The following is a 123,312-nucleotide window of genomic DNA, read 5'->3' on the forward strand; positions in this document are numbered from 1 at the left end:
CTACAGTGTAGTTTTCTTCACGTCTTCAGATAATTGTTAAGGCATTTGATGGAAGTCACCGGTGGGTGGCATCAGAGCTCCGTTCATTGGACGTTGAACGTTTCGAAAATCTCGCAGAGTACGTTCAAGTGCCTCAAGTCCTTTCTTATGGGCTACGGTACATTCATCCCAAATAATGAGTTGGCATGTTTTCAAAATACAGTTGCCAGTTGAAATGATTTTACAATGTTGCAAAGACGATCTGCAGCTAGATGTAAATTCAATGGCAGCTTGAGAGCCGAATGCGCCGTGAGTCCTCCATCAAGTAGCGTTGCTCTGCAATTCCGATGATGCCACAGCTAGAGCAATCTCATGCTTCATTCGAATTTCGGCATTAGATTGAGTAGAAATGTTTTTCTTGTGCCTCCTAGTGCATCAAGAAAAATAAGTTCACCATTTCCGCCTATACATTCTCCGTAACTGTGTCGCATACGACTCGTTGATCGTTTGTTAAGAGTGTTTTCTGAGCCTCAACATAAACTTGCAGCGCATCGATTGTTCTTGTTTCTCTCGCAAACATGAATAATTAACCAATATTCTTTAATAGTTATTCAGTAATTATAGTAAATATGTGGGTAATTATATTTCTCAGTTTGAAAACTTTAAATAACTCACATAAAAAACGAAAGATGGCAACTATATTCACCTAATGTCTACCTTCTCCATGTTACCTTTATGATGGTTTTTTGACAACCCCAACCCCTAGTAGTGAGGTTTTTGCTTGGTACTATGGCGCCCCTAACGGGAAGTAACCGAAATACGTTTGTCAGCATTCCGCGGGAGAAACAAACAAAATTAAAACAAAATATCGAACAAACTTTGGACCGGAACATTCCACCCACTAAAAGAAAAATAAACAGTTTTTTTACGTAGGTTTCAACACAATTAAAAACTAAAGTTATGATCGAAAACTAACTAATTGGCTATGTGGGGTATGTGTAAACTATTGACAGGGTAACGGGCAGAGCTTCACCAAACGACGCGTAACTGCCCCGTTCGTGATGCGCACTTGTGCCACTCACACTATCCCGTCTTTACCGGGATGCATTGACACAATTCTGCCAAGTTGCCATAGCAACGGGGTGCCAAATCCCCCTTTATTACCACAAGCGCATCCACTGCGGGTGGGTTATGGGATGTGTTCCACTTATTGCGTTGTTGCAAAGTGTGGAGATATCCTTGATGCCATCGACACCAAAAATCCTGATGGATGCGTTGAATGAGATGTCACCTTCGTTCGTCAGGGATCGCCACCATTGGTCCTGTGGTCAAGAAATGTCCGGGCGTCAGTACCAATAAATCGTCCAGATTATCCGCGGAAATAGGACACAAGGGTCGCGAATTTAATACCGCTTCCCATAATCCCCCCTTATGGGGAGCCGATGGGGGGGGGGTTACAGTGCCATTTTATGGCGCAACTACCGCCTGCTGATTGCATATATTCTGGAGGAGATTATTGGCACCGACGAAATTCGTGTCGCAATCACTACATAAGTCGGTGCACTGTCTTCGGCCCGCCACCAGACGACGCAAAGCCCCTAAAAATCCTGCCGACGTTAAGTCTGATACTAGTTCTAGATAAATGGTTTTTACCGCGAAGTAAACAAAAACGCAAACGTAAGCCTTCAAACGAGATAAACCTCGAGGCCTCCCCATTATAATAGAGAACGGACCGGCAAAATCTACTCCACAGTGAGAGAAGACCTTCGCTTGTGTTACTCGTGGTTTAGGTAGTTCGCCCATGAAAGGAGTTAATGTTTTCGGATTTACGCGAAAACATCTATTGCATCGCCCTAGGGTATGTTCAATAGCTCGTCGACTAAACAAAATCCAAAATCGCGTAGCAACAAATATTGTAATGTGCGCAGTCCGACATGTAGGGGAGACCCTGGTAAAATGATGCCTCTAAGTGTATCTCGGAAATTATTAAGAAAAAAAAAGTCATTGTAATAGATTATTAAACTGTGAGTTAGCTACATTTTTGTAAAAAAAATTACCCTAATTTCTCAACCATTTTTAATATATAATTATTTTTATATAAGACTGCAAAAGGATCGTTTTACCCAGTGGCTCCAGGTAAAATGATAACCCACCATAATAAATTAATATTTTAAATAGAATCACGACGTGAAGGTATTATGAAGCTAATATACAGAAAAACGTTTAATATATTAAAAAAAAAAAAAAACTCAAACATGATCATTTGGTCCATAAAATAAAGAATAAACAACTAGTTAAGGAACTCTGCACATACTTACTTATAGTAGGTATATAAAACTAGCAATAGAACATATCATATAAATTACAATTCAACATTTCTCTTTACGTTCCCAATCTTTATTTGTTTTGCTTGAGAGGGTTTCAACATTCATGGACGTGAGCGAAAGGATCCTTGACGATGTGTGGTCCAGCATTGCCTGAAGAGGAACGTTCACTCCCCACTCAGTTACTTCACGTTTTTCCGAATAACATTCTTTTTTGGTTTTACAAAGTTAGTAATAAGAGGGAAATATTTTGAACCCTGCATCCATAGTGGCAGTTCTCAGAATTAAGTATTTTGATTTAGACAGATTAAGGGACGTAGTTAGAGCAAGGGCAGTCTCGCTTGAAAATGTTCTCTCGTCCGATTTTTCACCTGCTACGCTTAATAATTTCTTCAGCTCCTCAGAATCAGCAGGAAGGGTGGGTATTTTACCAATAATTTTGGCTTTGTCATAGTGTCCTTCTCTCGAATTCATTTTTGCAGCAAAAAGCAATTCTTCTCCCGAGTACCTTGCTCTCAATTCCTCGACTCTACGCATCTTCTGCCTATTCGAAAGATATCCAAAGGGCTTGGGCAAATGTATGCCTTTCATAGAAGAGGGTTGGGGCTGAAGAAATTTGTCGGGGTACTCAAAAGCCTTATTAAGCCAAGCTTCATTTTTTGCAATAAAATACTCCGTCCTGTAGCCACAATCTTTCCAACTTTTTTTCAAATGCACACAAAATGTGCTAAGTGAGTCCGTTAAGAGCTCAATGCCTCTATGAGAGACATTTGCAAGTGCATTAGACAAAATTACATCCCTCAAAATTAGCGGGTTCTTTGGTTCAGTGGAACTTTTTGAGTACGAACAACTCACGGTTCGTTTTAATCATTGCAAGTAGGTACTCGTAGGAACGATAATAGACCTGTTCATGGCAAAGAACGACAGTGAACTCGATGTTTAAACCTTCGTTGGTATCCTCGTTTCTAATACCCAACTAGTCTCTGACGCTCGAAACCACTGTTTCAAACATGAAGAACAGACGAAATGGGACTAAGTGGGCTCTGATTTTTTCGTGTTTCGTTCAATACAGACCTATGGTGAGAACTGTGAATCCCGTTTTTTGGAGGACTCTGGAGCTTTTTCCTAGTAATTGTTTTTGGAATAAAGCAAGATGCCAGCTATTACGTGATCCAATAATTTTTTTTACATTTTTTTCTCACACAATTTACTCGAACACCGAAAGACATAATCCACATAACAAAGAAAGCTGTACATTTTGTACCAACATGATACTTAAAACAGCCCATTTTGACGTAGTTTTGGCTACCGAGTTTGTTCAATGGAAAAACTATGTATTTAACACTTAAACATTGTTTCTATACTCATCTCCAACCAAGTTAAATGCATTGCAAGGCCATAGGGCATGCTTCCAATTTTGACCCATGTCGCGGCTTTTACGTTATTCGTCCCACTGTGGGACGGTGGGAACGAAAGTCTCGTCAACATTAAATATTTTGTGTGGTGAAAAACTGTGTTTCTGCAAAAGCGTCTTCAGTATTGCAAAAAACATAGAAACCACTTGTTTATTAAATCCTTGGGCTCGGGCAGCTGAAGTTGCTGAAGTTATATGAATATGTACAGGAACAGATATCGCAAAGAACTACTTATAGCGAAGCAAAAAGCTAACTGTGATTATATTAAAGGGGCGAGCAATAAGATGAAGGCGATGTGGGATGTTATAAATTCAAAAAGCTTCCGCCTTTTTTCCCCCATCCTGTATATATTTACCTTTATTGTTGCTAATTGCTGGGAAAGGAAAATAAAATTTGTCCGCATTTCTGGTGCTTCGATTCGCGCAACCCACAACAGTATAAAATTTAGGCATTTTCTCCTAAAATACAAAATATTATAATATTAAGATGCTAGTGTATTTAAAAAACATTGATGTACATTAACAAAGATTTAATTTGCAAAACAAATAATATAAGATGCAGCGAAGTTAACCTGTACATCACATTGGAAAACATTATTTTTTTAAGCATATTCAAACATGGTGCGTTTTACAGATATCTACACAGTCTAGAAACTGTAACAAACTTACCAAACCATAAAAACACAGTTGACACACTCTCAAATTTAAATGAATTCCGAAAATATTAGCATTGACTCTTATGAGAAAACCGGCTAGTTGTCAAACGCTGCCATCTTGATGACCTCGGATGACGTCAGTGTATTTGGCTAATTCCTATTTATGTCGTACCTACCAAAATTATTTATTGACCGCAGCTGAGAATTTGGACACTGTAATGACCAACGCGCGGAATTGTATCTCATACGCTAGAACCAGTGCTGTCCAGGCGATAGTTTGATTACAAATATATTTTTCTTTTGGACTATTTCAACATAATATAACATTTCAAGATCACAAATCTGTGGTCCTGTGGTTGAAAAATTAAAAAGGGCATCAAGTATTATTATTTGAAGTAATATAGTAATATAGAAGTAGTTTCTTACTTCCCGATCTTAAGCAAAGGAAGTATTGTAATCGAGTCCGTCGGCCGACTCTCTACTTTTACGTTTTCTCGATCTTTCATGACCCCTAGAAGACGAAGAAATAGGTCTCCCATTTCCGTCTGTCTGTCCGTCTATCCGTCTGTCCGTCTGTCTGCCGTCCCGGATTTTTATTAGACAGATAATCTCCGAAAGTACTGGACCGATTGTTGTGAACTTTTGTACTTATATTAGGAATATCATGTAGATGGTAAAACGCTAACCAAAATTTGTCTAATCATCCCCACCACTAATGCGATGACGTCACTTCAAAATTGTACATAGTAAATGTGTTTTAAATTGTATAAAATAACATAGTCCTATACATGTAGTTTACAATTCCGAATTGAGTTTTCACACGAAACGTCCAGATTTTTGGAAAAAAAATCAAAATTATAACATTTTGAAATTTAATTTTGAATCTGCTAACCCGAATGCTTTGAAATGTTGCAGATGTTTTAAGGCTATAAAGAGCATCACAAATCTTTAGTCAAAATATATTTGGTTATCCCCTCCAAAAACTTGATGACGTCACCTCAAAAATTTGCCGAATAAATCATATCTAAGATGTACAAAATATGATGAGTCTGTACTTGTGATCTATCACTCCATTCATATTTTTTGGATTTGCATATACAGGGTGACTCAAAAAAATTAACGAATACGTAAATTTATTTTACTGATTTACTCAGGAACTACAAAACCGAATGCTTTGAAATCTTGAAGATGTTTTAAAATTATCATAAGCATGGTAAATTTTTTATTAAAATGTATTTGCTCATCCCCCCTAAAAAACTTATGACGTCACCACAAAATTTTGCTAAATAAATCCTATCTAAAATGCACAAAATATGATGAGTCTGTACTTGTAATTTATCACTCCATTCATATTTTTTGGATTTGCATATACAAGGTGACTTAAAAAAAATAATGAATGCGTAAATTTATTTTATTGATTTACTCAGGAACTACAAAACCGAATTCTTTGAAATCCACTGCGAAAAAAAACATAATAGGCATGCAGTCGTCACGTTTCCGACAGCGAGGGAAGTACTGTCTAAACTCTTTAGACCAATTTTTTACTAGCTGTAAACACTCCTAGCGACGCACTGGCTACGACCTTGTGGACCAAATTAAAGCGTCCCCGCTACTCGCCGTAAAACACACCTTACTTCAACTGGGGGATTGCAGCGGTGAAACAAATTCCCGCGTACTGGTAATGACCCAAACATTTCGCCAAAACTGAGACATGCGCACACAACTCAAAGTTCACAGATTTTTATAACAATGCCTTATCCTATAATTATGACTTTATATATTTAACAGAAACCTGGCTTTCAGATAATGTATTGAATAGCGAATTGTTTAATGAAAATTACAATGTATATATATCGGAAAGATAGGCGCCTAAGAAATCTTGGGCTAACGAGGGCTGGAAGTATTCTTATCGCAATAAAAAATAAATTCACTTGCACTGACTTGAAAATCTCTTCCAGAACAACTACAATTCCCGAGATTGATGTACTTGGTTTAAAGATCTCAGACAACAAGACTTCATTTTATATACTTCTTGTTTACATACCACCTTTTACCGCTTTCATAAATTTTGAACAATTCTTTGAACTCTTGGAACCTTTTTAGAGAGAAAATGGCCGACGATTAATGACACTAGTAACTTTTTTTTGACATTTGTTTGATCGCCTTGTCGCGTCTTATAAGGCGACGGCTTATTAAGGGCCTCTTTTATGTGGCTTAGGGTCTGGGATACGCATTATCAAATTGTGGAATCGAAAGTGCGACATAAATCTGAACTGCCACAATGGCTGGTATGAGCAATTAAGAGTTTACCACCTCGTTAACAAGAAGTGGACATTAATGAAAATATTATTATTATTATTATTTTATATGTTAGTATGCTCTACAGATTGAAACCCAATTACAGAACATACACACAACATGCCATCATTAAGTAGGTCATAAATTTTGCACATCAATTAGTCTTAATTGTTTAGGATTTGTACTAAATAGATCTACAGCCCTTGGTGCAGAATTACCCAATCTCAACATGTTATACATAGGTGAGAATCGTAGAAAATCGGTTCGAGGTGTGGACATGTAGAACACATTGTGCACTCTGGTTGCAAGAAAACGTTTATTAATATGGAATTCAATTTGATATAACAGATGTGAACAGTTTATTTTAAAATTCAAGATTTTATATAAGAAGACATTGGTAATTTTATATCTATCAGATAAACTTAGAATAGAAAATCTTTCAAGTAACTTAGATTGTTCAACTCCTGAAGGAGGATATACACTATCTTCTGTGAAGCAAATATATTTTAAAAAACGTATTTGGACTTTTTCCAACATATTTACATATTGCTTTTGATAAGGAAACCAAACAATATTTGCATATTCGATTATGCTCCTAATGGACGTCCTATATATATGCAACAATGTTGTTATATTATTGAAATCTTTAGTATTCCTTAGAATGCAACCATACACTGCATATGCTTTTTTGCAGATTTTAAGCATGTGATTCGTAAAGCTTAATTTGCTATCAAATGTCACACCAAGATCTTCAACAGTCACTGGTCTATCTAATATTAAATTATCAACTCCATAGTCATAGAGAATATCGCACACTTTGTTGCTGAATGTCTTAGCTACACATTTCTTACCGTTCAGAAACAAGCTGTTCTTTTTTCCCAAAGCAACAACCCTATTGATGTTGTTTTGCAATTCTATGCAGTCATCAACACCTCTAATGACCGAAAATAGTTTCATGTCATCAGCATACAATAAGCATGGCACAGTCAAAACTTGAGTAATGTCATTAATAAATATATGAGAGAGCAGCGGACCTAACACAGACCCCTGCGGAACGCCCGAAAAAGCTGTGAATTCTTCCGAAAAGTAACCATGTACACAAACAGAAAGACTACGACCTGTTAAATAAGAACCAAGAAAATACAAGAAATCTTGAGAACAAACCAATTTACCAATTCAATAAGTACCTTGTGTTGGGGCCTGTCAAACGCTTTTGAGAAGTCAGTGTATATAGTGACAATCTGTAAACGTGAATCTAAATTTTTTGAAACAAACTGCGTAAATATACACAAATTAGTAACAGTAGACCTGCCCTCAAAAAAAATATGCTGAGATTCAGATAAATGGTTCTTTACATTATATAGAATACAGTCAAAAATTAGATATTCAAAAATTTTTGAAAAATTATTAAGTAAGGAAACCGGTCTGTAATTTTCAATTATTGTAGGATCATCTTTTTTGAAAATAGGTAAGATCATGGCTGATTTCCCTAAATTTGGAAATGTATTCAATTTTAACGTCAAATTGAATAAAATCATCAAAGGTTCACTAAAATTGGAAGCGCAATCTCTAATTAAGATAGCTGGAACCCCATCAAGGCCAACAATGTACTTAAGTTTTAATCTTAAAGTGGCTTTCATAACATTCTGTTCTGTCACCATATTTAAAGACCAGCAGGACAGAGAATCAAAATCATATCTGCAATTAGAGTTATTGCTATTCGAACAATAAGCTGACTTAAAATAAGCTGCAAAAGATTTCGCAATCGATTCTGGTCCAGCAACACACTCTCCTTTGTAAGTCATACTAACAGGAATACCCGTCCCTTTCTTTTTCAACTTAATAAATTGCCAGAACTTATTGCAATCCTTTGAGATATTACTTTCTAGGTTTAACACATATTGTTTATATAGCTTCAAGGTTTCTCTTTTAATATTTCTCCTTAAGACTTTAAATTGTTCATAAACTGAAAAATTATTTTGAGTTTTATACGCATGCCACAATTTAAATTTTTTCTTAATTTTGTTAATAAGCTGATTCGAAAACCCAGGAGGATATTCTCTTTTGCAATGACGGCGTCTTGGAATTATCAAATCAAATATCTCATACAGCTTATTATAAAATAAGGAACATGCTAAATTCTCATCATTGCATTCATTCAAGAAAGACCAGTCTACCTTAGTAAGCTCATCTTTTAGAGAATTCATCTCAACTTTGTAAAAGTTATAATCATAGATTCTAGATTTTGGTGTTATATATTTACATTTAGCTTTACATAAATCATTGACTGTAATTAGTAATGGGGGATGGTGATCATCAATTGAAACAATATAGTCTTCACAATTTGTTACAAGGTACATTTGACAACACTAAATCAAGTAGTCTATTTTTTATATTAAGAATAGAATTATATTGTTTCAGTTTTAAGCTTTCCATTAGAAACATTATGGGAACTATCGGACCTGAAATATGACCTGAATTATAGTTAAGATGAAAATCAGGAATGTTAGCGCAATAATCACGAAAACGATGGAATGTGCTTTTATATGTTTATTTACAACATCAACAACTATTTGATATATGCAAGTGTACTCGTCGTACTGTTCTCGTCGGTTGTTCGGAGACGACTCCCGGTCCACCCCCTGGTCACTTCCCAGAAGGAAGGGGTAGGTTAGCGGGCGATTACCTGGTTGGTCGTAAAAGCGGTACCAAGGAATATTAAAGTCTCCAATAAATAATACATTGGATCCATAAATAAACTGAAATGAATGTATCACATCAGCAAAAGTAGAAAAATGATCAGAACTAACATCAGGAGGAAAATAACTTGAAAAAATAAACACCGATTTTTCAGCGATAGAAAGTTCAACACCTACAATATCAATATTACCCATTGATCTAATAAAGGAGTGGATGGAGCCTTGTATACGTTTCCATACGCGCCCGAGTGTAATCAACACAAGAGAGAAATAGCTAGAGCGGTTATGCATCAGTGAGGCATTGATTAAATACATATAGATAGACCCATGCTATTGTTTGGGGCGAACAGGCCAAAGGCCGGCGAACGAGAGATGGCGCACCAACATTCGGCCGTCAAACGCCGACGAAAAGTTTGGACACCAATCACGCGCATAGGCAACACAAATCACAGCAACAATACGTTGAATAAATCTACCACTCGATAGAGGGCGACGAAAAAAATGTGTAAAAATTTCATAGTAAGCATTTAACGACTGTCATTTCCTTCAAAATAAATCAAGTTTATTTTGAAGGAAATGACAGTCGTTAATACTAGAAATTCTACCAAAAATTTTTAAATCATCTGCAAACAGTAAGCAATCATCAAGTAGACAAGCCAAATCGTTAACAAATAAGGAAAACAAAACAGGTCCAAGATGGCTGAACTGTGGAACACCTGATAATTGGATCAGAATAATGGTTCCCTAACTGAACTATTTGAGATCTCTGTTTTAAGTAAGATTCGATCCACTGGTAAAGATTACCGGCCAGGCCGTATTGTTTTAATTTATAAAGTAGAATATCGTGGTCAACTCGTTCGAAAGCCTTGCTAAAATTAGTGTATGTTGTATCGGCTTGGTAACTCTCCTCTAATGCTGTGTAAGTAAAGTTAGTAAAAGAACTTAGACTAATTACAGTACTACGTCCAGGATAGAAACCGTGTTGCTGAGATGAAATAATTGTTTTAAATCAAACGAAAATGTTCTCAGTTATTATAGTTTCAAGTAGCTTACATAGGGCTGGTGTAACACAAATTGGGCGGTAATTAGTTACGTCCGATCTAGAACCCTTTTTATGTAAAGGGATGACGTACGATAGCTTCCAGATTTCAGGACAAAGACCAGATTTTAAGCACTTGGAGTAAACTATACTTAGTGGCCATGATAGACTATAGCTGCATTGCTTTAAGATATGAGCAGGAATCCCATCTGGTCCTGGGTTGAAGCTGTCCTTTAAGCGTGTTAGTTTATTAGCAACAATTTCAGAAGTAATTTCAATATTACATATTGTGCCAGAATTATTAATAAACTGTTGTGAATCAAAGTTGACGGAAGAAAACGGTGCATTACTTGTGTTATAGATGGAGCTAAAAAACTGCGCAAACATATTACATACATAAGTCATATCATTGGAAGAGTTTTCATTATAATACATAGATGTCGGAATGCCAGAATTACGATTTCTCGAGTTAATAAATTTAAAAAAGGATTTAGAGTTGAAATTGGTATTGGACTGAATGTGAGACAGATGATTCTTATAGTCTTGTTGGATAGAATATTTCGTTTGTGCGCGGAGATTTTGATATTTAACACAACATTGCAAATTATCCGATCTCTTGAGTTTATTGTATTTGCACCGACAGCACTATTAGATTAAAAAAAATAATAATTAATTTTTGCGTTTTTATTAACGTAATTCTTTTAGACAAAAACAGTGATTTAATTAATTTTTCGCGCACAGGCGTTATTTTAGTTGCTTAAAGTCATAACGCCATTTTGCATAATTTTTAACGACACAGGAAGCTGTGTTAAAATTCGTTTTTTGTTTTCAGCCCAATCTTTAGCTATTATATTACACCTGTCTTAAATTTCATAAAAAATCCTTCAAAAATGCCTGAGTTATTGTACCCGAAAGTGTTACGTGGGACACCCGGTATAAGCAATATTAGTGTCCAATTTAATTTCACACCGAATATTTCTATACTCCTCAAGACAAGAATGCATTTTAAACTTTTTGTATTTTTAAAGAGTTTGTCTTTTGATTTGATTTTCCGAATTAAATCAGCTGTGAACCAAACAGGAAAAGAACCCTTTTTAAGTTTTGTTTTAGGAACAAACCTGTCGAATAGTTCATATAATTTTACATAAAACAACTTACAAACTTCATCGGCAGAGTTAATATTATCGAAAAAATCCCAGTTCACCTCAATCATAGCATTATATAAACCAGTAAAATCAGCCTTCTTGAAGTTATAGCGAAAAATGTCACGCAGTGTAGAAGAGTTTGAATTAGTATAATGTGTAACGCAAAAAAAGGTCAAGTTTACACATTGCATTTAAGATTAGAACAAACGAGATCAAGAAACCTGCCATCACAGTTAATCATTAAATTGTTGAAAGTCCATTACATTGAGAAATCGACTTAGATATGCACTTTTTTTGTCATTCACGTTCGAGTTAATAAAGTTCTTAAATCATGGGACATTAAAATCACCGACACAAACAAAGTTAGACTCGTACAGAACATTTAGTTGCTCAATACAATCCAAAACAAGAGAAAAATCAGAAGCAGAAATCTGCGGAGGAATATAAAAAACAAATACATAAACTGAGATTACAACATTTATTTTCACTTTGCAGCTGACCACATCAATCATAGGTATAAGTTCACGTATGAATTGAAGATTCAAACGTTCACACTGAACTGAATTGCGTATCGAAAGCATGGCACCACCACCTCTAGTAAGATTTAACTGTTGAAAATTCCTGTCACAACGAAATACGTTATACTGATTACTATCGACAATTTCAGTAGACAATATTGAAGACGAAAGCTAAGTTTCCGAAATCGCAATACGTGACAATCAGATGAGGAGGCACTCTTATAAAAATCATTGAGCTTTGTGTTCATACCACCGACATTTTGGTATGCTAACGAAAGAGAAATATCTAGTTTTTTGATTGAACAATTTTGGGTATATCTTTAACATATTTTATGGTAAGGTTAATTTCGTAATATCACGCCTGTTTTTCAGTTGAGAATTGAGAGATTTCAGGTACGCAGCTTGTTTTGGTGTCTTATCATCACTGATAGAAATATTGTCAATAATTTCAGCACTGGATATTTTTGTTTTGTTTTTAAGAACATTCTTGGCAATAGCATCACAAGGGAGAACAACTTTAATGGAAACTTGCTGACGCGCTAGGTTTACCAAGACGAATCACCTTTTCAGGAATCGCGTCTGTAGATATATTGTTTTTAGGATATTACTAACTTTGACTGCATCGTTTTGTATTTTAGCTTCCACATTTCCAACACTTTCAGGGAGACCGCGTATTATTACATTTTTTGAGGGAATAATTCGTTCAACTGCCTCATTCGCAACTTCTTCAAACAATTCCGGATTAGAAGGCGAAGACTGCAAATTATTTATTTTCTCTTTGATGGCGGCAAGTTTATCGTTAATTTTTTGCTCAAGTTTGCTAACAAGATCTTTGGCTGGGTTATCAAATAGCTGTGGTAATGCTGTACGTTGTTCAGCAATAGTTGTACATCTGTTACAATAAATTTTGACATTGCGTACTTTATTCCTTGTGATCCGTTCATCGTATAGCCCCTAGAAATACATAGTACCGTCATCCATTGTTGTACGAGTGGAGCAAATGCAGTTGGTAACGCAAAAAATTCCCCTGAATGAAATTGAAATACTTAAACAAATGTATGTAATGTTAAAGTAAAATGATCAAGTGCTAAAAGAAAAAATATTCAAACTTATCGAATTTACAATTTATTTACTTGATTACATTACCATCATCTGAAATTTCCATTTGTTTGTTTTCATTTAGGCTTTTCTCACTTTTCTCCTTTTTATTTTCATGGTATCTTAACTGTTTTTTAGCGCAATGTCTTTTTCCTTTGTGCAGCTTATGTCTGCCTTATAGGTATATTCCTGCTGATATTTTCGGTTGGTTGATTTTAGGTATTCTGAGTCTCTTTAATTTTGTCGGTGTTTTCTTACTCTTTCAGTGGATGTTAAAGACAACTTGATTAACACAGCAAAATAAAATTATTGGTAGATTGACTGTCAAGACTAATTATTAAATTTCAAAGCTAAGCAACCGAAAGAAAATTATCCCGTTTCGCGTAAGTAATGATGCGATTTTTAATAATAATTACAAGGCAATTTCCATAAAAGTACAATAAAAGTAGAAAGCGAGAACGAGAAAAAGTGATAATGTAACCTGATTTGCAATTATTTTTAATATTCCCCAATAACATGAATATTAGGGCCGAATTCTGTAACTTAACCTTTTAATAAGGGATCCGTTTGTTAAAGGCATTAGCGTAAAGGAAATGTGAAAGTGAATCCTTTAATATCTTATCCTCTATTGCATCCGTTATGGAGAAACCTGTGCGTCAGTTCGACTTTATGTAAAGGAACGAACGAATGTTTTTACTACGATAGTATACCCTTTTTTTATTTATTTATTTTTTTATTCAATTACGTCCCCCAACAGGCAACGAGGCCCAATTACAGGGGAACGGGACATACACGTTACACCCAGAGCCATGGCGGGAATCGAACCCACGACCCAAGGTGTAGCGGGCAAGCATGATGCTAACTAGCCCACCCCGGGTCCTCATTTTAGAAAAGGAACGCTTGCATTTATCATTGTGTCAAGAGAGACGGAATCTATTGTACAAAACCTCAAATTTTCACAATATCGGTATGGTTGGTGTGACGGGCTTGGAGGATTTTTAAACTTAACTTTTGTTAATTTATGATATATGAAATTCTTGTCGTGGTCTTTGTGCCTGACATATCGTCACCTTAGAACTGGTTTGCCGCATATCCAAATCGCGTCCGAGGGATTTTCGCCTCTACTGCTTGGTGCAGATTTGCCGCATGTCGCACTTGGGCGAAGCGAAACATAGTTTAGATTCAGTGCTGATTTGCCGCATGTCCAAGCAGAAATCGATACAGTACCGTTATCCGTTTTTACGTACTTCCTTGCTGTTTTGCTTTTCAGCGTTAGGTTTGGGGTTGGGAAAGAAATCGTATTCAACTTCACGCGCAGAACAATAAGAATAATGTGAAATCAATAAAAAAGAGACTTCACAATTTTGATGAATCTGAAATTTAAAAAAAAACAACTGTAATTTGTGCAACTCTTTTTCTGTTGTTATAGATGTTACAAATATTTTCGATTTTTTTTTTAAGAAAGATTGAGTTTCAAATTATTAGATTCGAAATTTTACAAATTTAAATTTCAAATAGATTTGTTGCTCGTTAAACAAATAATTTAATTTTTTACTTAACAGTAACATTTTTATTTAATGATTTCTCGGAAATGATTGAACTTATTTTCTCTAAAATTTTAGTCAACAAAATTCATAATGCTGCATACTTATATTCGTATTTGTGGAAATGATATTTCCACATCAATAATTACAGATAATAATAGATACATTTTTCAGAGATAATTAAGATTAAGATTTCTTAATCAACTTCACGCGCAGAACAAGAAATACGGCAAGGACTCATAATGTGAAATAAATGAAAAATTGAAACTATATTAGAAATCTCGTGGTGAAGTAGTTAACTAAGTATAACGAACAATGAATGTTAAGTTATTGATGTTTTGATTCGATTTTTTCTAAATATTTTTAAAATAAAGAGACTTATTTTTCTTTATTTTTATATAAAATCTACATTTGATAAAACTCATTGCAGTCATTCATTTTTCCTAAAAACTGTAGAATCCAAATATTGCATTGTTAATTTCCATTGTTAAATGGTGAATTGTGAACGAAATACGGAGTACCAAATTTAAATGTGTTTTACAGAAAGGAACTATTTTTACAAAGGATAATAAAATGATATTTTCTTTGCATTGGCGGAGTAAAGGCGGCTCGTTGACTCGCTGCAGTCCTACTAAAATTGCAGCTTAATATGTAATTTTTTTTATATAAAATATTCAAACTGATAAAGAACACTCGGGTAAAAATAGGTTGTTGTCTCAAACAATTGGATTCCAGTATTTTATTAGATTACGTGGATATTGACTACAAGTAGCTATTGTCGGGCAACCAGAGAAAATTAGCAGTGATACTGTTTAAAACTGTAAATGCAGTATATTTGGATTTGGAAATAAATCATTCGTTACCATGTCTTATGTATCAGTGACAATTATGTTGACTGCAACCCAAATCTATTTGATTACCCCTAACTCCATAATATCTAGTACTTAATATAGTTATACGCTTTTCAGTTGAAAATGAAAGAATTATTTGTACTGGTAGTTGTAAACAATTGTGTAAATATTTCCGTTGGATTCCTTTGCGAACTCTTTGTCAATTATTATTTATGATACTATGGTATGATCCCAAACTGTTTAGAGAAGAAAGGGAGGCTGTGGTGTGCGCACGTAAACTTGTCCTATTTCTTTCCAATACATTAGCTCTAAATATTAGCTCTCTGTCTATCATCTCCTACGTGCGCTTATCATAGACTCCTTTTATCTAAAAAGTATGCAGTATTTCCCGCGCAAACCAGCAGTCAGATCTCTAGATTGCTTGGCCTCGTGATTTGTCACGTATTTTTAAATAACATACAGTTTTCTAAATTTGCTGAAGTACTACTAAACTACAAAAATAAATAAACGGGTAAATTATATTCTCAAATTATAACTCCGAATTAAACATGCCGTGAACCCTACTAAGTATAAATTAAACGTCATTGTTTGCTAACTACATAATTGATTAAACTTATTATTTTAATAAGGTAAGGTATTAAACTAGACAGAGACGTGAATACTTTTTTTTACTAATTTTAATAATTCTTATAAATGAGTAGATACTTAATAATAAAGCAATACATATTATTATACGCAAAAAATGTATTTGCATGTTTTTGCATAAACTTCCTGCACTTATAATTTATGAACAGTATTTTGGACGATGCTCAATTAATTGATAAATAATAGTATGTTGATGTAAAAAGAGTATCATTACATTACTTCAAATTCTTTTAACTTTCTTTATGTCGTATATCCTGGTTCCAAAATCTCAAGAAATTAGGGTTATGGTAATTTAATTCAATCTGGGTGCTTAGGGTAAAAACTCAATAAACAACAAATGAAAAAGTATGTTATTTTTAAAAATGATATAACATTTATTGCTGTAAAAGTTGGAGATGACGTTATATGATGGGGAGGATGATTACAAATGTTGGTCAGCGTTTTATCAACTGGAAACGAGAGACCTATGTTTTCGTATTATAGGAGTCATGAAACGTTGAGAAGCCATAAAAGTAGCCAGTCGCCCGATGAACTTGATTACAATAGTTCCTTAGCTTACGCTCGAGACATAAAAAAAAATAAACAATAACATTTGGATTTAATAGCTTTTGATATCTGGTATACCTAAACAGTGAGTGAATTTTATGCGGCTATTATTACCATTACATATAACCACCCAGTTAAATTAATTGGTAAAAAAATTTACCCATAAATAAGTTATTGTAAAGTTATTTTTATTTACACGTGTATTATTGCACAACAATAATTGTTAGACAAATAGAATGATAAAGAAAGGCAATGTCATATTAAAAAACAAATTACTCGTTTCGATGTAAGGTACCTTATATAAGTTAACAACATACATCTATTTAGTTATTATAGGTAAAATTCTAATACGGAATTTGTTCTTGAAGTAAGTCGTAAATTGTAAATAGCTATAAATTCGGAAATAATTCTTTTTAAAAGATACAAGTCAAAAATGTATTAGGCATGATTGTCAAGAAACATTCCAATTCTGTTTCAAATTTGCAAGCATTTTATGTCAAAAGCTGATTTTTGTAAACGTTCCAGTAATAAATTTCGAAACAAAATCCACCTAAACAGATTTTGCTTCGAAATTTTAATTTTCATATTACTTTTACAACATTTTAATTAAAAAAATTAAAAATGTATCTATTATTATTTGTGATTATTGATGTAGAAATATCGTTAATAAAATGTTACTGTTTAGTAAAAAATTAAATTATTTGTTTATCGAACAACAAATCTATTTGAAATTTAAATTTGTAAAATTTCGAATCTAATAATTTGAAAATATTTGTAACATCTATAACAACAGAAAAAGAGTTGCACAAATTACAGTTGCTTTTTTTTAATTTCAGATTCATCAAAATTGTTAAGTCTCTTTTTTATTTATTTCACATTATTCTTATTGTTCTGCGCGTGAAGTTGAATACGATTTCTTTCCCAACCCCAAACCTAACGCTGAAAAGCAAAACAGCAAGGAAGTACGTAAAAACGGATAACGGTACTGTATCGATTTCTGCTTGGACATGCGGCAAATCAGCACTGAATCTAAACTATGTTTCGCTTCGCCCAAGTGCGACATGCGGCAAATCTGCACCAAGCAGTAGAGGCGAAAATCCCTCGGACGCGATCTGGATATGCGGCAAACCAGTTCTAAGGTGACGATATAGTGAAAATATTAGGAGTATTTATTTGCTCGTAGGATGGTTCGTGATGATGGTAACATTAAAAACTTAAACAAATTAAACATTTTATGAAATCATGCACATTTTTGGAGATATCAGCACTTGCCCCTTATGTCAGTGTGGTCAGCGGAGTCTGGCCTTTAATGGATCTTTTGGTCTTTTATAAGTGAAAACCCCCCCAAAGGAGTTGTTTTTGTAAAGTTGTTTATTGGTTACCAGTCTATTTAGGGTATCGTAAAAGCTGTGGTATAAGTCTTTGTATTTCCACCAAGTTGGGCTTAATTAACTTTCATATGACGATTTTTAGTGCTTTTTGCTAATATTAACAAATTTAAACCATGAAATTATAAAACTGGACAAAGACATCATTGTTCTGAGTCATATATACCTTTATTGTAATTCCTCTAAGAGAAATAATCACAGATTCTCCATTTCTTCCCTTTTATTTAGAAACGGTCACTATATAAAACTAATGAAACTGACAGATAATTTGCGTAAAGTGACACATGACCATACGTTGCACAAGGGAAACTATAAAGGACTTCACCTTTATGCAACGGATCTATAAGGGTCCTTTACGTTTTAGAGAATAGGAATATCTTTATATAAAGGACAATCCTTTTACCAAAGTGCCTTTATACTTTACAGAATTCGGCCCTTAGTCCCTTATCGTTACTTACACCAATTATCACATATATCAGACGAAAGAAGTGTAACATTTTTTTAAAGATGATGTTGTGATAAGTATTGATTGTCCATTATTGTCAATAAAGGTGCACTCTTTACGACCGTGCTTTATATTGTAAGTAAATTAAGATATTTACTTTGCTTCTAGCAATGTTAAAGAAGATATAATAATATAATTAATCATAATAATAATAGTTTATTTGCCCTACAGAAACAATTTCCAATTACAGAGCAAAATACAATACAGATAATATAAAAAAAAAGTAAAAGAAATACAAAATAAATACAAATACAAATAGTACATGCTAAACAAAAATACAAAAATAAATAAATTTACAATGCTAATTGCCATAATCAATATCAAAGTTCAAATTCTTCGCAGATGACCTTCTTAAGTTCCTTTATTGAACAGCTGAGAATATCACATCGTCCACTATCTTGCAATTTATTGGCATACAAGCTGATTAAATATATGGGTTATTTTTTGCCAATATTTTTACGTGGTGTACCAAAATAGAACGTTGCAAAATGCCTATTATTTAATCTTGGGACTAGAAAATTTAAGTTAGATAGCAATTCACCACAATCAATTTTATATCTCAAAATTTTGTGCAGTAACGTAAGCACACTGATCACCCTTCTGCACTGAAGTGTAGATACGTTGTATCTCTGTAGTAAAATTTAATGTGGGTAATTTCTGACTGGCCAGACACCTTCATCCTTAAAATGCAAATATTTCAGGAATTTACGTTGTACCTTTTCGAGCATGTTGATTTGATTGTTATACAAAGGGAACCAAGCGAGCGAACAATATTCAAGCCTAGATCTAACTAGCGAATTGAAAAGAGTAATAACTGCTAATAAGCGGTGAAATGCTGTTAAAGCTTTTGCAGTTTCTTACAATGAACCCGAACATCCTACCCGCTTTATCTAGATACAATATTAGCAACGTGTTCTTTAAAGGAATACTTCGAATCATAGAGAACACCAAGATCTTTAAAAGAAATACTACGCTTAATAACTTTATTGTCAATGTTGTAATCAAATACTTGAAAGCTGTACGACAGAGTGAAAGAGACAACTATGCATTTATCTAGGTTTAAGGGCAGATAGTTAAGTAAGCACCATTCCTTAAGCTTGTTTAAGTCACGTTGAAGCAGTAAACAATCCTCTCTGTTAGTAATTCTATGAAAGATTTTTATATAGCGTGCTCGTGCACCTGCACTTACATACTAACTAAATGTTTTTGGCAATTTTTAAACAACTGCTGTATACAGATATCAAGTAAGTCCGCTTATAACTCACACTTTTTGTTGTACTTGAGTTTCTTGCTTTTTCACTTGAACTTTTTCATTCTTAACCTTACTCTTTTTCTAATCTAATTAATTCCTTACACTGACCTATTGTTTTACATTTTTGTTTTTTCCGTGGTCCTCTTGTTTGTGCTCAAAGTCACCGCGGCCGACCCCGCGAGTGTGAAAAGTGACCTTGTTTTTCGTTTCTTTCCTTTTTCCCAAAACGATTTTTTTTCACTTACCTTTTTTCTTATTTTTCACATCATCATGCGTTGTGTAAAATGTAAAAGCGGAATTGATGAATCAAAAGTCAACTCCTTTATCAAGTGTGATGGATGTAACAATTTTTTTCACATTCCTTGTTCTGAGCTTACTGCACCTGAGATTAAATGTCTCTGGAGTCTAGGCCCGCTTCAAAACGTTGTATGAAATACATCTGCCTCGACTGCGAGCAGGGTGTACACCAAGTACCAAAGCTGATTGCTATGGTTCATGATCTGCAGGTTGAAATTGAAAAATTAAAATCTCTTAATACCACCGCGTTAGAGTCTGCCAGTTCGTCTACTTGTAATGATTCATCGTTGTTGACGGTTGAAAAAATTGTGCAGGAAATCTCGGAGAGAAGCAAGCGTGAACGCAATCTCATTATTTATAACGTCCAAGAACCAGAGGGATTATCTAAACAAGACCAGACCACATCGGACATGATATTGGTGAATGACATGCTGACCCAGTTAAATATTACTCAACCAGCGTCACACCCTCTTCGTCTTGGTAAATTCATAGCTTCAGCTACCTATCGGAGTCGTCCTCTTCGTGTACGGTTGAACTCAGTCAATGATGTCGTTACGGTGTTGAAAAAATTCAAAAATTTTCAAGGTTTAGATAAATGGAATAATATTCGTGTTTCCAGGGATCGCACTCCAATGCAAATAAACTTGTATAAATCTGTGAAAGAGGAATTGGGTCGTCGTTTATCTTTGGGTGAAAATAATCTAAAAATAATTTATCGCAACGGAATTCTCACTATTATTACTCAGGAAAACTAATACAGTCCAACAGGTCTAGACCTTCCTTCACCTTATATTATCAAAATGTTCATAGCTTAGTTTCCAAATCACATAATTGTTACGTCAGTTCCTGTGACTTTTCTTATGATATCATTGCGTTAAGTGAAACATGCTTGAATGATTCTGTTTGTAATGCTGAGTTGTTTCCATCCCACTATCATGTTGTACGATGTGACAGAAAGTTTTCCACTGTAGGTCGCACCAGGGGTGGTGGAGTTCTTGCTGCTTTCTCTGAACTTATCAATGCTGATGCTGTTGACACTACGGTTTTAACCGACATAGTTCCACTGATTGATATAATTATTTGCAGATGTTCTGTTGGTAACCTTAAATTCTTACTTATTGTTATCTACATACCTCCGGACATATCGTCTCATGACTTTGAATTGTTTTTTAATGCGCTAGAAACGTTCATACTAAACGATGAAATCATACTCGTAGGTGACTTTAATGTGCCCCATTTTATACAGGAGGGCTTTAACTGCCCTAAAACCTACACTCTAAAACGATTTTGTGATACTGGTCAACTTGTACAGAGTAATTTAATTCTTAATTTTAATGGAAACATGTTGGATTTAATTTTTTCAGACCTTAACATTGACATCTCAGTTAAACACTCTGATACGCCTCTCCTACATGAAGATCCTCATCATCCGGGACTACACATGACTTTACAATTTCCTCTTCGCCTACATACCGATCAGTTTCCTTCTGCAGCAAACTCTTGTTACAACTGGAGGAAAATTGACCTTTTTAAGCTCTATAATGATCTTCATAACATCAATTGGTCAGTTCTTAAACAAGCCGTTGATGTAAACGTAGCGGTGGACATCTTTTATTCTAAGCTCTATATGACCATGGATTTGACTGTTCGTAAGTATCGGCCTGCTTCTTCGAAATTTCCTCCTTGGATATCTCCAAAGATTAGACGTGATATTAGAACTAAAGACTTTCTAAGACGCAAATGAAAGGAAACAAATAACCCAGAATACTATAACGAATTTAGAAGGCTCAGAGCAAGAATTAAAATTCAAATTTCCAATGGTTATCAATCTTACGTAAGTCGTGTAGAACAAAACGTCAAATCAGACCCATCACAGTTATGGAGTTTTCTGCATCTCAAACATCCAGAATTCCTACCCAACTAATAGACAATGCCAACAATAATTTCACGGAACCTCAAGCAGTAGTCAATGCATTTGCTACGACATTTTCAAAAGTTTACACTAGTGATAATGCCCCATCTATGGATTCTACTGATTGTACTCGCTCATTTACCATTAATTCTGTTAGTGAACAAGATCTCATTATCATTGTGTCTAAATTTTCTACCAAACTTACTGCAGGTGATGATCTGATTCCCAGTTTTTTAGTACACGACTGCAAATATGCATTTTCTGAACCTCTCACTATAATAATTAATTTAGCATTACGAAGTAATACCTTCCCCGATCGATGGAAACGCGCAAGAATTAGTCCGATTCATAAAAAAGGCAAATCATCAGCTCTTGATAATTACCGTCCTATCGCAATATTATCCAATTTTGCTAAAGTTTTTGAACAGGTGCTATATGGCCGCATTTATGAAAACGTCCGTTCTTACATCTCACCTAATCAACATGGCTTCATGTCTGGAAGATCAATTATTACTAACTTGGCAGTTTTAACTCAAGAATTATGTGTTATCATTGATAGTTGTTCTCAAATGGACGTAATCTACACCGACTTCTCTCATGCTTTTGATACCCTACCACATAATACACTACTTTACAAACTTAGCAATTTTGGTTTGTCCTGTTCACTCCTTGAACTAATTCGTTCTTACCTGTACAATAGGCGCAATTATGTTTTTTATAACGGTTTCAAATCTTTCGAGTTTGTCTCAACATCTGGTGTGCCGCAGGGCTCTAACTTGGGACCTCTATTCTTCAATTTATTTATCAATGATTTACTGCAATCCTTGACTTGTCCTTCGCTGGCTTATGCTGATGATCTTAAAATATTTTCAGGAATATCTTCCAATGAAGACACAGAACTTCTACAGGATAACCTGTGCAGTATTGCGGAATGGTGTTCTTCTAATGGTCTTAGCCTAAACATAAAAAAGTGTTCCTTTGTTTCGTACACTCGAAAATCAAAACCTGTCTTATCAACATATTTCATCAATGGACACATGTTAGAAAAGCTGGATTCCATAAAAGATCTTGGGATAACCTTTGACAGTCATTTGACATTTGATCTGCACCTTGAAGAAATGTGTCACTCAGCTAATAAGTCGCTTGGTTTTATTATGAGAATATCCAAATTTTTCACTGATACTGGATTGCTAAAATCTTTATTTTCTGCATTTGTATTAAGCAAGTTAGAGTACGGCTGTCTAATTTGGTATTCTTTGTATTTATGTCATCATGCTTTAATTGAACGAATTCATAAGAAATTTCTGAAGTTTCTCTCCTTCAAGTTGGATGGCATTTATCCCCAAAGGGACACAGATATGGGTGGTCTTATACAACGTCATAAAATGTCGTCACTTTTAATGCGGCGGGATAAGTTATGTGCAAATTTTTTAGTTAAACTTGTTAATAATAAGATTGATTGCGCCGATTTACTTTTTTGTGTCAATTTTAACATACCGCGAATCTCATCTAGGCACGCAACTACTTTTCGAACCACAACGTGCTCCGCCGTGCTCCAGTTACAACAATGTGCCGTTGCGCCGACAACCTCTTTGAAGACGTGTTTATTTTGAAATAATGTAATTTTTACTCCTTTTTGGTATCCTTATCTAATTTTCTTTTCTTTTATTGCCATTATTAATGTTTATTTGATTGCATAATTATAAAATTAGTTAGTTAGTTTTTGTCCTCTAATTAGGTTCATTCTGTTAACCTGTTGGACAAATAAATATTATTAATATTAATATTAATATCATCTGCGTAAATAAGAATCCGGGAATTCTCTATAATCTCAACAACATCGTTCAAATAGATTATGAAAAACAGTAGTGCAAGTATGGACCCTTGTGGAACACCAGAATATGATGTGTAGGAAGCCGATTTATAACCATTATAGAAAACAAAATTTATCCTTGAAGTTAAATAAGAATTAAAAAATTTTATTAAGAAATTCGACAAACCAACAGCAGACAATTTACGAAGCAAAATCAGATGGTCTAACTTGTCGAACGCCTTGCATAAATCAGTGTAAATAACGTCAAGCTGATCACTAATATTTAGCGCATCTGCTATCGTTTGTGACATGCATGTTAAATTGGTTTGCGTAGACCTACCAGAAATGAAACCATGCTGATGTATAGAAATTCTCTCCTTAACATTGAAATAAATCTGCTGAAATAAAACGCTTTCGAGAACTTTGGAAAAGTTTGATAAAATTGATATTGGACGATAATTGCGAACGTCAGAGATATCACCCGATTTATGCACAGGTACAACTTTTGCAATTTTCCACTTATTAGGAAAGCAAGAGTGATTAAGACTTAATATAGATAAATGGCACAACGGTTTAATAAAGACAGCTGAGCAGTCTTTCACAAGAAATGATGGGACTTGGTCTGCGCCGGAAATACAATTATCTCTAAGTTTATTAATAGCGCTAAGTACAAGGTCATCCGAAATATGAACATGAAACAATAAGTTGCTATCAGCATCACCAAGAGAAGCAGTGGACTGAGATGAATTGATTTTAGGCGAGTTAAAAACTGAACGAAAATGATAAGCAAACGTGTTGACAACATCTAGTGGACCATCATAGTGCATGTTATCTAAATGAACAGAATTTGGAATAGATGATCGGCCCCGTTTTTCTTTTACAAATGTCCAGAAATATTTTGGATTATTCAGCAGTGAATTTTGCGCTTTAACAATGTAGTCATTGAAATCGCGACGAATAAGTTGTTTGACCACACGTCGAATGTGAGAAAAATTAGGATACGCATCATAGGCTGTTTGTGACATTTAAGAAGTTTACTTTTCAATTTAAGCATATCTCTGAGTTCTGCAGAGTACCATTTAGGGTAACGAAACTTCTTACATTTGAGCAGAGGCACATGTTTGTCGAAGATATTGTACAATATATTATAAAAAAGCTCACACGCTTGGTTTACATCAGTGATACTATACGCATCCTTCCAGTCCGCGTTGAGAATATCATGATACAATAGTGGAAAATTTGCTTTTTTAAAATTATACAATTTAATAATAATAACTATAATGTCGTACCTTGACTTAGCGAGGCATTCTATTTATGTTTTTGAAGATGCATTTTTCTCTGCCTTTCTAAGGCTGCATTTTAATGCAAGCACTACCTATTTCAGTTCAGCTATTGTCCACCAGGAGGGCATTGGTCCCTATATTACCAACCAGCTTTAGCAGCGCGTTTTGCCTTGCCTTTGTAAAGAGCCATTATAATGAATTCATACTGTGCATTATTTTACATTCCACTGAATGGGTTTTAGATTCGAACGATAAATTTGGACGTTGTTTAGCTGTGGTGGTATAATGTTTGTAACTTATTTCATTTTAGAACAGTACACCTTTCTTCTAATTACAACGGCAGTTTATTTTGTAGTTAATAATTTTACTATCCCACTTTAAATTCTGCCATTGTATATGAATTTGATAATTAATTTTTGGTAGATATGTACCCTTACAATAAACTAGGCAAGAATCAATATCAATAAGTCAAATAATGCTACAATGATATGGAGCCAACGTAATAGTTTTAATATTTGACAAATTGAATTTGTGGCTATAAAAAATTGCGCTCACATGCGAGCCACTCATTTCTTTTTTTGTTTGTATTTTACAGATTCAACCACTACGACATTTGTTGTTACGCGATTTGTCAATAACATTTAATTTTTATAGTTATATGGCAACAACCTACCGATTTTGACTTATCGATTCAAAGGAAAGTATTTTAATTTACCGACCCAGTCATATTTCCAACTTCATCAGTTCTCCATGTTTCAGGACTACTAGTTTACCAAAATGATGATCTCTAAATTCCATCTGTCTCTGTGCCGTCTGTCGTCTGGCGTCTGGTGTCTATCTCTTTCTTCCCCACCACCAATCCGATGATATCATCTCGCAATTGTGCGATAACAAATGTACTCCTGCATTTGCGGTTTATGAATTCGTGTTAAATTTATCTCCTCAATATCTAGATTTTTGGAAAAAAAATCAAAATTTTATAACAAGATTTTACAGTTTAACTTTGAAATTGCAAAATCGACTGCTGAAATCTTTCAAACGATTTAAGGTTATCGTAAGTATGGCAAATTGTTACTCAAGCCTTATTCGTTTATGCCTTCCCAAAAAATTTGTATCATCGAAAAATTTGCGCAAACAAATTCTATCTAAAATATGCAAAACATTTGTCCAGTTTTCCTAAAACTTGGAAGTACTGTCCTTGTTAGTATTACACTACACCTGTCCAGATAGATGTATATGGTCTTGTTAAAATGCTGATGACGTCATCTCAAAATTTTATGACGGAAAAACTCACATGAAACATACATAAAACATGCCTCTTTTCTTTTACTCTAACACTACATCCACTTCTTGATTTCTAACTTATAAGGGTTATCATAAGAAAATGTAATTCTCAAATTCAAATTTTATGATTATTCCAAATATCTGGATATGTTATACTATACCTCAGGTGGAAGAGATGTTCTGTCTAAATAACTTTAGACCAAATATAGCCCCTAGAAAACATATAGTATCGTCACCGTGGAGCAAACCTGGCGGAAACTTAACAAAAACAAAAATTATTAACACCATTTGACAGACCGCGAAATTTAAAATGGTTTTATGTTGGATTTAAAGTTTTGTAGTTTATATACAAAATATGGAATAAAATATAATATTTAATCAAGAAAGTCTTATTTAATAATTATTAGTTATATTAATTGACAATTAATTGACTAAACAGAAAGACCACGCCAAGACCACGTGACAACAACGATTTACGCGCTGTCTACTCTCTGCTGACACTGTTGCAGTCAAAATGTTCATTCCGTCAATGTATACACTGACTAGCCAATGTATGCATTGACTGATTTGCTCAGTAAATGTGTTCACAATATACGATCTGTGAGCTTTAACTAGTCAATGTATACATTAACGGTTCCCGCTTAGTCAAAGTATGCACCAAATAATACATGGTGACATAACCTCACATTGTACCTACTCAAAGTCATTTAATAGATAAGGTTGCCACATTGGGATGCCATATTGATACGTCACAAGGGGCTCTCAAATGGCGCGAAAATTGCCCGTTTTAAATACTCGAGTAACGCACTAAAAACGGAAACTTTTAATCAAGTGACCGCTTCTACTTCGCAAATTTCAATCCTGTGTAAAGAACAATTTAATAAACCTCAAGAAAAATGTTTTGCTGCCAGTAGAACTTGAAAATAACAAATGTGACACTATTAACTGATTTTTTTATGCAAAAAATCTGAAAATCTGCATTTACTGGTTTACTTTTTCCTTTCTAGTAATATATCAAAACATTTCATTTTAGCTTAGACAAAAATAAATTTAATTTAAGGCAAAATAGGGTTACACGAGTCGCAGTACTAACACCAAACGTCAGAATTAGCGGTACAGACTTAGATCATATAATAAATAGATACCAATACTCAAACTGAAAGCTGTGACTAGACATGAAGCTATCTGTTGTCGTATTCTACGTCAAGGGGAGTAGTATAATGCTATCCTTGTGTGATCACCACATCTTCATCTTTGTTATATGCATTTCATCTGTATATGTCTATTTCACTTCCATCCTTGTACCGCACCAGCGCAACAAATAGCTTTTGACAGATGTTTCTTCTAACCTCTCTTTCGAGTTGTTGTACAAAAAACAATTTTAGAATTTAGAACAAAGATCCTATTTTAAGTGATGTAGTCATAAAGGATCACAATTGCTGCCCAATAATTTACTATTCCTTTCGTTATTTACTGTGAATTATTTATAAAATCAAGCTGTCAACATCTTTCTTCCGAAGTTAGTTCAGACATACTTCCTAAAATTTAAGCGCGCAAAATTCAAATAGTGATCAGGCAAGGATAGCTTCATTGTAATCCCTCCCTGCACGAGAGAGATGTGTGACAGGAGGATGTCGTCACAGGCTGTCCTAGGGAAAGAACACGGCATGGTGGTATCTATTTATTATATGATCTAAGGGTACAGATCGTACAGATTAAAGGCATCAGCTGATCGGTCACACCAACTCAAAATTACAAGTTACTAAAAATTCCCAAGTAATACCAACCTCATTTTGACGTCACATGGGGCTGACACCTCTCCTCCCCCGTAAGCGATTTTGCCCACATACTCGTTTATGTGGTAACCTGTTCTCTATTAACTAACCTTGGTACCTACTGATGTTTTAGCGGTATTTGTGATTTATTGTTTTTGTGTAGTGTGTAGTACATATTAAGTGTTAGTTTAATATTATCTACAATGTATAAAACTGCAATAAAAACAAAGTTTGTTGTCTTCTTCGTTATCGATTTCGACATGCTAATCCTTTCTTTTATTAATTTATTATCATCTGCAAACTTAAAAAAAACTAGCTACATGTGGGAGTAATTCCTGGAAGTTTTTTCATTTATCCTATCTTATCTGTACAGGTTTAGACAACAACGTAGAATGTTTAACTTTTTATGTTATTTCTATTTCTCCATAAGCATTAGTGAATATACTGTTCAGCACTTAACTCATTTTTAATAAAAATGTCACTTGTACTACTTCTTCTCTGAGCTCCTCAATTGTGATGTTTAAGTATTTCTTTTTATTGAAGCTTTGACTAACAGACTGCAGTAAATGCATACACTGTCTAGTGAATGTATACATTTACTAGTAAAAGTATCCATTTCCATGCGCAGTGAATACTTTGGCTAAAACCGTACGTCAATGTATACATTGACTAGTCAGTGTATACATTCGCTGAAATGTACGCTTTGACTGTAACATATGTATATACATTAAATTAACTTCATTAACACAAAAAATGATCATTAATTATTTCAGTTTTTGCTTTATTATAAACTGTAAATAAACGAATGACCAGTATCTAACGGTTTTCTATACTAATATGTGTATATTGTCCAAAATCAAAAATTGCAAAGAAAACTGCTGCTATACTAGTTCTCCAATATTACGCGCTAATTACCAATTATAACTTGTTTTACCAGGGCGCCAGGTGAAAATGTCGCAATAAACATTCGTATGGAGTTCATAATACTGAGAGAGCAGATACTAGTTACGTATTATACAAGTGACAATAAATAAACGAATGACCAGTATCTAACGGTTTTATATAGTAATATCTCTATATTGTTCAAAATCAAAAATTGCAAAGAAAACTGCTGTTATTTTAGTTCTCTAATATTACGCGCTAATTACCAATTATAACTTGTTTTAGCAGGGCGCCAGGTGAGAATGTCGCAGTAAACATTCGTATGGAGTTCATAATACTGAGAGAGCAGATACTAGTTACGTATTATACAAGTGACAAAAATAGGCCCTTGACGAAATCCCAGATGATTCAATTTCAAAATTAAGATATTATGATTAACTCTATCAAATGTTTTAGCGAAATATGTACAGACTGAGTCAACATGAACGCATATAACGTGTCAGTAGATTCGATAGAGATGAATTGTCGTTCATCGGTATCACATAACTAGTTTTCCACCATTTCAGAAACTTAGAGTCATTAAGGACTGAATGAGAATAACAATGGGACTGATATAGTATACATACATTTTTTCAGAAGTACTTCTAGCTAGGGACTCCATCCAAACCAAAAAAGCAAAGGTCTCATTGTCTCATAACTCATCAGTTCCAAAGTTGAAGGGGCCCCCTGCCCGGATGACGACTTTACAGCGGCATTGTACAAATATGACTCGCTAATAACCAATTATAATTTGTTTTAGAGAAGCGCTAGGTGATTATATCACAGTAAATATTAGCAAAACTCATACCTACCTACCTATATTTACAGATTTGCCATAAATTTCACAATGTTTGAATAAAATCTTTCTTTTTCAAATTACTTAATTCAATTTATTCAAAGCATTATTTTATTAAAAAAAAAAAAATTGGCCTACCGTATTAAATAGAACTTCCCTCGCTATCCAACAAATCCAACTTCTTCGAACAATTATCGAATTTGATTTTGTTAATGTAATTTTATTTTTTATGATAACGTCTATAATTTAAAAAAATTAAGATAGAGTTATGTATATGGACTGTTGGGTACAGATAAAAAACCTGTTATGCGTAAGTTTCAAGTAAGTTTTTCCATAATAACATTTTTATAATACATAATATCGTCAATATTTTAACAAAGCACGTACATCAATTTGCGTAGGTGCAGTGTGTTTCTAATAATAGCAGCACTATTTTCTCAAACTTTTGAGAAAATGGGGTGAACGTTGTTGGTTCGCTCAATAAAATAAATTATTTTGTTTTTTTCATGATAGAAATAATATTATAGTGTTAATCGCTTATAAAATACGGTGTTCAAAATTTATAAAATACTGCGTCCGTAGTTTATAAACTACGCTCGTAGTGTAAAATACGTGAAATGCAATTCAATTATACAAGACGACCCTTATTTTGAGCCTGGGCGGTGAAAGTGAGTGGAAAGCAAAAAACACAGCTAACTTGACGTCAATTTTTTTGATGGTCCGTTAAATTCTTGATGATAATCAAGGAGAATTCCCCTAACCTCAAACGTCAAAAGACTGACAAATTGAGGTTAAGTGGGGAAAATGAATGTGTGGAGTTAATAATTGGTATCTAACCAATAATTAAAATAAAGCAACTTCAGTTATAAATATTATTTTGATATGCTATGCACTCTGAAGTGAACGTTGAATGTCACTTTCGTTTCAGAAATAATTGCCGAAGAGATATTTGGAATACTGTGCTCTTTACCCACCAGAAACAATCTCAATTATTTAGGTACATCCTCTCACCAAAAATAGGAAATAAACTAATGTAATACAACCAGAATTAATTATGTATATTGTAGTAAGCCGTTTCGAACCAAATTTCCGCGCGCTAAACCTTTGGTAAGAAAAGGGGTAGAAATGAAAAGAAACGAAAACCACTAATAAGGAGATGTGCAGAAGGGTCGTGTTTGAGAGGGGTGAGTCGCGCCATATTGACTTCGTCTTTCTTTCGAGTAAGACGTCAAGTTGGTGCTCCCTGCGTTTTCCATGTGTCTGTGCGTTGTTTGTTTCCTGTTTTTAGCGGCGATTCCTTCTAACGGAGTTCCACCCCCCGGACGAACCAGGGAACGTAAGAATTCTCTGCTCCGTTTCGAACAGAGAGAGGCTTTATTTCGTTGGTGAGCACGTGTTTGGTTTGAAGATCCGAGAGGTATGTTTTCCACGTGATTCCTTGTGTGCTGATGGAAGAAGCGGCGTTGCTTCTCGATGGTTACGGAGTATGTGACACGCGGGGATCCCACGTATGTGAGCTTCGCGTGTGTGACACATACGCGAACGGAAGCTACAAAATGGCGACGCCTCCGGATGACGCCGTGGCCCTTAATTTTCGTACTAACCTTTTCAACATAATTTCAATCCGTTTAGTAGGGCTTTTCAGGGAATTACGTTAGCTAGGACAGTTTTATTTAGCAAATGTTTTGCGGAAAGTTTAGATGGCAATTTTCGAGTTATTATTTTGCGTTGCATAATTTCAGCACGTGTGAGTAAAGTAAATTCAAACGTAATCTGAATAAGTTAATCTTTAACAAAATAACGCTGAGAACGGCATCAGAAAAAATAATAATATCATTATCTGGGGGACGGGGGGTTTCTTTTGTGTTAGCTGCGTTACCTGTGCGTTTATTGTAAACTCTAATTCTGGAAAATTCCATGTAGTTTTCAAATATTCAATAAAAAAAAAAAATAGAAAGGAGAAAGTGGTAGGGTACAGAGTACGGGGTGTTGACCGGGAAATTTCAAGGGCGTCCTTTGTAAATTTTTGTATTAGTTATTGAGGATTCGTTATTGACCGAAAACATTGTCGATGAATTTGAAACCATGTTTTTTGTGTACTCCGTCCTGTACCGTACTAAGGTGGTGAAGGAAACACCGGAGCTAGTGAACGTTTATGATTGGCTATGTCTTATTTATTTTGCATGTTTTATGTGTTGTTTTGTTTATTTCGTATGTGTTTTTATTTATGTGTATTGTGTTTGGGGGGGGGGGGGTTTGTTTGTTTAATTCGGTAAACAACGTAACGTGGTAAAAATCATTTTAATGCAGTTATAACTTCTTTATTTAATATCATTATTTTAATAAAATCCATAGCTTCTTTGTTATTATCAGATAAATACTTTGATAAAAATCAGCGAAGTAAATGTAGCTTAATTTAATAAAATCATTGCTAAAATGTGAATAATATAATCTCTTTCAAACTTCTTGTTGTTTAAAATCATTGATACAAACATGAATAATTTCTTATTTCATTTTCTTGTTGTATAAGATTGTTGATCACACGTGCATAATTTAATCCCATTTAATTTTCTTTATTTAAAAAAAGGTGTTGATGACAAAATCAAATTTTGTTTATTGCTTGTCTGAAATCCAAATACTCATTTTGATAGCGCTAGTTAACTTGGGGGTCGTGTGGTGTGGACGCGGTGGCGTCGACGCCTCCGTGCGGGTGGTTACGGGTTTTGCTGGACTTCCGACCTTGGCTGACTAGGAGTTTACTCAGCTGGCTTATTGGCGGGGGCAGGAAGGTCAACCTAGAACATGCGGGTGCGTAAGACCACACCCGTGAAGTGGTGAGGCAGGGCCATGTGGGCCTTCACGAGAAGTGTGGCTGTCGCCTACACCCGCTGTGCGCCCCCATCTTGTTTGTAGAGGCCACACCACCGTAATATCTGGAACGTTGCCATCCATTTACTTTTCCGAGAATTCCGCGACCTTTAATTTTGTTTATTGTTGTACTTGTGAGGTTGCTGATATTTTGTTATGTTCTCAGGTTTCAATGAAAATAAAGTTTTTTTTTCTCTAAGGAATAAATTCTTTAGGTCCTTCTGGGGCCCAATGTCAAGGCCCCTTGAGTCCTTATTGAGTTTATTTCTCATAGTTTTTTTTTCCATATATAAGTTTTTTAAATCCGTCACTCTTCCCGCTCCGCAGTGCGTCAATTTGTATGAACGAACGCCTCCCGCCATTTTTCAAAACACAATGTAGGGTCTCACTTTTGCAGACGATCACAGCCAAGGCCAAATTTCAAATTTTGTTCAATATCATTTTAAGGCGGGAGGTTTGGGTTATCAAAGTATAGTTAGTTTTGTTATACTCTTTATTGTTTTAGGCCAATTATTGTACATTATTATTTTAGAAATATACTATATCAGTGGGGGTGTCTGCAAAGTTAATTTTACATTTCTTATGTATGCATACAAAATATTCCCAGGTCGGTGTCCTATTTGGTTAGGATATGTTTGGGCAAATTGTTGACAGAATGCCATTTTTGGAAAAACACCATCATTATATTGAAGGTACGTTCTAAAATGTTGATAAACGAATTCCTTCTCTTGAACAGTCCAACGTGCTTTACTAGTTCGTTTCCTCCTCCTAGGACTATTATTTAGAGTTACTAAAATTTCTTGTGTGGTTGGAAATCTGCTTTGAGGGCTTTTATCTAAAACACAAGAAAGACAAAATAATTTCGCTTTAACAGTGGTACGAAAACAAGAAGTATAAGTCTTAACACAAACAAATTTGGTAGAGTTGAGAAACAATGTTACCAGGGTGAAAGTGCAAACTTAAAAAAATTATCTACCAAAATCATGTACATACATATTTGCTGAATCTAATGTAGGGTATAACAAATGTAATTTAAAATATTGAAATAATAAGTAAGTAGGTTGATCTTACCTGGAGTAGAGCAATTCTTCTTTCGGCGTATTTTTGTTTGCCGATTTCCACTTGTTGTTGCTTTCTCTGTATTTAAAGACGTTACTTGTGTTTCTATGGATGTTTTCAACATATCAACCATGTCGGATACAGCTTCTTCAGTTTCTCCGGTTTCCAATAAAATTTCAGGATCATGTGATACATTAGACTCATCATCATCTAAATGTCGGCGTATTTCAGCTTCAGGTTGCACATTTTCATGGTGATGCTTAGCTAGATCAGTATCAATATGTTGGCCATTCAGGTCATCAAACAATTCTTCATCAACCTCATCACCTACATCGTTTATTTCACTCACTGCTGGTAACATAACTTCTAATTCATCTAAAGTTTTTCCTTTAAATTTGTTTAAGTCTCTGCCACTTTGTAACATAAAAAACTTGGCTAATTTCGTAATTTGTGTTACTTCTTCATTTTGCCTATAATGTCTTCGATGCACTTCAATGTTGTGGCCCATAAAATCAGACAGTTGCTGAACCTCATTATCATTGAGAATTAAAATCTGTGCCACTGTTGCGATTTGTTTCCTCAATGCAGTTGAACGTAATCTAATTGGATGTTTGGCACCACAATTAATAGAAAATTCATTGAGAGCTACTGAACAACTCAGATGCTGAGATTTTAATGGCGCTCCAAATAAGTATGGGTTCTCTTCTTTTACTCCTGCTTGCTTTCTGAGTGACAAAAATAAATCGATATATCTAAAAAATACAGTACACAATAGATGAGAGTGATTTAATTTTTTGTTAAACTTACTGTATTTGTTCATCATCCAACAGAACAGGAAGAGGTCTGCTTCTTTTAGCCATGATTAGCATCCGGGTAAAATGATTTGCAAGCAGTTGCTCTAAGTTATTTAATCCTGCACACTGTTTTTTCTCTAACTTAGATTTTTTTTGGTAGTCTGCTAAACGTATGTTACTTATTTCTCCAACACGTCGCCTATTAAAAATTAAAACATGAAGCATAACAGACTTTCCTAATTTGCACCAGTGGGCGTAGTTAAATCCAGATTGTTTTAATTTATTGCAACTGTAAGACGCTTGAGCCTTAATGTAATCTGTTAACGCCGCTACATCACATGGCAACGGTAATTGTTTATTTTTTTCTATTATATTTCTAACCGTATTTATTCTGGCAGTTTTTGAAACTTTCATTTTAAAGTCGTTGTTATGGACGGCGAGAAAGGCATCAGTTCGTTGAACTTGTGGATCCTGCATTGTTAATCCTTTTTTCAAAAGTTCACTTTTTAAAAATGTACCACAATTTTCTAATAAAATTCTGAAATGTGGAATAACCGTAGGAGTGGTAAGCTCATAAGTTTTTATCTTTAAACCGCTCAGTAAGTAGACAGTCTCAATTATCGTATCGTATTTAGTGGGATCCAGGCAATCAGAAAATTCGCTGATTTCACTATCTAGAAGGCGTGCTTGTATCAAAAGTTTTGCACCTCTTCGAAGTTGTTGACGAGTGTTTGCATTTTGTCTTTCTTCACTCATGTGCTGCAAAGCCTTGTTTTTGGCATAAAGTAATAAAGTGGAATCAGTTCTAACAACGTCTCCAACTTCGTCATTTTCCATGGACGCAAGTAATCTCTTCACAAGATTGTTTACGTTAAGTGTTGTTTCATCAGAATCTTCTTGTTGATTCTCAGTATTAAATCTTGCCAGTGGCAATACTCTTTGGCGATTAGCTGGACGTTCAGTACAAATTCTGTTGTGCCGAGAATAGTTATTTGGTGCAAAAAGTCCACCACAATTACAGCAATTTACAAATTTAGCGACTGGCACCATCTTTGAAGCACGAATAGAAATTCTGTTATGAGGATCAGATCTTGCGTTATGTACACTGTCAGACTTTCTCCTCAAAGCAGTCAAAGCCTCGTGGCGTGCCTTACTTTGTTTTTCAAGCAAAATAATTGTCTTAACTTCTTCTTCTTCAGCATGACATTTTACAAAGTGTCTTGCTATAGATGTTCGCATTTGATCACAGTACATACAAAAATGGTATTTACTCTTTTTATCAGTTGGTATTCTACAAGATTTTGGTCCTACTTCTTGATTTATATGTTGTTGAACCAGAAGAGGAGTCAGATTAGTTTTCATGTGAGGAAAAAAAGATTCCATTCCAAACAAAGTATCAGGACTGAGGAAACATTTATTGACATGGAACTCCGCCTTCCGCTCATCTTTATCTCGGACTATTGTTCCAACGTTAGAGTATGCACCTTCTGATTTAAAATAACCTGTAAAGCATATAATGTATTGTAGCAATCATTACCTATATAGGACTTTATGTATACTCACTGCACACATGATCGTTGCTATTAGTTTTATTTTCGTAAAGAAAACCAGTAAGCGTTTCTTTGACGCAATTAAGGTGGCAGGAATATTGTCCTCGATGTAACGTATGGTTAATAATAACTTCAACATTTTGGCCCTTAAATGTTACTATTGCTAACTGTGAAGGCATATTACTACGGGTAGGTGTATTTTCTTCTAGGGGGCAGTTTGGTATCATCATCGAGCATGTAGGGGAAGGTGTGATTCTAGTCATTCTGGAAAGTATGCCAGCGTCGGTAGACTCGCTTTCTTCAGAAGACGGTGTTCTTAGAAGGGATAAACCTATTAACAAATATAGCAAGTTTTTTTGAAGCTTCTTTATCTACATTTCAGAGTATCTCAGATAAAATTGTAATGTAAGGATTTATTAAAATATGTTAAAAATATACAGGGTGAGTCACTAAGTCCGCGTTCCTCGATGTTTCATTAAATATTAGCAATTGAGAAGAAAGATCAGGACCAAATTTGTACGATTCTTTGAGGACTATACTCTCAAATTATTTTTAACTGTAATGTATTTTTTAGCAATGGAAGGGTTCCCAAAAAAATCAGAGTAAAGTTTTTTTCAAAATCTGTGTTGCAATACTTTGTGTAGCACCTAAAGAAAGGTACGCGCTTTGTTATGGTATAAATGGCATTCAATTTTCGTATTCATAGCGTTTATCAAAATGTTTTAATTGTTAGAACTCTCAAATATCGATATTTCAGTTTTCTCAAATAAAATACCTACCCCTTTTTTCATACCTGCGTCTTATTTTTTTTCTTTATAATTGAAGATGATAGTTACTGCGTTTTTTACTTTTTTGATATAGACATTAACATATTAAAAAAATGAGGACAAAAATTGAATAAGATACGATCATAAAATACAGGCTGTTCGTCTGATGAACTGAAATATTGACATGTTAAAATTATAAAGTTTAATTTTTTTAAACACTGTGTATATTTGTGAGTGTATAGCCTAAGAATCAAAATATGTAAAAATATATAGGATGTTTTATTAAAAAAAAAACTAACGTGTGAGTTACGCTTTAAAAACAGAACCCTTAGTATAGTTAAAAATAACATAACTGTACAACTTTGGTCGTTAACTTTGTTCTATTTGTAATAGTAAATGAGATATTGAAAACCCCGAGTTTAATGTTTCATCCTGTAATAAAAAAAACGTTGGCTAGCAACATATGCGTCATTTTTACATTGTGCTAAATTAAGTTTCCTCCTTCAAGCCAAAAACAATGGTGTATACAAAATTTCAATATCTTTATCTGTTTTGAAGATATAAGATCACAGAATTTTATCTGGGACACCTGGATAATACATATATATATATACTATTTTACCTGATGTAGGAAAAAGCTGACGTCTAACATTACTGCGAATATCATCAACTTGAAATGTTGGTGATGAAATGTGACTGGATCCCCTACTTGAAGAGGAAGTGGTTGGTTGATAACTATCACCAGAGTCTTCATACGGCTCCTCATCGGTGTCAGAAATCTCATACTTACTAGTCTTCGAAAGTTTTATTTTGTTCTAAAACGATAGCCAGATTATTTACATTTGTTCTTTGTAAACTGTATTTCATACCAGTTGAATACTATTAGCAATTTTTATAAACGACGATTGTAATTGATCTTTCATCCTAGACAATGTTTTGGGATCTAAAAAAAACACAAATTGTTATTGTACTTTCTATGTAACATCAACTCACCTCCTGAAAACAGTAGTGAAGATTTGGGACTTAATTTTCGTTTTCCTACGTAGATATTTCCTTTGGACGACTTATAGAGCTTACTGCATGAAACAGATTCCTAAAATATACAAACATACATATTATTACACTTCACATTAGTGGAGAACTAAAAACAGTTTTAGAATATTAATCCGACATTTATCGACGTTCAGTTTTAAAGAATTTCAAAAAATGATTATTAAAATACAGCGCGATCAATATAATACTGTTTAGATTGGCAATTCTGGGAAATTTTGATCCAAATGACCGGTGCTATGTCATTTTTAAGCCCTCAAGGGACTTTGGATATGAGACTTATATTAATATGTAATCAGTAGTAATTTTTAATTTAAAATAAATGTCACTGTCACCCTTGTCAATTTTGACAACAGTGACAACAGGAAATAACGTCGGCAGACAGATGTAATTGTTAATCACGTTGTTTAACCATTTGGTGAAACGAACATTAACAAAATTTTTCTATTCATCTCCATTTCCATAAAAAATATTGTTATCGAATCCATTGGAAAACTAGCTACATTTATATTTTCTCAATGAGTCATGACCCCTAAAGTACAAAATATAGGTTTTCTGTTTTCGTCTGTCTGTGTCAATTTTTGTTAGGCAGATAATCTCTGAAACTATATAAATATCATGTAGGTGATAAAATGCTACCCAAACTTTGTCTAATCATATCCATCAACAATGTGATCACATCACCTCAAAATTGTACATACTAAATGGGTTTTAAATTGTATAAAATAACGTAGTCCCACACGTGTGGTTTATGAGTCCGTGTTGAGTTTTTACCCTAGATATATGGATTTTTGGGGGGAAAAAAATTAACGTTTGTAACATTTTGCAATTTAATTTTGAATCTGCAAAACCGAATGTTTTAAAATGTTCCAGACGTTTTAAAGTTACTGGAAACATGGTAAAGTTTTAATCGAAATAAATAAATCCTATCGAAAATGTGCAAAATATGATACGCCTTTGATTGTGATTTACCACTGCATCAATTTTTTGGAATGACATATTCATAAAATAAATTTATGTAATGTTAAACTAAATATAGAGAAGCGTGCTACGCGTATGTTTCAAATAAGTTTTTCCCTCACATAATTTTGTGATGACGCCATCAACATTTTTGCGAAGGTTTATACATAGATGAATATAGATGCGACATAGAGGCTGCAAAACCACCCTTATTTACATTGAAGTCCCCAACCCCCAAAAGCAAGCGCCAAATTTAAATACTCGATACCAGTATAAACCTTGTTTCACTATAATTGTAATTCGTGTGATCTGAATGAAAGTGAAGGAAACAGTAAGCAGCTTGTAATATTCTGATAAATCTAGTGTCAATTTGTAAAATAAAACGTGTCGTTAAAAATAATATGACATTTATTCTAGTTAATTTTACTCCTAGTTACAAACACTGCTACCAACATAAATTGAGGAGTCCCCAGTGCCTCAACCGTCATTTCATTTAAACTATGCCACTTCTCTATGTTGTCCGGTTTATATATGAGTTTGGATAAGTGCAGTGTAACACTAATAATAACAGCATTGTATTCCCAAATTTTTGGAAAAATGGAATGAGCCTTCCCTGATTTAACCAATAAATAAACAATAATTTGTTTGAGTCATCTGTATAAGCAATTCCAAAAAATATGAATGTAATGTTAAGTCACAAGTACAGACCCACCATATTCTTCACATTTTAGATAGCATTTACTCGGCAAAAATTTGAGGTAACGTCATCAAATTTTGGAGGAGATAAATAAATATATTTTGTTTAATAATTTACCATGCTCGAGATAACTTTTAAAACGTCTACAAGATTTCGAAGCATTCGGTTTTGCAGATTCAAAATTAAATTGTAAAACATTGTTATAAAATTTTGCTCTTTTTCCAAAAATCTAGATATCTCGTGGATTCACAAACTACACTTGTAGGCGTATGTTATTTTATTCTATTTAAAATCTATTTAGTAGGTACAATTTTGAAGTGACGTCATCACATTACCGGTAAGGATGATTAGACTAATCATCAGAGAGCGGAAAATATGCAGCAAAATTTTGGGAAATATGATCATATGATATGCATCAAATGTATGCAAATATGCAGTAACTTTCTTAATATATGCAGAGATATGCAGTTGCATATGCTCCAAAAATTAAAAAAAACGTAATAACCGAACTAAATTTATTTACAAATTGCAAAAACACTCACATTTTTTAAGATAATATTCTTATACTAAAAAATAAATACAGGTAAACAGAACGAATTAAAAAATGGTAGTAATCGACTATTTAATTACTATTTTGGTAACAATTTATTTTTATATATTTTTAGAAATATTCTAAAACGTTTTTCCGGTGATTCTAAAGTATGTATTTGTAAATAGAAAAACTGCGTACTGCGTCCACAGATGTAAGAATGCTTACCGGATTAGAGCAGGCGCGACAAAACATAGTTCCTTCTTGAAGAACAAGTTCAGGAAAAGGTTTAATCCATAAATTAATTTGAGTTACTTATCTATATGTTGACACACCTCTATCGCTTTAAATGCTTAAATGCAAACGCCCGATGAAAAATAATAGGATAACGTCCCTTCGACCACCATAAAACATACCATTAATACACTTAAGTAACGAACAAAAATATTGGGAATAAACGGTATTTCCAAAAGTAATTAGGACCCGATTTGACCTGGAAGCATGGCTTAACACCCAGTGGTTCCTCCAAACTACCATAAAACCCAAACCTTTCTCAGTTATTTGAAGCTCAGGACAATATTTGCAATATGATTCATGAAATTTCGTCTTTCTAGATAAATGCCGATAGAATGACAATCATTTTGCAAAATATGCACCCGTTACGTGAAATATGCAGCAGAAGGCAAATATATGCAAATATGCAATTTTTGTTGATAGCTGTATTCATTTTTAATTAGCATGATTTGCTCACATATTAAATATCAAGACTTATATGCAAAAAATTACGGATATGGAAATTTCATAAAATCCGCTCTCTAATGATTACACAAAGTTCGGTTAGCGTTTTACGATCTTTGTGATACTCATAATACATATATAAATTTGTCAACAATCGGTCCGATAGTTTCGAAGATTATTATCTGTACCAAATTCGACACAGATGGCGGACAAGCAGAGTGACAGACAAAAACAGGAGACCTATGATTTTGTACTCTAGGGGTCTCTCTCACAGAAACGCCCGACGGCCCCGATTACAATACTTCCTAAGATTATGCTTGGGAAGCAAAAACTACATTTAGAAATATCAACATTAAACCTTTGTACTAGTAAAAATTTAAATTGGTTTATTGAAATTTCCTGTACAGACAGCTTGTATCTCAATCATTCTGAAAACCGGTTTGTCAATTTAAAAAATTGTCGTTGTTGATAATCTGACATTACTACCATTAATTTTTAAAATTAGTTCAACACTTCACGGTTGACAATTCGAGATCTTAACTGTACCGACCTTTTTTTTTTCGAACTCATACATATAATATTCATCATTACTTAAATGGTATGTTTATACAGGGTAAGTTACTGCGCGTACGATCCTCGATATCTCATAAATTATAAGATTAAAATTTACTGACCAAAGTTACATAAATTGTGGAAAAATAAAACAGAGGTTCGTACTTTGTTGTGGAATACATTAATTTGAGTTTTAATATACCGAGTGTTTATTAAAAAAAGTGGTTGAAAGTTGTTTTGACAGAACTTCCCTGGCACCTAGCGTAAAGTACAAGGAAACATATCCAGTATTTTCGAGTTGAGATTTTTCTTCTTAAACAATTTTGTGATGGCGTTATCAAGATTTTTGCAAGGACACGTATATCAACTTGGATTGGTGCAGTGCAATACTAAACTATTCCCAAAAATTACTGGGAATATGGAGTGAACCGTTCCTGATTTAATCAATAAAATAAACTGACACACTCATTAATTTTTTTGAGCCACTTGTTTTATGCACATCTAAAACTAAAAAATATGAATGCAATGATTAAATGTAGACTGATCATATTTGTACATTTTAGATAGGATCTATATGGCAAAATTTTGCGATAACGTCAACAATTTTTTGGGGTTGATAAACATATACATTTTGATTAAAAAGTTACCATGCTTACAATAACTTCAAAATGTCTCCAAGATTCCAAAACATTCGGTTTTGCCGTTCCCGATTAAATCAATAAAATAAATCCACGCATTTATACATTTTTTGGGCCATCCTGTATAAGAAATTAAAAAAATATGGATTGAATAATAAATCACAAGTGAAAACTCATCACATTCTGCACATTTTAGTTAGAATTTATTCGGCAAAATTTTGAACTAACGTCATCAATTTTTTTGAGGAGATAAGTAAATATATTTTAATTAGAAATTTATTAATTTATATGTAATAAACGTTTTTCCTCTTCCACGTTTTTATTTTTTGTTCAAGGATACCTTCGCGTTTTTATTTTTTGTTCAAGGTTACCTTCCAACAATTACAAAATAAAAAGTTTTCCAAGCATATTAACAAGATACATATTAACATTTTTTTTTACTTCGTTTTTATTTTTTTTCTTTTTTGTTGAATATTTTCTATAACTGGGGTAAATATTTTCTGCAATTTTTTATTCTTTTCAGAGACACACCAACATATAGAAAGAAAAAGAACATAAAGTAGAGTAAGATGCAGTAATAAATATATGAAATATCGATATTTTAAAATTGTAATATTTTAAATTTATTTTGATAGCACTCTGTGTAGTAAAATTTAATTTAATTGACATCACGACAAAGCACGTACCTCTCCATAAAATATTGTAACAGATTTTAGAAATAATCCGAATACGATTTCTTTTATGAACCACTTTGCATTGCTAAAAATTGTAATAAAACAGAAATAACATGGTAACACCACATCAAAATTGTAAAAATAAACCATGGCCATATAACCTACGACTAAAAGGTAAGTTGTATGTTACTTGTCGTATGTAGAACACTCTGTATAGTTGAAGATAATTTTATTTTATTATACTCAAAGAACCTTAGTTATAACTTTGGTCTTTAACTTTTTCTTCAGTCTCTAATTGTTAAGGAAATATCGACGACCGCGTATTTTGCGACTCAGCCTGTATATCAGTTAAAACATTTAAAGTATTAACATCCATTAGTACAGATTAACAGTTTTTTTTAGTTGTTCTGTTATCAATTAATTTTGGTCGTTTGCGGCTGATAACAAAAATTGAAACAATCAAATACCTGATTATTGTACCACATTTTTTAATAGAACAATGAATAAAATAGGTTTGGTAGGTCTTGTCTGTCTGACGAAAAAAATCATATTATATTAAAACTATGCGGTACAATCGCCTCATTTTCTACTTACCGTACTCATTGGCGTTTTCATAATTATATGCAATAACTTGACGACACTACACCTGAACACGTCTAATAATGAGTGCATCCTTGCAATTGCAGACTACAGTGACGCGAGCGCCTTCTCCCGCCACAATCTACCCTGACTTGCGAAACGAAGTCTAGTTTGAACCGGTGCAACTCCAGAGGAAGTTGGCATGTTTTGCAGACAAAAAAAGCAATAGTTACATCTTCGTAAATCAAACTCAATCTAAGCAGTGGCGTAGAAGAAAATCTACGAATGTGCTTAAAATATTATTATTCTAATTTAGTTTTAATATTCATAAACCTACCCTGCGTCTCAAAAATTATGTACCCTTTTGTTTAATTTTTAATAACTGAGAACAGGTAAATTAAATTTATCACGAGTCACGAGTAAAATGTCTACGAAACGCTTTTTTTTGAGTAGAAAAAATATGTACAGAGTATGCTATGATATGATAAGCGAGATGAAATTAAAAAATTTAAATGAAATGAGTAAATTGTATGTGGATGAGTAATAGCAATGCATTCTCAATTCTCAAAATACTACACTAATTAAGATTCTTTGCAGTTGGAGAACGCGTTTTAGCCGTACAGTGACAATACAACGTCAATAGTAATCGAGTCCATTGGCCGACTTGCCACTTTCATGTTTTCTCAACGTTTCATGACCACTAGAGTACGAAAAAGTGGACTCCTGTTACCGTTTGTCTGTTTGTTTGTTCCTGTCAGTTTATATTAAACAGATTATAGAGCAAATTCTGCATCGAACATGTTAAAATTTAAAGAATGTTAAAAAATAAATAGCCAATCAGATTTATGAATTTAACTCTTTACTATGAAAATTAGCAATTTAATACCCTTTAAATTTAACAGGTTTGATTCAGAATTGCCCCTAATTTTTGAAAATAGTGGCCCGATTGTTGTAAAATTTTCTGTATGTGTTATGAATATCAGGTAGATGCTAAAATACTAATTAAAATTTGGCTAATGATCCCTGCCATCAATGACGACAATAATATAAAATAAGATACTCTTGCACTTTTGATGTATTAACCCGCGTTGAGTTTTCACCCTAGATATCCAGAATTTTGCACGTCATCTCATTGTTGGTGTGGACAAGACAAAGTTGGCTTAGCGTTTTAACCATCTGCATGTTATTCATAATACAAGTATAGAACTTGATGTATAGAGAGCGGAAAATATGCAGCAAAATTTTGAGAAATATGATTATATGATATGCACCAAATTTATGCAAATATGCAGTAACTTTCTTAATATATGCAGAGATATGCAGTTGCATATGCTCCAAAAATTAAAAAAAGGTTAATAAGCGAACTAAATTTATTTATAAAATTCAAAAACAGGTGTCCCGAGCTTACGTTTTATTACAAAAAATACATAAATCAAATGTGACATGTAATTAAACACTTTGCAATGGCAAAGTGTTTAATTACATGTCACTAACACATAAATCACGTTTTTAACGATAATATTGTTATACTAAAAAATGAATAGAAACAGATCAAATTAAAAAATAATAGTAATCCACTATTTAATTACTATTTTGGTAACAATTTATTTTTAGATATTTTTCGAAATATTCTAACAAAAAGTTTTTCCGGTGATTCTAAAGTAATTGTATTTGCAAATAGAAAAACTGCGTGCTACGTCCACAGATTTAAAAATACTTACCGGTTTAGAGCAGGCACGACAAATCACAGTTCGTTCTTGAAGAATAAGTTCAGGAAAAGGTTTAATCCATAAATTAATTTGAGTTATCTTCGACATATTGATATGCCTGTATCCCTTTAAATGCTTTTAATACAAACTCACGATGAAAAATAATAGTACAACGTCCCTTCAATCACCACTAAACGTACCATCAATACACTTAACTAACGAACAAAAATATTGGGAATGAACCGTATTTCCAAAAGTAATTAGGGCGCGAATTTACCTGGAAGCATGGCTTAACACCCAGTGGTGTCTCCAAACTACCATAAAGCCCAAACCTTTTCTAGTTATTTGAAGTTCAGGACAATATTTGCATTATGATTCATAAAATTTCGTCTTTCTAGATAAATGCCGATAGAATGACAATAATTTTTTTTTTTAATTAACACAAAAATTGATAAAAATGCAAAATATGCACCCGTTCTGTGAAATATACAGCAGAAGGCAAATATATGCAAATATGCAATTTTTTTATAGCTGTATTCATTCTTAATTAGCATGATTCGTTCACATGTTAAATATCAAGACTTATATGCAAAAAATAACGGATATGCAAATTTCATACAATCCGCTCTCTGTATGATGACAATTGGTCCGGTAGTTTCGGAGATTATTTCTTTGACAAAAATCGACATGGACGGTGGACAGACAGACGGAAGACCTATATTTTCCTACTCTTGGGGTCATAAAAGACCGAGGAAATATGAAAGTAGCCAGGTGCTCGATGGGCTCGATTACAATACTTCCTTAGCTTACACAAGGGAAGTAAAAGTTTTATTTTTTGGTCAAATCATGAACGGTACACTGTTATCTCATTATAGATTTTTTGATTTTTTACATACATTTCTAGTATTCTCAGTAATTGTTAATAATCATGAAAATATTTACCTATTTAGGTTTTTACAGGTTTTTCTTAATTTATGTTATCCAGTAAATTTGCATTAGACCGCTATTATAATTCTTATTGATTCTTGAACCATAAAGCATAGATTAGCTGTATTAGTTTTAACCTAGGGCCTTTCGTTCCAAATTTGTGAGTGTTCAAATATATATTAACATCATATACACCATTTTGGAATACTGTCAACTGTTTCCTATAGCGTTCAATATTTTTTATTTTTTAGAGAAATAAGAATGTATTCATAACTTAGGTAAAACTTGTCTTCAATATGTTCTGAAGAAGTCAAATAATTCCACTTAAAGACGTACCACTTCAACCATATTTCTTTTCTTTAGCTTATTATGGGTTACCAGGTATCTATATGCAACATGGTGGGTGTTCAGTTGAAAAAATCAAAAAGTGGCGTTTTGTTTTTTGAAAGAGGTCGTGACAGAACTCAGGTTCTTTATTGTGCATACTCTTATTATCTATTGACTTAATTGTTGAACAGCGTTAATTTAAATATACGAAAAAGTGAGGTTAAGCTGTACGATTTCGCTTTGCCAGCTGTCATTGACTAATTTTAAGGTTTATTGTAGACATTCTTTAAAATGTACACCAAAAATTAACGGCATTTCGATGAAACCTTCAATTAAACGTCCGAAAGACGTGATTTGAAATTATGCTATTTGTGTAACCGCTATACTATCACGCGTTCAAATGCTCAAATTTTAATATCTGATGTTAACATTGAGGTTATATTACGCCCGAAATTATGAAATACCCGTTTGAATATAATTGGATTAAAAATTATCTTTATCAAAAAATAAATTTAATTTATCTAAATATGTATAAGGGTCATTTGCATTTGGCGATCCGGAAAAGTTAATTTCAAATTTGATGTTTTTTTTAGTGCGTATGAGTTTATTATGAGAAGGTGAGCCTAAAACACAGTTTGTATTAATGTTTAAATGTTTATCATTATCCAAGAGACGTGGCCCATTTACAGGATACTTAATATGTACCGGAGTGAATATAATTCTAAATACAAATATTATTTGACATTACAGTCGTATTTACAGATAATTTCACATATAAATAAATAAACAAATATACATAAATTAAAGAACAAGAAATCTAAATAAAAAAAATAATGGTTGAGCTCGAATGTCACAGAAAGGGCAAACAAAAATTATTACCAAAAAATTCATCCACGGTTTGACAGAATGCCCATGAGTGTGAGGCCGCTTCCCCATCTACGCGTTTTTGCGAATCTGCGTACGCGTATCGTTGGCATTCGCAAGCTTGCATTTAAACATAGCTTCCCCATTGCGTGCGTATAAACGTAAAACGCGTAAAGGCGTAGCATAAAATATAAGTTAATATAACCTCAAAATATAACCAAGTTGTCATCAGATCTGTCATTACTTTCATATGTAATTCGAAATGGGGAAATATAATAAGAAAGTAGCAGTAGAGCTGTGTCAAGAACTCATCACGAAATTATGTTTTATATACTGAAAAAGGAAAAATAAAGTAAGGAAGATAGCATTACGAAAAAAAATTATTAAAGTGTACGCCTTGTATCTGGAAGCAAAGAAAGCGAATGAAAGACAGTTTTGGGTGCGACCTATTTTTACTGTAACAAACCGATTATTGCAAGGGGCCAGTGCAAATTTGTCACACACAATGAGAGATTCTGATCCGGAAAAATATTTGAGGTCATGTTTGCAAACCATTCGAATTTGACCGCCGTAGCACCTCTTTTCTACGCGTAAAAGTTAAAGTAAAATCAACTCGAAGCGAAGTGACCTTGGATACGCGCGTACAAAATTTTCTTGGATTTCATTGGTCGAATGGAGATACGCGACACTCGCACTTCGCAAATACGCGTTCATGGGGAACTTACCTGATTATCATAACGTATTTGTAAACATGTTAACAAAAGTAATTTTAATAACTAGAATGAAAATAAACATTTTACTCTTTTTGCATTTTAGAGGGCTGTTGTCCTATATCATGAATTCAAGCGATGTTTCTGTATAGTGCTCGCATGATATATTGAAAGAGTAATGCAAACTTTTCACTTCTCGAAGAAAAATCCTATTAGAACTTGTCGATTTTAACTTGTGGGTATGAATGGTGCCGGAAATTATTATTAAATTCAAATCATAAACAGAGTTACATAGTGGCTTTGAAAATGCTACAATTCTGACACCCTCCATGGTCCTGACATTTATTTTTTAAATTGTGCGACTATAATGTAGCACACTGCTTTCAATATACATCATCTAACGGCTAAAACAATTCCATAGAAAAATATTCATTATTACGGTTGTTATGGTGGCCATGGTTCTGACACACTATGTGGGACGGACGTGTATTTATCAGACTTGTTGTTTTACAGATACTCGTATCTTCAATTTGAAGTCATAGACATACCCACCATATTATAATAAATTTCATATTTTCTACAATCATGGCACAGAGTTTCAAATGTTCATTTGCAAAATCTCACTAAGCAGCAATGAAATTCCACTATCATTGCAATTCTTGAGCAAAATATATCACAAAATTCACACGACTTAAAATAGTGATAATGAAGCTTAACAAAATTGTGTGTCAATCTTTCTTTTATATAACAAAGAATATTGTGAATCCCAAATCAAAAAAAAATCTGTGCAATCTGAGACAGAAAACATTAATTCAGTTAAACTAATTTCAATATCACATGCCATGTCAAATAACAAATTGAGTTTTTAGAATTAATATCTCAGTGATTATTAAATTTTGACATGAAATTAAGTATGGATTTTGAAGAATACATGTTATTTATAAATTCAAGCATGCAATGTAATCATTCATTTAAAAAATTCGGTAAGGAAGGACAAATCACATTTTTTTCTACGAACTGAGAATGGCCCATAAGTAGTATACTTATATTTGTAATCAAAGTGGAGTTATAACACTGGAAAATTTAAGATTGTATATACTTTTTTAAACTTTTTTATTTAAACTTTTTCTAGGTCTTGTTTTTTTCTGCACTTTAAGAGTAACGCCTCATAAAAAAATTACGTCAGGTTGCCTGTGTTTCGAATTCCAAGCGGGTTTGCTCAGGAGATATAAGCGAGCGGACGGTAAAACATGTCCAACTAGACGTTGAAATGGTCCGTAATATTTTTTTTAATTAAAATTTAGAAATGGTCGTTAAATTTTTTGTCGTTGTTTAATACATGATTTTACCGTATTTCCCCACTCATTCTAAGCAAAATTTTATATTGATAATGAATCAATTAACGAAAAGAAATTATGTGATACATTGTCTTAAATGTTTAAATGACTTGTAATTTTTCAGTAAAAATGTAACGGATTACGTACCTCAACTGGGCATTGTTTTAGTTAAATTCTGTAACTACTTTAATTTTACATTCAAAAAACATATCATGCCATAAAAAAATAACATGAGGCAACCTTAGATCATATAATAAATAGATACCAATACTCAAACTGAAAGCTGTGACTAGACATGAAGCTATCTGTTGTCGTTTTCTACGTCAAGCGGAGTAGTATGCTATCCTTGTGTCATCACCACATCTTCATCTTTGTTATATGTATTTCATCTGTATATGTCTATTTCACTTCCATCCTTTTACGGCACCAGCGCAACAAATCGCTTTTGACAGATTTCTTCTAACCTCTCTTTCGTGTTCTTGTACGAAAAACAATTTTAGAATTTAGACCAAAGATCCTATTTTAAGTGATGTAATCATAAAGGATCACAATTGCTGCCCAATAATTTACTATTCCTTTCGTTATCTACTGTGAATTATTTATAAAATCAAGCTGTCAACATCTTTCGTACGAAGTTAGTTCAGACATACTTCCTCAAATTTAGGCGCGCAAAATTCAAATAGTGATCAGGCAAGGATAGCTTCGTTGTAATCCCTCCATGCACAAGAGAGATATGTGACAGGAGGATGTCGTCACAGGCTCTTCTAGGGAAAGAACACGGCGTGGTGGTATCTATTTATTATATGATCTAAGGAGGCAACAACACAAATAACTTGTCAAATGTTTTTGAGCTCACGTTAATTTAAAGGAAAAATACATTTGTTTAAATTATAAAATTAATGTTCATTCCTTTATCCGATAAATTGCAAATTATATGGAAGAATTGGGACCTAATGAACAACCATTTAAATGTCTTCAAAATGTTATCCATACATATTTACGTTTATTGAATTTTATAAAACTAAAAATAAATGATAGAAAATGAAACAATTACTGCACGCCACATCCGCAAACATACAGCAGCTAAACCATAGATTAATATAGATGCGACATACAGGCTGATTTTGCAAAACCACCCTTATTGACATTGCAGTCCTCAACCGCCAAAGGCAAGCGCCAAATTTAAATAGTCGATGCCAATAAAAACCTTGTTTCACTATAATTGTAATTCATGAGTTGAATGAAAATGAAGGAAACTAAGCAGCTTGTAATATTCTGGTAAATCTAGTGTCAATTTGTCGAAAGTAAAACGCGTCGTTAAAAATATGGTGACATTTGTTCTAGTTAATTTCATTCCTAGTTAAAACCAAACACTGCTGCCAGCATAAATTGCGGAGTCCTCAACCGACATTTAATTTAAACTATGACGCTTCTCTATGTTCTCTGGCTAAACTATGAATTTCTTCAAAACCATGAAGCGGCGACCTGTCAAGGTCGAAAGATTACATTATGTCAAATGCAGGCACGTAACCAGCCTTTTATTTTGGAGGGGCCCAGCCCGGGCACAAATTTCAAATAAGGGGGCCTTTAAAAAAAGTCTTCATTAGTATAAATCAACATTTTACTTGGATCACAACCAGTATATAAATTTAATGGGGTGCAAATAGTTGAAATTGACAGGTATTTACTTTTAATATTGAGAGGTAGAATAATCAAGATTTTCACGTTAATGCGTTAGTGACTTTACTGTACGGATATGTTTGCTTTTTGTATATAGGTATGTATATGTACTAGAAATACATATAGTATTCATTATGATATGCCAACAATTCAAAAAGTAGTTAAAAAAAACTTCGCTAGTAGTCAAGATAAAATTAATAAAATCTTACCAGGAATGAGATGGGTTGTTAATGTAGAATTATGCGACGGTTTTTATGAGCTGCATCAAATTCATCGACAATTTTTGAGGTGTCCAACGATTTAGCTGTTTCTCGTTCAATGTTGATAATTGCCAGGTGAACAAGTCTTTCATCCGACATTTTATTTCGCAAATAAGTTTTAAGACGCCGCAAACACGAAAAAGTCCTTTCACATGCTGCACTAGAAACTGGAATTGTTACACCAATGACACCTAATTTTAATATCTCGGGAAACACAAGATCGTACTTTTGTAGCATGTCTATAAAATCCATAATATTTTTAATATTCACTTTTGTTTTTATTTGATATTGTTTAATTGTATTTGGAATTATTTTAAGTTTCGCTTGTAAAATTTCGAGTTCACTGTGGTAATGTTGTGCCATGGGTAATAATTTGTCGTAGTTTAAAAATGAGGGATTCTCGGGATGTAAGGCGTCGCATGCGTTGACAATTGGTGAATTCTTTTCGAAACGATTCTGTAATTCATTTGTAATTAAGTCCAGAACGGGATAAAATATTTTGTGTAAATAGTCTTCTCTATTAAATATTTCACTGCGTTCCAAATTATTTAGTTCTTCAGTGACCAAGTATGACATATATTTCTTTGGCATTTTTCTTCTTCTTGCTGTTGCTTCTATTGGTATGTTGTTGTCAGCACATATTTTCTCTGTTTCAGAAAATATTTCCATAAAGGTTTCATTTTTGTCATCAGTTCTCATCTTCATTATTGTGTCGTAAATAGAAGTTATTAAAATGTTTGCTTCTGAAAGATTTGATGTGACTTTTTGTAGATAATCGCTGGCATTTTTGAAAATAGACAACAATTGACTATACATGCATAAATTAAATATGAAAGTATAGTCCAGCTGATGTAGAAGTCCAAGAGCTTCTGCTGACCGAGCACTTTTACTGACACTTAATTTATTTAACAAAATCAACAGTTCAGAAAACACCTTTTTTAAAGATAAGCAAGCGAAAACTTGAGCCGTCCACCTTGTGTAACATATTTTTTTGAGTTCAATCGGTTTTTTGTTTGGACGGAGTTCTTTCTGTATATTAATAAATTGTGCATGTATTGCAGAACCAGACACAAATACATACAAATTTTCTATCAAACCAAAAAACAAATTTGCCGTAGTCAAATTGCGACAGATATCAACTACTACCAGATTTAATCTATGACTGTAGCAGTGCACGTAGATGGCTTGTTCGACCTCATCAGTAAATAATTTTTGCACACCACCCACACGACCACTCATTACGTTGGCACCATCATAGGTTTGGGCAACACACCTCTTGATGTCTACAGAACACCATTGCAACAAATTTTTAATATAAGAAAATAAGGAATTTGCATTCAAGTCTTGGGCCGCGTGGAATCCAATAAATCTTTCGTAAACGGTACCATCCAAATAATATCGAAGTACAACCGACACCCGCTCGGTTTTGCTAATATCCTTTGTTTCGTCACATATTACGGCAAAACATGACGCTTTGTTAATTTCCGTAGAAATTTTTTCCAACGTCATTCGTGAAATAATAAATAAAATTTCGTTCTGGATTTTCGGGCTAGTATATTTTGAATTTTTGTGACCCTCTTCATTCAACTTCTTTTTTACGACATCATTATACTTTGCAAACAATGATAACAGTTCCAGAAAATTTCCTCGGTTACTACTCGCTGAATTTTCTTTGGATCCTCTTTGGGCAATACATTGCATTGCTGTATAAAGTATAACATCCACAACGATACTTACATACAGTCTGTTCTCTTTCACTAAATTCAAATGAGCTTCACTTAACTGTCCCGCAACTGATCCTTCTCCAGATGCTTTAATTTGTTTAAAAGAACTCCACTTGATCATGCAGCTTTTGTGGTCAGAACTTGAATTATGCAGTTTCAACCCACTTGTTTGGTCCATTGCTTTTTTCCAGTTTTTAAAACCTACACAGATAAATGCCACATTTGAATTTTGATCTGATGCATGAGGTGAGAAATGTCTGCACGCAAAACAATATACACTATCGGCACTGACACTATATTCTACCCACGGAAAGGTATTGTACCAGGCTTTATTAAACTGACGAAACTTATTTAAAAATTTTGTTTTTGGATAGAACTGTAAAACAGGTTGTTTTGGTTCATCCACTTTCGTCTGCGACAAATCTAAAGGCCCTGGCACATGTGATCTACTCGAGAGTTTTAATTCCGGATTTTGTCGAAATTTTATCCAGCTCTCAAATTTTGCTTCGCAATCTTCCGTTTCAGAATCAGCTTCTGAAAGTGATTCACTATCCGTTGACTGCAGATTTTCAAAACTCTCATCACTTTCTTCTAAAGTTTCGTCTATTTTACTAGGTCCTGGATCACTACTTGCAGTTTCACAAATAGTTTCTGCACTATCACTAGCAGTCTGTTCACCAGGTTTCAGTTTTTTAAATGCGGTGAAATAATCTGAAAGCGTTCGTTTTTTTTCTGACATTTTTAACAGACACAGTTGAACGACACGGGACAAAAGACTCCGGAAAACTAACACCACAAAATATCAAAAGCCTGCGTGTCAAACTGCATAGTGTGTAAAAGGCATATCTGCTGTATCGGCTAATTGCTTAAAAAAGTTATCGACAAAACCAAAACTGTTCACAGCAGTATCGCTTTACTCAGAGAGTTATATTATAAGATAAGAACATAAGATTATTCACATCTAAAATTTACTGTTGATCTGAAATTTCGAATTTGCTTACTTTTAAAATTTAAAATTAATTTAAGGGTGCACCAGGGGTGGCACAGGGTTTTGTTGGGGTGGCCTGTGTCCCCCCAGGCCCCCCCTTGGTTACGTGCCTGGTCAAATGATGACATCAAATCCATAAATTCTTATAAAATAAAAAGTAGACACATTTCAGTATAGATTGCTTGTTAGTTACCTTGTAATAAATAAGGTCTATTTTATTTTTATTCCAATTTAATAAATGAAGTTATTCAATCTATATATTTATTGGCTATGACTTGAATTAAGAAAACATAATTAAAAGTGAATTAGGTGCACTTTGTGTTGTCTAAGCCCTAACTCGGAATGTGGAAATGCGTTGTTCTATTTAAGACGCCCTCTTATAGACAATAGGTACATTAAAATATAAATAAGCTCGGTGAGAACATCCAAGCGCCATCTATAGAATGAAAATTTTCGTGCCACGTTAGTGCCATTATGCCTCTGTATGGCTAGAAATAAATCGTTTTAGGGCGGCAATGCATTTTTGCCAATGCCTCCCTAAAATTGATGCTAAAGCAGCAAGTGTCGCTCTAAGTCAAGATCGAGGATAATATAATTAATAATAATAATAATATATCTTAATTGAATACCAGCGGAAAACAAATAATTTAATACAATACATATTATAACATAAAGTGTATTCAAAAGGACAAGAATCTGTCATAGACAGTTTTTCATCTTATCCTAAACTTAAACAAACTAGAGTAAACTTAAGTGAGAGATTATGAGTTTTGAATTTGCAACAATGAATGTTTTAAAGACTTCTTATAAGTATACAGTGAGAGATTTTGTTTAATTAAGTCTTTAAATTCATTGATGAATAAAGGTGCTTTGTAGCGAAAGCTAGCCGTAAATTTAGATGTACGATGAGCAGGTATATCGTATAAATTTACATATCTAAGATTAAGATTGATATTCTGATCGCTTAATAAGAAGTTTTTCTAAATAATCCGGACTATTCAGTTTTAGAATTTTGTATAGCATACATCCTAAAAGGTACTGACATCTGAATTCAAATTTTAAAATTTTTTCAGAGTTATATACAGGAGTAACATGATCAAACCTACTTATATTGAATGCAAATCGTAAGCAACAATTGCATAATACATTAATCTTGTTCTTAAATTTACCATTAAGAAAACTAAAATATACCACACTACAATAATCTAGTACACTTAAAATTAAACTCTCAATTAATGCCCATTTTTCTTTGGTCGGTAAAATGTGTCTATATTGATATAAGGTACGCAATATGAAATAACCATTCTTACACTTTTTAATAACATGTTCTTGAAAGTTCAAATGTGAATCTATTAACAGACCTAAGTTTCTTTCGCACATGCTGATATTAATTACTTTGCGCTGAATTGTAATTTCACTACTTAATAAAGATAGACCTTTTGCACGTAACACAGGAGAACCAATACACATGCATTTACATTGAGACTTAAACCATTATTTGAGGACCATTCTGACGTACGTTCCAAATTCTTGTTTAGTAAGGATGGATACTGCTGAGTTAATATCTTGAGGATTACAAAAGACATACATTTGTGTATCGTCCGCGTATAGATGAGCAGAGACGTCTGAGGATAGACAGGATGGTAAATCTGCAGTAAAAGTGGTGAAAAGTATCGGAGACAGAGAGCTACCTTGAGGGACTCCTAGAGCCATTTCAATTTCTGACGACACGTTATCTTCTAATTTGACGACTTGCGTTCTATTTGATAAATAGCTGTTGAACCAATCGCAGAATGCTTCGGCTAGACCATAGTATCTAAGTTTCGCTAAAAGTAGTTGAGGATTCACCATGTCGAATGCCTTACTGTAGTACAGGAGCGTTAGTATACATAACTGGGAGTCATCAAGAGCTGTCGAGATCTCAGAAGTTATTTTCAGTAAGGCGCTGCAAGTGCTGTAATTTCTTCTGAAACCAGACCTATATGAAGGTAGAATATTAAATTCGTTCATGTATTTCATAATTATGTAGGTTATAATCTTCTCAACTATTTTATATGTGACTGGCAATAGATTAATCGGACGCAATTCTTTCAGTTTAGTCGCTTTCGTAACTTTGGCCAGCGGAACAACAACTGCTTTTTTCCACACTTTAGGAACCATACCTGATAAAAAGGATGTATTAATTAAATGAGTAATTGTGTCTCCACAGAAAGGAAAAATAAGTTTAAGCATCTGCAGACTTATGTTGTCCAATCCGGTGGCGTTAGATTTTATAGATAATAGAGCATTCTTGACTTCTTCCATAGTTACTAATGTAAGTTCTAAAGTTTGATGTGGATTGTGGTGTCGATTGTAATTAAAGAATTCCACCAAATTGGGATCAATAGATGTTGAAGGAACGTTGCAAAAGAAATTGTTTATGCGATTTGGATCAGTTAGTTCAGGTGCTATTTCGTTAGATTTTCGTTGATGTACTCCAAGATCACTAAACTTATTCCATAGTTTCCTTGAATTCTTTTTACAAGCATTAAGTTCGTATTCCACATAAGCAGCTTTTTCTTGTTTAATTGCATATGATACATAGTTCTTGAGATCTTTATATGCCTCCTAATGAGTTTTTTCTCTAGATTGAATATACTTTTTCCTTGCTTTGTCTTTGAGTTTGATTATTTCCTTTATCGTGTCGGTTATATAAGGTTTAGCAGGTCTCTTAGTGCTGATGGTTTTGAGAGGAGCATGAACGTCGAAGAGGGCTATTATTGCTGAGTTAAAAAAAGATAACTTGTCAATAGATTCAAGATTAATAATATGATTCCAGTTTATAAGGGAGGCATCTCGAGAAAATTCATTTGAATCAAAATGCTTAAAACTTCTATGGGTAACCGTGTTAATTTTATCTTTTGGAGGCTGCAAGTTGACTTCACAAAAAGTTAACAAGTGATCCGTTACATGTAATAAGTCTACAGTACCATGATCTAGGATTTCTCTGGATGACTTTAGGCATATAATATCAAGAAGCGTTGGTGAATGTTTAGTAATTCATGTAGGCGTATTGATCACTTGTTTGAGGTTAAAAGTATCAAAAACATTATTTAAATTTTGCAATGGACTACTCGGAACTAGGAAATCTATATTTAGGTCACCCGTAAGTATTATTTCGTCCATCTCGGCTGTTAAGTTTGCCAGGGTGATTTCGAGGTTGTCAAAACAGTTTGTAGGTTTGGACGGGGGCCTATATACAACTTCTACTGCGTTCTTCATTTTCTGAATTTTTATGCAGATCCATAGCTGTTCAAGGTCATTATTAACTGATATAAGATCAGAACTGATATAGCTAAAATTTATCCCCCACGACCCAATCTTTCTACGCTTATAAGTTTCATAGGTATAGTAACTAGATGTGGGAGGAAATCAGTTGGAAGCCAGGTTTCTGTTATGCCTAAACAACTAAATTTGTATTCGCTAATTAGGTCTACTAATATATTAAAATGAGAAGTAAGAGAGCGGACATTAACATGTCCGAATAGAAAATTTAATGGAATATTGGAAGTATGGTTGTTTGTATTTTCGTTATTTTGGCTAAATTCTGGTACATCACTTGAGCTCACGAAACGAGACTATTTTTGGAACATCGTTAATGTGTCTAATTCTTAGATTAGATTCTCCGTTGTCCATCCTAGTTTTAAGTTGTTGTTTAACTTCCTTGTAATAAGCCAGTTGTTGAGGAGTTTTATCCGATACTATTGAACAGTAATGCACCCCTTTCAGCAGATACCAATTTGTGAACTTTCCTTTTGCCTTTCAGTGTTAGGATTTTTCTGACTTTATACTGAACGGTGCTAATCCCTGTCTCATCAACATTAAAAATTTTGTTAGGATTGTAGTTAATCTTTTGCATCTCAGGTTTTAATAAGTTAAAAAAAGTTTTAACGTGTTCTGGAGTAAATCCTTGAATACAAGCTCGTGATAATGACTCAAGTTGACGGAATGATAACTCAGGATGACGAGCCATAAATAATTTCATCCATTTTTTGCCTGCCTTCTTCTTGGTCTGTGAAAATTGATGTGGAATATTGTTTCTGATCGCCAACTGAAACGCCATTCGTCATAATAATTCTTCTCCATTTGCAAGCAATATTTTACCAGCTGCTCTTCTAATTCCACCGGCAGTACTGGTTTTCTTCCCATTTTTCCAGAGACCAAAGTTTCTACAGATTTATTACCATTTTTGACGTAATCTTTCAAAGTAGCTCTTGGGATATCGTGCAATTTTGCTGTCTTTTTATAGCCTATTTCATTCGCTCGTACAGCTTCAACAGCTTTTTTCATTGCTCCAGCATCCCACAGTTTTCTTTTTGGCATCTAAAAAATAAAAAATAAATAAAAATAAATCACTATAACAATTCCAAAATAATATGAAAAATAAAGTGACATGACCTTTGCAGTCACCGTACGTGAAGCTAATACCGTCCCGGGGACGATATTAGGTTCGCGTACGGGGACGATATTAGAAAATTCCTATTTATTTTGATTTGCATGCATTAAACAAAACGTGTTGTTGTGGGTTCTTTTATGAAAATAATATATCGGCAGCTTCACGAATGTTTATTAATGTGAACGAAGACAGTACAGAATTGGTATCCTCTAAAAGATGATATGCGCTTATATATACTTGGATGGTTTGGTGATAATGAAAGATGACCAATGAGGAGTGGATGATAACAGGATGATTCTTAAAACTAATGGGTTTACATTACACCTCTATCCCTAAAAAAGGATTCAACTTAAGAAGTTGAAAAGTTGAATCTTACAGTTATGATTACATATTATTTTTATTATGTAGGTGTTATTGCATTTTTTTTTTTTTTTAAAGGACCGCATTCGGCCTCCTCTGCGCAACGCGTGCGGATCGTCGAGGTGCGAAAATGTTGCCGTGTTCGGCCGGTGGTACGTTTTCGGCCGGTGGTGCGTCTTCCAGAACATCCTGAGATGTAGATGCCATGCAGTGTGCTTCTGCCTCCTCCTCTGGACTTGATGCCTCTAGCGGGGCCAATGCTAGAAATTGCCTCGGCCTTGTGGGGGGCGGCAAGCGTCTTCTTCTTCGCACGACACGATGTACTAGAATGAGTACACCAACGAAGATTACGGTAGAAGCAACGACATAGCCAATGATAGAAGTATGTCTTAGGGTCGTCGCGTGTCTCTGGGCTTCCTCTTCCTTGAGGACTTCCATTTCTAGGTGGTCGAGGTTATGGTTGGCAGCACCTATATCTTGGATAAAGTTGTCATATGCCTTCATCCTAATAGACGGATGTCGTAGCTTTGTCGAATTCAATTTTTTCAGCAGTATTTGGCTACAACAAATCGTTGAGATGTTTAATGTGGGTACAAATGAAGCTGGACTCGTCTGGTTCTGGATGCTGGCTTGTGTATTGAGAGTACCGGACTTTGCGTACCCCCTGCAGTTATTCGCAATTGTTATACTCCCTGTACCATTAATTTTCACGTCAAATGGCGTCATGTGTATACATGAGATGATAACTGTGTCCACCATCGTCGTCACAAAGGCCCAAGAGTTAAGTGAGTGAAGTTTAATAAAGAGTGTATTGTTTAGATGTATCAACTTTTTGTTGCAAGAATTTGGAATAGTTTGAATATTATTATTAACAATTAGAGCTATTTCACAGCTTTGTTCTACGTGAGCAATTTTTACAAATGAGTTTTGTTTGCAAATAAATTTAGGTAAAGTGGAAGTTTCAAACTTGTGACAATGTGAAATTTCGGCTTCATTTAGATAAAAATAAAGTTGTTTGGAGTCATCTACTGCTATGTATCTGTCATTTGGCAAAATTGTTATAAAATTGTTGTTTAAAACGTGAGCAGGCAAGGGTTGCAATTCATAGATATAGTATTGCGTTACATCTAAAAGTGGAATTTTGACTACGAAAACGAAATTATTATTATTAAAAAATGACACTATAGATGCGACATCAAAGATTAGATGAGAGTGTTCCTCATCAGGCGTTGTCGGGAGTTCTAAACCTGTTGGTAAGTTTTGTTGAGCGATTTTTAATTGGGCGACGACCTCTGTTGGTGATAGTATAGAAGGATGTAGGCTACCACGGCGAGCGTCAAGAATCGATTGAAAGAGTGTTAAAACATCAAAACTGTATTGGCTAAGATAGGTATTAAAAAGTGAGATGTGCTCATCTGCACTTACTTCTTGATAGATTCGTTCAATATGCTCTTTGTTATTATTTATGGCATTTGTAATATTCCCTAAGCTTTGAAATAAAATTTTTTGGTTGTCAGTAACGGCTTTTAACGTGTTGTTTACGGTCAAAATTGTTGTTCTTACTATGTTTATTTGGTCTTTTACTAAGGTTGTGACCACGCGCGAATTTTCTTCTGATTGTTTTATTAGGGTGTCGTAGTGTTCGGCATCATCAGAATCCATTGTTCCAAATAATACTTTAGCTCCCTTACCTATGATGTCGAACCAACCTCTACGAATACGTGTAGTATGACCTAATAGACCATCAATTTGTTGCAACTGATGTTGTAGTTTTAAAAGTGATAATTCTGATGTTTTATTAAATATACGACAGGTGGTATTTGATATAACATTCACGGATAGGCAAGAGTTGAGAGTAACTTCCCTATATTTTTGTAATGCAGATAATTGTTCTCTGAATTCGTTGTAATTGACATAAGTTAATATTTGCCATTCCTTATTATATAATTTTACTTGTCCTATAGTTTCGAAATGAATGCCTGGGTTATTAGAAAATTGGGTCACGTTTACCGGTGGAGGAGAACAATTGGTAATAGAGAGTCACAAAGGGGGAGCAAGCACAGGTACCTGAAACAAGGTGGAGAGTTAGTGGAAGAAAGTAATTTAGAGAAAGTTAATTTGACGTTAGATAAAGAAGGGTTTTATCCGATTAGCATGGATTTGTAATGTACGTCTACCCATTTTTATAGTATAATTGACTGGTGTGTCTTTTGATATTATGGTGTAAGGGCCTAACCAAATAGGGTCTAGTTTCTTCGAACGACCGCGTCTAGGTGTTTCATCAAAAAGTAATACTTTATCACCGATGTTAAAGTTATGAGTAACGGTATTTTGATCGTAGATTATTTTACTTGCGGCTTTTTTGTTAATAATATTTTCACGGGCGATGTGATGACTATATTGGAATTTATATTTTAAGTCCATTAGATAATCGTCATAGTTGTAATTAGGGGTTGATACCTGTGATATGGCTGATGGTATGTTAGCTTTATAGCCGTATAATAATTCAAATGGAGTGTAACCGGTTGTAGTATGTGGAGTGGTATTATATGTAAACATTGCTTTTGGAATAAGGGTATCCCAATTTGTTTGATCGTTATTAATAAAGTGACGTAAATATTCAGCAAGAGTACGGTGGCTGCGTTCCAGCGGTCCGTTGGTTTGAGGATGATGAGCTGTAGAATTGATTTTTTTTATTTTTAGTAATTTACATACATTTTTAAAAAGTTCACTCAAAAAGTTGGTTCCTTGATCTGTTAGAACTGTTTGTGGGGTGCCATGTTTGCAAACAATATGATCAACAAATGCTGAACTAATAGTACTAGATTCCTGATTCGGAAGAGGGATTGCTTCGGAAAATTTTGTTAGATCATCTTGTACGGTTAATATATATTTATTCCCGGCTTCTGTGACACTAAGTGGGCCAACAATGTCCAAAGCAATTCTTTCAAAAGGACTTTTAGCGGTAGTTGTTATTTCTAACGGGAATTTAGTTTTTCTGCCTAGGATTTTATTGCGTTGACAACTGTCACAAGTTTTAATATATTTCTTGATATCTTTCCGCATATTATGCCAGCTAAAACGTTCTCTGATGCGTTTGTACGTTCTATTGGCTCCTTGATGGCCGCCTAATGGGGTGTCATGATATTCTCTGATAATACTTAGCTTTTGCTCCTTACTGATTTCGTCATAGTTTGAACTATCATTGATATAAATATTTGTATTTAGATTTTTAAAAGTGTATCTAAGCATTGCGCGAATTTTATCTTGTTTTAAGTGTAATTTAGGGCAAATTTTAAGAAATGTTAGTTTGTTTATTTGGTTGGAAATCGCGACATTTCGGAGAAATTCAATTTGGTTCCAAATAGTTTCATAATTTACATTATCGTTAGCAGTTTCACTGACTATAAAACAATATAAATTCTGGTTATTATGGCTCAATAAGATATGATCTCCTATTGTTAAGTTAGGTTTAGATTTTAGGATTTCGCAAATTTTAAATTGGTTTTCCAGTGATCTCAATGTTGTTTTTTGAAGATCAGTCAATAGTTTTGGTACAAAACAGAATAAAGTATGGTCCCGGGGCACTGACGAAACTGGAATGTTTTTATCAATGACTTTGTCGTTGATAATTATGCTTGTTTGGCAATGTTCTAAAAATTGATCGTATGAGCTAGTTGGGTTATCATTAGTGAGAAAAAGTCGACTTAAACCATCTGCATTTGTATTAGTTTTACCTGATTTATAAATGACTTTGTATGAGAAATTTTCCAGTTTAAGTCGCAAATGAGTAAGTCTTGTGCCTGGATCTTTTATATTAAATACGTAAACTAAAGGTTTGTGATCTGTAACTATCGTAAATAGATTTCCTAAAAGATATGGACGAAAATATGTAACTCCCCACGTGATAGCTAAAAGTTCTCTTTCCGTTGTATATAATATATATAAGTTCTTTGATATTGTAGCTCTCTACGTGACAACTAGATGGAATTTTACTACGTTTTATTAGTGAAATTTCTGCACCTGTATCTACAATAAGGTTCGCAAAAACAATGATGTCACTAATTTTATTGTGAATGTTAGACGGAAAATTAAACTTAAATGTAACTATATTTAGGTTACTTTCTACAGTGCTTAAAAGTACAAAATTGTTTTTATTATTGTTATTAATTAAATTATTATTATTTATCAAGTTACTTTGATTTTTACTACCTATTATTTTATAATAATTTCTAATGTTAAAATTATTTATTCTAAATCTATTTTTCTTTTTAGGAATATAACTTTTAACTAAGTTTACTACATCTACTGATAAGATTAGAGACATAATACCTAAAAGAAATGTTAAAACTAATAAAATTAATATATTTGTGTTATTGTGAGATATTCTAGTTTCTTTTATCACGGACATTAAATTATCTTTAACGATTAGTTTGGTTTGCATATTTGTATTCGTAATTGGTTTAAAATTGTTTAGTGAGTTATCTAAATTATTTGTTTGGTGAATAGGGTTTAAGTTGAACTTATTTCTGTCTATAATTATTTGTGGGCTATAATTACTATTGAAATTATCCAAAGGGTTGTGTACAATATCTATTATAATATTGTCTTTGCTACTATCGACATGATCTGAAGTTAAAGACATGCCGCTCATAGTAAATGTTTGTGAATTTGTTGATTTTAAATTTGATGAAGACGAGATTAAAGTTTGTTGTCCCATGTTTGGCGGCGTCGCATGAGACATTATTAGTTTTCCTGATTCTGATTATTATTAATTTGGGTTTCGGATGATGTTGGCGGTTGTGGAATATTGTCAGAAAAATTATGCCATTAATATGGGTATGGATATGGGAAATATAAATTCCCGGGCTGAGTTGAAGCATAAAAAACGTTTGAGTGATTGGTCGTATTATCAGTAGTACGGTTCCATGATCTAGGATTCGATCGAAAAGAGGAATTTGATGGCATAGGCTGGTTTTGATGGAATCGAGAATTTGACGAGATATTAGGTTGGTTTTGATAAGATCGAGAATTTGACGACATATTAGATTGATTTTGATGAAATCGAGAATTTGACGACATGGGTTGGTTTTGGTAAGATCGAGAATTTGACATGGGCTGATTTTCAGGGAATCGAGAATTAGTTGATCTAGGCTGATTTTGGTGGAACCTATTTGAATTATTTGACCTATTTGGATTATTTGAAAAATTGGTATGTTGCGAAAAAGGAAACGTGTTTGAAGAATTTGGCCCTTGATTATTGGTGGGTTGTGTATAGTTTTGTTTTCGGCAGAAATTTGTACGAGTTTCGTAATAATTGTAATGACATTCTTTTGTAGTATGGTTGTTTTTGTTACATATGGCACAATGTTTAGGATTACGGCTATTAATATGTAATAGGGACGACTGAGATAATAATTTATTCGAGTTTAGGTTATTTTCAATTGTCTGTGCAAGTTCGATAGCTTTAGTTATTGTGGTAATGCTTGATTTCGTTAAGCAATCGCGAATTTCGTCAGAAACTAATCCACGACGGTAACATAGTAAAAGAAATTCTTCATTGCTAGCTCTTACTGCCACGATATCATCGGGTGCCAATGTAGAACCTGGGTTAATACATTCCTCGAAAATGTTATTTAAACGTTTGCCAAATTCGGAAACCGATTCATTTAATCTTTGATTCTCGTTCATGAGGCGCATATGCCAGTTGGTACTTTTAACGTTGCACTGCTCCGGCAAAATCGTTTTAAGTTCTAACCAACTATTAATTATTTTATTTCGTACTGACTCTAAGGCTTTACCTGTAATTTTTGTGTTAACGAGTAATTTTAAAAATGTAGTCTGTAAGGTTGCGTCAACTAGTGCTGACATACCTTCAACTTGAAAAATAAATTGAGGAAGAGACGATTCATCGCCATCAAAAGGTGGTATTAAATTAATATATGCTATGATATCTTTAATTTCTTTGGCCATTGTGAAGCGATGGTGATTTATATAAGTTTATTATTTAACACGGTATGGTACGAAAAGTAAGTAAAATCACAAAAACTACAAAATGCGTACGGAAATTCGGTACTCACCTCAGCATTTCTTCTAATGATGGTCACTTGTAAAACTTAGTAGCACCGCTGTCACCAAAATGTTGTGGGTTCTTTTATGAAAATAATATATCGGCAGCTTCACGAATGTTTATTAATGTGAACGAAGACAGTACAGAATTGGTATCCTCTAAAAGATGATATGCGCTTATATATACTTGGATGGTTTGGTGATAATGAAAGATGACCAATGAGGGGTGGATGATAACAGGATGATTCTTAAAACTAATGGGTTTACATTACAGTGTCATACCCTGCAAATTTTACCTAATCCATTATCATCAGAGGTAATACATAGTTGATAGTTGATTGGACAAAAAAATGTGTCAGTAAGTCAGGAATGTCCTAACCTTTATTCATGTGAAAACAACTCTAGAACACGTCAACTTTATTGACTGATCTGAACGACACACCAATTTTAAAAATGTTAATATTAGCACTTACGTTTAAGAAATATGTTATTTCTTACCTTTGCTTGGAGTATCACTATTTTGCGCTGTTATTAAATCGACACTGAAAAACCAAGAAGAACAATAAAATATTTCAGGCAACTATACAGATATGGAAACATCCAAGAAAGTGATGAATATTGGAGGATTATATCTGCAAGGCGATACTACGGTCACTCGTTGTTTTAGGTGTAACGGATTTAATCACTCCAAAGTTAAATGCCCAAAATCAATTGTCTGTCCCTTATGTGTTCGTACTCATCAACTAGGTGCATGTCAATCCATAGTTAGAATGTGCAGTAACTGTTGTGATCTAAAAAGTATGTATGGGTTTGATGTTGATACCGAACATCCAGCTTTTGATCATTTATGGAAACAGTGGCAGATTGTTCAAACATGTTTGATCTTTTCCTTCTATTGAACTGGCAAATTTTTAATTCGTCAAGCAATCGACTATCAACACCAAACCGCTTTTTTGAACCATTGAATGTGAATATACAGGGTGGGTGACTGCGAAATACAGTATAATCCGGTTATAACGACATCGAAGGGACCTTGAAATTTTCGTCGTTATAACCGGAAGTCGTTATAACCGATGAATGCTAATTTTATAAATATTACAACTTTATTTAAACAAAATATAATATTTAATACACGTACATAGGCGCAAGTCAGAAAGGAAAATACATCCAAGGATCATGTAGTAGTTATAAGTAGGTACATACTTCATTAGTCACATATACATACATATATGAACCTACAAATATATACTGAAATGTTACTTAATTTACGTAAAAAAATCTGTTATTTTACTCTGCCCGGTACATTTATTTTTGTAATAAATACCTGCCAGTTTAGTGTCTAGTGTAGATATACAGCTCAATAGTTTACTATCTTTTAAACCTTCAAAAGTAACGAATTTTTTTATAATAGAAACCGCTTGAAGGGCTTCCGCACATGATGGCACTTGATCATCAACTTCTTCATCATCATTTTCTTCCAAATCTTCTCTAAGGTCTTCTGACAAGTTTTTTACAATGTCCTCTTCACTTATGTCACCACAAGTTTCTAAATTATGATCGACATTCACTAATTCTAATAATAATAATAATAATAATAATAATATATTTCATAAAAACATATACAACATGTATACATTTTTGCACGTCATAGTAAGGTAATCGATTACATTACATAAATAATTAGGTACAAAACAAATTAAAAATTTAAATTTAATTAAAAATTAACAACAAAGACATATCAATTAAAATATTCGTTAACAGCATAACAATTTTTTTCTAATAAATATCGTTTAATAGTTTTCTTGAATGTAAAAAAATTATCTAATTTTTTTATATCGTTCGGCAGGTTATTATAAAGTATTCTAGGAAGTCTTCGTTAGACACTTTCTGGTTCATACAATGTTGTGCAATTGTCGTTATAACCGGAGGAAAAAAAGTATTCTCCAGCAAGTTTTGGTCGCTATTGCCAGATTCGTCGTTACAAGCGAAGTTGTTATATCCGACTACTGTACCCTACTGTATATGGGTTTCCAAACAAACTGGATCAATTCCGTCGTTATATCCGGCTTGTCGCTACAAGCGGAGTCGCAATAAACGACTTTGACTGTATATGCAAATATTTTAACCACGGCATCCCCCACCCTAGTAGAGCCGAAATATAGAAAAAACAAATTAAAAATCGAATGGGGCAAAACCCCCATGAACCACCCTGGATACGAAGGCACTGAGCCACCTTGTAAACAGAGTTGGAAAAACGTTCGAATAAAAACGACCTGAACACTTTCAGTTTCAATTAAAAGTAAAACCGACTGTTTGCTGCTTATCATTCGTTCATTCATTTACTCATTCATCGTTAAAGGTCAGTGTGAAAGTTTTTTGGTAATTTTGATTCTGACGGATGTTTGGTCCTTGTCACAACGATTTTACATTGTTTATTGGAACAGAAATAAGAGCAACTTAGAATGCTACTACCTTTTCACAAGAAATGTTGAAAATGTTGTCCTTGACTAGCAATTCAAGCGTCAGAGCGTCGCAAGAGGTTTGTTGATGGGTAAAAAACCATCGGAGTAGCGGCTGCCACTTTCACTTGTTGAAGCTCTTCGATAATTTCTGGACACTGTTGATTTCCACAAACGAATTGTTTCATCCAACCAATACACGTTTCTCGCAAACCGTCTCTTGAAATCGTACTTGTTGACGAGTATGTGGAGTTCCATCGGACAAAAAGTGAGTTACACAACGTGGACAATCAGCGGGCTCCAAACCGTGCACTTTGTCAACATGGTATGGATGTGACCGTGTTCTTTTAATGTAGGATGCACTACAAGCTGCGAAAATCCAATTTCTTCTTTCTGTCCCATCACGACCACGATCGTGAGTTTGAGGTTGAAGGTACCATGATCTCGGAGATGCTGTACCACTGACGTAAATGTTCGCGCACATGGAATCGCGCGATTTGGAAAACGTTCGATCCACAATTCGCGGGCCAAGCTTGCGTTCCCATCAGTCACCCGATACAGCATTACCATGTCGGCATGCTCTGAATTTGTAAAATTCACCATTGTCAAACACAACCGAACACACCCACCTACGGCAAGTAACTGATACACGACTGTCCTTATCGTCTTTTTGCACTAGTTTTTTGGTTCTTAAACTTCGTCGCTGTGTACCATTCATTGTAGTAATGATGTAGGTCAAGAAACACTACCAGCGGCGTGTGTAACAATTTATATGTAATTTCAAATAATTTTTTCTGGACACTGTTACCACTTAGGACCGTGACTTTTATACAGTGACATACTCGTATCGTGAGCTATTCCCCATTTTTTTTTGCACATATTTCGCAATCAGGCTGTATTTACACAGAATCAGGTATTGTAGCATCCTTTATGTCAAAATTGATGAGAGTCGTTCGAATAGTAAAGTCACTTGCTATAATTGTGCGGAATGGGACTATTTGGCGCGGCCGACTTGGCGCGAGCCATTTTGGCGCAAGGCCAACTTGGCACAGGGACACTTTGGCGCAAGTCATCTTGGCGCGAGCCATCTTGGCGCGAGTACGTCGGTATATAATATAAAAAATATTTATTTTTCGTACTGTGGTTGGCACCCTGTTATTTACGCCAAGTGTAGGCAACCAGATACACACATAATTTCATTCACACAAATTCCAATAACTAAATGATCCACGGAGCAAGAAGTTCCACGTTTAGGAGTATGTTTATAATGGGGTACCGGGCGCGAGGCGCCCGTGTGTCCATTAAAAAGTGGACATTACCCCTCCACGCGTTGGAGACTATAAAAATTAGGTTATGCTAACAACGGGTGCAATTTTTGTATAATTATATCGATTTTTCTTGGTGCGAGTTCATTCGCGCCAAGATGGCCCGCGCCAAGATGGCTTGCGGCAAAGTGTCCCTGCGCCAAGTTGGCTTTGTGCCAAAATGTCTCGCGCCAAGTTGGTCGCGCCGAATTGTCCTAGACCGGCCCAAGGTAGAGTACAAAAATGGGAAATACTTTGAAAACATTCTAGGCAAAGATATGCAAATAGGATTGCTAATATCCACAAAAAAGTAAAAAAAGGCCAATCATTGGTCGAGTGCCAACAAGTAGGGGTTTTACTCTAATGTGCTATTTTCAAAAATAGCTTTAATAGCTGGATTTATCCCTGATAGGGTAAACAACCCAGTTATTATCACCTTAAGGTGAAAAAACAGTTTAAACCGTAATATCATTTTCATAATAAGAATTTATAAGGAAAAGAGCATTTCATCTGATTGGATAAACCTTAATTTGGTAACTAAACAAAATTATATCACTTTGAACAAATTGTGTCAAAAATCCAGTTATTGGCATCAGTTGCCAGAAATTGGCACCACAAAATTTACCAGTTATTGGCGTACTGAACGTTGCGGTGCTTGGCAGGTACTTTGTAAGCAAAGGTGTTTTTGGTATCAATTATTAAGCGGTTGACTATTTTCGACCAAACTAATGATCAAGGTAGGTATTTACTTATTAGAAGATTTATTAATTTACTTAGGTAGAAAATACAAATATTATATAATTTATTTTTGTTGCAACTTTTACATACAAAATTATCTTTGTACATATTATTCTTTTGCCTTTTTTTGTCTCCTCCTTTACTCTCTCTTGTTCTGTTTTTGCATTCTGTTTCTGTTCTTGCATTTTTTCCAACCACTGCCGGTTATTACAAAAGGCATACATTTGAATTGCGTTTTTCCTTTCTTCTAAATGTTTTTGGCCACTGCGAGTAATCGCTCAACTCAAAACTAACATTGCAAGTTTGCTGAACGTTCCGTGATTCAGTATATTCTTTCATTAACATTTGATGTTCTTCTATTGAATCAATGGTTTTTTCAATCTCTTTTGGAAAAATACTGGCATTTTCTACATCGCTCAAATTATTGCCTACAACAGGTTCTTGGCTTTTTACACATGAAGGATTTTCGTCTTAATCTATTGATAGTTTTAAGTTTTCCTTCTCCGTAACGATAATCTCTTGAGTCGTCATCTATGTCATTTCTTGTTCTCTTAAGCTCGTTTCATTTTCGTCCATGTTTTAAATTTGTTGCTCGATTTGTAGGAGTATGTTATTCTCAATTGGAATCTGAGCTTTTTGTGAATTATGTGCATCTTCTTCTGTTTCTAGGTTATTAGTTCCCATGAAAAGCATTGGCATATTTAACATATCGTCTTCTGAAAATAAAGTGTCTTCCACTTGTCTGGATTGATCTTTATCGGGTTGTTAATTCTTCGCATATTTTTAAACGACATTTAAAATCGTCGTTAAAACATTTCTTATTAATATGTGTTAGTACTCTTTCTATTTCTTCAATTTTCCTCTGTCCGACTATTGACTTGAATTTTTTTTAATCAAAAAGTGAATTGATTGTTGGATTTTCAAATTCTTCGTTATTGTCAACGTTTAAATTATGCTTTCCCAAGCACTTAGTATAATCAATAGAGTTGACATTCCATGGGCATATACCAGAGTCTTTACATCCGTTTGCAATAGTCTTCTGTTGTAATTGAGATAGAACACTATTAAGAATAGCAGCCACATTGATCTTCTTAATTTGGCAATGAGGATTCAGGCGCCGCCAGTTGATAACACCCAATTTCAGTGGTTTAGAGCACGCAAGATCAGCTGGCTGAGGAATCCTCGTACAGCGCCGCTAACACTATTTGTAACTTTGAGCAGAGTTGATTTAGCTCAAAAATTTCATGTGCTTTATGGCCATCCGCGAAGAGTATAATAGGAAGTTGCACATTATTCTTTTTTAAATGCGGATAAAATATATTATTGGATATACATATATTCAAAAAAAGTTCGGACTTCATCCATCCACTTGAGCTCATTCCAATGCCCCAGTTCTTTGGAATTGTATCTAATATGTTGGAGGGCATGCGTTTGAAAGGATATATAAGCATATGGGAGATCATCACACCTTCAGCTGAGAAGGTAAACATAACACTGATGTTTTCTTTAGCTGTAGCTTGATCAACCTCAAACGTTTTGTGATCCTTCAAGGGCAACAATATACCCGTTTAGTTATGTGTTCCAACTTCAATAATTGTGTAATGGCTTTGGCTTTCTTTACCAGATTATTTATAGTAGTAGGTGGGAATTGAAACAAGATCTTCCAATTTTTTCACCCACGCGCTGTACAGGCATAGTTGCTTGGCATAAACAGTTATGACATCTATAGGACGGATCAAGTCTCGCGAGGGGGTGGTGTCTGCATCTGTCTAAAAAAAGAATTTTTGCCGGGTTTAAAGTTTGTAGTACCATCAAAAAGTTTGGGCATATTGAATTCGTTAGGGTTGACTGTCGTTTTTCCTCTTTTTGTCTAACTTTGGTGTGTATATATCGCCCTCCAACAAGCGTGCTCACGGATGACCTACAACTCTTCGAAGAAATAAAGGTGCTTTCTAACCAATGCGCACACTTAGTTATATGCGGCGACTTCAATTTTCCCAATATTTCTTAGCAAAATATTTCAATCACTGATCGTGTAAATAACGCGGACTTATTTATTAACTTGCTTATAGAGACCGACTTAAAGTAACTTGTGTCGTTCCGTACGCGTTTTAGGTCAAATCAAAATCCATCACTGGTTGACCTAATTCTAACAAATGGCCCAAATCTATTGACTACACTAATTTCTGCTCCACCAATAGGAATATTTGACCATTGTGTAATCGAGACAGCCATCCAGTATCATCTTCCCAATCTTAGGAACCATGAGATAAGAACGCGATTAAAAACCGAATTTAATAAACTGCAATTGGATCTTATGTCCACTAATTGGGAGAAGGTTTACAATACTGTTTCCTGTGACGAAGCTTTTTTCTTTTCATTTTCTCAGTCAGACTTGAAGAAATGAGGAAGAATACTGTTGTCTGCCGTACCAAATACAACGTAAGAAAACCATGGATTGCCAATCATTTTTTAAAAAGGTCTAAAGATAAGAAAAAATTGTGGAACAAATTTAAAGCTACGAACTTGCAGGCTGATTTTGAACAACACCGGAGATTTTCAAAAAAGTTAAAGGGTGATCTTAAAGCAGCTAGAGTGAAGTACGAAAAAAACCTTGCAAAAATGGTCCACAAGCTGCGTATAAGTACGTTAGATGTAAAATACTATCCAAAGTTTCCGTTCGCCTCGTTCGTGACTGCAACAATGAACTAGCAACAAATGAATTTGAGTCGGGTAATTTACTTGCTACATTCTTTAACAATGTTTTCGTTAATGAACCAATTAATAATCTTCCTCATTATACTCATATTTAAGTACCTGATAAGGAGTGTTCATTTTATTAAACGGACACCTTTAAAGTAACGCCACTTTTCTAATTTTTAATCTAAATTATTCTAGTTTTTATATATGAAAGCCTTAAGTTGTATCTATTAAATGCCATTTTTGTTTTCAAAATAACGTTATTTCTTTTTAAAATAAAGCGAATCGCCATTGGGGCAAGAAAATTATCTTTGCAAAAGTGATGCTACGAAAAATTTCCGTTGGGGGGACTGCCTAAAATAATTAAATGTTCAAAATCAGCAGTGTTCCAAATAATCAAAAAGTTTGGGGAGTTTAATACTTTTGAAGATTTGCTCAAATCCAGACCGATAAAAGGCCCGCTTAACGAAAATATTGAGGAAAACATCATTAAACTGCTAAAATTAACGAAATGTATGTCTGTGCGGGAAATACCGAAGAAGCAAGGTGTTACCGTAGGTACTGTACAAAATATAAAGACTCGGAATAACATTAGAACGTATTAAAGCAAAAAATCCCACAAAGAAGCGAAAAGCAGCGCATACAGTTTCCAAAAAAAAAGCAGGAAGTTATAAACAATTTTGGTCAAGAACAAAAATCGTTGTGTTTTGATGGACAACGAAACGAAGGTTAAAATGGACTGCAATACACTACCCGGCTCCCAGTTTTATAATGCAGTCGTAGGGGAAGATGTCCTCGATGACATGAAAACAAAAAAAATTGAAAAGTTTGGGAAAAAAGTCTTAGTGTGGCAACCGATTTGTTCTTGTGGGCTAAAAAAGTTTCAGTTTTTTTTTACGATTGGAACAATTGGGGGCGATGATTACAGGAAAGAATATATAAAAACGCGATTATGGTCTGTTTATCGCAGACATCATAACCCTCCATTGTTTTGGCCAGATTTGGCTTCGGTTCACTACGCTGGTGCCACTCAGGAGCTTTTTAATGCCAATAATGTACAGTTTTTAAAAAAGGAAGATAAACCACCCAACTGTCCTGAGCTTCGTCCACTTGAGCGATAATGGGCAAATATGAAATCAGGGTTAAGAAAAGATGGCCGAACAACATCATGACTTCGAGAATTTAAAAAAATGTGGCCTCCTGCTACGAAGAAAATCACAAACAAACCTGTGCAAACAGTGATTCGCGGTATTCGCGCAATAGTTAGAAAATTTTATAGTTTCTGAATATAATTGATTAGAGAATAAGAATAATTATTTCATTTAACATTGTTAAACATTTTTATAACAAAAAAAATTAAATTAGCCCAAAGTACTCGAATTAGTAGCAGTTTTTCCGTGTCCGCTTTATAAAATGAACATTCCTTAGTTTATCTGTGATAGAGTTTTCAAAAGAAGCTGGACAGCGGGAACTAGCTAAACTCTCGGATAAAAGTTCACCAGGTCCTGACGGTTTTTCGTCACTTCTCAAACGTTGTGCATCTGCAATTGTTGAACTCTTATCCGTCATCATGCAATGCTCTTTTCAGTCGTCATCTCTTCCATCTATTTGGCGTCATGCCCTGATTACGCCCATATGCAAGAAAGGCGATAAAACTGTAGTTGCAAATTACCGCCCTATTAGTTTGACCTGTATTTATGTCAAAATCATGGAGCGCATAATACGAAAACAACTTCTACAATTTTTCAATACATACAGTATTATTCCAATAAATCAGCACGGTTTTCTTCCAAAAAAATCGGTAGTTACTTGTTCACTGCAGTGTTTAAACATCTGGACATCTCATTTAGACAAATCGGAACCAGTTGACGTCGTCTACCTAGATTTTGAAAAAGCCTTCGATCGAGTCCCTCACAGACGCCTTTTGCTCAACCTAGAACACGCAGGAGTCAAAGGACTATTGTTGGCGTGGATAAAGGCGTTCCTTTCCAATCTTACATGTAGATACTTCGTATTTCGAGTATGAGCATCTACTGAGTTTTATTTATATCAACCATTGTCAAAAAATTGATCGAACGTTGTTTCGACAGAACTTCCTTCGCACCAAAAGTATAATGAAACATATTCAGTATTTTCGAGTTGAGTCTTTTCTTCACACAATTTTGTGATGACCTAATCAACATTTACGATCAACACGTATACCACCTTGGATTGGTGCAGTGTAATACTAAAAATAACTGTATTGTATTCCCAAAATTATCTGCGAAAATCGAGTGAGCAATTTTTTGGGGGGAATAAATAAATCTTCTTAACAATTTACCATGCTTACAATAACTTTAAAACGTCTGCAAGATCTCAAAGTATTCAGTTCTGTAATTCTTGAGTTATTCACTAAAATAAATTGACTGATCCATATATTTTTTTGAGTCACTGTAAGAGCAAATCTACAAAATATGAATGCAATGATAAATTACGAAAATATACTGATGATATTTTGCACATTTTAGATAATATTTACTCGGCAAAATCTTGAGATGACGTCATCAAGTTTGTGGGCTTGATAAACACATATATTTTGGTTAAAAACCTACCATGTCAAACAGTAACTTCAAAACGTCTGCAATATTTCAAAATTCAGTTTTGCAATTCTTGATTCAATCAATAAAATAAATTGACTCAGTGATTAGTTTTTTTGAGACACCCCCTATAAGCAAAACTAAAAAATATGAATGAAATGATAAATCACAAGTATAGTCTTGTAGGAACAACCGTTCCCACAAAATCAGGTGTTCTACCTGAGGGCAGTCATAGTAATTGTATAAATGTAAATACTTCCTATCTTTCGTCTACCTCTCCTAAGATCCTACATACTTTCTCTTTTTCGCTTCTAGAATTTTCTAAACCCTTCTTTACCTACTTCCACCTCTTCGAAACCGAGCTTACCTGTGTACCATTTTAAACACCCTTCCTTCTTCTCCCTGACACCCTCGAACAGTAAAGAACAAAATAAAAACTGAAAACCGTACCGTCGTTTTTAAATCACCAAAAATACCCACAACTGGTGACCCCGACGTGATTGAAAGAAGAAAAAAACGTGAGTATTACCAGTGATCGCGACGAGTAGAGTGCGGAATTTCGAGAGAAAATCAAAAACAATGGCGCCAAACGATACAAATAGCCCGTCAGTCGATCGCGTTGCCCTAAAAGTTCCACCGTTTTTGCCCCAGGATCCGGAATTATGGTTCCTGTTACTTGAAAGTGGTTTTGAAGGGTCGGGCATTACGCAAGAAAGCACTAAATTTAGTTACGCGGTCGGCGCCCTGGATGCGAAATACGCGGTCGAGATACGCGATGTACTCCTAAAGCCCAAAAGTGAGCGGACATACGAACTGCTAAAACGCGAATTAATCAAACGGATGGGGACATCAAAGGAAGAAAACACGCGCCGCCTCCTGGAGGACGGTCCACTTGGGGACCGCAAACCCACGCAGTTCCTCCGCCACCTACGAGTTCTCGCCGGGACGGAGTTCCCAGAAGAGGTCCTACAGACGCTGTGGACGAGACGTTTGCCCACACACATGCAAGCGCTGCTGGCCGCGCACAAGGACCTCACGCTGGATAAGAGAGCCGAGATCGCGGACTCCGTTGCGGAAGCTTATGGTAACCTGGGTAAAATAGCCGAGACAACCGTATCACCCGCAACCCCTTCATCGACCCAGGAGCAATCGAGGATAGACGGACTGGAACGCACCTTGGCGGCCGTCTTGCAAAAGTTTGCTGCAATTGAGATCTCCCCAATATCGCAGCCTCAAGACCGTTCGCGACCGGACTCGCGGCCAGGCACATCATCATCATCGCGTTCGCGATCGGGATCCCGTGATCGAATAAAAGGCGACAGCGGTATTTGCTGGTACCACTGGCGTTTCGGCGACAAATCAAGAAGATGCGACAAGCCGTGTAGGTACAGTTCCCTACCGGCGGGAAACGCCGAGGGCAGTCGTTAAAGACGGCCATTGACGCCTGCCCCACCACCCCTACAACAACATCGAGCCGTTTATTCGTCACCGAGAGGACAACAGGCAAAAAATTCCTCATCGACACCGGCGCCGATCTGTGTGTGTTCCCGCATGCCCTGCTAAAAAAAACCGCGTACGAAGTCCGCATATGAACTTTCCGCGGCAAACGGCACCGTCATCGCAACGTACGGAACAATCACGTTGTCGTTGAATTTAGGCTTACGACGCGATTTTACGTGGAGATTTGTTGTCGCGGACGTGGTGAAACCCATTATCGGAGCCGACTTCCTGGCTCACTACGGACTCCTGGTGGACATAAGAAACCAGCGACTACACGATCAAATTACCCAACTCACTTCCATCGGAGAGGTGACTGAGTGTGAGATCCCGTCCGTAAAAACCATCGCCGGAAGTTCACCGTTCCACGAACTCCTCCAACGGTTTCCCGATGTCACACGTCCAGACGGAACCCCTAAGGCGGTGAAACATTCCACCCGCCACCACATCGTAACCACACCGGGCCCTCCCATTGCGCAACGTCCCCGAAGACTCGCGCCCGACCGACTCCAGGCAGCAAGAAAAGAATTCGACGCCATGGTCCAGCTAGGAATTGCCCGCCCTTCCCAAAGTTCATGGTCTTCACCGCTTCACATGGTGCCCAAAAAGGGCGACGAATGGAGGCCATGCGGAGATTATCGTGCCCTCAACGCGAGAACCTGCCCCGACAGGTACCCGGTGAGGCACATCCAAGATTTTGCGCAATCCTTACACGGCAAAATCATATTTTCAACGATCGATCTGGTACGCGCATTCAACCAGATCCCGGTCGCAGAAGAAGACGTTCCGAAGACTGCCATTACCACCCCATTCGGCTTGTTTGAATTTCAATTCATGACGTTCGGCTTACGTAACGCAGCGCAGACGTTCCAGCGATTCATGGACGAGGTGTTGCAGGGTCTCGATTTTTGCTATGCATACATCGACGACATCCTCGTCGCATCCGCATCACCAGAAGAACACCTCCAGCACTTGGAAACTGTGTTTCAGCGTTTGAGCGAGTACGGCGTCGTTATCAATCCCATGAAATGCGTCTTCGGCCAGCCAGAGGTCAAATTCTTAGGATATCTCGTTTCCGGCGCTGGTACACGTCCACTTCCAGAAAAGGTCGAAGCAATCCGCAGCTTCCCGCAGCCAAATACAATAAAAAAGTTGCGTCAGTTCTTGGGTATGTTGAATTTTTTCAGAAGATTCCTACCTAAGGCGGCAGAGACGCAAGCACCTTTGAATGACCTCCTCCAGGGCAACGTCAAAGGAAAAACTCCGGTCAACTGGACACCAGCAACGGTGGCCGCATTCGAGGCGTGCAAGGAGAGCCTCGCCGGAGCCACATTATTGGCACATCCCGAGCCAAACGCACCATTGGCTATTTTTTCTGACGCGTCAGATTTCGCCATCGGAGCAGTCCTCCAGCAGAAGGTTGATGGTCACTGGCAACCGTTGGACTTCTTTTCCAAAAAACTGAGTCCCACCGAGTCAAACTACGGGGCTTATGATCGAGAACTACTAGCCATTTATCTCGCGGTCAAACATTTTAGGCATATGGTAGAGGCGCGGTCTTTCACCATCTACACAGACCACAAGCCAATCACGTATGCCTTTCAGAAGAAGAATACCGAGTCCTCGCCCCGCCAAATACGACACCTGGACTTCATCAGTCAATTCACGACTGACATTCGCCACATAGCAGGGAACGAAAATGTTGTCGCAGATACTCTTTCTCGCATCGAGGCTGTGGAAACCTCGATTGATTTCCAAGCTCTGGCAGCAGCACAACAGCAGGATGAGGAACTCGAGAGATTTCGAACAGGTAATACAGGCCTGCAGCTCAAACTGGTACGAATCCCAGGCTGCGACGTATCGGTACTCTGCGACGTCTCCACGCGAACAGCGCGTCCTTACGTCACCGAGTCATTTCGCCGAGCTGCATTCGAGTCGATTCATCGTCTATCCCATCCAGGCGTTAAAGCCACCGTAAAACTGGTGACGCAACGTTACGTCTGGCCATCGGTCAAATCAGATTGTCGAGAATGGGCCCGCAACTGCGTAGAGTGTCAGCGTTCGAAAATCTCACGCCATGTCTCTTCGCCCATCGGTACATTCTCGCCACCATCAGCGAGGTTTGAGCACGTGCACTTGGACATAGTAATTATGCCACACTCAGAGGGTTATCGTTACTGCCTTACCATGGTAGATCGGTACACCCGCTGGCCAGAAGCCGTACCCATTAGCGACCAGGAAGCAGCAACCGTGGCACGAGCTTTTACGACACATGGATCGCACGATTCGGCACCCCGCTACGAATAACCACCGACCAAGGTAGACAATTCGAGTCGTACCTATTTAAACAACTAAATTGTTTATTAGGAACCACTCATTTGAGAACTACAGCCTACCACCCCTCAGCCAACGGAATGGTTGAACGCCTACACCGACAGTTAAAAGCGGCAATCATGTGCCACCAGAATAATCGCTGGACTGAAGCCCTATCCACCGTCATGCTCGGCATTCGAGCAGCATGGAAAGAAGACTTCCAGGGTTCCTCCGCGGAGCTCGTATATGGCCAACCTCTCCGCCTGCCCGGTGAATTCCTAGGCATCCCACGCGACGAAAACAGCGCAGACAACAGCACCGCAAACTTCGTCAAAGAGTTACGTCAACACGTGCGTAACTTGAAGCCATGTGAGGGAACACGACATGGAGCAAAGAAGACCTTCATTTTTAAAGATCTCGCCACGTCCGAACAAGTTTTTGTACGCCACGACGGTCCCAAGCAGCCGCTTCAACAGCCATACGACGGTCCGTACAGAGTCGTAAGGCGATCGGCGAAAACATTCGTCGTCAACATCAAAGGTCGAGATGTCACCGTTTCAATAGATCGGCTCAAACCCGCGTACATACTCAGTGACGACACGCTCACGTCAGAGTTTGGCCGCGACACTACGAGGACGACGCCCACAATCGACGAACCAGCGCCCTTCGCAGATCAACCCCACGACGACGACGAGATGCCAGCTTCCACAACGGCAAGGACCACGAGGTCAGGAAGACGGGTGCGCTTCCCTGAGCGCCTGCAAAGCGATTTTTCATAAAAAAAAAAAAAAAACACTAGCAGGGGGGTACTGTAGGAACAACCGTTCCCACAAAATCAGGTGTTCTACCTGAGGGCAGTCATAGTAATTGTATAAATGTAAATACTTCCTATCTTTCGTCTACCTGCCCTAAGATCCTACATACTTTCTCTTTTTCGCTTCTAGAATTTTCTAAACCCTTCTTTACCTACTTCCACCTCTTCGAAATCGAGCTTACCTGTGTACCATTTTAAACACCCTTCCTTCTTCTCCCTGACACCCTCGAACAGTAAAGAACAAAATAAAAACTGAAAACCGTACCGTCGCTTTTAAATCACCAAAAATACCCACAGTCTCATCCTATTTTGGACATTTTAAATAGGATTCATTTGTCAAAATTTTGGGCCGACGTCATCAATTTTTTGGAGGGGATAAGCAAATATATTTTGAATAAAAATTTATTATGCTTATCATATGGTTAAAACATCTTCAAAATTTCAAAGCATTCGGTTTTGCAGATTCAAAATTAAATTGTAGGTGAAACGAAGTTCACGGGGTCGGCTAGTAAATACCGGGTGTTTCTTTTATTTGATACAACCCCTGTAAATTTTTTATTTTTAAAGATAAATCTGTAGTTCTTTGAGCAAATTTGTATCATTTTAAAAGATCTAGTGATGACAACAATTTTTCAATTTCTTTTTCAAGCAACTAGATTTTGAAATAAACGGAAAATTTTGGAGATATTTTACTAAATAACTTTTTTATTATTGATTTTAGAATATTGGTTGCTTGTGATTTTTTGTAGTGAAAAAATCAATCTTTCCATTTATGAAAACATATACCTAGTGTTCCATTAAAAAAAAATAAGTTGACGTCATTTGCGGTTCTACCGCCAGTGATAATAAAAATGTGTGCTTACCATCATATAAATCTTTGAGAATGATACAAATTTGGTTAAAGAACTACGGGTTTATCTTCAAGAATAAAAAAGTTACAGGGGTTGTATCAAATAAAAGAAACACCCTGTATAGATAGGGTAAAAAATGCATACGATCTTGCATTGGCTACAGGAGCACATGTGAAGGCGGATATGTTAGTGTTATGTGAACCAAATAAAAATCGTATAAAACAGGGAGGGTGGATTACGCACAAACGTAAGGATGTGGCTATACTTATAAGAAACAAGTTAGTGGTAGTATCTGACATAGAAGCTCGAAATAGCTACGTGCGTGTTAAAATAAACAAATACAAAATCTTCTGCTGCTATTTCTCTTCGAATGCTAAACTGGATGAATTTTCAAAGTTTCTAGTAGAACTGCAAAGCGACATCGAGAAAGACAAAAATAATAGCGTTATCATGGGCGACTTTAATGCAAAGTCGGTCATCTGGGGATCTGCAAAAACTGATAAAAGTGACAACATGCTTGTGGAAATGTTATCAAATTTGGATTTCGTTTGTGACAATGATGGGGAAGTACCTACTTTTCAAAGAGACGAAAGCGTTCCCTTTATTGACATTGCATGTTCGTCGTATGCGATCGCAGATAATATAAACAACTGGCATGTGTTGAAGCAAGAGTCTTTAAGTCTCCATAGGTACATATATTTCGAACTAACAGGGACAAATGTAAAAAACATGAATAAGGGAAAACCTAAGATTATTGTGGAAGAACAAAAATTTCGCAATATGTTATGTGGAAAAATCGCAGAGCTAAATCTAGAGAATCTAAAATATGAGACGGGAGCCAAAATCATTAAAGAAGCGGTAGTGAAGGCCACAATCACAAGCAGAAGCAGTCGCAAAGGTAAAACACCATATTGGTGGACCGAAGAAATAGCAAAGAAACGAGAGAAATGCCCAACAGCGCGTAGAGCTTTAACCAGGATACGTAAAAATTGCAAAGCCCCAACAAAAGAAGTAGGAGAAGTTAAGTTAAAATATAACATCGTAAAGAAAGAACTTAAGAATTGTATATCGAAGTCTAAAAAAGAAAAATGGATGGACTTGTGTGAAAGTGTAAATAATGATATCTGGGGTGACGCATATAATATCGTTACAAAAAAATTCGACATTACGCAAATACACCATGGCCTGTCATAGTAGAAGACGTTGGAGGTCGTCCGAGAACTTTTTCCCAGAAGGGACGATAACTGGATGGAAACCATAAATGTGAAGGACATCGAGAAATTTACGGAAGAAGAATTAATCAAATCCTCCAATAGAATGAAATCAGGAAAGGCTCCGGGACCGGAGCGCATGACTCCGGAAATAACCAAGCTAGCAGTAGACGCAGCACCAAAGTTAATTCTTGCCATGATGAACGACTTGCTCGAAAAGCAAACATTTTCGGATGAATGGAAAATAGGGCAGGTTATCCTTATTCCTAAGTCTAGAAAATCCACAGGTATGGTGAATGCCTTTAGAGCAATTTCACTGCTTTTCAGACTTATTGGTGCAAGAGAGGCACGCACTGTTCGAAAAATCTAAAAGAGAAAAAATAACAGAAGGCACCAGACAGCAAGAGAGGAGGTTGGTTGTGAGTAGGTGGCAAACGAGATGGACGGCAGAAAGTAAAGGGGCCTGGACTAAAACACTCATACCAAGCGTAAAGGAATGGTGGCAGTGCAAGCATAAAAAGCTCAATTTCCATCTGACTCAATTTTTGACGGGACACGGAGCGTTCCTTTCTTGCACAAAGAGGATAGGTAAATCCGAAGACGATATCTGTCCACACTACAACATCGACAGTCCGGAACATATCTTTTCATGCCGTAGATGGGAATATGACATAAGCGAAGTACAAAATGAGCTGGGAGTAGATTTGAGGCCAGAAAATCTGACCAAGCTTATGTTAGAGAGCCAAAACAATTGGGACCAAATCTGTGGTTTGCTCATTAGGATAATGAAGGGAAAAGAAAAGGAGGAATGGGACAAGCAAAGACAGGAAAGCAGAGTGTTAAGTTTTTAGCTCATAGCAACTGCGAAGAAGACCAGGGAACATAAATCGACCACAGACGCAGTTATCAAAGTGGTAGAGCTGACGAGGCAAGCCACGAAGGGAAGTTACAAGTCGAAGAAGCTCGGTATTATGATTAGTTTCGACATAAGGAACGCCTTCAATTTGGCTCTGGGGGACAAAATAACAAAGGCACTAGAAGAACGGCAGGTACCGGCATATCTAATTAAGATCGTTGAGAGATATTTCCAGGACAGAGTTTTGGTTGTTGGGGAGGATCAAACTGAAATGAGATTGAGTAGGGGTGTCCCTCAGGGCTCGGTTTTGGGCCCCCTACTGTGGAATGTATTTTACGATGGAGTATTGAGACTAAATAAGATGGGACGAGAGACAGAGACGATTGCCTACGCCGACGACTTGGCACTTATATAATAGTAGTAGTAGTAGCAGGGGCAGTGGATTGACACGTGTTATCGAGGCTCTGCATTTGTTTAAGTTAAAATGACGAAGCAAACTAGATCCCGGGATAAAATTACTGGGAATAAAACGAGTGAAGGTACGTCTCTAACAGAAGTGAATTTAACTCAGATCGGAGTTCTGATTAGCTCAATTGTGGAAGAAAAAACGAAGTTCTTGGAAGAACAAATCAACAGACTACAAGAGCAAGTGACCGTCTTGACGGGATCAAATAAGGATCTAATACGCCTACTGACAGGAGAAAAAGAGGCAGATACTACTACTATAAATTTGACTAAAGATTTACATGATGAAGCTGAAGATATATCTATGGACGAGGCGAATCCCGCAAACGACATCAAGGTTAATACAGAAGTAAAGAAAACCAATCGTATTAGCCCAGATAAGCTGAACAAAAAGAAGACCATAAACACCGAAGGTCAACCTACACGGCGTAAAAGAAATGTTTACATCGTTGGAAAAAATGAAGATCACAAGACCAATGGAGACATGAATTTTAGTGCAGCAGTCAAAAAAGGATGGGTGTATGTAGGAAGAACCAACCTAAACACTACTAGACAGAACGTACATGATTACTTGAATAAAAAATACCCGGACAACAATTTTCAGGTTGAAGAATTGGCTTCTAACCCAAACGCAGGGAGTAAATCCTTCAAAGTCGGTACTGAAATTGGACTTCTGGATGAACTTTATAAAGGTGAACTGGCCAAAAGGTGTCTTGATAAAATGGTTTCAATTTTTTCGACACAAGCATCCCGGAAAGTTTTAAAGGTGAAGAAGATAAGGAAAATCCCCTCGGCAATAAACTAGCTGTTTTCCATCTCAATATACAATGCCTTAGTAACAAAGTGGATGCTTTTTCACTTTTTTTAGATGCATGTGGGTATGAAATTGTATGTGTAACAGAACATTGGCAATCTGCCAATGAGCTAATACTGAAACTTAATAATTATAATCTAATATCATGTTATTGTAGAGCTAAAGGTAAACATGGAGGAGCTGCGATATATGCCAGAGATAACATCATGACGAAACCTATCAACTTGGACAAATACACTCTAGAAGTGCATGCAGAGTTTTGTGGTGTGGAGCTTCTCAACTCAAACTCAGCAATTGTATGTATATACAGATCAGGTTCAACTGACTGCACCTTATTTTTTGAAAAATTAAACAATTTGCTTGAGTCTCTTAGTGCCAATTACAGTAAAATTATTTTGGTCGGTGACTTTAACATTGATATTAGTGTCTCATCAACTAAACGTATGGAACTTGCTAATATTTTAACTCAATTTGGGCTCAACATGACTATTGATAAGCCCACTAGGGTTACTAGGACCACAGCATCATGTATTGACAACATACTAACCAATTTAAGTAAACAGTGTTATAGAGCTAGTGTCATCGAACCGGGACTCTCTGATCATAGGGGAGTAGTTATTACGGTTAATTTGGTAGTAAGTAAAGCTCCTTATCATTCTTACAAACAAAGAATAGTGAGTAAAATTAAATTAGATCAATTTAAAAATGAAATGCAAAGTGCCAATTGACCGTCTATCGATAACAATAATTTAAGTATTGAGCAGAGATCAAATCTTTTAATCAAGATTTATTCAGACAATATTAACAAATATTTCCCTCTTAAAACTGTTCTATGCAAATCCAGAAAACTACCAACAATCTGATTTAATAATCATCTTAAAAATATGAGAGAAACTGTTTCTATTCTTAAAATAATTTGCTCAATTACAAAGGACCAAATAGATATAAAGGATATACACAATATAAAATTAAATACTTTAAATCTATTAAAGATAGCAAAAAAACAGCGTACAATAATTTCATAAATAAGTCAAAGAACATTGCTGAAGACTGTTGTAAAATTGTTAACTATGAGAGAAATAAACTTACTGACAACACTAATAGTCTGGCCATAACGCCGGAAGTTTTCAATCAATTCTTTACCTCAGTGGCTAGACAGCTGATAGCAAAGTTACCTAGTATAACTGCACAAGCTCAGGATACATTGTATGCAACACCTACTACACATAAAAACTTTTTCGTAGTGCCTGTCACTGAATCTGAAGTTTTTAATGAAATTTTTACTCTTCGAAATTCCAAATATTTTGATATCAACAATATTGTATATTGTATATATATATATGCTAGAAAAAGTAATCAAAAAGCGGCTCTATTCCTTTTTTCATGACAATAATTTATTCAGCCCTGGACAGTTTGGTTTTAGGCAAGGCTGTTCCACGACTATGGCTGTAAGACAGGCTATTGCATATGCTGTCGATAATTTAGAAAAGGGAGACAAAACGTCGATTACACTATGTGACCTAAGTAAAGCATTCCACTGCGTATACTATGATCTAGTAATAATGAAGCTAGAATATTATGGTGTGAGAGGCACCCCATTAGCACTCTTAAAATCTTGTCTTGACAATCGCTTTCAGTCAGTCCAAGTAAATGGAGTCAGCTCTAATTTTGAAAGAATGAATATAGGAGTACCGCAGGGAAATGTCTTAGAGCCATTATTATTCATCATCTTTATAAATGACTTGTACTATTATTTGCTGCCTGACAAGTCAATGTTTTTTGCTGATGACACTACCCTGTTGTGTGCGGATAGTGATGCAGACCACCTATTGCGTAAAACAGCTCATTTAGAAAAAAAAGCTTCTGATTTGTTCACATTGCATAAACTAAAGCTTAATGATGATAAATCACAAAAAATTGTAATTGACACTAAGAATACCAATAGTACTACTGTTAAGTTACTTGGATTACATCTGGATAGTAGACTAAAAAGGTGTAGTCATATGGAAGCTTTACGTGCTAAATTGGCATCGGTTATATTCTTATTTAGGAAAATGCAACATCTGTTGAGTTGGGAAGTTCTACGTAATGCATACTTCGGATTGTTTCACTCGCATTTTAACTATGGTGTCACACTCTAGGGCAACTCCTCTATAGCCAATAATGTGTTTATACTCCAGAAAAAAGTGATTAAAATAATAGCAGGTGTCGGCTCACGGGAACTCTGCAGACCTTTATTTGTTCAACTCAGAATCATGACTCTAACTTCATTATATATTTATTTTATTTATAGATCATTATTAGAGATTCACGAGAACATTAGTAGGTATGCTATTAATTCAGATATTCACTTATATAACACACGTAATAGAAGTAATGTCCGTCCATCTAGATATAAGTTGTCAAATCATGTAGCTAATAGTTTAAATGTTTCACTTTATAATGGCTTACCATATTCATATAAGCTTAAATCTTTACAAAATTTTCAATCCTTAATAAAAAACTTACTCACTGAAAATGCCATTTACTCGATTGATGAATTCTTCACATTATGTAAAACAAATTGCATGTAAATCTCTTGTTTATGTAAAGGTACAAGTTTGTTGTTATATGTATTTACAATGTGTTTGTATATATTTACCATGGCCGACTTCATTAATATACACTAACGTGTATATACGGCCGTTTCAATTTTTGATTTTCCATTAGAAAAAATGTTCCGCCGCCTAGTGCATATTGTGGCGCCCTCAAACGACAGATCTCGTGCTATTTCTGTCAAATTAATTGTCGAGTTGAAACTGACATTGACAACAAATTTTACTCGAAGCATAAAAAAAAAGCAGTTTGGTTCAGATAATAAGGTTTTTTTTTTAATTTTATCACAAAACACAGTAAGTAAAATAATAATATTAATGTAAAGTTACAATTTCAATACTTTTCGACTTTTAGGTTTAAAATTTAATGCAAATCTCTTGACAGAATCTGTGGTCTTCAAGCAAAGATTGCTGAGAACTGGCTTTACAGTCGTTTTGATTATATATTTGCACACAGAATCCCTGTGATTTGCACAGACAAAAATGGGATTTTGCACAAGGTGTGGATACAGTTTTTCAAGTATGTATTTACCAGGATTATCATGTTGTAGAAATGGCAACATTTGCTGGATGCTTTCAGCTATCAGCTGAATAATACCAACAAAGATATCTTTGGGATAGACTAAACCTCCTCGGTTTTGAATGGCAATCAATTGTAGCAAAGGACCTGGAATGCTAGTACATAATAGAGGTGTTAAACATTCATCACAATGAAATAAATCTTCTAATTTTTTTATTATGTATCCTGCCAAGAAAGCTACTAATGCTGAGAAAATATTATTATCAGGTATGATGCACTTCTTAAGATTGTGAATATTTCTTCGTACTTCAATTGGAAATATGAGTTGTTCTGTGTGCTTAGTAAAGCTCTCTCTGTTTTCTTGTAAATTTAAAATATTTGCAGGACTAATATAGTTAACATTTTCAGCAGTGTTTGAGGAATGGGAAGCTTTAACAATCCCACAACGAAGAAATTGCCTTAATGCATAATCTGCAGCTCTGGCATCTATGGCATCATTAGAACCACCTTTCAGTCTTACATGTGAAAACATGGCCTCTACAGCGTCTGAGCTGAAGGATCGCGTTACAACATAATAGAAGCCAACCTGGCTTAGCAAAAAATTTACACAGAGGTATGTGCTTTTTGCCGTGAATTGTAACGCATGAGCTGTTTCCTTAGTAAGACCTTTAAATCCAACATCTACAGAAGTCTTCTGGATATCGTCAATATACTTTGGAAATGTGACATTTAACCAGTCAAGACGTTCATCTGAAATATGCACATATGGTGCAATACTGCTATCTAGTGAACGAAGATAGTGATCTCTGCTTGAAGCATTATGCACCTGAAAAAAATGGTACATGTTTTCCATATAGCATATAGAGGCATCAGCGTCTACAAAGCGATCGTCCCCTGCAGCTTTTAGAAATTTTAAAGAAGAGGTTACAGTAGGTGAAAAAACTTGGATTGCTCTTAGGACATTCATTTTTTCAAAGTTTGATGGAAATAGATGCTTCTTTGTTAAATATCTGACAGGCTTTACTGGCATTCCCTTCTGCAAATCTATACTTCTATACTTATATAATAAAGCTGAAGCTTTTGTTTATTTGAACACGCATATCTCAGAAACTACTGGTTCAAATTCAAAAAATCTTTTTGTGTTGGATAGTCCATGTATCATATCTACATATAGGCTATATAACATCACGCTACGATCATTAGGAGCGAAGTAGCAATGAAAAATTCGGAAAAACGGGAAACTTATTGCTCCTTTTACAGCTTCCGTTGCTTACGCTGCTTAAACGGTTAAAGTTACGTAAAAATCATGTATGACGAAATTGTTCCCCTCTAAAAGTTCTAAAGAAAAGTCCGCGACAGCATATGTCTATCTTTTAAGGTCGAGTCAGTATAACCTTTTTTATGGTAATGAAATTTGCTCTAAAATAATAATGCATTATGTATAAAATTCTCGCGTCACAGTGTTTGTAACCGAACTTCTCCGAAATGGGTTGACCGATTTGTATGAAATTTTTTATGTATATTCGGTAGGTCTGAGAATAGGTTGTAAACTATTTTTTAAACCCCTAAGTGATAAGGGTGGCCCACTCTAAAAAATGTTTGTCTATTTTTTGGACAAAATTTTTTATTTTTATTTTTTTAAGATTTGGCATCAAAAAATGCACATAACCCTAAATTTTCACCTTTCTACCACCAACCCCCATTTTTTAATCGTCTATAAAATAAAAATCAATTGCTGTTCCTGTTAGTCTCGCTAAGACTCAAAAACGGCTTGACCGATTTGAACATTTTTTTATATTACGGGGATGGTTTATAAATAAAAAAAATAAGGATAACTTAAAAGAACAGTTAAAAAATAAAAAAATTCTAAAAATTTTGTATGGGAATCGCCACTTCGAATTAATTTCAATAGTTGGCGTTTCTGACGGACCTGTCGTCTAACTGACGTGTCATACAAAACTAATTCTTCCGTGCGATTGTGAAAAGTATATTGCATTTCAAATCATTCTTTGTTTTTTCGTAAAAAAAAAACGTCGTTTATTTTAAGAAAAGTCTTGGTTAAAGTGAATTTAATTACATACTGCGAAAGTTTCTTATTCATTTTGATCTGCCATTCTTTTTACCTATATTCACTTTGTTGGTTTCGACAAAACCTCAAACCTTACCGTTGTTCGAGGATTTAATTTGAAGTTTTCAATATTTTAAAATTCTCAAGACAAAATTTACAGATTTGATTGACTGTGAAAATGATTCTGTGTCGTTTTATGAAGTTCATTAAAATGCCGAGAAGACGACAAGCTCACATAGGTCCACGAAGTCAATCAAATGTGCGACGAACTACCTCAGGTGCAAACCGCAATGATTTATTTCATAGGTAATTCGGATATGGAAGTTGATCAGCGTTGTGCTCATAATCAACATAATCAAACATTGAAGGGAGATATTGGGTGGTATGAATAAAACTATAAAACTGAGTAGATACTCATATTCGAAGTACGAAGTACCTACTTCATTATTACTCTTATATACCTGAGCATCTACTCTATGTACTGAGTACCTACTTGGAAACATTGTATCTCCCCGGACACAAACTGAATATCTACGCGTTTTGTGAGCATTTAATCTAGAAATGAGCATCGGCGTGGCAAATAACTGAGCTGTCTGTAAAGCAGCTTAGAAAATCAGTAGGATCGTTGTAAGAGTGAATTTTAACTAAACATGGTGACTTTCATGAATGTGGAACGTCGTCAAAAGGTGCATTCAGTTTGAAAAACACATTAGGAGCGGGAATATCGAAAACTTTTCATTTTATTTATGCATAAATTGTGCAGTGCGTTTTTTCTAACGCTGGCCATAGAGATTCCCATCTCAAGGTGTCTACCCCATGCTAACTTATATTTTGGTGACTCGATTTTTGCCTTGATGGTTGAACACTGTCACTGTTGTCCTTTTTTGTTGTATCGAGATGCTACTTGAGCATCAACTGTTACATACTGAAGTATTAGTACCATCTAGAAAAACTAGAAATATTTTGATTTGATATTCGAGTAAATACTTCGTATTTCGAGTATGAGCATCTACTGAGTTTTATTTATATCAACCATTGTTAAAAAATTGATCGAACGTTGTTTCGATAGAACTTTCTTCGCACCAAAAGTATAATGAAACCTATTCAGCATTTTCGAGTTGAGTCTGTTCTTCACACAATTTTGTGATGACCTTATCAACATTTACTATCAACACGTATACCACCTTGGATTGGTGCAGTGTAATACTTACTAAAAATAACTGTATTGTATTGCCAAAATTATCTGCGAAAATCGAGTGAGCCATTCCATCAATTTTTTGGGGGAAATAAATAAATATTCTTAACAATTTACCATGCTTACAATAAATTTAAAACGTCTGCAAGATCTCAAAGTATTCATTTTTGCAACTCTTGAGTTATTCACTAAAATAAATTGACTGATCCATATATTTTTTTGAGTCACTGTAAAAGCAAATCTAAAAAATATGAATGCAATGATAAATTACGAAAATATACTGATGATTAGAGAGCGGATTTTATGAAATTTGCATATCCGTTATTTTTTGCATATAAGTCTTGATATTTAATATGTGAACGAATCATGCTAATTAAAAATGAATACAGCTATAAAAAAATTGCATATTTGCATATATTTGCCTTCTGCTGCATATTTCACGTAACAGGTGCATATTTTGCATTTTTATCAATTTTTGTGCTACTTTGAAAAAAAAAAATTGCCATTCGATCGGCATTTGTCTAGAAAGACGAAATTTCATGAATCATATTGCAAATATTGTGCTGAGCTTCAAATAACTGGGAAAGGTTTGGGTTTTATGGTAGTTTGGAGGAACCACTGGGTGTTAAGCCATCCTTCCAGGTAAATTCGGGTCTAATTACTTTTGGAAATACCGTTCATTTCAATATTTTTGTTCGTTTGTATTAATGGTATGTTTTATGGTTGTCGAAGGGACGTTATCCTATTATTTTTCATCGTGAATTTGCATTTAAGTATTTAAAGCGATAGAGATGTGTGTCAATATGTAGATAACTCAAATTAATTTATGAATTAAACCTTTTCCTGAACTTATTCTTCAAGAAGGAACTGTGTTTTGTTGTGCCTGCTCTAATCCGATAAGTATTTTTACATCTGTGGACGCAGTACGCAGTTTTTCTATTTACAAATACATACTTTAGAATCACCCGAAAAATTTTCGAAAAATATTTGAAAATAAATTGTTACCAAAATAGTAATTAAATAGTCGATTACTACTATTTTTAATTCGTTCTGTTTACCTATATTTATTTTTTAGTATAAGAATATTATCTTAAAAAATGTCATTTATTTGTCAGTGAGATCTAATTAAACACTTTGCAATGTTATTTATGTATTTTTTGTAATAAAAGGTACGGTGTTTTTGCAATTTGTAAATAAATTTAGTTCGGTTATTACGCTTTTTTTTAATTTTTGGAGCATATGCAACTGCATATCTCTGCATATATTAAGAAAGTTATTGCATATTTGCATAAATTTGATGCATATCATATGATCATATTTCCCAAAATTTTGCTGCATATTTTCCGCTCTCTACTGATGATGTTTTCCACATTTTAGATAGGATTTATTCGGCAAAATCTTGAGATGACGTCTTCAAGTTTTTGGGCTTGATAAACAGATATATTTTGATTGAAAACCTACCATGTCAAACAGTAACTTCAAAACGTCTGCAATATTTCAAAATACAGTTTTGCAATTCTTGATTCAATCAATAAAATAAATTGACTCAGTGATTAATTTTTTTGAGACACCCCCTGTAAGCAAAACTAAAAAATATGAATGGAATGATAAATCACAAGTATACTCTCATCCTATTTTGGACATTTTAGATAGGATTCATTTGGCAAAATTTTGGGCTGACGTCATCAATTTTTTGGAGGGGATAAGTAAATATATTTTGAATACAAATTTATTATGCTTATCATATGTTTAAAACATCTGCAAGATTTCAAAGCATTCGATTTTGCAGATTCAAAATTAAATTGTAGGTGAAACGAAGTTCACGGGGTCAGCTAGTCATACAATAATTTGAGGTAACATGATGAAATTTTGCCTTGAGAAGAATACATATCATGGTCTAAAAACAAATTTCGTGCATTTTTTAGAGCATGGCAGAAATCGAAACTCAAAAATAGTGGAATATGTTCCAGAATGGGATGATTAATGGAATTTTTCAGTGATCCGTTTCCAAATTTTTTAAAGAGGGCGACATTTGTTGAAATATTGTCTGTAACAAATCTAATCACAATGTAGCCGCAGTTTGTCAGAAGTTGTAAAATGTTTTTTTGTTAATAAATATAATTCCTGAGTTGTTAACGACGAGTGGAAAAAATACCCTGCTGGTATTGTATATCTAGTACTCAATCCCTGCACCACAAAACAAAGCATCTTGTTGGCTACTTTTGGCTTAGTTCCAACACGAGTAGAACTTGTTGTCTCTAAGCCATAAATTCGATCTTCTGCCCTACAGTAATGAACTTTTTCTTTTATGGACATGTCGTCCATTATTAAGGAGCAGATCCTTTCAACTGGCTTTTTTAATTGACCAATTTCTGCACACAATCGCTCTTGGATCAGCTTATTTTGACCATGAAAGTCTCCAAGGAATCTGGATATAGTCGATTTTGAAGGCAGTTTTAGCAAGTTATTGTGGCAAAATCTGTAACCTTTAGGCGAACAAAATCTCCAGACAGTACACAGACGAAGAGACATTTCTGACCACCTAGGTATTTTTTTATAGTGATTTTTTATCAAGTCCAAAAGAAATATTGACTTTTCATCTGCGTTGTTTGCGTCTTCTATAATTTTGGTTATTTTTAAAGCATCCAAATTTTTTACTTTTTCTTCTAACTCTCTCATTTTTGATAAACATTCAGAATTCTTTCGTTTCATTCTACTCAATTGTTGCTTTAAAACTTTGTTGTGGTACCTGAGATCTTTAAGTTCTTGTTTATCCTTTGCACTTAAATCATCACATGTGGAAACATTAGTTTCCTTATTAGCATTTTGGAATGAGGAAACGGAAGTTGGATGAGTGTCTTCTAAAAAAGGATTTGTTGGTTGGGTACTAGAAATGTCAGGATCAGTAGGATTCTGGAATGATGACAAAGATTTATAGATCATGTGAGGTACGTAGATTTTTATGTACATACGAATATAAACGGAACCGCTTGTTTATTAAGACGAGTACTTTTTGCGCTTCTAACAATACATTCTGTTGCAAAATGTTTGGAACACACAACAGTATGATCGTTTATCTTGGTCAGATCTAAAATAATTCGAATAAAATATTTTTTGAGGAACTTGTTTTATGAAATACCACAAAATTTTGAAAGTGATTCAAACCATTTGTTTCTAAGATCTACTTCCGCAGGAATTCTAAAAAGTGGATTCTGTGTATTACCACAAATCATACACTTTCTTCCCATATTATAAAGACCTAGTTTTATTAACAACGATAATAACTCATGCCCAAAATTATTTTGGGTTTGAAAATTGTCAAAGAAAATTTCTGACAGTAGTGACAGTTTAGTTCAAGACATTGCCGTGGGTGGCGTATGCTTATGTACCCATGGATTACTACGCGGGAACACATTTTTAAAAAATTGAAACGGCCGTATATACACGTTAGTGTATATTAATGAAGTCGGCCATGATATTTACTAATTTATTGCCTGAATGTTTAATGTTTATATTTTGACTTGTGCTGAATCAAATGTAGTCTGATAGTAGCATGAAATAAAAATATTATAATTAATTTTATTAATAAATAATAAAAATTATTGACAGCAAAACTAAAAATATACAACAGAAAAGAAATGTATATTTCGTCCTACCTTATAAAATGGACGAGATGAAGATTACTGATGTAGACAAATTGTATCCTCTGATAGAAAATTAGAAGGGAGAAATGGAGGCGCTCGACATCAAACACATAGCCCTAATACGTGGGAAAGAATATGTTAACGAAAACTATCTAAATAAAATCGTGGAATATATCTTTCATGGAACAGATATTTATGTTAAAATCTGTAACAATAGAAGAGTTAGAACAACTACTAAGGCTGACGAAGGAGAGGGACGAAGAATTACATCGAAAAAGATAATTATTAAAGACCAGGGTGGTAGAAGCTACAGGGATATATTAAAAGACCTGAAAGGTGAAGTGAACTTAGAACAAACGGGAGCTAAGATAAAATCTGCCAAAAAGACGAATAGAGGAGATCTCTTGCTAGAAGTTCTAGGAGGAACGGATACGCCCAAAGCTCTTAAAGAAACTATACAAAAAAAGAATAATGAAGACATGAAAGTAGAGACAAAGATTAAAGGTGCAATAATATACATCACAGGTATAGACCCTAGTGTAGAAGAGGATGAAGTGAAAAAGGCAATTAAGGAGGAGAGTGGTGTATACGTAACGGAGGCAGACATAAACGTGGTAGCAATGCGTCTTACACAAAAAGAGAGCCCGACGGCAACAGTAGCTCTCAAGAAAGACATAGCTGCAACTCAGGGTGGAATACAAATTAAGTGGAGTTACTGCAGGGTCCGATATAGGATATATCTGCTGCGTTGTTTTAAATGTCAAGAAAAAATATAGAATTCTTGGTGGTCGCAGAACCAAATAAAAATATGGTCAGAAAACAAAACAACAACTGGCTCTCCGACCGGAACTCGGATGTGGCTATTAAAATTAGAAATAGGCATATGGGAATTAAGGATCACACAAAGGGCAATAAAGGGTGGATCAGAATAGAAATGACAGGATATCATATATACTGTTGTTATATATCCCCTAATATTGAGAGAAATGAGTTTGAAGCTATCACGGACGAAATTATGACAGAAGTTAAAACACGGGCGAGGGAAGCTATCATTATGGGTGACATAAACGCCAAATCATATCAATGGGGTTTAGCAACAGCTGATGTCAGAGGGGAATATTGGACAATGTGGATGGCAGAAATTAACAGCATAGTAATAAATAAAGGAACGACAGCCACATTTATACGCGGTGAAAGCAAACCCTATATTGACGTTACATGCGCTACGATAAAGATAACTAAAGACATCAAGTCATGGAAAGTATTAGACGACGAGGGGGAGATTCTGACATATTATCAGTACATATACTTTGAGATAGGCAAGACTACTAATCCAGGAAAAAGAGAGGTAGTAATGAGAAACATGTCCCTTTTGAATCAGGAGATGTTCATAAAAAAACTAAAAACATACTAGCAGCAAGTGTGGGCGAATGTTGATAGTAACAAAGACCCGCAAGAGGTGAATAAAAGACTGGTAAAGATACGCAGCAAATGTTTGGTCGAAAAGGAGGGCAATAGGAGAAAGAAACGCGTAGTACCGTACTGGTGGAATACGGATATAGAAAATGCGCGGAAAGAATGCACAGCAGCCAGACGCAAGTAACACGATGCAAGAACAGGCAGGAATACAGAGGCAGAACAAGGGAGGAACTGCAGGAAACGTATCGCAACAAGAAAAAGGCACTGCGAAGACAAATTGAAGCGTCTAAATGAGCACACTGGAAACAGATTTACCGAGAGCTCGAGGATGAGGAGACTGTTGCCTTTCTTGAGAAGGCTGTTGGAAAACCGGATATTCTAAGTCTTATTAGGGAATATACTAATGACATTCATGGTGTTCTTATAATGCTTCACGACATTTACCCTCTTGTGTCGCACAAAAACTTGAAAAATCGATGCAAAAAAATTCAAAAGAGAATTAAAAAAGCCTTAAGTTCCCTGCCAGAGGAACATGGCACAGATCTATCCGGTCTGTTTCAGACTCCCACGACGTCCACTTTGTAAACGTAATTTACTGCAGTATCCTACACTTTCGGTATTTTCTTATAAGGTTTTTAAATTCTTATAACCCCTAGTAAAATTCGATTCCCATTATAATAAAAATACTCTCTTCCCACAGTTCTTTAAAAATACTGTAATATACACTAACATAGCTTCTATAATGGCTAAGTACAACGACTTATTAGCTTTCGTTACCTATGAAAAGCCGAGTTTTCTGATAGTCACAGAAACGTGGTTATCCTCGTCAATACCAGATCATCTTTTCTCCTGTGACGAGCCGTCACTAAATTCGTTCACGAGAAAATTGTAACTAAAACGACTAATAACAAACCCTCAAAACATAACTCGAAAATTTGCAAATCTTAATTAATTAACACGCATGTTCTAATCGGCATATAGTACCATTCAAATAGATAAACAAAATCAACTATCAATCCCCAAATGCAGGAACAAAATTCGCGTATTCGCAAATTGCGAATAACATTGCGCTTGCCAGACATTGCAAATAACTTGTACAAAATAATACGCCAGAAACATCGCCAATCGCAATTACTATCATCTAAAATTGTATCCAAACTAAAACAGCTGCAAACGAAACCCAGACACATAAACAACCTCAGAAAAAACGCCCTCTTTAAAAATAGCTACAACAAGCTAACCACATCTAGCGATGACGACATGAAAAGCATGACGCAAGTTGAAAAAACCCGAAAATATACGACACTAACCAATAAAAAACGTCAGCCGCGGAACCATAATTAAAAGCTAAACCCTATAACACAACGAAATAAAACCTAAAATCCCGTACCGAGTAATACACTAATCATGAAGAAATATAGTCCACTAAAGTCGCGGGAGACAAGAATAATGAGTAAAAATCCCTATATAAGCGGTAGCGCCGAAAACGGTTTGAGTAGAAGATTCCAGTTGTGGCCGAAGGCGCTGCCGAATCGTTCGTCGAGATTTTTATTAATTTTGCTGAATTTTGAAGAAATCCGAACTTAGAAGAATTTGCTGAGCCCGAGAGGAAGATAGAAAAATTTTCAATGCTGCAGCTGTGTAAGTCTACCTTTTAGTCATTCTTAATTTATCTTGCTTTCCGTTTTTTCGTCATGTGTTCTCGAGTTCGAATCGTACATGTGTAGCGTTTAATATGCATTTTCTCCGTTACGTTGGGTGTGAACAGTTAGCGCCGGCACCGAAAGTAATCTTTAGTGCTTCCATATGTTCCCGTTTGCAAGTGGCACGTTTAGCCTTGCGTCGGTTCTTGATTGTTGGGGAGGATTTTTCGATAAATTACCGTTTGTTTTTATGATAATTATTCCAATATTTCTGTAAATTGCCGATTTAACTCTTTTGCTTGCGACATAAATATTTTATATGCGTTTTTTGGAGAGGATTTTTCTGACTTTTACCGTTTGCTTTTTATGATAATTATTCCAATATTTCTGTAAATTGCCAATTTAACTCTTTTGCTTGCGACATAAATATTTTATATGCGTTTTTTGGAGAGGATTTTTCTGATTTTTACCGTTTGCTTTTATGATAATTATTCCAATATCTCTTTAAATTTGCCGATTTAATTCTTTGCTTGCGACATGAATATTTTATGTGCGTTTTTGGGAAGTTCCCGAATTGAAACCTTTTAATCTAATTTTCTTGCTGTCGATTATTTTATATTGAATTTTTGCCGTTTAAATATGACTCCGTTCTCTGATTATTTTGCTATAGTATTTGGAAACCTCACATTATATTTTATTTTAATCGTCTCATTGTATTTTAGCGCATTTATGATACTAATGTCCCAATGTTAGAGGACCCGGGTGGGTTAGGTAGCATCGCGCTTGCCTGCCACACCTTGGGTCGTGGGTTCGATTCCCGCCCTGCTCTGGGTGTTGTGTATGTCCCCCGTTACCCTGTAATTGGGCCTCCGGCCTGTTGGGTAACGTTAACCAATAAAATAAAAAAATAAAAAAAAATAAAAAAATGTTTAACTGCATGTATAAATTATGACTGTTTATTTTTACATGTATCTAACTGTCCTGTAACCATCAATTTTTCTCGTGAACAATTGTTGTGCTCGGCATATTTAGCTAATCGATGTATGTAAAAACTCATTTATCTCTCTTTTTACATGTTTATATTCATAAGTTGTCGTAGATTTAAGTGCATGATTTTAATCCGTTATTTTTAGTTGTTCTTATAATCAGTGGGGATTTCTTCGAATCCACTGAATTATTGGTTTTATTATTATTTCAGTTGTTTAATGATTTAATTAATATATAAATGCCCTATCGCAATTTATTTAAATAATTAAGTAATTATTCGATTTCGTAGTTAGTAGTTTTTTTGTTTTTTGTTTATTTATCACGCTCGTAATATCAATATGGTTTAGAAGATGTTGCATTTAATTAAGGATTTACCGAATTAATTTTTAGTCTTTTTGCATGCTGATTTTTCTAGGATTAAGTTTATTAATTAAAAATGTGGGTTATGTTCATAGATTTTAAGAGTTTTATTAGTGGAATATAATTGCGTAGCGCTTTAGAAGATAGTTTTGCATGTTGTTTTGTTTTTTCGTGTTATGTGTGTGAATTTATTTTATGTATTATTTTTCTGTTGATTATTTACACATTTACTCGATTATTCTTTTGACATGCTTATAATGCTTTCTTTTAATATACGTATAAAAATGTTATAAATGTTTAATTATTACCTCTTCCCCTACATGCAGTTTAGCTCTTCCATTTCCAAGGAAATGGGCCTACACCCAAATAAATAATTTTGTTAGTGTCCAAAAGCTCGGCCGCAGTCAAAACTATTTGGGCACGACACTCCATGGGGGATTACACTATCTTTAGGACAGATCGCACTCGTACCAGAGGAGGGGGCGTTTGTATTTTTATTGCGAATTACCTTTTATCTGAATTACATGTAGCACAACTCAGTTTTGACACTGGCAACATAGAGAGTCTTGTTCTTCGGATTTCCTGCAAGAACTTCTGTTTTGTACTATCATGTGTTTACAGACCACCTGGTACTGATTTAACATCAGATCACAATTTATTCTTAAAATTATCAGATCTAGTTGAGGCTTATGAAAATGTATTCGTGTTCGGTGACTTTAATATGCCCGATCTAAAGTGGCCATTAAACCCTAAGTTAAAATGCAGTCAGTCTAGTCAACTATTGGTTGATTTTTTGATGAGCACTAGAATGCTGCAGCTGGTAGACCAGCCAACGAGAATTCGGCGAAACCAACAACCATCAACGCTAGATTTAGTGATGATATCGGATGCAAATTTATTGGCGAACTTACCCGATAGGTAAGTCGGATCATGTTCTAATTAAGCCCCTTATTCTGTAATTTTTCGTTAATGAACGGTTTCGTTCGTAAACGTATGACTCTCAACGAATAATATAACGAAACCGTTCAATTTCTTATTCAGTAATACATTCGTCGGGCGCTCAACGATTGAAACCTCGTCAACGAAAAAGCCGTATGTTTTTAGCGAGATAGTACCATAAAATCTGACTTTGCTGCAAAACAAAGTGAGGTTAGAGTGCTAATTGCGTCAAGTGTGGCGTGTTGTTTTGTTGTGATCACGTTCAGGCTGTGATTTGACTGTTTGTTGAATAATGGAACCCCCTCAAAAACGCCCCAGAAAAGCAAAGACAACGCACCAACAGTTCCAGTTGTATTTACACGAATTAGAAACAAATCCTGATTTTAGAGAACACAAATTTAATGCAGATGAACCCGCTACTTTAAACACAGCATGGCTTACTTTAAGTAATAAATTAAATGCAAGTGGAGGGCCCACCAAAGACGTAAATGGATGGAAGAAGGTGCATAACTGGCAAAAACCCATTTTGTACCTGTAATGATGAATGGAGTTTTTTAGACTTTTGCAGATTGGAAATCTGCAGTAAGGAAGAGAGCTCGCCTGATTCAACATTCGTTAAAAGAAACCGGTAGAGCTAGAGGAACGGTTACTACAGATCACTGGAAAAGTAGTGGTCGAGGGATTGCCCGATGTCCCTGAAATTGGAGTCGAGAATGAAGAACATGAAACAACTGAGGCCACTGTTTTAACTGCCAGTGCTTCACAACCACCATTGTGCATCTCAGCCTCTGAACGTATTATCAAAACAAGTGGAGTGAAAGTTCTGCAACAAAATAAGAAGTATGAAAAGCCAAAATGCACAATTAATTCCACAATAAACAAATTTACCAACGTCAAAGAAACGGAGGCCTTAGAACTTAAAGCAATAAATGAAAAGTTAGAAAAACTTATTGAACAAAATGAAACAATAATTTGGTTAAAAAAGAAGAAGATGGAATTAAAGTACAACGTGTCTTGATGCAACGGAAGGTGGAATTGTTCAGGAGCAAACAAATTTGTAATTTCATTAGTTTATTTCATTACAGTAAGTGAAGTATTTGTAATTAATCAGTAAAATAATTTCGAATAACCAAATTACGTGTATTAATGCCTTCCTGATAAAGATCGGCGAAATCTACGTTATCGTGGTCATTGTCAGGATCATCATGGTCTTCTAATTCGTTTTCCACATTTGCCCTTTTTAAAATATTATGTAAAGTTGCACAAGCAATAATCAATTTGGCAGCAAAGGCGGGTTTGTAATGCAAAGTTCTGTCTTTTAGCAAACACCTAAATGTTCCCTTTACAACCCCAATACAGCGTTCAACAGTGTTTCTCGCTCTAATATGGACTTGAGAATAGCGACCTTGAGGTGTTTCTGGATTGACGCCAGCAATGGGCAATAGTAAAAAGGGTTGCAGTGGGTAACCTGCGTCACCTAATAACCAAGAAGTTCTGTCGCCGTTTCTATAATTGTTTCTCAGGTGTCGAAATATTGCGCTCATTTGCCAAATCGCAGCATCGTGAACACTGCCTGGGTATCTACAGTTTAAACTCAAAATTTTTAAAGCTGAATCGCATATAATATATATATATATACGGAATGGGACTATTTGGCGCGGCCGACTTGGCGCGGCCAACTTGGCGCGGCCGACTTGGCGCGAGCCATTTTGGCGCAAAGACAACTTGGCGCAGGGACACTTTGGCGCAAGCAATCTTGGCGCGAGCCATCTTGGCGCGAGTACGTCGGTATATAATATAAAAAATATTTATTGTTCGTACTTTGGTTGGCACCCTGTTATTTATGCTAAGTGTAGGCAACCAAATACACATTTTCATTCGCACAAATTCCAATAACTAAATGATCCACGGAGCAAGAAGTTCCACGTTTAGGAGTATGTTTATAATGGGGTGCAGGGCGCGAAGCGCCCGTGTGTCCATTAAAAAGTCGACATTACCCCTCCCCGCGTTTGAGCCTATAAAAATTGGGTTATGCTAACAACAGGTGCAATTTTTGTATATTTATATCTATTTTTCTTGGTGCAACTTCATTCGCGTCAAGATGGCTCGCGCCAAGATGGCTTGCGCCAAAGTGTCCCTGCGCCAAAGTGTCCCTGCGCCAAAATGTCTCGCGCCAAGTCGGCCGCGCCAAGTTGGCCGCGCCAAGTCGGCGGCGCCGAATTGTCCTAGACCGATATATATATATATAGAATATAATAAAAAAAAAAGTACCATGTTGGGACAACTTGTAGGTAACTTATTTCACAGGATTTTTATTGGAGCAATATTAAAAATTGATTTGAAAAAATACCAGCAATTGTGAAATTGACACTATTCGAAATCTGGCTTTGCACACTATTAATTGCTCATTAAAAAGTAATATTTTTTTTATTTTTGCGAACAAAAAATAACAATTTTATTTATCATTTTTATAAAACTTACTTAAATTTGCGCTTGCTCTGCTGGAACGCGTTTGCGCAATTGTTGTGAAGGGGTTGTGACTTAGACACATATATTTCGATTTCCCGTTTATTTCACTGCCCACATAACAAAACTTACATGACAACTTTATACATGGCCATGATCACATGGCAACTTCTTCTCTAGCTTACACACATTCTCTCTCCCTTGTCTCTTCGTTGGCTCCTCTATTTATCACTTCCTCGTAACGAGGGCAACTGACCATATTCTTACAAAATACAGAGGAGTCAGCGATTACAAAACATTTGGACAAGCAACCTAATTTAATATAGCTAACAAAACTATGGCGAATTGAATTTATAATGCAACAATAATGCAACAATAACCCACTTTACTTTACAACACCTCCCCCCTAATTTTGAAAGTTGTACCTAAGGTTGGGATTGGTGCAACTTTCATCAACACCACCATTAGGGTTACAATTATCACTATCCATATCTACCCTTCCTAGTTCCAATAAGGACCTACGAACAGCAGGAACTGGCTGCTCCAGATTATCATGTCTAGTCATGCTGCTTGTGGTCCTCTTACAAAAATTAATCTTCCGCAAAAACATTATTACTGCTACAACAATTCCTAACAAATATAACACATACATTGAAAAGATGTGCATTCTATGCGAATTTTGGTTATTCTCTAAATAATTAAGTTTTTGGTTACGTTTTAAATCGTCGATTTTTACGCTTATTGATTTCAATTTTTGAATATTATTTCTATCGATCACTAAAGGATTATATGACAGCTCTGACAACTGGGAATTTCCAAACTCAGACATATTTATGTGAATTAAATCTGTGATATCTAATGGAGGAATCAAATTCGTGAAGATTTCGCTCGAGAAGAAATTTTGTGTATTTAGTATTAGTGATTTTGTGTAAGCGGTACAATTCGAATTTAGAGGTCTATTTTGTAACTCTCAACGATCTCGCTAGAGCATCGTTAGCTTACGATAATCGTTTCCATAACGATTTTGGTACCGATGGCGATTTTGTAACAACTATCGTCTCGTTAGATAGCGATCGCATCGTTAGAATGTCATCGTTCCGGAACGATAGGTTTCAGTTGACCGTTAAGTGTCAGAACACGTTAGAAAAATATTTATACAATGGAGAGGAACGTTTTAGTGCAAATATTGGTAGAAGTAGAGAGAAGGTAAGTGTAACTAATGTATTTTTGAATTAGGTTATTATATTTTTTTTTACTGCAGGGACAGAATGAGAAATTTGTCTCGGTTTTTAAGAGATGTAAACGACCCCTTCTTCGTTCCAGAAGAAACCTTTAGGAAGACCTACCGACTGTCAAGGCAAGCGGCAAGGGATGTATTTCAAGAAATACTGCCGCGAATGGGACGAGGAAGGAGGGCAACAAGAACTCCGTCAGTTGTAAGATTTATGGTTTCCTTACATTTCTTTGCCCAAGGAAGTTACCAAAAATCTGTGGGCAAAGATCAACACTGCGCCGTCTCGCAAAGTGTAGTCAGCAAATCTCTGAAGGAGGTAACAAACCTTTTAGTGGAAATTGCTCCAAGATACATACAGTTTCCCAGAGATATGCAAGAGGCTGTCGCCGTGAAAGCGGGATTTTACGAAAAATTTGGGTTTCCCGGTATAGAGGGATGCATTGACGGAACTCATTTTCCCCCTCCTGCAGAACATCCTGTTCATCCTGGCAGAGTGTATGTGAACAGAAAGAACAGTCATTCCATAAACTGTCAGCTAATATGCGACTCTAATTTGAAAATTTTAAATATCAATGCTCGTTTTCCCGGGTCAGTTCACGACAGTGCCGTTTAGATGATGAGTGATGTTAAGGAAATTATGAGAAACAACCATTTGCAGGAGAACAACATGGCTTTTAGGAGATTCAGGGTATCCTTTAGCACCGTTTCTTTTGACCCCTATCATTGGAGCCGAAGATAATACACCAGAGGGCCGTTACAACAAAGCACATACTCGTGCGAGGAACTGTGTTGAACGTTGTATTGGTCTGCTGAAATCATATTTTAGGTGTTTGCTCAAAGACAGAGTTCTGCACTATTCACCAGAAGTTGCAGGAAAAATTATATACTCATGTGCTGTTTTACACAATATCTTACGGATAAGAAACATTGAAAATGACGAAATCAACATTGTCTATGACAATGAGAACGACAATAATGAAGAACTGGAATATGAAGAACACAATTTACTGCATGAAGGGCGTATCACAAGAAATAATTTAATACTACAACATTTTCAATAATATATTTATTTTTTTAAAACAAAATAATTAAACTATTAAACAGAATTGTCCAAAACATCAAAATTTACACTAGGATATTTTAATTTCAATTTCATTTCTTTTAATAATAATAATAATCTTTATTGGTGCTTTAACAATATAGTCTTACACAAGTCAAGTTAACAAAACATAACAGAACACATATCAACTTACAATAAAGCAATGGTCAATCATGCACGACAATTATTGGAACTGAAGGAAATACTGAAGGTATTCATCAGTGTCATAAAATGCACCGTTGAATAGATGTTGTTTAACTTTATTTATAAACAGCTTTTGGGGCAGTGATTTAATGTCGGTAGGCAAAATATTATAAAATTTCACTCCAAAAAATCTGGATGCCGTTTGCGTTCTTCGGAGTCTTATATTCTGTTGGCATAGCTTATCCCTATTTCTTGTATTGTGACCATGTATGTCAGCATGCGAAGAGAAGTAACTTAAATTAGATTTAATATAATTTACACAAGTAAGGATATACAAAGAGGGAAGCGTTAATATTTTTAGGTCTTTAAAAGCATTTCTACAGTCCTCTCTAAAACCCAGGTTTGCGACTATACGAATAGCGCGTCTCTGGAGAGCAAAAACGCGGTGGCGGCACGAAGCATGTCCCCACACAGCGAGTCCATAAGTTAGACTTGAGTGAACTAACCCGAAATATGCTGTTTTCAGCGTGTCACGAGAGACATGTTTGCTGAGATTTCTCAATAAAAACAATTTTTTGTTCAGCATTTTTTCGAGATAGTCTCCATGGTAATGCCAAAGTAGTTTGGAGTCAATTTTTAGGCCCAGGAAGCTAGTTTCGGTGGCGTAATCGTTTGGATAATCCTTCAGGGTGAACAACATCTCGACGCTTTTTTTTTGTTTACCTTTAGGGTATTACTGTTGAACCAGTCGGAGGCCCTCAGTCGAGTCTCCCGGCCACAGCTCAGCACTTTTCCTATATCTTCTCCTTCCGTTGTAATTGTGGTATCATCAGCAAATAATACCACATTTGCATTTCCTATATACGCTTTTAAGAACACTTCACGCTTTTTTAACGCAACCAATTGTTTTAAGTTATTATTAATTTCTTCTAAAGTTCCGTCATTTTTTTCCAGGACTGATTTAAGTGACGAACTCAACGTTTTATTTTTATATTTTTTTTTTGGGACGGGTTTATCTTTGGATGTCGAAGGAATGACGTTGGGTGGGGCAGCAGGAGGTGTGTCGTAGGCAGGTGTGGGAAAAGTATCTGTTTCAATGGGATCACCGGGATCATCAAGGTCTACACTATTCTCACTGCCATGACCTAGGACTTTATTAAAAAAATGTAATTAAATATTGAAAGAACGCTGTTGTAAAGGATACAGATACATAATACGATTACGACTCCAAAGTATTACTGCCCATTCACAATGGACATAAGGCATAACAAGTACATAAAGCTTACATAAATATATAAAGTTGAAACGATGGAAAACGTATACGCAAACGTATTCACAGTGGACGAACTTAATTTTTATGCTTATGAACGTTTTATGTAATCCTTGTGTGCGTACACAAAGTTGAAATAAGTTCAACTTTGTACACAGATTATGTCAAAATTATGTTAAAATCTAGGGACTTTTCAATGCTGCTATTGAATTCCCTTTAACAGGTGGCGCTTGGCACTTCACAGCCTATGCTTAGCCCGCAGTTATTCTGTTCTGCGTTTGCGCAGTTTAACAATTCTTACAGAGTTCACTCTGTCCACTGTGAACCTACATAAGCATAACCCAGACACAAACCAAAAACGTAAATTATGTTATGCTCTCGTTCTTATGCCTTATGTCAATTGTGAATGGGCAGTTAGAAGATAATGTTCTAAAAACTACTTAACTAATCACTATTATCTTTAGCTGAACTATACCAAAAAAATTTTTCCACATGAACTCGTGCCATATTTTTCACGAATAATGTGTCTTTGTTTTATTATTCAACATTTTTCAAACAAATATTTTTTATACTTACATTGTGGTACACCTAATTCAGGTAACGAAACCAACCCCGCAACAACGACTTTCCCCGTAATACCTAGGAGTCGCTGCTCCAGGTCTGTTAAAGTACCTGCAGCAGCTTCTCCACCTCCAGTTCCTCTTTCATACAGTCGTAAATTCCTCGCCTTTTTCCTAACATTAAATTTCCAATCTGCAAATCTCTGGAACACAGTGAAATTTACTTGGGTACCAGACATACGTAACATTATAATTAGATTGCCCTATGTTATATTCTTGGTGTTGTACTAAAAAATACAGAGGTGATGGTTTATAGTGTAACAGTATTTATAAACATAAAACTTCTCAGTTCTCATAATTGACTGATAATGAGTAAACACTATGTTCACTTCATCTAAAACAAGGGTAGGTGTTGGTGTAAGCAGAATAATTGCTAAGTGTAGCATAAATTATAGTAAAGTACACATTTTTAAAAATAGTGTTTGGGTGATTCATTACACATACCTCTCTCCACTGCTTAACACTTTTCTGTGGTCCTCCCACAGAATTGAGTTTGGCCACCAACCCTTCCCAGATCTTTTCCAAAAGATCTGGCTTGTCTGCCACGAACTTTTGGGCCCTAAAATCGGCGTTACTCTCTAACTCGTGCACATAGAGCTCGTATTGCTGTTGGGTGATACGCTGGGCCCTTTTACGTTTGTCCATTGCTTCTGTGAACGTATTGTAAACTGAATTTCGTGTTAGTGTGATTATTTTGACGTTTTTCTTTCATAATTATTGTTTACTTGCATGCTATAAGTTATAACTTCACAAAATTTTACTAACTTTCAAAACAAATGTCACACAGAGAACAGCGTAATCCACAGCCTACACAAATTCAAATACTACCGATTCTAAAAACATTAGATTCATCGTTCCGCTAACGATTTCAAAACTTTACGATTACGATAGTGTTTATAAAATTGGAAATTTTTACAATCTCGCTAAACTGATTTTACGATTGCTTCTAACGATTATCGTTTGGGAACGAGATCGTTCTGGAGCGATAAATTACAAAATAGACCCCTAAATCAAGCTCCTTTATATATTTATCATAATATTGTTTAGACTTGACTTTACTATTTAATAAATTTTTGCGAGCAATTTCATTACTATGTTGCATTCTTGATTTTAGTTCATTGTAGTAATCATCATAGCCATAAAACGTTTCGAGACTTCTAGTTATAGACAAAGGTAGTTTCGCTTTTCTACCATATAGCTTCACCCTCTTCGTCTTGGTAAATTCATAGCTTCAGCTACCTATCGGAGTCGTCCTCTTCGTGTACGGTTGAACTCAGTCAATGATGTCGTTACGGTGTTGAAAAAATTCAAAAATCTTCAAGGTTAGATAAATGGAATAATATTCGTGTATCCAGGGATCGCACTCCAATGCAAATAAACTTGTATAAATCTGTGAAAGAGGAATTGGGTCGTCGTTTATCTTTGGGTGAAAATAATCTAAAAATAATTTATCGCAACGGAATTCCCACTATTATCACTCAGGAAAACTAATACAGTCCAACAGGTCTAGACCTTCCTTCACCTTATATTATCAAAATGTTCATAGTTTAGTTTCCAAATCACATAATTGTTACGTCAGTTCCTGTGACTTGTCTTATGATATCATTGCGTTAAGTGAAACATGGTTGAATGATTCTGTTTATAATACTGAGTTGTTTCCATCCCACTATCATGTTGTACGATGTGACAGAAAGTTTTCCACTGTGGGTCGCACCAGGGGTGGTGGAGTTCTTGCTGCTTTCTCTGAACTTATCAATGCTGATGCTGTTGACACTACGGTTTTAACCGACATGGTTCCACTGATTGATATAATTATTTGCAGATGTTCGGTTGGTAACCTTAAATTCTTACTTATTGTTATCTACATACCTCCGGACATATCGTCTCATGACTTTGAATTGTTTTTTAATGCGCTAGAAACGTTCATACTAAACGATGAAATCATACTCGTAGGTGACTTTAATGTGCCCCATTTTATACAGGAGGGCTTTAACTGCCCTAAAACCTACACTCTAAAACAATTTTGTGATACTGGTCAACTTGTACAGAGTAATTCAATTCTTAATTTTAATGGAAACATGTTGGATTTAATTTTTTCAAACCTTAACATTGACATCTCAGTTAAACACTCTGATCCGCCTCTCCTACATCCTCATCATCCGGGACTACACATGACTTTACAATTTCCTCTTCGCCTACATACCGATCAGTTTCCTTCTGCAGCAAACTCTTGTTACAACTGGAGGAAAGTTGACCTTTTTAAGCTCTATAATGATCTTCATAACATCAATTGGTCAGTTCTTAAACAAGCCGTTGATGTAAACGTAGCGGTGGACACCTTTTATTCTAAGCTCTATATGACCATGGATTTGACTGTTCCTAAGTATCGGCCTGCTTCTTCGAAATTTCCTCCTTGGATATCTCCAAAGATTAGACGTGATATTAGAACTAAAGACTTTCTAAGACGTAAATGGAAGGAAACAAATAACCCAGAATACTATAACGAATTTAGAAGGCTCAGAGCAAGAATTAAAATTCAAATTTCCAATGGTTATCGATCTTACGTAAGTCGTGTAGAACAAAACGTCAAATCAGACCCATCACAGTTATGGAGTTTTCTGCATCTCAAACAGGGCACATCCAGAATTCCTACCCAACTAATAGACAATGCCAACAATAATTTCACGGAACCTCAAGCAATAGTCAATGCATTTGCTACGACATTTTCAAAAGTTTACACTAGATCCAACCAAATTTTGGAATTACATCAAAACTAAACGCAATCAAAAACGTATACCCAGTAATATGTACTACCGAGACAAAGTTTGTAATAATCCACAGGATATACTCGATGCTTTTTCACAATTTTTTAGTAGTACCTTTATTAACTCAAGGCCAACTCCACCTCAGAATTATACACATAGTCCTGCTGATGTTATTATCCGAGAAATTACGGAAGAAGATATTCGCACAGCTGCTAAAAAACTTAGTAGTAAATTTACTTCTGGAGATGATGGAATACCATCATTCATCGTGAAGGACTGCATTTCTGTATTTTCTAAACCCTTATGCACAATATTTAACCCTTAGATCATATAATAAATAGATACCACCATGCCGTGTTCTTTCCCTAGGACAGCCTGTGACGACATCCTCCTGTCACACATCTCTCTCGTGCATGGAGGGATTACAATGAAGCTATCCTTGCCTGATCACTATTTGAATTTTGCGCGCCTAAATTTAAGGAAGTATGTCTGAACTAACTTCGGAAGAAAGATGTTGACAGCTTGATTTTATAAATAATTCACAGTAGATAACGAAAGCAATAGTAAATTATTGGGCAGCAATTGTGATCCTTTATGACTACATCACTTAAAATAGGATCTTTGTTCTAAATTCTAAAATTGTTTTTTGTACAACAACTCGAAAGAGAGGTTAGAAGAAACATCTGTCAAAAGCGACTTGTTGCGCTGGTGCGGCACAAGGATGGAAGTGAAATAGACATATACAGATGAAATGCGCATAACAAAGATGAAGATGTGGTGATCACACAAGGATAGCATTATACTACTCCCCTGGACGTAGAAAACGACAACAGATAGCTTCATGTCTAGTCACACCTTTCAGTTTGAGTATTGGTATCTATTTATTATATGATCTAAGATTTAACCTATCTTTGCGCACAGGAATCTTTCCTAAAATGTGGAAGGTGGCTAAAATCTGTCCCATACTTAAATCCAGTGATGCGGAAATAATCTCAAATTACAGGCCGATTTCAAATATCTGCAACTTTTCAAAATTATTTGAAATTGTGTTGTATAATCACATTTATTTTCAAATAAAAAACACTATTTCCATCATTCAGCATGGGTTTGTAAAAGGCCGATCCACGACAACTAATCTATTCGTATTGGTACAGTATTTATCGGAGGTGTTAGACAGAAATGGACAGGTTGATGTGGGATATTTAGACATTCATAAGGCTTTTGACACCATTGACCATAATTTACTCTTACAGAAATTAAGAACTATGGGTTTCTGCGACACATTGCTGTTGCTATTTACTGACTACATAAGTAATCGGCAACAATACGTTCAGTATAATGGATTTACATCTAAGATGTATACCGTTAGATCGGGTGTACCTCAAGGTAGTAACCTGGGTCCCTTATTATTCCTAATTTTTTTAAATGATTTTCCTATTTCTCCATCTACAAGGCTTCTTTTATTTGCTGACGACATAAAGATTTTTAAGGAGATCAATAATTTGGATGATGCGTACGACCTCCAAAGGGATATGGACAGAATTGTGGAACACTGCACATTAAACCGATTCGAAGTAGCCCAAGACAAATGCAAGATAATGACGTTTACCAGAAGAAAGTGTATCACGTTGTACGATTATAAAATCAACAGCAAATTACTTTGTCGCTGTGAGAGTATTACTGATCTCGGAATTATATTTGACACCCCATTGTCCTTTGTGGAGCATATTAACAACTCGATAAATAAAGCGTTCAGGTTCTTAGGATTTGTTATTCGAAATTCACATGATTTCTGGAATAGTAATTGTATTAGTGTTTTGTACAACTCATATGTGAGATCAATTTTAGAATATGGTTCCATCATTTGGTCGCCAATATACGATGTACATATTGACAATTTGGAAAAAATACAGAGACGCTATTTAAAATTTCTCGCATACAAATGTGACAAAGTCTATCCTGAAAGAGGTTGTCCTCAATCTGAATTGCTGAAAAGGTTCCAAATTTTACCATTAAGAATAAGAAGAGAAAGGACGTCTATAAAATTTCTGTACAATATCTTACACAACAGGATTGACGCGCCAGACATTCTTGAAAACATATGCTATAGGATTCCGAGTTATCAAGGTAGAACCACTTCCACATTTCATTTGAAGACGCCTCGAACCAATATGTTGATAAAATCGCCGATATACTCAATGTGTAATTTGTTTAACAAGATATCCGCCGACCGTGATATAAACCATGACAAACTCAAAAATATTTTAGAATGTTTCTGTTAAGTAGAAGTAGAATATACACCAATGTTAAGTCTGTGTAGGAAATGTGAGGTTTGTTTAATGTTTTTAATGTATTTATTGTTATTTCTTTTTCGTCCTTGTCCTGTAATTGGAACATGGTTCTGTTTGGACAATAAACGTTATTATTACTAGTGATAATGCCCCATCTATGGATTCTACTGATTGTACTCGCTCATTTACCATTAATTCCGTTAGTGAACAAGATCTCATTATCATTATGTCTAAATTTTCTACCAAACTTACTGCAGGTGATGATCTGATTCCCAGTTTTTTAGTACACGACTGCAAATATGCATTTTCTGAACCTCTCACTATAATAATTAATTTAGCACTACGAAGTAATACCTTCCCCGATCGATGGAAACGCGCAAGAATTAGTCCGATTCATAAAAAAGGCAAATCATCAGCTCTTGATAATTACCGTCCTATCGCAATATTATCCAATTTTGCTAAAGTTTTTGAACAGGTGCTATATGCCCGCATTTATGAAAACGTCCGTTCTTACATCTCACCTAATCAACATGGCTTCATGTCTGGAAGATCAACTATTACTAACTTGGCAGTTTTAACTCAAGAATTATGTGTTACCATTGATAATTGTTCTCAAATGGACGTAATCTACACCGACTTCTCTCATGCTTTTGATACCCTACCACATAATACACTACTTTACAAACTTAGCAATTTTGGTTTGTCCTGTTCACTCCTTGAACTAATTCGTTCTTACCTGTACAATAGGCGCAATTATGTTTTTTATAACGGTTTCAAATCTTTCGAGTTTGTGTCAACATCTGGTGTGCCGCAGGGCTCTAACTTGGGACCTCTATTCTTCAATTTATTTATCAATGATTTACTGCAATCCTTGACTTGTCGTTTGCTGGCTTATGCTGATGATCTTAAAATATTTTCAGGAATATCTTCCAATGAAGACACAGAACTTCTACAGGATAACCTATGTACTATTGCGGAATGGTGTTCTTCTAATGGCCTTAGCCTAAACATAAAAAAGTGTTCCTTTGTTTCGTACACTCGAAAATCAAAACCTGTCTTATCAACATATTTCATCAATGGACACATGTTAGAAAAGCTGGATTCCATAAAAGATCTTGGGATAACGTTTGACAGTCATTTGACATTTGATCTGCACCTTGAAGAAATGTGTCACTCAGCTAATAAGTCGCTTGGTTTTATTATGAGAATATCCAAATTTTTCACTGATACTGGATTGCTAAAATCTTTATTTTCTGCATTTGTATTAAGCAAGTTAGAGTACGGCTGTCTAATTTGGTATCCTTTGTATTTATGTCATCATGCTTTAATTGAACGAATTCATAAGAAATTTCTGAAGTTTCTCTCCTTCAAGTTGGATGGCATTTATCCCCAAAGGGGTACAGATATGGGTGATCTTATACAACGTCATAAAATGTCGTCACTTTTAATGCGACGGGATAAGTTATGTGCAAATTTTTTAGTTAAACTTGTTAATAACAAGATTGATTGCGCCGATTTACTTTTTTGTGTCAATTTTAACATACCGCGAATCTCATCTAGGCACGCAACTACTTTCCGAACCACAAGAGCTCGCACCAACGTCCTCCGCCGTGCTCCAGTTACAACAATGTGCCGTTGCGCCGACAACCTCTTTGAAGACGTGTTTATTTTGAAATAATGTAATTTTTACTCCTTTTTCGTATCCTCATCTAATTTTCTTTTTTTTTATTGCCATTATTAATGTTTATTTAATTGCATAATTATAAATTAGTTAGTTAGTTTTTGTCCTCTAATTAGGTTCATTATGTTAATCTGTTGGACAAATAAATATTATTATTATTATTATATAGTAATTCAAAAGGAGAATAACTTGTCGAAGTATGCGGAGTGGTATTGAAACTAAATGTTGCGTACGGCAAAAACTCATCCCAATTTGTCAAATCTTGATTTATAAAATTTCGCAAATATTCGACTAAAGTTCTATGAGATCTTTCTAAACTTCCGTTCGATTGCGGATGATAACTAGTACAACAAATATGTTTTATTTTTAAAATACTGCAAGTTGTTTTAAAGACTTCACTCATGAAATTACTTCCTTGATCCGTGACTACGTAATTTGGCAATCCGTACTGACAAATAATATGTGTGGTGAAGGCATGAGCTATTGTGTTTGCTTCTTGATTTGGTAACGGAATAGCTATAGAAAATTTGGTTAAGTCGTCGTGAAAAGTAAGTATGTATTTGTTTCCATTTTCGGACTGATTTAGAGGACCTACCACATCTAAAAATATTTTCTCAAAAGGAACTGATGAAGTTGTTGTTATGACCATTGGTAGTTTCGTACGTTTTGAACATTTATTTTTCTGACATTGTGAACATGACCTTATAAATTTCTGAATGTCTTTAAACATATTTTTCCATTTATAGTATTGTCTGATTCTGTTACAAGATTTGTTCACACCTTCGTGACCTCCAGTGGGTGTCACGTGAAATTCTTTTAGTACTTCTTGCACTTCTTCAGGCGTTAGATTATTATGAACATTTTCATGATAGAGGCTAATGCTTACGTTTGTGTTTTTAAAAATATATTTTATCATTGTTCTAACTGTATTGATCTGCAACTGTTCTGCTTTAAAATTTTTAGTAGTAGTAGCCAGTTGTGAAATACCTTTAGTCAAGCAAAAATCTTTCAAATTGAGCAAGGAATAAAACAAATCTTCGTAAGATGATTTATGATCTTTAGTTTCTTTAGTAACAAGGTAAATAAAATATCGATCATCTGACTGTAAATAAGCTATATTGTGTAATTGAGCTTGTTGAGATTTCAACTCATATTCGCTATTGTAATATTCCGTCTTATCAGAAAATGCCCGATCTGTTACATAAAACAAATTAATTTCTTTAGGCACATCATCTAAACTTTGATCTGTATCAACAACGTTATCGTTAGTAACAGTACAATCCTCAATTTCTTTTAAAAAATTCTTGTATAAATCGCGTCTGACTGAAATTTGGTGAATTCGTGACAAGCTATCTGCTTTATTATTCTTACCGGGTTTATAAATAATTTTGTAATCATAATCTTCTAGTTTTAGTCTAAATCGTAAAAGACGAGATGAAGGATCTGAAACTGAAAACAAATAAACAAGTGGTTTGTGGTCCGTCACAATGGTAAATTTCCTTCCCAATAAATAAGGTCTAAAATGTTGTACGGACCAGACAATGGCTAGTAACTCTCGTTCAATTGTGGAATAATTTCTTTCAGATTTATTTAATGTACGACTAGCATAAGCAATTGGAAGATCGCTTCCCCAAGAACCTTGTGATAATATAGAACCTATAGCGAATTGACTTGCATCCGTTGTGAGAATAAATTCTTTATTAAAATCAGGAAATTGTAGTACAGGCGGACTTACTAATTTTCCTTTCAATTGTGAAAATGCTTCTTCGCACAACGCATTCCATTCAAATTTGACACCTTTTTTCAAGAGATTATTAAGTGGTTGAACAATTTGAGAAAAGTTTTTGATGAAACGTCGATGCAAGACCTAAAAATGATTTTAATTCTTTTTCAGTTGTTGGAGTAGGAAATTTTAATACTGCGTCAATCTTTTTTGTATCGGGCCTTACCCCATCTTCAGAGATAATATGCCCAAGGTAGTTGATTTCTTTTCTCAAGAATAAACATTTACTAGGTTGAAGTTTTAAATTGTGCTGTCTAAGACGAGAAAAAATGTCTATCAATGTTGAATTATGATCTCGTAGAGAACTACCATAAATTATGACGTCGTCTAAGTAGACAAAACATTTTATTCCCTGGAGACCTACTAAAACATTATTCATTAATCTCTGAAAAGTAGCTGGAGCTCCTTTCAACCCCATTGGCATTCGACAATACTCATAGTGACCGTAAAAAGAAAAAGCTGTTAAACGTCTGCTTTTTTCTGAAATAGGAATTTGGTGGAATCCATGAGCAAGATCCACAACAGAAAAATACTTAGAATTACCCAATTGGTCCAATATTTCTGTAATATTAGGCAATGGGTAAGCATCCGATTCAGTGATGTCATTCAGTTTCCTATAATCAACAACCAGTCGCCATTTTTTGCTTCCATCGGGACCTGGTTTTTTTGCAACAACTAGAATTGGAAAATTATAAGGAGAATGACTGTTTTGGATTATGCCATCGTCAAGCATTTTTTGAACTTGATTTTGCACTTCCTGCTTTTGACTCTCGGGCAACCGATATGGCTTTACAAATACAGGTTTGTCAGATATTATAGGTATTTCATGCTCCACTATATTTGTGTGTGTTAATTTGTCACCTTCTAAATAGAATAAATCATTAAACTCACGACAAATATTTAATATTGAATCGCGCTCTTCCGAATTCATGTGACTTGTATCAATCTGTTCCTCTAAAGATTGTATACGTTTTGACTCGAGGGTGGAAACAAAGTTAATAATTTGATAGTTATTTAAGTTTTCAAATTCGAGTTTTTCGGTATTTAATTCTAAAGGAGTTTCAGATGAATTTATTAGACTGATTTTACAAAATCCATTCTTTGGTTCTACTATGCAATTTCCGACATATAACCCTGGCAATATTTCTTTTTGTAAACAAATTTTTGAGTCATTAAAATTAACAGGTACTGACACTACGTACTCACAACGAGCTGGAATAATGAAAGTTTTATTTAGAACATTCGAATAATTTTTGATAGGTAAACAGATTTCTTTACCGTTGACTGATAATGATAACTTAGCACATCTCAAATTTATTATTGCATGATAAGCGGAAAGAAAATCATGACCTAGAATTTCATGAGCTGGCACAGGAAAATCATCTGCGACGATATGAAACGGATGTGTAAATGTAATTCCATTTATTTGAATTTTGCCTATTGCTACTCCAAGTGTCGTGACAAGATTTTCGTTAACACCTTTTAACAAATTTTTTTGATTAGTATTTACAAGAGCATCATCATTAACCTCGCATAATCTTAAAATGGAAATTTCCGAACCAGAGTCAAGTAACAAATTTGCTGATTCACCGTTATATGACAATTGCAATGGTAATTGCACGCTAAGCAAATTGGGATTTTTCAATGATGTAGTGAAAACTTTAGAATCATTATTTTTTGAACTATGAGATATTTGAAATTGTTTATCTAGGCAGTTTTGAGGTTTCGGACCGAAGTTTCGCTGCCTATCGATGTACTCGGTCCTTGCCCGTTTCCCGAATACGAGTTTCGATTGTTAAAATAAGAATTCTGGCTTTTGTCAGCAGTGTTATCAGAAATGTTTTGGTAATTTGATCGCTTAGCATTATTATATTGACGTTTATGACAGTTGTCTATAGTATGACCCACATTCTTACAATATGCACAGGTAATGTTAATATTGTTAACCTTGACTTCTCGCTTGTGTGCAGATCTAGCAAAATTTTGAAAGTCGGGCAATTTATTTGATTCTGAAGCTTTATTCGAATAACATTGATTCGCCTTGTGATTAGATTTGCCACATTTGTAATATCTGATGAAATTATTCATTTTAGGGTAACTAGAATTTACGTGTCCAATACACTTTAAGGTGCGCTCTTCTTCGCAAGCTGCTTCAATTGCGGCAGTAAGATCATCAAACCTACTCGCTTTAATTACACCTTCACTTCGTACACATGCATCGGTTAAATCCTGACATAAACGTTCAATTTTGTTAGCAAAAGACCTAACATCTTCATTTTGTTTTTGACGTGTACTTAATAATTCCAGCTGAATTTGAGCTATTGTTCTTGTCTCTAAAAACTGATTTTGAATTGCTGGTTTCAAAATTTCCCAGTTATCAAACTCGCCATATTTAACAATTTCATAAGCTAATCCTGATAATTTTGTTTTTACAACACTTAGGAAACTATCTTTTTCTGCACGCGTCGTAACTGTATTATATACAATATCACAACAACTTAGAAATTTATGCAACTCTCGACGTTCGCCACTAAATTCGGGAATCATTTTTAACGCTATCTCGCTTTGAAAAGCCATGATTTCGTCAAATAAATACTTCAAGTCTACAAGAAATTGATCATTCATAAAAAATTCGAACTTACAAGGTATAGCGATAGAAGAATCCTGTGATTTGATGTGTTAACGCAATATACACGCACTTTGCTCTGCTTTTTTTCACACACTCACTCACTAGCTGCAATCCAACGACGTAGAATTTCTTGATTTCCTTCCGGGACTGGATTCGAAATGTGTACCACAACCACCAACGCTCTCTTCTGAGGACCAGAGATCACAAACTCCTTGGAAGACCAAAGACCACTCGCTTTCTTTGAAGGACCAGAGACTTACTTACGCAATCTCTTCAGGACCAGAGACTTCAAGCAATCTCTTCAAGAAACGGAGACTTAAGGCAATCTCTTCAAGAACCTCTTTTTTCAACGAAAACCCCACACACCTGACACCACTGTTGTGAAGGGGTTGTGACTTAGACACATATATTTCGATTTCCCGTTTATTTCACTGCCCACATAACAAAACTTACATGACAACTTTATACATGGCCATGATCACATGGCAACTTCTTCTCTAGCTTACACACATTCTCTCTCCCTTGTCTCTTCGTTGGCTCCTCTATTTATCACTTCCTCGTAACGAGGGCAACTGACCATATTCTTACAAAATACAGAGGAGTCAGCGATTACAAAACATTTGGACAAGCAACCTAATTTAATATAGCTAACAAAACTATGGCGAAATGAATTTATAATGCAACAATAATGCAACAATAACCCACTTTACTTTACAACACAATGTGCAACATATACATATTTTCTGTTATTGTTGGTGGTTCAAAAAGTGTTTTGTGTAAGTTCATGGTGTTTGTCCTATTGTGAATTGTGATTATCGGTACTGCGATAAATTCAGAATAGTGTAGTAAATACCGTTTTGTCAAGAAAACAGCACTAAACCTACATAACCTCACTTCTACATGCAATGCAGAAAATGCAATTTCTCAACACGTAAGTATATTGAGAGGTTTAATATTTCTGAATATAAGCATATTATTAATGTAGAGACAAAATGATGAATGTCCGGGCGCAACCAAAAAAAAGAAGAAATCGTGTTAGAAATTGCGGGAGATACGCAGAAATTGGATGAATTGGTAAGCATTTATTATTATTATTATTAACTTACTAGTTAAGTTATAAACTAGTTTCAGACTGATAATAATGTTTTTTCACTACTAGCCTCAGAAGACTTCATTATATATCGTGTTTGATGCTTGAGAAATTACTGTTCTCCACCTTACCCAATAATGGATTTTTCTCTCCTACTAGTAGATAATGAAAACAATTGACAGTATTGCCATGGTTACCTTAGAATGTCGTAGTTGAGGTGTTTACTTGACATTAAGCTGCCACATTTTATACATTGTTTATTAATGACAGATGATGTAGAACTGGGAAGCTGAAATTTCTTGCGAAATCTTAAATTTGCCGCCTGGACCACACTCCAGCAAGAATGCCACCAGAGCAATCATGAAAAATCTATTGCAGTTATTCTTACGAGCACGCGACATTTTTAACCTCTAATTTGTGTAATCTGTTAAGAAGTAGTATTTTTATAATAAATAATGAAAATGTTAATGTAGAAATAATATTGTGTTATTCGAAAGACAAATGTTTATTAAAAAATTGAGAATAATAAGTATTAACAACAAAGTAACTAAAGATTAACACCTCAACTATAATTATTTGAAATAATAGTTAATTGTGCAGTTGTGGCACGTCATATTGATTCCCGATGTATTGCGATTGGAGGTAAAGTTCTCCACCGGTATAGTTATTTCACTGTTTGTAGCAGCATGTGTGGAAGTAGATGGCATTTCACTACACACTTCTTCACTCCTCTCACATAAAATATTGGAAGAGCTAGGAGCAGGTAGGTTAATGTGATGAGGTGTTCCCTGAATTATATTTGCAATTCTTCTTTTGTCAGTGAGAGACTCCTCAACATACCCTTCAGCAACCATTGAGCTTTTCCAGCCCCCATGGCGTTTGAGTGATAATATGTCCCCACCCATATCAGCCAAAATAGTCGCTGATGTTCGCCTCAATGTATGGCCAGTAAATTCGTCGACATTTGGCAGTTGTAGGTATTGAGCTATTTTATAAGGTGTCTTGCTTATCGTATTATGTCCCATGTTTTGTCTAGTCGGTTTTCCACTTCTAAACCCAATGAAAAGCCTTGCCATATCAGGAGACGGCCTTTTTGTCAAGTATTTTTTATCCACATCAATCCAGGTGGGCTCCATAATGACAAATTTTCGAGAAGATTTTGTTTTTGTTTGAGGGATATTTATGACTATCATATCCTCTCGTGTATCTACATCTGTCATTTTCATGTTGCAGAGCTCATCTGTCCGACAAGCTCCTGCAATTCCTATAATGAGAATAACCTGGAAGCAAATGTAATTTGGCGTTTTTTAAAATCTCATTGTCAATTAACAGAATTACCTTAGACGAAAGAAAAATTTCATCAGGTGCTTCTAAAATAAATTTTGTGATTTGATGCTTCTCAAAAACAGCCGCCTTTTTGGGTGTGTAGGAATCATTTTTGCGTTTGAGAAAAGCAATTACTTTATAATATTTTGAAATATCCACATTTTCTTTTAATTTAAGAGTTTGTTTTAACATAGAAAATGTGGCCCATAGACTGGAAGCTTTTTTGTTTTTAGCTTTTTCTTCCATATAAACAAGAAGGACATTTTCTGACACTTTGGCCACTTTTTTAATTTTGCACCAATCTTTGAATTGTGCGTAAACTTTTAAGTAGAACTCTTTTGATTTTTGTGGCAGTAATTGATCACACTGCACGTTACTTGCTTCTTTTCGGATTTCTGGCGGGGTGCACACACTAGTATCTTCGTCGCTAGTCGACATTTTGCTCTTTATTAAGATTTTTGGTTTAATGTCATTTTTATTCATTTGTTTTCACAGGCTATTTGATTTTCATGGATATCTTAAATTCGTTCCGACTTTTATACATTGTCATTAAAGAAAAGTTAAACAAATGTGCTAGTAGTGAAAAAAATAATATATAAACCACGGGAGAGAACCATTTTATAGCCTCGCTTTCATTATTACCCTCGACGCTACGCGTCTCGGATATAATTCAGCTCGGCTATAAAAATTGTTTTCTCTCCCTTGGTATATAATTACTATTATTTGTCAGGAAGAGAAGACGTAAAAAAACATGTATGCAATTTTGAAGAAATTATTAATAATGAACCAAATTGCTTTCAAGTTTTCAGGGCAAGGAAAAAATAAGCTCTCTTTTAGTGAACTCACAATTAACAAGGGTACAATATGTCAAGTTATGTGATTTCTTAAAAATTACAAACTTTGTAAGTTAATTTAATTGTAGGTACCACACGGAAACGTCACAAAAACGCCACAACTACTGAAATTTAAAAAATGGTAGGACCTCATTAAGCGCAGACAAAAGCAAGAATGAATTCTCATCGAAAAAAACATGAGGTATGATTTTTTTTATTTTAATTAATTATATCGCTTTTCAATGAATTGGTTATAGAGCAAATAATTATTAAATAAATATTTCTGTATAACGATTGAAATGTAGCAGAACATTATTAATTCCATTGACAATGTATTTTTATTTCATTGTAAGTTGGCAGTGTAATTTTATGTTTAAAAAATTTATATTAGCCAATAACACGTGACGTCACGCTGTGGCGGGAACTCAGCGTTTGACAAGCTCCGTGAAACTCCATAAGTGACAATGTTAACATTTTCGCATTTTATTTAAAAGTGTGGGTATTTATCTAGAAAATAAACATGTGAATAGCTTCTTTCATATCTTTTCTGTGTATCAGGGTGCTTTTTTTTGGCGATTTGAGTTTAAAAATACATAATAAAAATAAAAATACAGAACGCTGTTTTGGTCTGAATTCCTCGTCACCCAAAATACATCCGTGTGTTTTAAGCGGTAAATCGGAAATTAATATTTTCGTTTGAGGTTAATGTGACGGGTTTAAGTGAAGATGTGTGATTTGTTTTTAAAGTATGGATAATTCAAGTGATTATGCACGATGTCTTTCCGTCAAAGAGAAAAACAGATACGTACAAAAGTTAAACAATTTAAACGGCTTAGATCCTTATATAATGAGTGCAAGTGATTTTAATTTGTGTTTCGACGATGTCCCTACCATAACAATGAATACCATTCTAAACTTTTTTATTTTTGGAATAAGTAAAATAACCCACAATGAAATTCGTGCATTCAAAAGTCTAGAGGCATTTATTCAGTTTTCTCTTTTTTAAATGACTGTGTCTTTCAACATTACAAGTATTATTAGTGGATTTATTTTGATATCCTAAATTTTGTGATGGAACATAATCAGGGTGATCCACATCCGACAAATCTGCAGGTTTACCTAAAAGAGCACCAATGTAGTAATTTATTAGAAACTGTAAATCTAATAGGTAGTTACTGTACCTAAAATAAAATGATCCGAACAAATATAGGAATACTTTACTTTGGCTTCGTTAAATCCACTCGTTTCAAGGCTTTTAACCAAAGCTTCCGCCTTTTTTCCCCATCCTGTATATATTTACCTTTATTGTTGCTAATTGCTGGGAAAGGAAAATAAAATTTGTCCGCATTTCTGGTGCTTCGATTCGCGCAACCCACAACAGCACAAAATTTAGGTATTTTCTCCTAAAATACAAAATATTATAATATTAAGATGCTAGTGTATTTAAAAAACATTGACGTACATTAACACATAATTAATTTGCAAAACAAATAATATAACATGCAGCGAAGTTAACCTGTACATCACATTGGAAAACATTATTTTTTAAGGATATTCAAATGTTATGGTGCGTTTTACAGATATCTACACAGTCTAGAAACTGTAACAAACTTACCAAACTATAAAAACACAGTTGACACATTCTCAAATTTAAATCAATTCCGAAAATATTAGCATTGACTCTTATGAGAAAACCGGCTAGTTGTCAAACGCTGCCATCTTGATGACCTCGGATGACGTCAGTGTATTTGGCTAATGCTATTCATAGAGCTTTCTCTAATCGCCTTTCCACGATTATTAAGACAGCTAAGGAAAACTACGAGAAACAATTGGTTGCCGAATGCAAATCAAAAACGGTTCTACAAATATGTCCGCTCAGCCATAAAAGGGCCCTTCGTTCAAATGCCTTTGCTTAAAGATGGAAACGGCCAAATTGCTAGTAGTCAGCGTGCTGCTGTTGACATTTTCGCTTCAAGTTTTTCGAAGATATTTGTCAAGGAACCTCACATAACAATGCCCGTCATAAATGGTCCAGCAAAATCAGAAAGTCTTGATTTTCTCCACTTCACTAAAGACTCGGTACTTAACAAACTGCGATCACTTAAGGAGGGGAAATCTCCGGGCCCCGACGGTTTTTCTGTCAGTGTTCTAAAGAAGTGTGCGAATTCGTTAGCAGACTCACTTTCCGTACTTTTTAACCAGTCCATCGATACGGGTATTCTACCATTAGACTGGAAAACTGCTCTGATTACTCCAGTTTACAAAAAAGGGGACAAACTCGATGCAGACAATTACCGCCAGATTAGTCTAACGTCTCTTGTCGTGAAGGTCATGGAGTCCATTATTTACGATATTATGATTGCGTTCCTTATGAAACATAATGTGATTCCGCCAGCACAGCATGGTTTTCTGCCGGGAAAGTCTATAAACACCAACCTTCTGACTTCTCTCGCTGACTGGACTCGAGCGCTGGATACGGGTGACACAGTGGACGTTGCATATTTCGATTTTTCCAAGGCTTTTGACCGTGTGCCTAAGCGTCGTCTTCTGTTCAAACTAGATCACTATGGAATAAGGGGCAACCTTCTTCGTTCTCACTGATCGTTCATTTAGGGTCAGAATTGGTAATTCTGTTAGTGTCCCGGTTAAGGTACTGAGCGGAGTCCCTCAAGGCTCCTTGTTTATAGTTTATTCGTCAGATATCACCAACGGTTTGAGGTCTAAATGTGCTATGTACGCCGACGATGTAAAACTTTACAACTCTAGCTCGAACTGTATGATTTTAAGCAATGATATCACCTCAATCCACACCTGATCCCGTGACTGGTTAATTCCATTAAATATGTCTAAGTGTAGAGTACTCCACCTCGGAGGACAAAACCCTCGGAATTGTTACTACCTTAATGGCGTCGAGCTTTCTAACACGAACACCTGCTCCGATCTAGGTGTTACCATTACATCCGATCTTTCGTGGTCAGAACACGTTGCTTGCATCACCAGGAAGGCTAACAAAACAGTGTATTTAATCACTAAAGCTTTTGGGAAAGCGAACGTTAAGGTTATTGTTGCGTTATATAAAATATATATAAGACCTATCCTAGAGTTCGCGAATAGTGTTTGGAGCCCACACCTAGTACGAGACAACGATTTATTAGAAGCCACTCAACGGCGGGTTACTAGGCTGCCTTTTGGTCAGATACGTCCATCATATCAGGATAGGCTCAAACTGATGTGTCTCCCAATGCTCTCCCGCAGACGCAAGCGAGGGGATTCCATTACCGTATTTC

The 123,312-nt window shown here is 35.2% G+C and overlaps 6 protein-coding genes across 6 annotated transcripts; 2 read left to right on the forward strand and 4 right to left on the reverse strand.

Moving 5' to 3' along the window:
- Positions 1 to 33,325: 33,325 nt before the first annotated feature.
- LOC135125738 (uncharacterized) lies at positions 33,326 to 43,779 on the reverse strand. The gene is made up of 8 exons (XM_064051395.1): positions 43,453 to 43,779; positions 38,014 to 38,113; positions 37,890 to 37,963; positions 37,643 to 37,835; positions 36,267 to 36,584; positions 34,717 to 36,205; positions 33,922 to 34,661; positions 33,326 to 33,685 (listed from the first exon to the last, which is right to left on the reverse strand). The coding sequence occupies exons 1-8, from the start codon at positions 43,528 to 43,530 to the stop codon at positions 33,390 to 33,392; spliced, it is 3,288 nt and encodes a 1,095-aa protein (XP_063907465.1). The 5' UTR covers positions 43,531 to 43,779; the 3' UTR covers positions 33,326 to 33,389.
- Positions 43,780 to 51,218: 7,439 nt separating this feature from the next.
- LOC135125953 (zinc finger MYM-type protein 1-like) lies at positions 51,219 to 53,714 on the reverse strand. The gene has a single exon (XM_064051741.1). The coding sequence runs from the start codon at positions 53,712 to 53,714 to the stop codon at positions 51,219 to 51,221; it is 2,496 nt and encodes an 831-aa protein (XP_063907811.1).
- A 1,743-nt stretch (positions 53,715 to 55,457) lies between these two features.
- On the reverse strand, positions 55,458 to 57,224 carry LOC135125954 (uncharacterized). The gene is made up of 3 exons (XM_064051742.1): positions 57,107 to 57,224; positions 56,613 to 56,725; positions 55,458 to 56,570 (listed from the first exon to the last, which is right to left on the reverse strand). Exons 1-3 carry the CDS (start codon positions 57,222 to 57,224, stop codon positions 55,458 to 55,460), a joined length of 1,344 nt encoding a protein of 447 aa, XP_063907812.1.
- A 37,030-nt stretch (positions 57,225 to 94,254) lies between these two features.
- LOC135125956 (uncharacterized) lies at positions 94,255 to 95,049 on the forward strand. The gene is made up of 2 exons (XM_064051743.1): positions 94,255 to 94,794; positions 94,864 to 95,049. The coding sequence occupies exons 1-2, from the start codon at positions 94,255 to 94,257 to the stop codon at positions 95,047 to 95,049; spliced, it is 726 nt and encodes a 241-aa protein (XP_063907813.1).
- Positions 95,050 to 99,897: 4,848 nt separating this feature from the next.
- Positions 99,898 to 101,415, reverse strand: LOC135125957 (putative nuclease HARBI1). Its single transcript, XM_064051744.1, has 4 exons — positions 101,393 to 101,415; positions 100,881 to 100,931; positions 100,792 to 100,809; positions 99,898 to 100,300 (listed from the first exon to the last, which is right to left on the reverse strand). Exons 1-4 carry the CDS (start codon positions 101,413 to 101,415, stop codon positions 99,898 to 99,900), a joined length of 495 nt encoding a protein of 164 aa, XP_063907814.1.
- Positions 101,416 to 106,995: 5,580 nt separating this feature from the next.
- LOC135125958 (uncharacterized) lies at positions 106,996 to 108,404 on the forward strand. The gene is made up of 2 exons (XM_064051745.1): positions 106,996 to 107,053; positions 107,110 to 108,404. The coding sequence occupies exons 1-2, from the start codon at positions 106,996 to 106,998 to the stop codon at positions 108,402 to 108,404; spliced, it is 1,353 nt and encodes a 450-aa protein (XP_063907815.1).
- Positions 108,405 to 123,312: the final 14,908 nt, after the last annotated feature.

The sequence above is a fragment of the Zophobas morio genome, unplaced genomic scaffold (genome assembly GCF_036711695.1).
Source record: "Zophobas morio isolate AGI-343-1 ecotype UQ-CSIRO unplaced genomic scaffold, CSIRO_AGI_Zmor_V1 ptg000009l, whole genome shotgun sequence".
Taxonomy (NCBI): Eukaryota; Metazoa; Arthropoda; class Insecta; order Coleoptera; family Tenebrionidae; genus Zophobas; species Zophobas morio.

Bases quoted from the DNA above. Each gene is read 5' to 3' on its own strand.
- LOC135125738 (XM_064051395.1), bottom strand. From the start codon at position 43,530: ATGCACTCATTATTAGACGTGTTCAGGTGTAGTGTCGTCAAGTTATTG. The intron at 37,964-38,013 runs GTGAGTTGATGT...TGTTTTTTTTAG, and splicing joins TTCACTACTGTTTTCAGGAG to ATCCCAAAACATTGTCTAGG. The intron at 37,836-37,889 runs GTATGAAATACA...CTATCGTTTTAG, and splicing joins TTGCTAATAGTATTCAACTG to AACAAAATAAAACTTTCGAA.
- LOC135125953 (XM_064051741.1), bottom strand. From the start codon at position 53,714: ATGTCAGAAAAAAAACGAACGCTTTCAGATTATTTCACCGCATTTAAA.
- LOC135125954 (XM_064051742.1), bottom strand. From the start codon at position 57,224: ATGAAGAACGCAGTAGAAGTTGTATATAGGCCCCCGTCCAAACCTACA. The intron at 56,726-57,106 runs GTGACCTAAATA...TTTTTAACTCAG, and splicing joins GGACGAAATAATACTTACGG to CAATAATAGCCCTCTTCGAC. The intron at 56,571-56,612 runs GCAAGGAAAAAG...AAAACTCATTAG, and splicing joins TAATCAAACTCAAAGACAAA to GAGGCATATAAAGATCTCAA.
- LOC135125956 (XM_064051743.1), top strand. From the start codon at position 94,255: ATGGTCAGAAAACAAAACAACAACTGGCTCTCCGACCGGAACTCGGAT. The intron at 94,795-94,863 runs GTAGTAATGAGA...ACATACTAGCAG, and splicing joins CTAATCCAGGAAAAAGAGAG to CAAGTGTGGGCGAATGTTGA.
- LOC135125957 (XM_064051744.1), bottom strand. From the start codon at position 101,415: ATGGCCATGTATAAAGTTGTCAT. The intron at 100,932-101,392 runs GTAAGTTTTGTT...ACTTTGGCGCAG, and splicing joins GCCATGTATAAAGTTGTCAT to GGACACTTTGGCGCAAGCCA.
- LOC135125958 (XM_064051745.1), top strand. From the start codon at position 106,996: ATGCAAATAAACTTGTATAAATCTGTGAAAGAGGAATTGGGTCGTCGT. The intron at 107,054-107,109 runs GTGAAAATAATC...ATTATCACTCAG, and splicing joins GGGTCGTCGTTTATCTTTGG to GAAAACTAATACAGTCCAAC.